This window comes from Leptosomus discolor, chromosome 3 (genome assembly GCF_034619465.1).
Source record: "Leptosomus discolor isolate bLepDis1 chromosome 3, bLepDis1.hap2, whole genome shotgun sequence".
Taxonomy (NCBI): domain Eukaryota; kingdom Metazoa; phylum Chordata; class Aves; order Leptosomiformes; family Leptosomidae; genus Leptosomus; species Leptosomus discolor.
Window position 1 is genome coordinate 3,551,574 of NC_141393.1, and position 124,731 is coordinate 3,676,304.

Here is a 124,731-nt window from a genome sequence, read left to right on the forward strand (position 1 = left end):
CTGCTGGAGGCACATCCCCTTGGAAAAGGGCTTTTTGTGCCCGCTTGCTAAATCTGCCGCTGCTCCAGCTCGCAGGGAGCTGGCAGAGCCCCCGGAGCTAAGGTGGAGGGGGGGGGTCTCGCAAAGCCACTGGCCACCCTCATGGTGCCCTATGGGGTTGTCTGATGGGGTGTTACCATTCAGCAGCAGGAACCGGAGCGATTTCTCTACAAATATCGAAATATCTGGTGCGGGTTTTTTTTTCCTCCAGTGTTTTGCTTGCTCTGGGAGGGTCCTGCCGAGCTGCTGCTGGGGGAGATGTTTTCTTGGGCTCCGGTGGTGCCACCCCCACCGAACCGCGCGATGCCCGCGCTCCGCTGACGCCAGCTCGTGTGTTTTAATCCCCGATGCTCAGGGACCGGTTCAGGCTGCAGGAGGAGGAGTAAATACATTGACTGGCGTGGGGACAAACAGCCCTGGGGTGCCAAGTGCAGCACGGGGCAGCTCTCCTGGGGGACACACGCAAGCTGCACGGTAGGGCCTGATGCCCAGCCCCTGCCTGGGTTTTAAAGGCAGTTTGGAGCAGTGAGGTGATGAGCTGTGACACTGGGGTGTTTGCCAGCGCCTTGAAGACTTGGTTTCCTTTCCAAGTGCTTTTAAGAAGGTGTTTTCCTGGGGGATCCCGCCACGAGCAGGGCTTGGTGAAGAGGCCATGGTGGAGAAGGGACCCGTTCTCCACCGGCTGCTCTGGGCTTGTTCCAGGGATGCTGCGGGACCCTGGGTGTGCGATGGTGACACTGCGGTGCTGGTGGCAGAGAATAACCTCCTGGTGGTGGCTTTACCAATAAATCAGGGGTGGTTTGTGCCCGTGGTTGTAGTTCTGAGCCGGCTGTGGTGAGAAGATGCTCCGGTGCACCCATGGGGGCTGCAGGAGAGTTTTGGGTGGGAGCAGGGCGCGGAGGGTGCTGGAGGGTGCCTCGGGGCACGGCTGCTTTGCCGGGGAAGCAGCACCTTCCCTGCCACGGCCTGCTCAGGTCGCTTCACACCCGGCCCCGTGAGAGCTGCCGGCCGGGGCGAGGACGTTTGCCAACTACCTTCAGCCCCGTTTTGGTCCCCGCTGTGATCTTTAATGAACCTTGAAACCAACCCATCCGCCGGGCTGTTTGCTCCCAGTTGGGGTCAATCGTGTCTGGGCACGGCCACGGTGCAGGGGTGCAGCGCAGAAATGCGATGCACGGGTGCGATACGTGGCCACGATGCACGGATGCAATGCACGGCTGCGATGCAGAGGTGCGAGGCACGGCTGTGATACACGGGTGCGATGCACGGCCACGATGCGCTGCCACAACACCTGGCTGTGGTGCAGCGCCGCAATGCCCAAATGCAAGGCATAGGTGCAATATGTGGCCACGATGCACGGATGCGATGCACAGCCGCAATTCTTGGCCACAATGCAGGGATGCAATGCACGGATGCAATGCACAGCCACGATGCACGTCCATGGTGCATGGAGGCAATGCACGGATGCAATGCACAGCCACGATGCACGTCCATGGTGCACGGAGGCGATGCACAGCTGTGATGCGTGGCCACAATGCACCACCACAGTGCATGGATGCAATGCACAGATGCAATGCACGGCCATGATGCACATCCATGGTGCATGGATGCAATGCACCACCACAATGCAGGGATGCAATGCACGGATGCAATGCACAGCCACGATGCACGTCCATGGTGCATGGAGGCAATGCATGGATGCAATGCACAGCCACGATGCACATCCATGGTGCACGGAGACAATGCACAGCTGTGATGCGTGGCCACAATGCACCACCACAGTGCATGGATGCAATGCACAGATGCAATGCATGGCCATGATGCACATCCATGGTGCATGGATGCAATGCACCACCACAATGCAGGGATGCAATGCACGGATGCAATGCACAGCCACGATGCACGTCCATGGTGCATGGAGGCAATGCACAGATGCAATGCACAGCCACGATGCACGTCCATGGTGCACGGAGGCAATGCACAGCTGTGATGCGTGGCCACAATGCACCACCACACTGCATGGATGCAATGCACAGATGCAATGCATGGCCATGATGCACATCCACGGTGCATGGATGCAATGCACCACCACAATGCAGGGATGCAATGCACGGCCATGATGCACATCCATGGTGCACGGAGGCGATGCACAGCTGTGATGCGTGGCCACGATGCGCCACCACACTGCAGGGATGCAATGCATGGCCACGCTGCAGCTCCACGCTGCACAGGTGCAATGCACAGCCACGCTGCACACCTGCACAGGCACTCGGTGGTGCCAACCCGGAGCGGCGTGGTGAGAGGAGAGAGCATCACCTCTGGATTTCCCAACTTCTGCAAAACCCCAGCAACTACCTCACGCAGAGTCTCCTCGGGGCACTTTTTTTCCCTGCTGTACAAATATGCAAGTTAAACTGTTTTGGAAGCCAAAGGCATTTTCTCGTAGACCAAAGCAAATATTTGGTGAAGAGGGAGACACTGTACTGTCCTCGGTGCCAGCATAAATCTGCGAGTTAGAAAAAGGGTGAACTAGTTCCGAGTTTAAAGATCCTCGCTCGCGCTGTCACGTGTGCGTTTGTGTCCTTGGGGATGGTCGTGGGGTAAAAAGTGCTTAAAGGAATATTTGCCCTTGAAAATAAGAATTGCCTGGGGTTAGTGCTGGGGGTTAGTGCTGGGACGGATCCACCCGCTCGGCCCCAGGACGGATTTAGGCGAGTGCTGGGAAATGGCAAGCGACGGCGATTCCCATGTGCAAATCCCTGCTAGTGCTTGGGTTGTTTTATTTAATCCCCGTAAAGAGCTGGAGCTGGGCAGGGGAACGATGCTGGAAGGGACCCGGGGATCCCACCGCAGGACCCCGCACCGGCCCCTCGCCTTTCTGCTGCCGGCAGCAGAACCTCCCGCGCCGCTTCTCTCCGGCAGAGCCGGGTTTGTTCCCAGCAGATACTTGCATTTTTTTTTTTTTTTAATTGTGCCAGGAAAGCCTTTCCTGAGGTTTTTCTGAACCCACGCCGGGAGAATAAAACTGCTGGGTCAGGTTTTTTGTGGCCTCGGCAGCGATCCTGCTCTGCCCTCACCGCAGTGCCGGGGGCTGGCGTGCGGGGCGGCCGTGGTGGGGCGCGCTCAGGGCTTTTTGGGAGGGGGGACGCGGTGATGGGTGAGGAAGGATGCCCGCATCGAGGGGGGGGGGTGGGGGGGTGGGAAGCTGGGGGGGGTGCTGTGCACAGGGCTCAGCCCCGCTCTCCCCCGCAGGGATGGCACCCACGGGGACCGAGGCCGCCCCGGCCCGCCGGTGAGGTGCCCACCGCCCGCCCCGAGCCCCGAGCCTGGACCACGATGAACAAACTGACCTTCCACAACAACAGAGTCATGCAGGACCGCCGCAGCGTTTGCATCTTCCTCCCCAACGACGACTCCCTCAACATCATCATCAACGTAAGGCAGCACGGGGGGGCGAGGGGGCCAGGGAAACCCCCCCCACCCCTCCGAGCACCCACGTTTCCATCACACCCCGCGGGCTTGCAACGGTGGTTTTGCTTCTGGTTTTCCTTTCGAGCCCGCCCGCTCTCGCCCCGAGTTATTGCCCCCGAAGGCCGCGGCAGCGTTTCACACTCTCCTCCCTCTTCTTGACTCGAGGTGCCCCTGGCAGCGCCGTGATTTTCGGCGGGTGGGTGCCACCCCACGGGGGTGGCGTGAGGAGGAGCGGGCAGGCCTTCCTCCTTCGGTCCTCGCTCCGCGCCTCCGTTGTGGGTGGCAGTTCAGCCTCGCGTAGCCCAGCGAATAAACAGGATGGGGTTTGGCTCCGATTCAGATGTAAAATGTGAAAAATCCCCCCACTTTTTATTTTTTCAATTCAGCACCGCCTGATATTCTGTTTTCTGGCCCCCCAAGCCATCTCCCCAGCACCGGGCTGGTTGCAGCATCGTCTCCACCGCTGCCCGCTGCTCTCGAGCTGCCCCGTGGCCCCCCGTGCATCCCATCCCTGGGAGAGCTGTGGTCCTGCACCCCAGGGTGGGACCCTGCTTTTGGGGACTTCCACGTTGGCCCCAAGGAGAAATGAGCCCTGCAGCCCAGGCTGTCACCCCCCTTTGGTCCTGCTTGGGGTCCCGGCGGGGGGGTTTGGTGCTGCCACCCGGCTCAGCTGGGCACAGGCGCAGTGGGGACCACGGGTGGGGTGGTTTGGTTTTTTCTTTTGGCAGGTGAAGATTTTGTGCCACGAGTTACTGGTGCAGGTGTGTGACCTCCTGAGGCTGAAGGACTGTCACCTCTTCGGGCTCAGCGTCATCCAGAGTAAGTCGGGGGCTGACGTCATGGGTTGGGTGCCCGTGGCCGGTCCAGCCTGATGCCACCACGGCTCGGCAAGGGGTGATGCCACCGGGTAGGAGGTGTGTGTTTGCCCAAAGGTGGGTGCAAATTTACCCAGCCCTTTGGTGGCTTCTCATTAGGTGATGAGGAGGTTCTGGACACCCCCCACTCCCCCCACCGATGGGACGGGGGCGGGGCCAGGGCAGGGCTTGGCGGGATGCAGGGGACACGCCAGGGGATGCTGATGCCACCTCTGTCCCACCCAGACAATGAGCACGTGTACATGGACCTGGCCCAGAAACTCTACAAGTACTGCCCCAAGGAGTGGAAGAAGGAGGCCAGCAAGGTCAGCGGTGAGGTCTTGCATGGAGAGCTGACGGCAGTAAGGCCACCTCTGTCCCCGTCGCAGGTCACTTCCAGGACAAGGGAACGCAGCCGAGGGGCGAGGCGGGGCGGGGGGCACTTGGGGAGGGGCGGGGGTGCAAAACGAATCAAATCCAGACGATGCTTGATGGCTGTCACCCCGAGTGCCACCGTGTGCCCCAGCTGGGGACGCGTCCTCTGCGCTCCCCACCCTGGAGCTGTGATTTTTTCCCTCCCTTTTTTCCCTTTAGCAGAATTTTTAAGGTGTCCCTTCTTCCAGTTTCTAAAATCGAGCGTCTGGGGTTTTTTTTTTTCCCCTTTTAATTATTTCGATGCCACGTGCCAAGGGGGTTGGTGTGAAGGCTCCCGCGCTGGCGCTGACTTGGCACCCAAGACAGCGACTGGTGGGTGACGGGCTGGGGAGGGACAGCAGCAGCTGGGGGGCTGCAGACCCCCTGGGGGTCTCGAGTGCAGCCACCTGCTTCTTTAAATCCAAATCCCCTTCGTGTTTCAGCATATTGGGGGGAAAAAAATGGGTGTTAAATTCTAATGCAGGAAAAAAACCACAATTGAAGTTAGAGAGCGAACTCTTCCCTGCAGCTTTCACCCCACGGGGGGCGCAAGGGGGTGGCCGACACAGAGCTGCCCCCGGGTGAGCCAAGCCAAGGGGCCGGGGCGCGATGCTGGGGTCTCCACAGGAGCCCTGAAAATCTCCCTCTGTTTCAGGGGATCGACCAGTTTGGCCCCCCGATGATCATCCACTTCCGAGTGCAGTACTACGTGGAGAACGGCAGGCTGATCAGGTAGGGTGCACCCACCCCTCCCCACCGCGGTGGGCACCCACCCAGGGTGAGCGGCTGGCAGGGGAGCACCCTGGGGTGCCCCTAGTTCGGGCACCGCTCGCTGGGGCTGCGCAGCCTCGGGATGCTGCGGGGTGCTGCTCGTGCACCCAAAAGCTTGTCCCTTCTGTTGGGGCTGTTGGTGGCTGGGTGTCGGGGTGGGGGGGGGGGGGAGGTGGGGACACTGCTGCCAGCCAGCGATGACAAAGCCTTTGGGGGGGATGCTGGGGACGTGGTGTTTAGAGTTTTGGCACAGCTTAACGCAGGGCACAGCCTGATTTTAATTCACGCCCGTGGCCAGGCGGGCGCTTCAGGTCCCGTTTCAGGGGGAAAAAAATGATTTTCAGGGGTTTGGGATGTGGTGGCACCTGCAGCCATGCGGGGATGCTCTCGGAGGGGTTCTTCTGGCTGCGGGAGGCAGTTTCGCCCCGCCTAATGGGAGCCCCGGCTGGAAGGAATGGGGGAAAAGGGAGCAAACAAGTCACTTCCCACCCAAAGGAAGGTGCTGGAGTTGTCTCCCACCTCCTGGTCTCTGCCACGGGTGGGTGTCCCGCTGCCTCCCCTCTCCTCCCTTCTCTCCTCTGCTCCCCGCAGCGACAGGACGGCACGCTACTACTACTACTGGCACCTGCGGAAGCAAGTGCTGCACTCGCAGTGCGTGCTGCGCGAGGAGGCTTACTTCCTCCTCACCGCCTTCGCCCTCCAAGCCGACCTGGGCGACTTCAAGCGGAACAAGCACTACGGGAAGTACTTTGAGCCCGAAGCCTATTTCCCCGCCTGGGTAAGCGTGCCGTGATGGGGTGTCCCTCCCCCCCGACTTTAAGCTGCGGATGCTGGGTGGCTCGGAGGCTTCCCAGCGTTCCTGCTGCCTCCCCGTCTCTGGATTAGTCCCGGTTATTAATAACCTCTGACAACTGCGGGGCTGCAAATAGCTGGGAGCAGGGAGGGTTGGGGCTGGGGCAGCTCGTGCCGCCGCTGGGGATTTCCCTGGGCGCTGCAGGGGTGCTCACGGGAGCTTCCCCCAGCGCCACGTGCCATCGCGGCATCGCCCCGGCCATCATCGTGGGCTCTGCAGCCCTTTAGGAGCCGGTGTCCTCTGTGCTGGTAGCGGCCGTGGGTGTAAGCAGGTCCTGGGATAGTCCTGGAGGGAAACTGAGGCAGGGCACGGGGTGACAGCCAACCCCAGGCCACCTCCGACCTGCAGGCAGAGCTGGGCGCTGGGGCGATGCCGTCCCGATGACTTTGCGCAGGAGGGGAGTCGGGACCGGTCCCCATATGGGCATGGCAGTGGCACAGACAGCTCCTGCCTGGGACCCCCCTCCTTCAGCAGGGACCCCCTTTTGGGCCCGGCACCGGCCTCTGTGGGGTACCCCAACCCAAATCTGTTTATTACCAGGCAGGTAAATAAATATTAATTCGAGAGGAGCCGCGGGGGGGCTGCACGGCCGCGCGCGATGTGCCCTTGGACCCCAAATGGCTGAACCTCCCCCGTGGCTCCCTGCAGCCGGGGCTGCCAGCGGGTGCTGGGAGGATGAATAAAATTTGGGGGCACCGTTACCCACTTTATGAGCTTTCTGGGTTTTGCCCTAAATCTGCCAGCTTCTCTTTTTGCTGTACGTGTCACTGAGGAGCGATGGCTCCGGGGACGTGTCCCCAGCCCCGCAGGGACCCTGGCACGTGGTGTGAGCTCCACGGGATGGGCACGTGGAGCAAACGTGCGCTTCCCAGCGGGAAATCCTGCTGGCAGTGAGAAGTTGCTGGCTGCTGTATTTTATTTTGGCTTGCAGGTCTTGCTCTGATTTCCCTTTTCCCTGGAAATCGCCGCTGCCGGGGAGCGCCGGGGCCAGCGGCTGGCCCCGAGCGAGCCCGGAGCAGCTCCCCTGGATGAGCTTCTCTTCTCCTCCAAACAGGTGGTTGCAAAGAGGGGCAAGGACTACATCCTGAAGCACGTCCCAAACATGCACAAGGACCAGTTCGCCCTGACGGCCTCCGAAGCCCACCTCAAGTACATCAAGGAAGCCGTCCGGCTGGACGACGTGGCCGTGCACTACTACAGGTTGTACAAGGTGAGCCCCGGCCGCGAGCCCAGGCTGGGTTTTGCATTCGAGGTGGCTTTTTGTAGAAAAGAGCAACTACCGAGCGATTTCGATGGGGTTTTGGGAAAAGCTGCGTTTGGGAGACTCGCTGGCTGGAGCAGCGCGGTTTGGAGGGCAGTGCTTCGCTCCCAGAGGCAGTTTTTCGTAGTCCTGCCATGTTCTACGGGTTATGGAGAAGCAAGAGGTTTGCCAGGGTGCGAGGAGGCAGCCACGAGGTTTCTGGGATCTTATTTTTTTAGTATTGTCCCCCCTAAGAAGCACATGCTGTTTTTTTTTTCTCCTGGGAACAAAGCGGTTGGTTTGTTGGGAGCTGGTGCTTCGCAAACCATTTTGTAGCATCTGTAAGTGAAAGAGGAGAAGCCGCCTGGAGAGCACAGGGTGCTGGTGTAGGAGCAGGTTGGGGTCGAGGGTAAAAACGCCCCGGCTCTGTTTCTGAAGGTCCTTCCGAGGTTTCTGAGGTTAAACTGCTTTTCCAGACCCTTAAGCTGGGGCGTTTCTGGGCGGTGAGGGAGGCAACGGGCACCTGGGGAGGTGAAACTGGGGAGGACGGTAGCGGATGCAGCTGGGCAGTGTGTGCGCATCGTTAATTAAACAGTTGGACTCGATGATCTTAAGGGTCTTTTCCAACCTAAACGACTCTTACGACTAACGTGGCACCTACCACATGCGGCTGGTGCTGCTCCGCGGGAGGTGGGGTGACGACAGGACACCGGGGATCGGCAGATTTACTCACTTCGTGGTGCAAATCGTGTATTTAAAAGCATCTTTTTTTTTTTTTTTGTCCTCCCTTAGGACAAAAGGGAGGTGGAAGCTTCCCTGACGCTGGGACTGACGACACGGGGCATTCAGATCTTCCAGGTAGGCGGCGGGGCGAGGGCGACAGCTCACCTCCCTGCCCGCTGCCGGCGTCCTCCGCTGGGCCTTCCCTTCTCTTTTTTGCAGAACCTGGATGAAGAAAAGCAACTGCTCTACGACTTCCCCTGGACCAACGTGGGGAAACTGGTGTTTGTGGTGAGTGCCGCCATCCCCCGCCACCATCCTGGGCTCCGATGTGGGCGCGGGGGTAGGAGGGGGGGGTGTTGTGCAGCCCTCGAGCGGGGTGGTTGCAAGCTGCAGCAGGACTGGGTGAGAATGAGAGGCTGGGTTTTTTTCTCTCCGGGGTTGACGTCCACCATCTCCCACGTAGGGCAAGAAGTTTGAGATCCTGCCGGACGGGCTGCCCTCGGCCAGGAAGCTCATCTACTACACGGGCTGCCCGCTGCGCTCTCGCCACCTCCTGCAGCTGCTCAGCAGCAGCCACCGGCTCTACATGAACCTGCAGCCCGTCCTGCGCCAGGTCCGCAAGCTGGAGGAGAACGAGGGTAGGTGACCACCCCCACCCCCCCACCCCGGGGCAGGGGGGGGGGTAAATCCCACCGGTGCCAGGCTCCCACCCGGCTTTGCCGCTGGTCCTTGCGCCAGCCCCGTGGCTGGGAGCGTGTCGCGGGGTGGCTGTCAGCCCTGCTGCGCTCCCCCATGGCCCAGTTCCTCCCAGTGCCTCAGTGCAGCGCTTCCCGGTGCCCCACGTTCCATCTCCGAGCTCAGGAGGCCCTTGTGCAAATGTAAGGTCTTCCTCCTCATCTTCCTCTTTCCCCTCCTCGTCTTCCTCTTTCTTCTCCTCATCTTACTTTTTCCTCTCCTTCTCCACCACTTCTTCTTCCTATTCTTCTTCCTCCTCCTCGTCCTCCTCATCATCATCCTCCTTCTCATCCTTCTCCTCTTCTTCCTCATCTTCTTCCTCTTCGTCTTCCTCTTCTTCTTCCTCCTCTTCCTCTTCTTCCTCTTTATCTTCTTCCTCATATTATTCCTTCTCCTTGTCCTCCTCATCTTCTTCCTCTTCTTTCTCATCTTATTCCTCCTCATCTTCTTCCTCCTCCTTGTCCTCATCTTCTTCCTCTTCCTCCTCATCTTCTTCCTCTTCCTCCTCATCTTCTTCCTGCTCCTTGTCCTCATCTTCCTCCTCATCTTATTCCTTCTCCTTGTCTCCTCATCTTCTTCCTCTTCTTTCTCATCTTATTCCTCCTCGTCCTCGTCGTCCTCCTCCTCCTCCTCTCCTTCCTCCTTTTCCTTCTCTTCTTCCTCTTCCTCCTCCTCCTCCTTCGGAGGGATGGCCCAGCACAGAGCACAGCAACTTTGAGGCTCCCCACCCCACCATCCCCAAATGCCACTGGGCTCCTGGTGTGCCACCCCGCCGGGCTTGGGCGAAGGTACCCCTGGGTGGCGGGGCAGGGGGGACCCATGGGACCCCGAGGGACTGGGGCGCAGGCTGCCACGTGCCGACGGCGTGCCGCTGGCCTGGCAGAGAAGAAGCAGTACCGTGAGTCCTACATCAGCGACACCCTCGACCTGGACATGGAGCAGCTGGAGAAGCGATCCCGGGCCAGCGGCAGCAGCGCCGGCAGCATCCGGCACAAACGCCTCTCCCGGCACTCCACTGCCAGCCACAGCAGCTCCCACACCTCCGGCATCGAGGCCGACCCCAAACCCAGGGAGATGGGGCCTGAGGACGCCTTCTCGGGCACCGGCGCCCACCGCAAGCTGAAGACCTGCAGCTCCATGACCAGCCACGGCAGCTCCCACACCTCCGGGGTGGAGAGCGGTGGGAAGGACCGGCTGGAAGAGGACTCCCAGGACGATGGTGAGACACCAGCTGAGCGGGAGCTTTCCAGCTTGGGTCTTGCCAGCTGACTGGGGTTGGAAGGTTCTCTGGAGGGGCACGTGAATGACTTCTCCTGCCTCTTCCTCGCCTGCAGAAATTGAGATGCTGGTGGATGACCCCCGGGAGCTGGAGCAGGCTGGCGAGATGGAGGTGAGCCCCGACATGTGCGTCTACATCACGGAGGACATGCTGCTGTCGCGCAAGTTCAACGGACACTCGGGTAAGGCGGGGGCCGCTTCCGTTTCCAACTCCCCAATGCAAGTCACACCTTTGGGGTTCAGCAGAGCGAAATTAGCCCGTTTGGGATACTGGGAAAAACCCAGTGGATTGAAGGAGAGACGGGGTAAATTTGGTGAAGCTATAGAAAGAAGGGGTTGCCCCGGAAAGGGGCAGGTTTGACTTGGCGCAGGGCTGATGCTCCGTGGCACGGCGGTGCGTGCGCAGGCACTCCAGATCATTTGGAGGTGGCAGGAGCTGCCCATGGGCCATCGACGCATAATCTTGGTGAAGTTCTCAATCGCTGGCTCCCGCTGTCGTTTTTGTGACAACCCCTTGCTTGTTCCCGTGAGCGTGGGTGCCATTGTCACACAAGTGAGCCTGGCTTCTCCGGAGCTCTGCCTGCGCCCAGAGAGGCACCCGCATTTCCAGCTCCATACTGGGAGGTCTCCAGGGTGCCAGGCTCCCTGGGGACGGCTTTGGATGCCGTTTCGGTGCAAATTTGGGGTGCTCTGTAGGTAACGCTGGTTGCAAGTGGAGGCACCCCATCGAGCTGAGGGTGCCTTTGCCCCAAAGCAAGGGCAAGCGCCACGGGGCAGCGGGCATGGATCCCAAGAGAGCTGAGAAGCCTAGAAATACCCTTCACAGCCTCCTCTTCCTCTCCCCCCTGCAGGGCTTATTGTGAAAGAGATCAGCTCCTCCACCTCCAGCTCCTCGGAGACGGTGGTGAAGCTGCGGGGGCAGAGCACCGACTCCTTACCCCAGGTACGCGGTGCCGGTGGAGCTTCGGGGAAACCCAAGGCCCTGCTGGCACCGGGGGTTTGGGTTTCCCCGACCCCCCTCGGGCTCCCCAGCGGGTCCTGAGGTCCCTTTCTGCTTTGCCCAGACAACGTGCCGGAAACCGAAGACGTCGACGGACCGACACAGCCTGAGCCTGGATGACATTCGGCTCTACCAGAAGGACTTCTTACAGCTGGCCAACCTCTGCCAGGACACGGCCCAGAGCTACACCTTCGGCTGCGCCCACGGGCTGGAGGAGGAAGGGCTCTACTGCAACGGCTGCTTGGCCCAGCAGTGCATCAACATCCAGGAGACCTTCCCCGTCAAAAGAACCAGCAAATACTTCTCGTTGGATCTCACCCACGACGAAGTCCCCGAATTCGTCGTCTGAGCGCCGCCGGTGGGGGGGAGAGCAGGACCGGCTGCCCGCCCTCGGTGTTGGGGGGCAAAGCTGGGGCTCCCTGCCCTGCATCGGGGGCCGCCAACGCCGCTTTCCCCCCGCCCCACGCCACTCCCTGCAAAGCGAGGCTGTGGAAACCGCTGCGCTCGGAGGATCGCCCCGACGGTGGGTGGGATGGAGACCCCCTGGGCGCGGTGGAATCCCACCGGCGGTCCTTTCTCCTCCGGATGAGTTTGTGCCAACCACAAGTTGTCTTATTTCGACTGGGAGAAGCACGGCTCGTTCGAGCTAGCAGAAGCCAACCCGTGCTTTCTCACTGCCTCGCGGCGAGGTGGCCTCTTCTCCTCCTCGCCCCCATCCTCAGCGCTGCCGGTGGCTCCGGCGGTGGCTTGGTGGCAACCGACGCCGGAGAACGAGAGCCAGACTGTTGTGTTCAAGTCAAGCCAAAGAAATGTAAATATCCTAAAGGCCAGTATGGGGAGGGAGAATTAAGCAATAACCAGCCGGGGGTCGCCGAGCACGGGTGATGTACCGTGGAGGAAGGCACGGCCAGCGGCTGCTGGGGCAGAGCATCAACCCAGTTCTTCCAAAAAAAACACGTGCTGGAGGTCACGTCAGAGCAGTCCCGGCGAGGCGGCTGGGAGCTCTCAGAGCTGTTTGCAGCTTGGTTTTTTTTTTTCTTCTTTTCTTTTTTTGAGAAAAAAAAAAAAAACACACCAAAAAAAAAAAAAACAAACCCACCCAAGAAAAACAAAAGCAAAGGAGAATGGAAAAGGATAGGTCATCTGTAAGGATACTGCAATAATGCATCCCAAACTTTGAATATTTAGAGGTAACATATATAAATATATCGAGGTATGTATGTTTATATATGTCTGGATCTTATAGACCCATTTGCATTTTATTTCTGTTCTAAAATACCTTTTATACAAAGGATCTGCCTCTCTTCTTTAATGAACCATATAAACAATCTTTTTTTTTTTTTTTTTCCTGAACACTAAGGTGAGAAAAACAGACTTTCCTCTCGAGAAGAATATGTATGCAACTGCGTTGTAAGCGTGGCTCTTCCCGGTGCAGGCTCCGTTGTGTTTTACCAAGGCTTTTCACGTGTCTTTAAGTCTCTCACACATTGAATAGTTCTGCTAAAGGATGATGGCGATCAGGATGATGGTGATGGGCTTCTTGAGCGTGTCCTAGGGAAGCTAACCTGCCCAGACGTAATATTTACCATCGGTACCGGAGGGTAAAGCATTACAGCAGCTAATATTCACAGCACAATGCCTTTTTAGTCGATATTTTTAATTAGAGTTTAGTGATTGACAGCCAAAGTTTTGCCATATTTTGATATACCACCTTTTTTTTTTTTAACTGGAAACTTTTCTTAAAAAAAAGAAAAAAAATATTATTTTATAAATAAGCACAACCTTATTTTTATAAGAAACGTTGGGGGAGGGAGCCAAGAAGGGGGAACTGGTACCAAAAGAAAAGGCATGGTGCAAAAAACCTCAGTGTTATTGCGATAGGGGAGCTGGTAGGGGAGAGCATCGGGTGCTGCCATGGCTCTGAGCCCTGGCACCGTGGCACCCAGAGCTCGATCTTGCCCGGCGACGTTGACTATTAAGGGCAAATAATGTAGGTAGCCAAATGCAGGCAGGGTGAGCAGGAGGCTGGTGGCCCCTATAACCTCCTTTATCTCCCCAAAAGCCGCCGAGGGCAGCCGGAGGGATGCTGCCTGGGGCTCAGGGCTGTGTGCCCTGCTCTGGTTTTGGGGAAAGCCCAGCAAACACCCCCAAAACCTCTCTTGTGGCTGAGATGCTGGGGGTTGCTAGCACTCCAGACCCCCACATCCCCGGCCAGCTTTGCTCCACCAACGTGGGTCTGCCGTGCTGGAACCGCACGGGCTGGTACGAGCAGGAAAATCCCCTAAATTCATCCCCAGCCTCTTTTTTTTTCCTCCCCCTGTGCCAGCCCCTGTGAGGCACCAGGGCTGCAGCACCCAGCTCAGGGGGGTTCCTGCTGGCACCTGCTTGGCTGGTGAGCCCCCAGTGCCCTCCGCAGCACCCATAGACGGCAAAAACGTGTAGCTGGAGGGAGCAAAAGGGTAAATTGTGTCAGGAAATGCTCGCTGCTGTTTGGAAAGCATTGGAGGGGGGTGTGTGGGGAGCAGCTAGACCAGATCCTCTCCATTTTTTGCCCCCCCCCCCCGCCTCATTATCCTGCGGCTGAACCCGAACCGAAGCATCCCCAGCTGGGGCTGGAGCGATGCAGGGGCCGGGGGGGGGGGGGCTGCGATGGAGCTCACCCCTGGGCAAGCGGGAGCGGTGCTGGGTGAGCCGGTGGGGCCGTGCTGGGGAGCTGGGGGGACACAGAGGTGCCATTTATTCCGCGGGTGGCTGCGCCAGGTCCCGTTGGGGACAGGGTGGCCGTGCCCGCCTGCTCTTCGTGCTGCTCCCCCCCCTGCAATAATGAGCTATCTGTCTGCACGAACGAAATAGTCCTTTCTGTGAAAGGATCTTCCCGTCAGGGCGATGGGAGAGCCAGTGACTGTGTTGCAAAAGAGAAAAAAAAAAAAACAAACAAACCAAAACACAAGGAAAACTCTACAGAAAACCCCGCAGCGAAATGATTTTGTACCAATGATGAAGTTTGTTGTGTGCCTTTTGCGGTACGGCTGGAAATGACAATAAAGTGACAGTTGTTTGCATCACTTTGGCTCTTTGAAACGCTCCTGGGCTTCATACAAGTGATAAAACTTGTATGAATTTAACGAACGTGTTCTATCGATCGTGCTCTCCGCTCCGGCATCGCCCAGCTCCGGAGAACAGGTTAAGGCAACTGCTGCCTTGGGCAGGGGAATCGATGAGCTGATGCTTTCAATCCTGGTTTTTGGTGATTTCTGTGAAAGTGGCATCCAGTTCCAGTCCTCCTGTGTTGGGAGGAGGTGTGGGGGGACCTACAGGAGCTCCTGAAATCCGTGGGGACATAGCGGTGGCCCCAGTAAGGGTTGCAGATGGGAGGGCCACGCACCCTGGTGAGCCCTGGGCAGCGTCCCCAACCTGTAGGAGCCAGTGGGAGGGGACACTGTGGGCTCTGCTCAGTGTCCTCGGTGGCTGTCATGGAGCTGGGTGCACCCAGCAGTCCCAGTGGGAAGGGTGGAGGGGTCAGCGCTGCACGGGGCCACCATCAGCTGGGCTCCACCATCCCCATGGGCCATTAGCCCACAGCTCTCCGTGTCCCCACGCTGGCCCTGGCCGGGCTGCTGAACAAGAGGTGATTTGCCTTTTTTCCTAATAATTCCCACCACCCACCACCCCCCCAGGACAGCATCCAGCCTCGGGCTGAGTGTGGGGACACCGGCAGAGCTGCTGCCTCCGAGAGCTCCTCTCCAGGCCCTCCCGTGAGGATTTCCCCAGGCTCTCTGCCAGCGCATGGGCAAGGGAGATTCTTCATTTCTTCATTTGCTTTTTCCTGAGTTGGTGTTTTTGGGTGAAGCGTGGGGATTCTCCCGTGTCTGCTAGAGGGTTTGTGCTGCAGCCGTCCCCTTCTCCAACACCCAGGGCCACCCTCCCACCTCCCATGCCGCTAGCGCTAATTAAACTCCTCGGAACTTAATTAGCCAGCTCTTTTGTTCTCGATTTTTGCCAGATTTGCTGATCCTGGCACCAAGGAAAGCTGCTGTGTGAGGTACTAACAACCACAGCCTTTCCAGGTCCCCTTCCCCAGTTACCTGAGCATCTCCTGATCCTCAGCACATTGATCCTCTCCAACCCGCTCCCGAGCGCTGAGACACGAGTGGCAGAGGAGGAAGATAAGGGCCGTCAGCTCGGTCTGATGTGATGAGCTCACTGTGATTTGCAGGGAAATCCTGATTTCCTGGAGAAGATGATGAAGATGATGGCAGAGCCCCTGTTCTCCCATGGGGAAGCAGCATCACTGAAGCTTCCTGAGGGGTTTCTCCCAGCACATGCCACCATCCTGCGGGCCTGGATGTGACCACGTGCCACCCTAACGCTGGGACCACGGAGGCTACTGCCACCTGCCAGGAGCCTGCGGCATCCCTGGGACCTGCCCTGGAGCCTGCCTGCCTTTTGCCATCCCTCCCTCCTCCAGACACCCTGGGAGAGGGATGGGGATGGAGATGTGGGGCTGTGCACCTCTGGCATGGGGTGTCCCCGCTGCTCCGCTCCCCCCTCGGTGTCCATGGGGGAGCATCCTGTGCCTTTTCTCTGGGCTCTGAAAATAACGGAATGTTACCAGCGATTTCCCTTTGTCCTCTAAAAATAGCCCTTGTCCTCAGCGAGGCAGGCACTGACCATCGAGCGGCCGCGGGTCTCGGGGCATAATTGCTGCCAACGCCGGACATTTTCGGGGCACCTAATTGCTTCACGCAGGAGGGAGGAGCATGAGGGAGTGAGTAACTTCTGGGAGGGGGACTGCATTGTCTGCTACTAAGTATAGCCTCCAGATTTCATCCTTGGCCTATAAAACCCCTAAATTTTCCTAAAACCAGATGTTGAATGTCTTTTTTTTTTTCGCATGAGCCTGCAGAACCAGCCAGCCCTGCCGCCCAGGGGGGAGAGGGAGGGGGCTCTCCCCTGGCTGTACGCTGTGTTTAGCAAAGGCTCGTACCCCCAGCTACTCTTTCAAATGACTCCCCCTCCGTTTGAAGGCATTCGAGGGCTTGACCCCCGTTGCTCCTTCATCTCGCCGCGGGAGAGGTCCCCAAAGTGGGGGGGGGGAAAGGTCCTCCAGTTCCCATCCCAGCGTGTCCCCAGGCAGCCTCACACCCACGCTGGCCTTTTCCCTGGGATGCTCCCTGGTGCTGGCAGCCCTTCTGCTGCTCTGCGGTACCGTTTCAGGAATTTAAGCTTTCACAAAAAGGCTGCGCTTTGGGCTGTTTCATCTCCAGTTGCTCCGCTTCCAGATTTTGCATCTCCTCTCACCATTTCGGGGCGGCCCGAGAGGTCGAAGACTTGGGGTTTGTAGGGCGACAACCTGCAAACGCCACTTTTACAGTGCAAAATGCACCTAAATAAGTGAAATGTTGCAGAAGTATCCTTACTTTTTTTTTTTTTTCCCCAAAAAATTTTGCCACCAGATCAATACAGGCAACGCTTTCTCCTGCCATTAAGCAGCGATGGCCGTCCCTGTGCGCCGCAGAGCATCCTTGTTTTATCAGCCCTCCCCAAACAAGCGTTGCTGGGCATAACTTTTGACATCACCCCCATCAGGCAGCAATGACTAATTGGTGGTAATTACAAAAACACCCCGTGTGCCGGTGCCTCTTTAGGCTGGGGACCTTCTGCACCCCGAAACGATCCTTGGGTGCGGCGCTTTTATTTAATGCAGCGTCGCGTGTTCCCTGCGTTGTCTTTGGGGTCAGCGGCTCAACGTGTCCAGGGTGGGGGGACCCTGCCAGCCCCAGCCCTTCGCTGGGTGCTGCCTGGGTTGGGGGACGCCAGGGCCCCTGCGGGTGGGCTCTGGGGGTGCTGGGGTGGTGCCAAGGCTGAGCTCCTGCCAGTCATCGAGCATTGCTGTGGAAATGGGAGGGAAAACCCAGTTTACGGCAGCCAGCGCCTCTTCTGCCGGATTTTGGCCAGCAGTGAGGTGACACGCAGCCCCCCCCCATGCCCACCGCTGCCAGCCCCGGAGGGGGGTCCCACTGCCACCTTTTGTGGGATGCCTGTGCCCATCACCCGCAGGGAGCTGCATCCCACCGTGCTGCCGCTGCTGCTGCGGGCACGGCATGCGGCGCCTTGTTTTGGGGGGGGGGGCCGTGCTGCACCCCAGTTCTGCCATGCCTGGGGAATAGGTTAATGTGGTTTTAATGTATATGTGTAGCACGGGGCTGTCGAGCCCTCCAGCGAGCAGATGTGGAGGTATAGCCACGAGCATGCAGCGGGGGCTGGCTGCGGATATTTCGGGGTGCAGATGGAGGAAAGGAAAAAAAAAAAAAGCTTCTAAAAACCCCAACCGGTGCTCGTCAGCTCTCTTGTGCCTCCGAAATCTTCCACCTGAAATCCTAAAAGCTGGGCACGTGGGTTTACGTTGGTTAAAGAGAAAATGCAAAAATACTGGGTGCTCCCCCCCCGCCCCCGAGCGGTGCCCTGGAGAGGCAGGTAGGGGCTCAGGTGGGAATTTTTGAGATGTGAAGGGCTCGGGGGGAGGCAGGGAGGGGGCTGGGGGTGCCAGGGGGCTGGGGGGCTGTGCTGGTCAGGGCAGAGGTGTGAGTGCTAGAGGGTTTGGGGGGCTTGGAGGAGAGAAGAGGGGATCCAGGCATGGGGTGTTTGGAGCTGGGGGGCGTGTGTGTGAGAGAGGGTAGGGGTGGGTGCAGGGGGGGGTTGTGGGTGCAGGGGTGGGTTGTGGGTGCAAGGATGGGCGTAGGGTGTGTGGTGGGGTGCGGGGGTATGTGTGGGGTGCAGGGTCCCTGATGGGTGCGGGGGGCGGGGTGTGCAGGGTGTGTGATGGGTGCAGGGGGTACGTGTGGGGTGCAGGGGTGGGGTGGGGTGTGGGGGGACATGTAGGGTGCAGGGGGGAGTGGGGTGCAGGGTCCCTGATGGGTGCGGGGGGCGGGGTGTGCAGGGTGTGTGATGGGTGCAGGGGGTACGTGTGGGGTGCAGGGGTGGGGTGGGGTGTGGGGGGACATGTAGGGTGCAGGGTCCCTGATGGGTGCAGGGTGTGTGTGGGGTGCAGGGTGTGTGATGGGGTGTGGGGGTACATGTAGGGTGCAGGGTCCCTGATGGGTGCAGGAGGGGTGTGGGGGTGCAGGGTGTATGATGGGTGTAGGGGGGTGTGAGGCGCAGGACGGGGGCGCAGTGGGTGGGTGTGAGGATCGTGGGGTTGGCGCGTAGCATGGGTGGGGTGCACGGTCGGGGGGGACAGGGCTAAGGAGCAGCGAAAGGGGCCAGAGCCCAGAAGGGGGACAGGGGCAGACAGGGAGAGGGCCTGAAGCAGGGTGAGGGGCAGGAGACAGAGGGGTCTGGGGAAAAACGATCTGCAAAACCCGGAGAGGAGAAGAGAGGAGGGCAGCAGGAGGAGGAGGAGGAGGAGGAGAAGGAGAAGGAGAAGGAGGAGGAGGAGGAGGAGGAGGAGGAAGTCGGGGCCGAGCCGCTTCCTGTAGGCAGAGGGATGAGCGCAGACAAAGCTGGGTGGGGACTCGCCGCTCGGGGCTGCTGCTGACCGCCCTCCTCCTGCCTCCGACCCGCATCCCTCCCACCCTCCATCCCTCCCTCCCTCCGTCCCTCCATCCATCCCTCCATCCCTCCATCCATCCCTCCATCCATCCATCCCTCCGTCCCGCCGCCGCCGCCCGCCCCGCGGGGAACTCGGGGCAGCACCGCCCGCCTCCAGGTACCGCCGGGCACACACGGGGGGGGGTGTGGGGTGTGGGGGTGGGCACTGGGAGCACTGGGAGGACTGAGACTGGCAGCACTGGGGGGGCACACTGGAGCGGGGCGGGGCGGTCGCCAGCCCTCGCCGCCCTTTGCCAGTACACCCCCTCCCCCCCCCCCCCCCCAAACGGCTCCAAAATCAGCAAATCCCCCTCCCAAAAATCCTCCCCCGGGTACCAATCCTTGCGTCCCACCCCACGGGGACCCCACAGGCTCGGGGAGGGGGGGGGGGGGCGTTGGCACCTGCGGGGTGGGGTGGAGAGGGGGGGGGATGGGGGGGGGGGGGGCGTGGGGGTCCCCATCCCGTGGGAGCCGGGAGAAGGTACCTCGCATCCAGAGTTCAGTCTCCCCAACAAAGGTTTGATTTAGAGGGTTTGATCCTCAGTTAATCAACGGATTTGCCGTCACAGGAAAGGCTTTTTCCGCGGATGAATGAGACGTAGTGTTCTTTCTTTCTTTCTTTCTATTTTTTTTTATTTGTCTCCCTGGAAAGGAGACTTTCCCAGCCTCAAATCCCTGCAAGAACCTCAGCTGGGATGGATCTGCACCCAGCCTGGCTTATGTGTGTGTGTGTGTTTGTGTGATTTTTGGAGGGTGATGGCCATACAGGTGGAAGGGCACCCACCCCGTCAGCCCCGCGGCGGCGGCCCTCTCCCCATCATTTCCATCGAAATCCTGATTTTTTTCCCAGCGGTGATTTGTAGGGCGAGGGCTTCGGGTAAAGCAACCCTGGGAAAATCATCGGTCGGATGGGAAGATGCGCTCGGGGATATGCGGTCCAGGGCTCGCTTGCCCCAGCCAGGGGGGGAATCCAGCAAAAAACTTTTGGCTTCTTGCCTCGTCGGTGGAAAATGGATTTAGATTTAAGGAAAACGGATTTATATTTAAGGAAAACCTTGAAGAACAGCGATCCCCCCCGCCCCCTCCCTTACTAATGAGTTACTAATGAACTTCAGGCATGCTACCCCAAAGGGTAGTGACTCAGAGCTTGTATTATCTGTCACCTGTACCTGCTGCCTGTGGGGCAGGGGATCGCTGCAGGTCCGGGGTGTTATTTATTTCCCTGTTTCTCCCTGGGACCCCAAATTACTGGATAACCACCGCCCCGCCAGCGAGCCCGTGCTCCCTGGCCGCGAGAAGGCAAAGGGGCTGGGGCCGTGCGGGGGGCAGCGGCACGTACCCTGGCAGCAGGCTGGGGCCAGGCACAGAGGATTTTTCCTTATAACTGGATTTCCCTGAATGCAGCTGGAGCATGCGATTTTAATCCTCTTTTCTACCATATGGCTGCTGGCTGGATTGAAATATGACTCAATTAATTATTGCCAGGAAAACCCCGGGGCAAAGCCTTTCTCCAGGAGGAGGTTTCGAGGCGTTCCCAGGGTGATAACGGGGTTTTTCTCACCCCGTGCCGCGGGGTTCGGGGTAACGCAGCTCAGCCCCATCCTGCCCCAGCTCCCGTGTTGGCCCTGCAAGGCCAAGCATCGGCGACGCTGCTCCCTTGGCACCAGTTTTGGTGCTTTTTTGGGGGGTTTTTTTTTGGCTTTTTTCAGCTTTGCGTTTGCTTGCAAGAAGAAGCAGGGGCTGCTGCTTGCTGCCACTGGCACCGCCTGCTGCTGCCTGCTCACCTGTGACACGAGTTTGGCAGTCTCAGCATCGCCTGGGTAATGACTGGGGTCTGCCTCACCTCCAAAAGGGGGTATCCCCAGCTTGGAGGGACCCACAGGTCCCTTTGCCGCTAGCACGGCGCCTGCCCGTGCCCATCCTCTCTCCCAAATTCCCTGGGAGATGGCAGGTTTGCACGTACGGGCGTTAAGGCTGCTCGTTGCATTTTCTCCGGGTTCCTTGCAGTCGTCAGCCAGTGGTGGCCTCGTGGGGCACGTTTGGCATGTGGGGATGCTGGGATGGGTGGCCGTACCGTGGCATGGCCGGCCCCGGGGGAGGATGATAACTGGTGTGCATCACGGCCTGGCACGGGGTGGCCTCAGAGCACGGGGGTTGTCAAGACCAGGGACAGGGAATGGCAGCGAGGTACCCGATGGGATTCCCATGGGCAGATGGCTGTGAGCCGGTGACGAAGCTCAACTATTATTATTATTATTATTATTATTATTAATTTTAATCCCTAAGCCAGCCTCCTGCTTTGCTGCCCAGCGCTGGGAGCAGAAAATGCCATCAAAAAGGCAAACTTTGCAAGGTGTGTGTGGGGAGGGCAATGCCTTCCCACCCCGCAGATGCGGATGCGCCCGCTGGGCTTCCAGCGCTTCGGCATCCGAGCGGCGGCGGCTGAGGCACCACTTCTCCTTTTGAAACCCAGTGAGTCACCGAAGGAGGATGCCCAGGCGCCGGCGCAGGCTGTTACCATAGTAATGAGGGCCGGCGAGCCGGTGCTGGAGCCCCACGGACCCCCGTGCCCCCCAAAAGTGCTGCCCTCGGGGGGCGGCTGTGCCTCTCCATCCCTGCGCGTCGGTGCTGGGATGCTCGTGACGCGTGTGCTGCCGCCGGGGACCACTGGGCTGCACCGCTTGCCCCATTTTGGGTTGGCAACGAGGAGTTCGCCCTGGGGAAAAGCACCGTTTTCGGCACGAGTTGCGTCCGTTCTCAGCACGACTCCTCCAAGCGTTTGATTCCCGCGCCGGGAGCGGGATGCGGGAGCGGGATACGGCCGCGCGCGTTCACGGCCGGCGCAGAAGCGGGAGGAACGAGCGAAGGGCTTAGGGTGGGTTTTCCATTTTTCTTGCTTTTCAGACTCTTTCCTCGCTGTTTCTCCCTCTCGGGTTCCTTGCTCAGCCGCTTCGTGGGGTCGCAGCGGTGGCTGGGAGGAGGGACGGGGTGGAAGGCAGAGGGAGACGCTACCCCACGCGGCGGGGCAGGGCGTGGGGTGCAGCGTGGGTCGTTGGCAAGGGGATTTTTTACGCTTGCCCTTGCACGGTTTCATTGCCTGCTCCCTTCCAGTGGGGCTTCAGCGCTTCCTCGTGCGTATTTTTTTCTTCTGTGTGCAACACGTGTAGCGCAACCCCCCCCCAAAACTGGACCCTTTAAAGCACGGGAGCTGCCTTGCCCCACCCCAAATCCATGGGGAGAAGTGAAAAGGGGGGGCTCCTGCTTCTGCCGCTCGTGGGGGAGCGCGTGATGGCTGCGGGGGAGCGCAGGCTGGCTCTCCTGGCTCTCCGCACATGCTTGGCACGAGCCATTTGGCACTCGCCCCGTTCAGAGGCAGGTCTGAGCCGGGGAGAAGGGCGGGCTCCAGCTGCCAGGAGGACACGGATTTGGCTCCGTGGGGAAGTAGGGCTTGCGAAGTCGCTGGGATAGTGTCCGTCAAGCCTGGGCTTTGGGTCAGGCCGGTGAGGAATTAGTGATGTCTTCGATCAGAGCCCTGTAAGCGAATCGCCGGCGCTTCACGGGCTGGGAGGCAGCGGGAGCTGGATGCAGCCAGCCCCTTGGGCTGGGCGAGGCTGGGCGAGGATGCAGCCGTGCATCTCCTGCATTTCATGGAGGTATGATGGACTTCAAACACCAAATCCAATTTTTCACAGGCTCAGTGGAAAAAAAAACCCCAACCAATCCCTGAAATGACATCGTACCAAGCCTTAAAAAATCACCACCTCGCTATTCGCACGCAGTTGAGAAACCCTCGACAATTCCTGGGCAGCAGCTGCACCAGGACCTGCTTATCCCACCAAACACAATCAGTTTTCACCTTATCTCGTCCTTCCCTTGTTTTTCACGCAGCAATTTTCTCCCCCTGTTGTCTGTCGTCATCGTTGTAACTCAGGCTCGTTAGTTTGTCCAGGGGAAGGTCCAGGCGTTGCTGGGTGGCGGTCGGCCGGTACCGGCATCACGGGGAGGTCTCCGGTGGTGGGTGGTGCTTTTGTCTGGCATCCAAAAACCAGCTGAGCTGCAGGTTGGTTATTCTTTGGGGTGCTGCTGGGAACCCCGAAGTGCTGTACCCGGCACGGCAGGGCACCCCAGGAGATGGCGTGGGGTGGAGGTGCTGCCGTGGTGGATAAGCTCCTTCGGCTGAGCTGGTGTCTTGGTTTAACAGGTTTATCGTCCCGCCCTCGCTTGCTCTCCCGAGGGCTTTGGGAAGGAAATTTGGCTCTGTCCCTCCCGTGATGCTCCCTACGAGTGGCTCTCCTGGCCAGGAAGGTCCTAGCTGGGAAGTTGCGTTTGTAAGAAGGAGCAGCTCGGGTGGGAAGGAGCAGCCTTGCCCGAGCCTTGGAGCTCATCAGGGATCCTGAGCATCAGCGCTCCTTCCTGGACCACGCGAGATCCCACCAAAGGGGAAAAAAAAATCTCCAGCACGTGGGATAGTCCCACTGCAAACTCTGCCACGTCGCTTGGCATCCCTCCTCCAGCATCCTCCAGACCGGGGGCGGCTGGACCCCAGCCCTGAAACCTTGCTGCCGGTGGCCCGAGTTGCCTGTGCCCATCCCCGCGGGCAGAGCCACCAGCTGCAGGCAGTGGGGGACCGCGGGGACGTCGGTGCCCTGTGCCACCGCCGGGGCCTCTGTGTAGAAACACAGACCTAATTATGGACGATGCCCGGAGTAAGTCGGCGCTGAGGAAACCCCCGTTTCCTCCGCCTGCCCGCACGGGAGCAGCTCAGCAGCCCCAGCGCTCCCCTGGCTGGCACCTCGGGGGCAAATAGTGACAGGGTTTGGGTGGGTTTGCCCGCTAATTATGGGTTGTTTCAGGGCTGTCGTGCTGCTCTGTATCAGCCCTGCTGTGTTAGGGAACCTGTGCTCCTCCAGGGACATCCTGCGGTCGGATCGGTCCCCTCAGCATCCCCAGCACGGTGGCCAAGAGGGCTGTCCTGGCCCTGCACCTCCTCGGGAGCTCCAAAACTGCCGTGGAATGGGAACTGGGGAGGGGCTCACAGTGGTTGGCGTTTTATGCCAAGTCACAGCGAACGTCAGCGTCGCTCCAGCCCCGGGCTCGTGCAAGGGCAGGATTTGTGCTAAGGCTGACACTCGGGTTTGCTGATTCTCTTTTAACAAAATTTCTTCTTGGCTTATTGGCCAATCAGCCAACGTGGCATCGAGCCTTTGCAGGCAGGGAAAAGCAGTGGTCGTGGTGGGACGAGAGTGCTTATGACCCCCCCAGCCTGGGGACCCTGGGGACAGGCAGGGTGTCCCCGTGTACCCACCAGCATCTGCAGGGACGTGTTTTCTCTCTTGCCCCCTCCTGTCTGAGCCGTGTCCCAGACGAGAGACCTGAAGCTGGGTGAAGTGCAGGAGCATTTATTGTGTTGCAGCATCCCCCCAGGATGGTGTGGGGAGCACTGCCAGGCGTCCGAGGGTCATGAACCTGAGGTGTGACCCCCTTAACGGGGACGCTGAAGGGACGCTTCAGGCTTTGGTCACCTTAAAACCCTCCCAAGGCCATGAATTCCTGCAGACTGAGCGCCTCGCACTAACTGTGGGTTTGGAGGAGTTGTGCTTTTTTGGGGCCGTTTTGGGTAAGAAAGCACCAGTTGCCAGCAGATGCGAGACGCTCGGTATGGATTTAATTCCTTTCTGGTCCCGGTGCCTTTGGTTTTGCTTTGGAGTAGGTGCAGTGAAAGGAGGGGAGCAAGGAAAAGGCGGCGTTGGGAGTCAGAGGATAGATCTCGAAGGCAACAGGGGTGCCAGAAATGCGTCTTCACGATCCCGCTGTCACTGGGGGATGCCAGGATGGTGCCAGCATGTCTGCACGCGGCAGGCAGCATTGTTGGGGCTTCGTTATGTTTACAGCCATGATGCCCAGTTTGGGGTAGGGCTGGGGTGAGGAGCACCTAGGAGATGAGCTCTGGGCTTGTCCCTCACCTTCCTCGACAGCATCGAGTGGGTTTGGGTTTTCCAAAGGGCTGAACCCAAACCGGAGGGCGGCGGCACGGCTGCTGCGGCCTCGGCCTCACCGTGGGGCTGGGGTGGATTGCCTCAGTGAGTTACCCACCACCCATCGGGGTTGAGAAGAGTGGGATGGTGGTTGCCAGCTGAGTCGGGGAGGGGGGCCAGGGCTCCCGTCAGCAGGAGGAAGAGGACACATGAGCTGTTTCACAGCAGAAATCACTTTGCAAGAGTTTATTCTCCATTTTGACGTGTTCTTCCTCAAGCAGGCCTTGGGAGGAACAGGCAGGTGTCAGGGGTGCAGGGGAGCATCCATCATCTGCTTGTGGGGTTGGGGCTGTGCCCTGTGGAGAACCCTGGGCCATGCACGCAGGGGACGCTGCGGGGCAGGAGATGTATGGGGGATAAGTTGAGGAGACCACCTCATGGTGGTCTTATCCCATGTGGACCACCTTATCCCGTGCTGCTTCTTTTGGTTTCACAGCTGCAGACACCATTCCGATGGGGGTTAGTGTGTCCCCAGTGCCTGCAGACATCTTCTCAGGTCAATACGGTGTTAGTGGCTCCTTATGTATGGGCTGCATCCAGCCTGTTGAGGTTTGTGGCTTTGGGGGAAGGTTGAAAGTTCCTGGAGATCCCTTTGCACTCATGGAGCCCAGAGGCACCATCTCCTCGCTGCATCGCTCCTTCCAAACCCTCCTGCCAGATCCTCGCTGCCTTTCACCTCTTGAAAGGGTCATCTCGGATGGAGGGATGCCAAGACCTTGGTCTGAGTCTCCTGAGGACCAAAGCACCAGGAGAAATTCTCAGTGCCCATTTTTCTAAGGCCTTATGGGGACATGGGCAGCCCTAGTGCTGGTACCTGCTAGGAGGGGGTTTATCACGGGTGTTTTCTCTCTGCAGCCTTAGGAAGCCCTGAAGTGTGGCCTGAACGTACCGGGAGCTGCACAAAGCTCATTAGTCACCCTGGAGGTGAACAGACTCAATCTTTAGCTGCTTGGTTGTAAACCTCTTGACATTTCCTGCTCTTTCTTCTTATCTGACAAAACCAGACCTCTTGTGATCTCCATAAAGTTTCTCTTGAGTGGAGCTGTGCTGTTTGCTGCTCCGACCGCAGCCGCTCGTGGGTTGTGTCTTGGGCTGGTGCTTCCCCTCCACCCCCCAGCGAGGCTCTTGTCAGCCCTGAGCTGCTGCAGAACAGCAGATCCTTTGTGGGAGACGTCCTCCTCCACGGGGTCCCAACGGGCGTGCAGAAAACATCTGACCATCGCAGCTGCGCAGTGGAGGCTTCCTCACCCACGGCCCCCAACATACAAGAGGTTGGGTTTTGTCCTCACGGTTGGGTTTTGGCTTCCTTACCTGCTCTGGAGGATGCTGCATTGTCTCATCAGGCAGTTTTATCTCCCTTCCATTGCGATTGTGTTGGCTCCAAGGGTTCCCTCTGCTTGTATCGGCTCTTGAATTCAACCTGTTTTGTCTGGAACTGGATGAGGAGCACGGGGAGATGGTTACCTCTCCGTGACAGCCCGAATGGGGATGTAGGAGTGGGCTGGCTGGTTTTGCAGATTGAGTTCAGGCCAAAGGGTAAATAACTGCCTTTGCTGTAAAGGTGGGTTATGGAAGAAGTCTCCAGCTGCGGTTTTGGCTTTTGCCAGGCTGGGATGTGTTAGTCCCGAGAGCTGGTGGCCAGGAGGAGAGCTACCTGAGGATTTGTGTCACCTCTGCTTTGTTTTCATGTTTTCTGGATCCCTCAGGCACCTTCCAGTGAGCAGACAGGGATCTCAGTAACAAAGCAGCATGGTCATTGACTCATTGATGTTGGAGGGGGCCTCTGGAGGTCTCTGGTCCTACCTCCTGCTCAGAGCAGGGCCAATGCCATGCGCAGATCAGTGCTGTCCCCATGGACATCCTATGAGTCCACGTGGGTCCAGGTGCCCCCAAGGTGTCATGCAGAAACGTGGCCAGAGCTTCTCCATGTGGCCCGGTCTCCTCCACATCTCTACGCGTGTCTTCTTGGGGACTTCCTACCCCTCGCTGGGTCTGCAGCAGTTTGGGGGCCTCAAGGAGGGTCATCAGCCATCCACAACCCGTAAACCTATTCAGGCTTCTTCTAATTAGTCTTCAGGACTGTGTCTGCTGCTGGAGCAGCTCTGCTCACGCTGGAAAGCGCCCAAGCAGAGGTCTCTCACCTCGGATGGGAAAGCGTTGAACGTTGACCAGGTCTGGTGGAGTCCATCCGTTTCCATAGGACCTTGCAAAGAGGCAAAGCTCTGGTGGCTCCGCCCGGGGACCTGGGACCAGAACGCCGGCGTGCCCCGAGGACGGCGTTTCAGAAGGGCTTTAGGTTCAATTATTCAAGTCACGCTGACCTGATTGCGTTCCAGCCCTTGTATTTTTAATATCGTGGAGATGCGCTGGCGTTTGTGCGGTGCTTGCAGGGCTGGTACCATCAAAATCCGTTGCATTATTTATCAGCTGATTTAATATAATTGCTGCTCAGCCTCACATCCTCGCTTCGGGGGTTTGGATTCATGTCCGGTGCTTCCCTTGCTCCCCACCTAACGCCGGCAGGGGGGACCTGCCTCCTCCCTCCGCACCGCGCGAGCGGGGAATAAAAAGATTATTTTAATGCAGCAACCCAGGCTGATGGAGACATCTAAGCAGCAAAGAAGGGAGGCACTGATTTATTTTCTTTTTTTTAAGCCTAAATCTGAGCCCTGTGTAAATTAATTGATGTAAAAGTTAGGCTGGCTGTGAATCGATGCTGCTCCTCCATCCTACCTGGAACCGAAACCCACCCACCCCGCTGCCTCCCTTGATTTTATCCTAGAATCACAGAACGGTTTTGGGTTGGAAGGGACCTTTAAAGGTCACCTAGTCCAACCTCCCTGCGGTGAGCAGGGACCCCTTTAGGGAAAGGTTGTTACCAGATGTATAAGCTCACGCTGGGCAAAAGCAACCACGCAGTCCCACGCTGAGGCTTCCCAGCAGCCAGGCAGGCAGGGAAAAGCGCTCGCCCTTGGGGGAGCAGCTCGCAGAGCAACGAGGCCCAAACGCCGCGGCTCCGGCTTGTTTGCCAGGAGGATTAAAGCTCCGGGAGCGGGCACTGGGTGGGGATAAATGCAGCACGTGGGGCTCTTGGCACGGCCAGGATGGATTGATCGCCGGCACAGGAGGTATCGAGGCGCGGGAGGGCATGGGCGATGTCTTGTCCTGCTTAATCCAGGGTTGGCACGGTTTCTTTGGCTTTAAATTTTTTTCCTTGTGTTGTTCCTTTGTGGGTTTTTTTTTTCCCTGCAATGCTTGATATTGCAAGTGTAAAAACACCGCCCAGGCTAGCAGCTCTGGGGTGGCTTTCTCCTCCTGGCTGCGTAATACCAGGGTTTGCTGAGCATGTGTCATTTCACGATATAGCCAGCATAACGCGTGGTGGTAAAAGCAGGGCCGTTGACTCAGCAAGAAGCGTGGAAGGGATGCTTTGCCTACGTTTTAAGGGGAAAAAAACGGGCTGGTTCAGGGCTTTTGAGCTCCATGGGAAAACCAAGATGTTGTACGCGGAGGTTAGTAAGCGATGAGCACGCCGGAGAGGGGGTGAGGATGGAGACGGGCTCGGCGTGCCGGGGGAATAGCGTGGGGAAGGCTCCGAGGGCGCAGCTCGGGCGAGAGAAGCAGATTTTGCTGTTTTTGCAGGAGCGTGGTGGGCAGGAGAAACGCAGGCGGGTCAGGACTTGAGCAAAGGGAAGCTGCCGAGCCCGTGGCCGCAGAGCTGCCGCCTCTCGACCCCCCTCCGCGTCCCAATTCTGCCACCGGGGCCGTGCCCTCCTCTGCTCATCGCGTCGGGAAGGACCCAGGTGTACTCGCTGCCCCCGTCACCGGGTCCTACTTTAGTCCAAAATGCATTAGGTCACAAGAAAAAAAAAAAAAAAAAAAAGAAAAAAGAGGCAGCAGCGGGCCGCAGAAGTTAAATTTAATTGAGATAATATGGGTCAGCTCACCGACCGAGGACGGAGGAGCAACCTACTTCTCCCCAGCCAGCCCCAGCTAACCCGGTTTGCAGCACCACCAGGGCTCTGCAGCCCTGCCTGTATCCCTGCCCGCAGCCCTGCCGGGGACCATCACCTCGAGAAACCCCCCCTGGTAGCCCCCAAGTTTGCCAGCTGGGAAATCACAGGCCACAAAATGTCAGGGCCAACGCAAGCCACGATAAATTCCTTTTCAAAGGAATCGATTGTGACAATACAGAACAGCATGGGGAAGTTTTTTCTCGCTTTTTCTTCCCCCCCCCCCAGAAATCTGCTACAATCTCCCACGTTCTGTTGTGATCCTCCACCTGCAGCTTGGGATCTGGCCATCAGCAAATGGATGGACTAGGTGACCTCTAAAGGTCCCTTCCAACCCAAACTATTCTATGATAAACGCTTTACTCATCTAACAGGTATCTTAGTGACGCCGTGGCGCAACGGCTTTGTAGTGAGACCTTTGCAGGGTACCTGTAGCGGCAAGATACAGGGTTTTACCCCGCAACTCATGCCCAAAGCACGCCAAATCTCCAAAAGTAATTACAAAGCTCTCCCCTTTCCATGCAGTACACCCACTATTTGAGTAGTAGCTCTCAAGGTGCCAGCTCTGGATGCTGTGAAAAACCTGAAAAAGTGAGAAAGAAGGGGGAAAAAAAAAAGCTCCCAGCCTTGCTGCTTTGATGGAAGGGCTGGGACAAGAAACACCAGGCAGCAGCACCAGGGCTTTGCTCTACTATAGCAGATAGGCTGTGACCTGTTTGCTGTATTTGAAGCTTGAAATAGAGCCTTATGAGTAATGTGGTTCAGGTGCTTATCACTAATTAATTAATTCTTTTGTACAGTGGATACCTAATTAAAGCAGTCTAAGGTAATTCCTGGGGGGGGGCTTAAACTAATGGGATGGTTAACGGGGTTGTTTCTTTGCTGATGTAACTTGTTGGGCGATTCCCAGCGGCTGGAAAGGGTTGTTGGGCTTCGCGTGAGTGTTACTTAAAATAAAATTCTCCTCAAGGTTTGGTTTCGGGTGAAACCATAGGAGAATGATTTGTCATTGCAGCGATTGCAGCAGCCGAGGGCTTCACGTGCTGCAGGAGTGATCTGGGCGAAAAGGCGAGGCTTTCGCGCCGTGAGCCGGAGGAGAGCTTTCGGTTTTATTTCAGCGGGGCTGAAAAATGCTTTGCAGAAGGACGAGCCCAGCAGCCCGGCACCGTGGCAGGAGCTCCTGCAAAATCCACACGCTCCTTGTGATTGGTGGGTGTCAGGGGAGGTTGTCTCCTAAAAACATGACGTTGTAGCCAAATCGAGGCAACTCGGTGGCTTGTTCCAGGTCCTTCGGCGTGGCCCTGTACCCCCACGCTGACGGTTGGTAAGTCACCGTGGCCTTGAATTCAGGGGTGACTTTGTGTGAGGCTCAGGAGGGGGGTTTGTCTCTTCGGGAGCGGCGTGGACACAGCCAAATACCCGAATCCTTTCGCAAACGGGATGCTGGGTGAGACGTCTCCGCCTTGCCGCGCTCCCTTCTTCTTCCCTTCGCTTTCAAACCTCATTTCGCACCTTCCCCTGAAGGTCTTTATCTTGACCCTGGCAAGCAAGATGTTAAAAACTTAAAAACCCTAGAACGGATCAGTTAATTAACATGAAACAGTAGCTCTTGGCTGCTTCCCTTAATTAAGGGTCAGGAGTTCAGAGCTGTGTGAACAGATGTTGAACTCCTTTTCCTGATACAGGAGCTCATTGCTTCCTCAGCAGCTTTAACCATCTTTCTTTTTCCTGGGACAAGGGGCAGGGAACTGGGATTTCTAAGCAAGGTATGTACAAAGAATTTACTTCAGAGTCAATTTGAGATGGTTTTGGGAAGGAATCAACAAGTGAAGGAATTGAGAAATTGTAGGCGTGACGATGCTTCTAATTAAAGGGTGATTTTGGTTTTCTAGAGGTCTCTCCATGGGGAAAAAAGAGCTTTTTTTTGAGGATTTCTCCTCTTTTCTGGCCAGCTAGGAGGTGTGGTGTGTGTTTCTTAGACCTGGAGTCTCCTTTACAGCAGAAACTTCTGCCCCGTGAAGTAATAGGCTACCCAGCCTGCTGCCACTTCATCGGTAGGAAACAGAGAAACGGGGTGGATTTTGATGGTCAAGAGACGATCAGGGATTCAGAGGGAATTTTTTATTTGATCGATTCATTTGTTCTTTTACCGTGTAGCTGCTGCTCCATCGGTGTATGGGTGTTGGCAGTGCTGGGTTACCACCAGCTGCCCCTGATACGGTTAAACCAGGGTCACTCCAGCCTGGGAAGAGCGATGCCCTCAGTAATTATTTTGTCAGATGGAGAATAATCCTAAATAAAGGGTTTGCTGTGTTATATAGCGTGGGGATAGCGCATTATAGAAGAGGAACTAGCCTTTCCTTGGCCGTTGCTGCTGTAGAAATGCCAAATAATACACTCAAGTATTTCCAAGGATACCTGCACCGTGTTTTACCTGATGTTAAAAGGAGCATCGGCCAGATGTGCCATTGACCTCCAGCCTAGGCTGACCCCCGTGCAGGGCAGAGACCCTCCAGCGTGGGAGAAACCTGCGGGCTCGTGATGCCCCGAGGCTTAGTGGCTGCTTTTCCAAGGGTTTTGTGGACCCAACGGGGAGAAATGCGACTCGTGGGAGGGTGTGGGACCACGGGGGAGCCCCGCACATCAGCGGTGGGGAAGGAAGGTGAGGCCTTCGCTGTGGGGACTGCAGGCGTGTCGGGAGGGGAGGTCTGCGCCGGTGGGCAATGGTCTGATGACCTTCCCTGAGCTCCTCCTCCAAAACCACCTGCAGCAGCCCGGGACAAAGTGTGATCCACCTGTATGTCCCTCCTCGGCACTTCTCCTCGCTGCATGATTCCCTCCTTCTTTTTTTCCATATTTACTGGGCCATCTGTGTGCTGGAGACACTTTGGTCTATCCAGGGGACTTCAAAGACTGTGGAGATGTCTGTCTCCATCTTCCAGCGTGACAGGGAGCTTGGGGACGCCCTAGGCAGGACGGGTACCACTTTGCAGGAGGCAACTAAAGGGGCATTTCTGAGAAACTCTGTTTTTCCAGGGAGTGCCGGTGGTTTCAGGGAATTTCCGAAGCTGTGTGTTCTCCTCTCAGGCAAGCTTCATCGAAATAAAACACAAGAAACTGGGAGCATGAGTGTTTTATTTAAGTCTGGGTAGGATGAAGGCTAACTGCAGCTTGAAGAGGGGAGCAGCCGTGTCATTTACTGCGAGGGTTTCGCTGCAAGCCCGCCCGGGGATTTGCAGGGCAGCGGCTCATTGAGTTCCTGCTCCTCTGCTCACAGGCGCTGCAGCGAGCCTTCCCTCTCCCGTTGGCCTCTGGGTGTGTTTTAACGTTTTGTTAAATTAAAAGAAAAAAAAACCCAACAAAAAACCACGGAAAACACCCAACCAAAACCAACCCCAACCCTTCAATCATTTTCCTTTTCGCTGAAGTGCAGCGGTGGCGTTGCTCGGCCCCGGTGGGGACAGCAAAAGCAGAGCCTGTGCTTAAACCCTCTGCTGCAAGGGAGCCCGAAGGGCGGTGCTGGGGATGGCGTGACAGGATGCGTGCCCTTATCTGTCCCCTCTGGTGTGTCACGCCGGAATGTGACGGCCGAGGCCTTTTTCTTTCTGTGCCACAGCATAAGCAGCCAGAGAGGAGCCCACCCGTGTCCCACCCCCCTGCAGGCATTGCCCCTGCTTGAAGCAGAGCACGACGAGGGGCTGACCAGGGGTCAGAAGCGAGTCGGCAAAAGGATGGGTATCTTTTAATTTGGATGAGAACTCAGGCCGTGGGAAGAAGGTGATGCTCAGCTGCTGCTTCGCTTGCTCAGACCACTAGGCCATGTATTTGGGCACCCTTATTCCCCAGGGTTTGGGCATCCTTATTCCCCAGTATTCGGCCAAGCTCCCAGGGCGGCCAAGCTCCCAGTGCCTGATCTGCGCAGGCTGCTGGGTTTGTGCATCAAACCCACTTTTTTCCCAGGGTTTTCCCCCAAATGGCAGCTTTTCCTTTTCAGGGGTACATCCCCTAAGGCCCTGGGGCGGGGGGGGGGGTTGCACAGCTTTTTAGCTTGCTAGAAATCTCCAGCTCCATCAGCTGGGGAGACGATGCTGCTGTTAAACCCCCGACCTTCAGCACAGGGATCGGCAACGCTGGCGGCATTCCCGCGGTGCCGGAGCCTTGTGCTGACTCCAGAGCAGGTCGATTCTCTCTCCCCATGGTACCCAGCTGGAGAGAGCCACCATTTCCAACAAACAGTGGCAGGAGGGACCGGAGCAGATGTCCCAGGCTGTGCTGTCTGGCAGCTAGTTCTTCACCTGAACAATCTCCTAAAAAAAAAAGAAAACCCCACCAAAAAAAAAAAAACAAACTTAAAAAAAAAGGAAGGCGAGGTTGGTTTCTGTTTGCCTTCGTTTCGAACCGTTAGGATGCCTGTGAGAAAATAAAAAGCTGAGATTCTCACTTTCGTCTGACGCCCACGGTGTGGTGACTCCTCCAGGCAAAAGGGACAGCCCTGCGAGACCCAAAATGTCCCCGGGGGGGGAGGACCAGAGCCTCCCGGCTCCATCGCAGCTGCTCCCTCTGCTTCTCTCCGGCTCTGTACGTGCCTCTTGGGAAGGTTTCTCAGCCTGGGCGGGCTGATGGATGTCGCTAAAACCTTCACTGCTTGCAAACCTCGTGGAAAAGCGCGTTGTCGACTGTGGGTATTAACGAGGCCTGGGCTGCAGCCACGGTCTGGCAGCAGAAGGTGGATGGAGGGGACACCCCCAGCCGGGCTCCCTGCAAAGCCAGCTCCAGCGCTTGGCTTTTTATTTAATACCCCAGCGAAATTAGGGAAGAGAAAAAAACCCTTTGGTGCAGCTCCCTCTCGCTCCCTGTGCCGCGCATCGCCTTGATAACGCGACGTGCTGCTGGAGCCAGGGCTGGCTGAGCCAGCGGCGGGCTGGGTCGGACCCCAGCGCTGCTTTTGGGGCGAAAGAGGGCTGAATAGGGCTGGGCAAGGTGAAGACGGGTGGCAGATTTGGCACCCTCCCCGAATGCCGCAGAAGCAGCGGGAAGCCGGGCCCCAAAACCTGGCCGACACGGGCAAAACGCCGTCATCGGTGCCAAAACGGGCACCCATCCCACTCGCCTCTGTTTGGCGGGAGGGAGCGGATGCTGGTGTGATAACGAAGCTGTTTCCATGGCAACAGGCTCGTTTTCCACTCGGGCGCCTTTTAGCTTATTTATTTATTTATCTGCCGGCCAGCCTCTGACCCATGAGCTGCTTCTCAGGGATTTAAACACCGTATTGGTCATCGGGTGTAAAAAACGGACGTTGGAAAAGGATATAAAATCCCTGTGGGTGGGGACTGGGAGCTGTGGCTGTAATCACCGCTGAGGATTAAGGTCCTGTACCCCAGCGAAGCGGTGTGATGGGAGCCCACGGGCACAATAATGTTTTCTTTGCTTAAAGCAGTAATGAAAAACGTGTAATTTGGGCGTATTAAGGCTCCTTTCCCAGCCAGGTCTGCAACTGCTGTCGAGATCAATGTGACTACACCAGCTCCCACCCCCTTGGAAACGTGGCTCTTTGCTATTTTCTTTTTGCCTGTAATATTTTTATATTTTTCTGTATATATTTAGTAATCGTTTTGCAGCCGGGATGCCTATTTTTAGCGATGGCTTTTAGCAAAAGCAACAGGATGGCTTGAAAAGCCAGCCAGCCCCGCACGAGGGATTCCCACGCTCCAGCCGGCCGGTGACCGGCAGCGCCGGCTGCGGGGGGGACGACAGTACTGCCGTATGCTCAGTTCCCCGTTCTGGATGCTGCATCACACCTGGTTTTTGAGGAGGAAAAGGCAGTTTTCAGGAGAGTCCGCTTGCCTCAGCGGGGACCGCGTTGGCCCCGCGCGCCTGAGACGCAGCGAGCTGGGCTGGCCTCAGCTGCTGGGATACGCAGGGGCCGGGAGCAATCCCAGCACAAATGGGAGCTGGAACAAATCCCTCCATCACACTATCCAGCTTGGCACCTTTTCTGGACCAAAAAAAACCCCCAAAACCCTGGGTGAGGCTTGCCTGGTAGGAACAAACCCTGCGCTCCCCAAAATCCTGGCTAGCCCACTGGGATTCGCCCACTTTGCTACTAACTGGGTGGAAAATACTGGTGCGCCAGTGGTGGCAAGCATGACCTTTTGATTGAAACCAAGCAGTGGGGAGGCTCCTGCTTTCACCCCGAAAAGGAGCAGGTCTCGGCGGTGGGTGGTGCCGTGCGGTGCTCTGGGGAGCTGCTTTCGGTCGTTACGGTGGAGGAAGGGTGAGGTTTGGCCCTGGCAGAGGTCAGCGCTTTCAGTTTCTCTCCTGCAAAGCCACCGCTTTTCCTTTCGGTTCAGCTGGGAGATGAGGGGAGACTGCTTTTCTGCAAAGCAGAGGTGAAAAAAAAAGTCTGGAAAACTGGGCCACAGGAGAGGATGTGATCCACAGGTTTAAAACCGCAGAGGGTGGGCAAAGGCTGCAGGCCCCTAGAGACACAGGACCCTGTGACACCTGTAAAACCTCACTTGATGCCCATTTGCAGCTTCAAGAATGTAAGAAAATGCTTTGCAAGGATGCTGGTGGCCCGTTGGCTCTGTCTTTGAACAGTGATGGGTCCAGCTCAGTGCAAAATGGGCTTTGAGATACCCCTTCTGTAATGATAGCTGCCTATCAAAGGTAATCGGGCTAAATAATCACCCTTAAAATGCCATTTTTTTAAACATTTAGGAAAATTCCAGTCTCCACCCACATGCAACTTGGATAAAACCCAAGCGAAAGCAAGAAAAAAAAGCTCGAAGGGAGGTTGGGCTCAGATTTTGTGGGTTTGGGGCTGGGGCTGGAGCTGGAGGGGGACCCCTCTGCCCAAGTGCCTGCTCTACCACCTTTCAGCACAGCTCTGGGCAAAGCAGGCGGCAGCTCATGCTGATGAGGAGCTGGCAAATGAAGGCTAATTACTCTTGCAAGCAAGGCTGGCAGCTGCGGGATGGCCGAGCCCTACAGGAGCCCAGTTTGGGAGGGAGGAGTAGGATGGCAGCTTAGCAGGAGGGCTCGACTGCTCCGGCGTCCAGAAATGCTCCTTTCGCAGTGGCTTTTTTGGGTTGTACACGGCACTTTGCATCACCGCTCGGTCGAGGTGGTGCGGTGACAAAATACCTCGTGCCAGGCCGCGCCAGGGTGCAGCGCCGGCGGCTCATCACCGGGATGGAGCTGGGTGGGGAGCAGGAGGTCTTAAGAATTTTGCAGATGACACCAAGCTGAGTGGTGGAGGTGACGCTCCTGAGGGATGGGGTGGCATCCAGAAGGGACCTGGACAAGCTCAAGAAGTGGGTCTGTGCGAACGTCATGAGGTTCCCCAAGGCCAAGTGCAAGGTCCTGCACCGGGCTCGGGGCAACCCCAAGCACAGACCCAGGCTGGGCGATGGGCGGGTGGAGAGCAGCCCTGGGGAGAAGGACTTGGGGTGCTGGTGGGTGAAAGGCTGAACGTGACCCAGCAACGTGCGCTCGTAGCCCAGAAAGCCAACGGCCTCCTGGGCTGCATCAGGAGCAGCGTGGCCAGCAGGGCGAGGGAGGGGGTTCTGCCCCTCTGCTCCGCTCTGGTGAGACCCCCCCTGCAGGGCTGCCTCCAGCTCTGGGGGCACCAGCACAGCAAAGACACGGACCTGCTCGAGCGGGTGCAGAGGAGGGTCACGAAGATGCTCAGGGGGCTGGAGCAGCTCCCTGTGAGGACAGGCTGAGAGAGTTGGGGGTGTTCAGCCTGGAGAAGTGAAGGGTCTGGGGAGACCTTAGAGCGGCTTCCAGTGCTGAAAGGGGCTGCAGGAAAGGTGGGGAGGGACTCTTGATCAGGGAGGGTGGTGATGGGATGAGGGGTAACGGTTTCAAACTGAAAGAGGGAGATTTAGATGAGATATCGGGAAGAAATTCTTCCCTATGAGGGCGGTGAGGCCCTGGCACAGGTTGCCCAGGGAAGCTGTGGCTGCCCCCTCCCTGGCAGTGCTCAAGGCCAGGCTGGATGGGGCTGGGAGCAACCTGGTCTGGTGGGAGGTGTCCCTGCCCAGGGCAGGGGGCTGGAACTAGATGACCTCTAAGGTCCCTTCCAACCCAGACCATGCTGTGATGCTATCAAATCAATTTACCGCTGACTTAAACAGGTCTCTAGCAGCTCGGGGCTGGAGCGAAATCCGGTGCTGGGCTGTGTGCTGGCAGGAGGGATGGGGGTCAGCACCTCCGTGCTGGCTCGCTTGGGGATGGGGGGGATGAGAGCAGTGCCAACACTGCCACCTGCATCAGGAAAATATTTAAAGGGGGGTGCAGGATCCACAAACATGCTGGGAGGACGAAATGCATCCAGAAAGCCATAGATGTGATTAGCTGACTGGGATGGAGGAGGAGCTGGTCGGCCCTTGGCCCAAAGCAATGGTGGCTTTTAACACAGAGCCAGTTAAAGCCAAACCTCATCCCCTTGGGCAGCAGCTCGCTGTGCACACGCTGGAACAGCACCGGTGGGCAGCTCACGGGCTGGGTTTTGTGGCTCCACATCGTGGGTAAAGGCTGAAGATTTCAGCAACGCTGGAGCAAGCAGACACAACCATAAAAGCTGGGCCAGCGCCCTGACATCAGGGGCGTCCCTCACCATTCGCTGAACTAAATCCCAATTTTTGGTGCCTGTTTTGGCTGGGTGCTGCTGGTGAAAGAGAAAAATATCGTTCGAGTATCAATTGTTCTTCATTAAACGGAGAGACAACAACAAATCAGGTGTTTTCTTGGAGCATAGGTACCGGCTAGAAAAAATAAGCAGCAAAATTTCCAAGTCCAGACATTTCTTGCAAGCGCTTTTGCATCGTTTGAAATGAATTCAACCTCTTGCCACACCCAGTAAATAACCCGTGACCCCTTTGCACAACAGACACGTACCAAAACAACCTGGCGAGATCCTGAGCTGTCATTACAGCACAGAGACCAAAAGAGGCAATATCCAGGTACAGTACATGCTAAACATCATTAGCATGAAAATAAAATAGCATCCTTACTCATTGACCTGTGGGCTCCGAGGCAGGAATCCCATTATCCCGGCACACGAGCCATTAAGCAGCTGAAATAAGACGCCGTCCGTCGTCCCTCGTCAGTGCCATTAAACCCTTCTCTTTAGCACAGCAGCACCGGCTGTGAGAACAGCCTCGTGACAACAGGGAGGGGGGGATCGGGAAATATTGGGAAGCGCAGTGATTTTTAGCTGTATGGGTGGGATTTCCACGGCTAGGGTCGGCAGCCAAGCAGGGGACCTAGGGGTGAATTCAGAGCGATGCAGCGGGCGCTGGCACGCGTCCCTCCTGTGCGATGGTGTCTTGGTTTGAAAGACAGGTGTCTGTGGAGGAAGGCAGGAGCCTCCCTTGAAATGGAAAGTGCAACTCCCTTCCCTCCAAATTATTATAATTTTGAAATTAACGGGCCTTCAGGCAAAGATATGGGGAATAGGAATAACAGTTCTTTACTAATATATATATATATATAACACAAGGCAGGGAAAACCAAACAACCCCCTGGTTTACACTGACAGAGTCAGGAATACAACCTGACCCCCTGTTAGGGGGGCAGTAGCAGTCCGATAAGATGCTGGCTGCAGTCCTCCTGAAGCGATGGGTGTAGTGCTGTGGAAGCAGCGATCAGGTAAAAGGGTCTGGTCTTCCTCCGAAGGTCCAGTGGTAGGTAGGTAGCTCTTGTCCTCTGGAACTCCAGTGGGGGGAAAAGCTCCTCTGGGAATCCAGTGGAAGAAGGCTGCTAGGGTGTTGGAGATCTCAGTTTTTATTTGGCATGGACTGCTTGGCTCCTTCCCCCCGGGCGGAGCATCTCACCATGGGATGGGGAGTCGTGAGGCAGTTCCTTGATGGGCCATGAACAGGAGATAGTCCAGGAGCGAGTTATCGATGGGTCAGGCGATAAGGCATTGTTGTGCCCAGTAACAGGAGATAGTCCAGAGGGGGGAGGCAGGGAGCACCGCCCCGCCTGGTCTCAACAGCTCCTGAAGATGGTAATAGAATACTTTTTTTTTTTTTTTTTTCTTTTGGCACATTTTACACTGTAACCCAGGACAGATGGGACCCTCGTTGGGTCCTGGGGAGGAGAAATAAATACAGTTATTGCTTTGGTGGGGGGCAGCCTTGCTTCTGGGTGAGCGCAGCAGCTGCCTGCAAGCATCTTAGTCGCCTTGGTGCTGCAGAGGCACCTGCCAGGGTGTAGTTTGGCTGATGAGTAGTAAATTAGTAGTAAAGAGGCACTGGGGGTTGAAGGAGAGGAGGATGCCCTAGAAGCTTGGCTTGGTTTAAATGAAATCCAAACGAAAAGGCCTGAAGGCTTCGGGTTTACTCCTGGTGGCTCCACGACCTCCTGGGGGGTACGGTGGGGCGTCCTCACGTTGGGATAAAAAAAGCTGCTTTTGTAGCCGCCCTGTTGGAAGAGCTTCGCTGCCGCCCGAGCGGTGCCTGGGCCGTTGCAGGGGTTGTTTTTCGGTGGGGGAGATTCACGAGCTCAATTTGAGGCGTCACCTGCTCTTTTTTGTTTCGTGGAAGGAAGCATGCCTGGCTGCTCGCAGCGTGGAAACGCTGCAAAACCATTGCTGGCCCCAAACTGGTCCCCCAACATCAGGTTTCTGCAGAGGGGCCGAGCGTGGCTGGGGTGCGTGGTCAGCTCCTGTCACACCATGGTCCTGTGAGCTGGCTGAGCTGCTCCCGGGTCCCCGGCATCGCCCCAGCAGCCTGGCGCACGGCGGGGTGCTCACATAGATGTCCCCTCCTCTGTTCCAGTGGGGTCTCAGTCTTCCCTGGCCTTGTTTTTGGAGGGTTTTTCCACCTTGGTGCCTGCAGGGCTCGATGTAGTAAGAGCATGGGAGGGTTTCCTTGCATGAGGGTGGTAGCAGGGTTGGATACATATATATTTTTTTTAAGATCAGGGCTGTAGCAGCCCTACAGAAGCACTCGGCAGTGCTCCCCGCTCCTGCGCCTCCTTCCACGGCATCAAACTTCAGTCCCTGGGTGACTCCCTGCCACCAGAGCAGCCACAGACCACGGTCCTCTGTGTGAAACGGCACATCACCACCCAGAATAACATTTGCTGCATTCAAAAAGTCTCTGCGGCATCCCAACCGCGCAATGGCATCGTGGCTGACGTACACCTCGGCGAACCTATATGGCCACCAGCTTTCCCACCAGCCCAGCGCCGGCTGCCGCGCCAGAAACGGGGTGGTGCCGCCGCCACCATCCACTTTGGGGCTTTGCAGGGAGAACTGAAAGCAAAAGCGGGAGAGAGGCACCCTGCTAGCCCGCACCTCAAACGCCTCTCCAGCCAAGAAACCGGGGGAGGGCTGAGAAAAACCAGCGTGGAAACAGCGCACGTACTCAAGCTAAACCTCAAGCCACGGCGCAGGGCTTTGCCCGACGAGGGCAGACCCAGGCAGGAGCTCAGGCCGCCAGGGATGCTCGGTGGGAGTTGGGCTGTGGCAAAAGGGGGAGGATTTTGGCAATCTTCCCCGGGAGAGGCTCTTTCCACGTGCTCTGTGCACCAGATGGTTAAATTCATCCCCTCTCGCCGCGCACCCTCCAGCGTGCTCGGATGGGCTGCGGGGCTCGCCGCAAGCCGGGCAACAGCTAAAAGCCCGGCTGCCAACAGCCCTCGGATGGTTGCCCGCTGCCTTGAAACCTCTTCCTGCGTCGAAAACCTCGCTGAATGCGAACAAATAATGTCGCTGGGGGCTGTGCTCGGAGGGAGGGGGGGATACGGAAGGAAACCCACAGCCTTTCTGCCTCCCCGGCGGGGTACGGGACTCGGCGTCTGCGAGGGCTCTGGGTTTCCTGGGGCCATAAATAACGTTCTCGTGGCGTTGACTGGCATCGCAGGAACCTAACCCGGCTCCTTTTTATTTTATATTCTCTTTATTTAAAGGTAGCGAACGGCCAAGAGGAGCAGATCTTCCCCTAGAGGCACAAATCACCGGAGAGACCTGCTTCTGGTAAAAAATAACTCCTCCTCGCGCTCCCCAGCAGGCAGGGGGTGGCTGGGGAGGGGTCTCATCCTGAAACCCCAGCTGGCCCCGGCACGACTCGCTCTCCTGTCACCTCCGAGCATGGCCACTTTGCTCAGTGCCAGGTTGCTTTTCTCAGATCCCAGGACGAGCCCCTGTCCAAACACCCTTAGGTCCCCCAAGATGGGCTTGAGCTGAACATGCCCACAGCTTTTTGGTGTCCTCCCTAAAATGCCACAGACCCCTCATTTGAGGGCTGTGCCACCCTTGTCCCGTGCCCACAATCACCCAAGGGGCTGGCAGGGAGCTTGCTGCACCCTGGAGTTGTAGGATGTCCCCAAAAACCCCCTGTTTTCGAGCTCACAAGCAGCCCCGGCCAGGCAGGGGCTGGCACAGCGTGGCTGTGCCTCCGCTGTCAAATATTCGTTGCTTGTGAAAGCATCGGCTGCCGGAGGAGCTGAACGCTGCGTTTCTGGCCGCTGCTGCCAGAGCTCGTGGCTGTTAGAAGGTAACGGAAAAACATCCGTGATCGAGACGGCGTGGACTTAATGAGCATCCCCCGCCTGCCTGGGGGAGAAATCTCAAGAAACAGGAAACTCCAGCATCCTGTTTAGCATCAAAATGTTCAAGTTGGCAGCAGGGACAAAGCAAGGGAGGCCAAGGGACACCGGACACAGCGAGGCTGGTTGATGTGCCTGGCTGAGGGCAGGGGAACGAGCCTGGCACGGCAGCTCCAGGCAGCGTGGGGCTGCTGGGGGGAGCCTGTTTTCTGGTTTTCCTTTTGCCTTGTTGCCACCACAGCCTTTCCTATGACAGCAACAGCTCCTGCTGCTGCAGGCTGTGCTCTAGAAGGTCCCGGTGTCTCCTAAGCATGGCTCATAGGGCATCCCCCACCCTGGGGACGATGGGGAGGGCACAGGAGGGTACCACTGTCGGCGTGTGACTACTCCCAGACCCACAAAGGCTTGTCTAAACACAGGATTAAACGCTGGCTGAAATGCCTGGGTCTGTATCTCCCATCCTCACCCCCTCATTCACCCAGCTCAGCTCTAACACGTGCAACCCCAGGCCATCGTTTGGGGGATTTCAGGGCTGGGAGCACCTCTCTGCCCAGCCCAAGGGTTCACCCGCGTGTGTTTGTACCCGCAGCCCATCCGGAGAGCGTGCCTGGCCCGCCCATGGCTAGCAACAACACTGCTAGCATAGCCCAAGCCCGCAAGCTGGTGGAGCAGCTGAAGATGGAGGCCAACATCGACAGGATAAAGGTAGCGCGGCTCGGGAGCAGGCCGGCGGCTCCGAGGGATGCTGCGAGGTGGTGTCTGCTGCTGAGCGGCTGCCAAAAGCGCGTTGTGGGAGCCGGGACGTGGCGGCGGGCAGCATTTCTGCACATCTGAGTGAGCCTGAGTGGCTGGGGCTGAAGCCAGAGGGAGATGCTCATCTGTGGAAGGCAGCGGGAAGCATTGCCTGGAGCCTTGCTGGGGGGGGGTGGGAAGGAGTGACTCTTCCCGAGGCATCTCCCGGTCTTGGGAAGAGGTTAAACCCACGCTGTTTGGCGCTGTTAAAGCTGCCCTTTGGGCAGTGCTCGGTGCTCAGCCTTGAGGTTAGCAGGGAGACTTTGATGAAAGCAAAGTTGTCCTGAAGCCTCTTCCCTACGGAAAGCCCAATCCTTTCCGGGAGGTGTCTCCTCTGCTCTGACCACTTCTGCTCCACCCTGGTGGAATTGCTGCTTCGGGGCACACGAAAGCTCACCGGCTTCAAGCTTGAGATCCCAGAGGATTTGTCTTCTCCAGCGAGGTGGTTTTGGACGACAGCCAGTCCTAGGGAGAGAGGTGCTCCAGGGAAGGCTGCAGGCACGTCTGGGTGCTGGGAAGCAAAACCTCGCCTCTCAGGGCTGGGGTGAGCTCCGGCGGCTCAGGAGCTGCTGCTTGTGTCCTGAATAAAGAGCCAAATCGGTGGCTGCGGGCAGCAAACAGTGCTAGAGCAGCTGTGGCCGTCCCTGCCAAGGGATGGGGCGGAGAGCCCGCAGGGATGAGGAACCTGATAAAGTCGGTCCTCGCTGCCATCGAGCTGGGCGAAGGATGTGGATGGGTGAAGGTTGTGAAGGATGCTCACGGGAGCAGGCGCTGACGGGCGAGCTTAGAGCCCAGAGGGGAAAAACCAGCCCCACCGGGGACGACGCTGTGGGTTCGTCGCTCTGGTTGTTGGCCAGGGTATGACGGTTGCCTACCCTGGGCCGGGGCTGCTGCGAGCCCGGCCCCACCGGCGGGATCTCTTGGGGTGGGATGTCCCCAGCGCAGCCCGTCCCTAACGCGGGGCTCCTTCTATTCCAGGTGTCAAAAGCAGCAGCAGACCTGATGGCGTACTGCGAGGCCCACGCCAAGGAGGACCCCCTATTGACCCCTGTCCCGGCCTCAGAAAACCCCTTTAGAGAGAAGAAGTTCTTCTGTGTGATCCTGTAAACCCTCGAGGAGCCTGACCGGCACTCAGGCCACCCTGAACACTGATGTAGAGTTTTTAGGAACGGGGACGACCTGCTAGTCCGCAGAATTTAAACAAAAATAAGTAAAATACACGGCCTGGAAGCTACAGAGATGTGCATGTTTAAAGAACCTGGCCACCTTTGGGGGAATAAGATGATCTGCATTGCAAGGCAAAAGATCTGAAGTCTGTAGAGTTGCCTAGAAAGAAAAAAAAAAAAAAAATATGTAAAGAATAAATTTGTGTCACTTTTCTGCTCACAAAATTGTTTGTTCCATATTTAAGGCACCAGAGCTGTGCTGAGCAACGTAACTGCTAAGGATGTGTATAACCTTCTTGGAATGATACTGTTGGTTTCTTTCCAAAATATTATTTTTTATTTAAGCTGTCAGATATATAGCGACAGGTTAGGTGACTATGATGTTACTCAATGTTTGGTCTTGTGCTCTTTCATTTCTGGCGGTAGCATAGCACAGGGGTGGAGCGGCCCCGCGGCGGGTTAGCGAGGACGCCGGCAGCTCCTGCCTGCACCCCCCCCCCGTGTCGGCAGCTCCGTGTTTCTAGCGAACCCCACTTTCTAACCTTTTGTATATGGTTAGCTTTGGCTCTGCGAGTAAAAGTGAATCCTGTGTCGTGGTTGGTGCTTCATACTCCCGTGACGACGTTCGGTGGTAGTGCATGAGAGTTTAATCTCTGTTCATCCGCTCCAGACTTTTCTTTTCTATCGTTTTGACACCACGTGCTGGTGGGAGAAGCTGTAGGGAGGAAACCGAGGCGATTCTGAAAGAAAAGACAACTCCTGCGATGCCTTAGACGTGCCTGAAATACCTCCTGCGGCAGGGGAGGTGCCAGCCCCCAGGCACGGGGGCTCGGGGTGGCCCCTGCCCTAGGCGTCGCGAGGTAGCTAGAGATCTCTGAATCAAAGCCGACCGCTTCTTTCCGGGTCTTTCCTCTTCTCCTACACCTCTGTGCCTCTGCCCTCCTCGCTTGCTCCGTGTCCTGCTCGTTCGGCTTCCCAGCAGCATCTCCTGCCCTTGGGACTGGGCTGGGATGCTGCTCTGTGGTGGGATGCTGCCCCATGGAGGGATGCTTCCCCATGGAGGGATGCTTCCCCATGGAGGGATGCTTCCCCAGGGTGGGATGCTTCCCCATGGAGGGACGCTTCCCCGTGGAGGGATGCTGCTTTGCAGTGAGATGCCGTCCCGTGGCGGGATGCTGCCCTGCAGCGGGATGCTTCTGCCCCTTCCCACACCCGCCGGCTCTCCCATTCCCACTGCTGCCCCGCCGTGATGGGTAGAGGCAGGGGAGCAGCTTGGGGACCCCCAGGACCACCCCTTCACGGAGGTGCCTGATACCTTGTTTACACGCAGCCTGAGCTCCGCATCAGGCTGGGGAATTATTCCCAGGTCCGGTTCATCCACCGCCAGCGTTTCGGGGGGGACCCACGCCACCATTTTTTGCCTCCGCCTCGGGGTCCTACTTTGGCGGACGTGGCTTGCCTCTCCTTTCCGCTGCTAAACACCTCCCGGCTTTCCCCGCTCATATACACTCCTGGGAAACTTTGGGAATCGTAACTTGGGGATCTGCGTCCAAAATTAGGTGGGTGTCACATAGGGGTTCGGGGGTCTGCAGAGACCCTGCTAAACTGCAGTTCTGAATCAGGTATCAGCTTAAAAATCCCTGTGGATTCAAGAGGGCAATAGTCTTCGGGTACCTTTCGGCAAACCTTTCTAGCCCGGAACAAGTGCATTTTGGTTTTTTCTACCTTTTCATACTCTTTTTCTAGTCTTCTACAGAGAAGACCAGTTGTTCTTACACTGGACTCAAAATTTTTGGCATCTGGGGACGTTTATATGACACAAGTAGCCGAGACGGTCCCAGCCCTCCTGCAGTGGCTTTCGGCCCCCCTCTAACCTCCCTATTTTGATCTTTTTACTACAGCTCATGCAGCTTTAGGGTGAAGGATGGATGAAGTCGTTCGCTCTGCAGCTGGTTTCACTCTTGGTGTTACAAGGCAGACGTGTAAATACCCAGTCCCGGGGTTTGTCTTTTCTTTTTAACGTTGATTTACCGTCACAGAAAGCGAAGCACAGCCGGTCTGACCCGGGGCTCACCCCCCCCAACCCTTCTCAACTGCTGTCATGAAGTGGTTTGTAATAATTTTTTTAACAACTTGCGTATTTTACAACTCGAATTCTTAATAAATAAACGAAGAAATAAAGCTGCATGAAGACTAAGGGGTGGGGGGGGGGGGGATTTTGAATTAGCCTAAACTACTCCTTGAAGGTGTTTTACGTTGCTGGTCTTTATTTTACGTTGGTAGTGGTGTTGACATTGGTGTGCTGCCAGGTATTTCACCCCAGTATTTATATTGACACAGATACGCCTTTGTTAGCCAAGTAGAGATCGCCTGCCAAGATCGTTTTCCCCCCCTCCTCGCAACAAAAATACCCACCATCTCCCCATCCCGATGCTGTATTTCCAGCGTGGTATCAAATGACGTTCAACTCTATCCCCAGGCTTTTAAAGGAAAATATCTGGAGTACTGGAAAAGGACTTCTTTTCCGTCTGCCAAGGTTGCTGGTGGTGGGGCAGAGCCCGTCCCTCCGGTGCCAACCTGCCGCTGCCAGGCTTTTGGGGAGGGGGCGGTCGTGACCGAAAGCCAGGGCGGGGGAGGTCGGCGTTGTGATGTAGCGCATCCCCATCCCACGTGGTCTGTGTACTCGTTGGAAATAAAATTTTGGATTTGTTTCAAGCCTTTGGAGATGATGCTCTGTGCGCGCCGGTCCCTGGGGAGGGGGGGGGTTCCCATCCTGGTTGTGGCTGGAGCCCCGTTCCCAGCGGGTTTAGGGGGTCTCCTCGCCGAGCTGTGGGGTTTGGCTGGAGCTTTGGTGCCCGTTGGTGAGGGAAAGCGAAGCCTCTTGGGGTTTCAGCCCCTACCAAGCCATGGCTTTCTATTCCCACAGAACGAGCCAGCTCGGGGGCGATCGGGCTTGTTCAAGGTGGGACGTTGCTCCTTGCCCAAAATCACCATCGCTCAGAAACTGAGAGAAACCCTAAAAGCTCAAACTTCAGTGCCCATCCCTTCTCCCCCCCCCCCCCCCCCTCCACTTTCTTTCTTCTCCCATCCCTGGCAGCGAGCACAGGATCTCCCCAGCGCCACCTCGAGCACACCCAGCACAGGATCTGGCCCTCCTTTGGAGCTGTTTTGGGGAGACTCGGAGGGGCTGAGCCCCACTCTTGCTGCGGTGGGAGGCCGGGGAAGGGGTGATGGAGAGCAGGACAGCAGCCCAGCCCCATGCCCAGCTTGCACCCGGGCTGCAGCAAAGCAAAGCATCCCCCCCCGCCCCGTGCTCCCCCTTGCACCCACCTCCCTTCCCCAGCGCTTTCCAGAAAGACGCTCTGCTCCTACCAAATTTACCACACCAAGAGTTTTCACTCTGGTTTCGTAGGGCCCTCACGGGCAAATGATTTCCCCGGCTAAGCAGACGACCACGGTTTGAGGCTGCTCAGCCTCAAGCCATCTCCGGAGCCAGCAGCAAGGCAGCAGCGTGGGTTTTGCAACGAAACCCATGGCTGCTGAGCCCGGCGCGGGCGCCGCGTAGCTATTTCAGTCTCCCGCACCCGTTAAGAGCATCTCAGCGAGCGGTAAATGTTGCCCACCCCCCCCAGGGGGACTTTTCAGCACCGGTGGGCTCAACCCTCAGCTCCCCACCGGGCCAGCTTGAAAGAGAAAACTCTAGGTATTGCTGTGAAGGAACGATGCCTCGCCTGCTCGCTGTGCTAAGCCAGGCGACGCTCAGCTCTCGCCGTACCTCGCTGGCTCTCCTCCATTGCCAAGCCTGGCGCTGTTTCATCCTCACATCCCCAAGCTTCAGCTCCGGAGGTAGCGCCGAGCCAGCAGCACCTGCCAACCTGGAGGAGGTGTGGAGCACCCGGGGAAAGAGGAGGCGAGATGTTGGGGCCTGCACGCCATGCTGCTGCCCGGCACGGGCCTTGGAGGACCCGTTCATGAGAATAAATCGTTGCCCCTTAGAGGCAAGGCCATGAGAGGTGCAGTGGGAAGAGGAGAGGAGAAGCACAACCCCTCGGCGCAGATTTTGGGGGTGGCTTCGCCCTGGGGAGACTTGCAGCACGTTGCTGCAGGAGGGGACGGACCCACCAGGGAAGGGGAAGATCCAGGGCGAAATGGGACAGTTTAGGAAGGGCAAGGGCTGTCCTGAGGGTGATGAAGGCAGGAGAAGCGGAGGAAGGGTGGAGAGCTCCATCCTGCCACTGGCACGGGACCCTGCTGGCCACCAGCTGTGTATTTGTGTGTCCCCCCCCCACCTCCGCAGAGGTTTCACTACCTCCATCGCTGGTCACCCTTGCTGGGGGGGGGACAACTTGTGGCCCTTGCAGGGCTGAGGGCACGTGCCCTCAGATGGCCACGCACCCCGGGGACGGTCCCAAAACCCCTTTTCAGGACACTGGGAGTCTTTGTGCCTTTACTGCTCGCTCGCACGTCACCGCTGGCGCACGTGTTGCCGGCACGCCGAAGCGCCGACGGAGGCAGAGCTGGCTCTCTGCCTGCTGCAGGCAGGGTGGGGAGCCCCTGCCTTCGCTTAAACGGCTCCAGGAACAAGCCAAAGGACACACAGCGAACGGGAGAGGGATGGTCCTGAAGGACAAGGGAGGCAGAAGCCCCTCTGGTTCCCCCCAAGGCTCGGGGTGGCCATGGAAGGGGGGGGGGGGGGGGGTTGGCTCAGCTTCGTGCCACCTTGCCATGGCGGCACCCCAGTTAGCGGCTGTGTCGGCTGCCAGCTGGAGCGCTGGGAAGGGCTGGCAGGGAGGGAAATGTCAGGATGAATATCGCCTCGGCTCGTCGCGCTGTCAGCACCACGTCTGCCAAGTGCCACCCAAGCCGGGGAGGGGTGGGCGGCGATGACACGGGGGGTGGGTTGGGAGCTCCTTGCCTTCTCTGGGCAAAACCACCCAAAAAAACCCTTAAATGGGCATCTTTCACCTGCCGGCTGGCACTTAGGGCAGAGCCCCTTTTGCAAGATGCCACCAGAGCAGGAAGTTTTCCTGGCCATAAACCACATAACCCCCCCGGGAGACGAGCGGAAAATATCTGGGAGCCAAACCCCATGAACAGCAGCAGCAGCATTGGCGTGGAAAATGGTTTCATTACGAGCTGGACGTGGCACAGAAAGGGGAAGGGGCTCAGGCTCGGCCCGACCCTGCCCAGACACCCCCTTTGCTGCTTCCCAGGAGGACGATGGAGCAGTGCTGGAGTGGATCTGTGCGAAATTGGGATGATTCACGGGTGAAGACTCTAAAAAAGGCCGGGTTTCTAAACTCTGGAGAGCGAACCGAGAAGGGAAAGCAACTGCCCCTTCTCTGGTGCGTTGGTTTTTTTCCCCTCCAGAAAGGTCAGCTCTGCTCTTGCCTAATTTCGTGAGGGACCTCTTGGCTTCTGCCCCGCCACGCTGCAGCGGCGTTAAAAATAAGAGCGAATAGGGGTGGAATCACGACCCCCACCCCCGAAGCTGAGAGCAAAGCCCCTTGTTGCTGGCCAGCCTGTGACCCCTCATTGCCCACAGCTCTTGCTGCTGGCCCTGGGCACGGCTCAGCGCGGTGGCTGGGGGGCAACCACCCCGAGAAACGCCCTCAGGGGCACCACGGTGCCGTTCATGGGGGTCACGGTGGGGCCAGGGGTTGGCCCCAAGAGCCACCAGAGCATGCCCAGAGCTGGGGGTGCCCGTCCGGTCCCAGTGTGTGGGGCACTGGGTTGAGACCCTCCAAGGCCTTTCTGCCCCTCAAGTGGTGCTGGGGTGGATGTGGGGCAGATATGGGGTGGCAGAGGGCCATGGGGGGGGTCCATGTCCCCCAGCCCCCCCATGCAGCTCTGGGCAGTGCAGTGGTACCACCCTAGTGCTCCCCAGTTCAGCTCAATGTTGCCCAGTGCTCCCCAGCGTTGCCCAGTGCTCCCCAGTACAGCTCAATGCTCCCCACCATTGCCCAGTGCTCCCCAGTACGGCTCAACGCTCCCCAGTGCTCCCCAGCGTTGCCCAGTGCTGCCCAGTGCTCCCCAGTACAGCTCAATGCTCCCCAGCGTTGCCCAGTGCTCCCCTGTACGGCTCAATGCTCCCCTGTGCTCCCCAGCGTTGCCCAGTGCTGCCCAGTGCTCCCCAGTACAGCTCAATGCTCCCCAGCATTGCCCAGTGCTGCCCAGTACAGCTCAATGCTCCCCAGCGTTGCCCAGTGCTGCCCAGTGCTCCCCAGTACAGCTCAATGCTCCCCAGCGTTGCCCAGTGCTGCCCAGTACAACTCAATCCTGCCCAGTACATCCCAGTGCTCCCCAGTACAGCTCAATCCTGCCCAGTACATCCCAGTGCTCCCCAGTACACCCCCACAGCTCCCAACCGCGGCCTACACACCGACCCCAGCCCGCCCCGGGCCCCGCCCCCTGCTCTAGGCCCCGCCCCCTGCTCTAGGCCCCGCCCCCTGCTCTAGGCCCCGCCCCTGTCGCTGTCCGCCCGCCGTCGTGTCAATAAAGCTGGATGAAAGGCCGCTTCCCCTCCCGGCAGTCCCCTCCGCCCTTTTCATTGGTAGCCGAAGCTGCCGCTCGGCGAGCGCTGGCCAATAGGCGCGCAGAGAAGGGGGTAAGGGGGTGTTCCTTCCCGTCCGGCCCGTCGGCACGGCCTGCGCGGGGCGAGCGGCTGGGCCCGGCCGTCAGCGAAGGCGCCGCCGGCGGCACCGGCGCCATGTTCCGCCGCAAGCTCTCGGCGCTCGACTACCACAACCCGGCCGGCTTCAACTGCAGGGGTGAGGGGCTGCGGCGGGGCTCCGTGGGGCCGCTGCGCCGTGTCGTGTCGTCCGTTTCCCACCTCCCCCCCCCCCCGCCGACCGCCTTCCCGCCGCTCTCCTCACGCACCGACGGCCGTAGGCCTCTCTCCCGGGGCCGCGGGCTGCCGGGCCGCCTCGCCCTTCCCATTGCCATCCCTCCCTTCGCCTCAGCGCTTTGGAAACTTCCCGCCTTTACCGCCCCCGCGGTGTCTCCCGAGCTGGAAGGGGGGGGGGGGTGGGGAAGGAAGGTGAAGGCCGAAAGGCTCTGCTGGGCTCTGAGCGCTGGTGCAGCTCCCTGGGCGCAAAGTATTGAGGGGAAAAAAAAAACCGAAAATCCCGAGTTTAGGCCAGGAAAAGCGGGCCCCCCCAGGCATTGCGGCGGGTGTGCGCGGCTCGCTCGGTTTCGTTGTGTGGGACCAGAGGGAAAGCAGGGACGCGGCCCGGGGGCAGACAGTGTGGCTCTTGTTCCTGGCCTCCTCCCGTGAAGAGTCTTGGCCTGCGTCATGCGAGGGACGGGAGGGCCACAGAAAACGCCCTCGGCTGCTGTGTGAACCTTTAACCCTGGAGCTTGGTGTGTCCTGTGGCGAGGCAGGGATGGCGTGGTGAATAAGGGTGGTCTAGGGACGTGGTTGGAGCTATTTTCTGGTGCACTGATCCGTATCAATACCGCGGTGTTTGACTTTTTGCTTAACTCTTTCGTTGCTTGGAAAGGCCCCGTAACAAACGTCTTTATCCAATGCGATCCAGCTTCAGGTCATCTGTTTAACAGGTTGCTTTTCCTTCTGTGCTTCTGGTAGACTCGCTTCTCTTTCAACAGACGCTGTCTGCTGGCGTTGCCTGTGGTTGTGCATCTCAAGTTCCTGATCATTAACATTTCCCTTTTGCTTAAAGGTTCATTTTGTCAGTGTAGAAGCTTTAAAAGGTCTTACTGAAAGCTTGCCTTCGCATGTGTTGTGCCCGTGTCTCTGTTCTGTACAACACACTCGATGGAAGTAGGGCACTTGCACCGCTTGGAAGACACTTTTGAGGAGCCAATATAGCATTCTCATCTCTGATGGGGAAAAATGGTGTGCTTACCCCACTCTGAGATGCTGGAGCTCGTTCACTCAGGATATTAAAACTCATTGAAAGCCAAAATATCGCAGCTTGAGGGGGCAGTGGTACCCCAGAGCTGTGATCTGTTGGGGTCTGGGGGTGAATTCAGTCACTGAAGCGCAGGTGCAGGCAAGTTGCTTCATCCAGTAAAAATATCTTTCTTTGGACCACAGTCTTTGTATTGTAAATTCCGGTTCCCAAGTAATGGGAGGTTGGATCAACAACCAAGAAAAGTTGAGTCAACAGTGAGGGAAGAAAATGCCTTTGCACAGTCACGAGTTGTGTGTGTTGTGCTTTGGAAAGATGGGGGGGTTGCTGCTGCTGCATGTAACATGTTTGTCCAGATAACAGGGTTAGGAACTGGATTTCTCGATTGTTTCATCTTTCCTTCTTGGCTTAGGAAGTTATAACTGTATTCCCAATAAAAACAGTCTGTTGGTTGGTGCCTTTTAGTGTAGTCAGTCACCCATAACCGATCCAAAGTGACTTGGAAAATGAAAAACACTCAGTGTTGAGGTTTGGTCAGAGGTTGTCCTGGAATATGTGATTTTAGTCTTAGATGTATCTTCATGGTAAGATATGAAAGCGCTTGGGGGCGCCAGTATGAACTGAATCAAAAGTTAAGGGCTTGTTTTGGCCTGTGAGATACTGGTTCATCCTTGATTTGTTTACTTCTCTGGACAGACGAAACAGAATTCAGAAATTTTATTGTCTGGCTCGAAGACCAGAAAATCAGACATTACAAGATTGAAGACCGAGGGAATTTAAGAAACATACACAGCGATGACTGGCCCAAATCGTTTGAAAAGGTATTTCCTTGTTCCAAACACAGTTTTAAATGACAATTAACAGCTGCTGTAGTTGTTGAATGCAAGTGACTCTGAATATTTGCCCTGTCTGAACTTCTACGTTTCTTGGCATTTAAATGTGTTATTGAAGCCAAACTGTAGGCGTTGAGATGGTAGATGGGTAGTTTTCACTCAGCTTTGTTTCTGCAGTAGGTTGGGTACCCATCCTAACCTGTTTCTTGCCTCCTTGGTGATTCAGCTCTTGAAGCAGAAAGAAGATTGACTACAAATAAACAGCTTTTTCTGCGTTAACGATCCTGGTGTACCAAAAGGCAAAGAGATTAGGCTAATGCACTCGCAGGCTTTGCAAGCAGGTGGAAGAAAGCTACTGCAGCTCGTCTCCACGCCTCTTGTTAGTCCAGAGAGATGATTTTTGCGCTGGCGAGCAGCCGTCGTTTTGGGAGCGACCCCCTGTGCGCTCGTGAGCGTCCTGAGTCACCACAGGGCCGCTGAGCTGCCCCTCTAGGTTCCCATTTCCTTTCTCTCCCAACAGCCCTGTGAGGAGCTGGAAATGCAGGTCCATCATGCTCAGCACCTGTTCTCCTCGCTTGTTTTTTGCCCTGGAACCACTTGCCTTGCTCAGGAGGATTGGAAAATACTGGAAAATACATCAATGGACAGGCTGTTGGAATGACAGGCTGCTGGTGCTGCTGTGGGATCACTGGTGTCTTTCTCACCTTGGCCAGACTGTCCTTCCCTGCCTGCTGGTGCTCTCCAGCCCCTGGTGTCCTTTCCCTCCACGCTGCTGCCACCGGAGTCAAGGCTGTGTGGCGCTTCCCTTCCTCCAGCAAAGGGACGCAGCAGGATGTCACTGTGTCCTGGGGTTTGGGGAGCTGGGCTGGGTCCTGGCTTCTGGCTTCAGAAGAGCAGAGGTGGTGCCCCAGCCCCATTTTGTCCCCTCTCGTTGTACGCAATCCCTAAGAAAGGGAAGATCACTTCTGCTGGCCTTCAGAATCCTCTGGTACACTGTGAAAGCCTTAGGTAGCCTCATTCCCCCTTCCTGCTTTGGGTGGGAAGTTTTTGCTGTAGTTTGTTCCCTGTCCTTCCCCTTTCCCTTGCTTCTACTTCGTGTAAAACAAACAGAGAGCAAAGAAAGGTGTATTCCTCTGCTTGCAGCCTGACAGTGAGTGACATTCATTAACCAGCAGGTGCCATTACTAAGGGCAGACTCGAGTGAGGGGTGGGTTGGGGCGCTCTGAAATGCCTCGGGTGGATCAGATGCCGCAGCAGGACATTTTGTGATGATGTTTCTTGTTCTGACCGCTGTAAGGTCTGTGGGAAAGTGATTGTTTACAAAACAGTTCTGTGCTCCGAGCTGGTTCCTACAGGTCAGTAACATCTACTTGTTTCCTCCTCTTTTGACTCCGTAGTATATGAAAGACGTAAACTGTCCTTTCAAGATACAAGAGCGACAAGAAACAGTGGACTGGCTTCTCGGCTTAGCAGTTAGGCTCGAGTATGGAGATAATGGTATGAGCGAATTTACTTAATATTTCAAAATGGTAGTGGTTTTCTGGTTAATTTTATAAAGCGTCCATCAAGTTAAGACAACGTCGAAAGTATATGTTGTTTTCTAAAAAAAAAAATAAAAATTAGTATTTAATTTGCTTGGTTTTGTACCATATTCACATGTGAACTGTTTCTCTTTGGCTCCTGTGGGACAGTGCAGTAGCATACTTGCATGTTTTACTTTATTTCTGGATCTAGCAAAACCCATTGTATATATTTATGCCCTTCTCCCTGTGGGATTGCCTTTATGAGAACGTACTCTAAAGTGTATTAAATGCATTTTCTTTAGTACTGTATTTATTAGAATAAGTTATTCTTAGGCCCTTGTTTCTAAAGTGTATTAAATGCATTTTCTTTAGTACTATATTTATTAGAATAAGTTATTCTTAGGCCCTTGTTTCACAGGGAGTAGATCCTGAACCCTTGGGAACTAGGGCAAGGTTATGAAAAAGTGAAGTTAGATCTCAACAGGCAGCAGCAGTTTCATTTCCTGATAGTGAGGGTGCAGATTCAGATGTAATTACTGGCAGCAAACGTAATAATAGCCAAAATACTGGTTTCCATTACCTGGAATTCCTGCAGGGCTGAGCTCTGCCCAAGACAGGGGTGGGATATAAATACCTGCAGCCTGTAGAGCTGAGTCTTAGTCCCTCATGATGGAAAAAGTGAGCTGCTTGGGGATATGTGAGGATGGAGAAGCCAGGAGGTTCCATCCTCAAAAGGCTTGAGAAACCCCGGTGTGGGTTGGAGATGAACACTACAGTCTGTAAAGCAGAGCCTCTCCTGGAAATGTTTTACTTGCTGATCAGAACCAATTTCAGCTCTTGAGCTCTGCATATGCTGCTGGCTGAGGCAGAGGGCCAATGCTGGTTGAACTGATGGATTTTAAAAGCAACAGAACTGTGAGGTGCAGCTTGTTGAGCCTTCTGGGGTGAAGACTGTAGGAAGAGCCTTTACCAAGAGAGTGATGCCCTACATAAGTGTGAACCATGCTCTGATGCTGCTCTGGATAAGCTTTCTGCAGATAGGATCTGTTAGAGTAGCTCAGCAGAACGGCAGCCTTTGGGGACCTTAGTAAGGAGCTCCAAAATGTCAGCGTATGAACCCAGAAGGCTCTTGGGCAATTACCACCCCCCAAAAATTACAGCTATAACAAACCACAGCTTGGCTCTAAACCTGTTGTCATTAGCTCTAATGGTGTTCATGTTTGCTTCTTAATTTACCAGCTGATAAGTACAAGGATTCTACCCCTGATGGTGCTAAAAATACTGACAACACAGCCAAAAATGCAGAACCACTGATTAACTTGGACGGTAAGTGTGCAGCAGCCGACCCATCGGTTGCGCCCGTGTTCTGTGGCCTGTGTGGTGTTCTTTAGATTTTCAGCTGTCATATTGCCATGATACATTTAACTTTTAAAATCCCTGTTGAAAAAAAATCCCTATTGAAAGCTTTAGGAATGCAGAGTTCAACTGTTCTTTGACTGGTGGCTGAAACTGCCTGTCTGAAAGTTCCTTTGGGTTGTTTGTCTCTGTATTCCTACTAAAGGGAAGAGGAACTGCTCCATGTGAATCCCAGGTGTCTGTGTGCTGATGCAGAGCTTTTCCTGTTGGGGGGGGAAAAAGGGGAAGGGCAGAGGGTAGAATCTTTCCCAACAGAATGAGGTGCCCAGAGACTTGATCAGATGAGTCAGTTGGGAGGGCTCTTACCAGGCAGCGAGGAAGCAGCTGAAGTGTGTTTCCCTTCACAGCTTTGCAGAGAGCTCTATTAAAACAGGAGTTTTAAGCTACTTACTGTGGGTTAGGGTGAAATAGCAGGGTGAATTTTGTCTGTAGACTCTATCATATCTTAAAAAAAAAAAAAGGCAGCAGCTAAGGAAACGAGGTGGCAGACGGCGGACTCCAGTGCTGCCACGTATGGCCTGTTGGCTCAGTCTTCCCCCAGCAGTGCCCTGAGACACTTTAATTTGTTTTTTTGACTGCTAGGCCCATTCACAATAAATGGAAGGGGTGGCAAATAGCTATGAAAACTAGCCCTAAATCCCCCAAGTGTTCTCCCATTGCTCCTTGTAGAAAAAGACAGCTAGGAACCGGTCCTGTCCTCACCCAGCAGCCGCAGTTCTGCTGTGTGGTGACAAAGGGGGTGCGAAAGGGAATATCTTCACGTAGCTGGCTTTGTTTTCAAAGACTTACCACAGGTTTCCTGCGTGGTGGGCCGTATGGAATGCTTTTGGCACTGGAAACCACGCTGTTTGTGCTTGGATGGTGTTCTGGGGAGCTTGGTGCCCGCTTGGGTTGCTTTGTAGCCAGGCTGAGTGACTGCTCGCCGCTGTGTCCGTGGCCTTGCCCATCCTTGAGTGCAATCCAGTACCGAGGAGTCAGGAAAGCGGTTCTGTCTTTTGGAGCCAGGTAAACTAGCGTGTATTTTTAATGATGCTGATGATTTTTACAGTGAATAACCCCGATTTCAAGGCTGGAGTGATGGCTTTAGCTAACCTGCTTCAGATTCAGCGACATGATGATTACTTGGTAATGCTGAAGGTGAGCATCACAGTTTTCAGACCTCCTTTTCCCCGGTGGCTGGTATGTGTGTGACAGCTTGTGGTGCAGAGTTACTGATACCTGTGGCTTTTTAGGCACAAGTAGGCGTAAAACTCATCCTGTATGTTCTTTTCAAGCAGATAAGAACACAGAATTATAAATAATGGAAATTAATGCAGGGATAATTATCGTGGTAAACGGTTCAATTTCTGCAGAGTTCCTGGAATGCCTGGTGGAACTCTGTAGTTATCTGTAAATTTTGGGTCAAACCTGTGTGGTATTTTTGAAGTACTGTTATTCACTGAGACTGTAGCAATCCTGAGTTCCTACTTGATCGTGTCATAATGTGGCAATAAGCTTAGTTTTGTTTGGCACCAAAATAAACGCATTTCACTGAAAAACCAGTAAGGTCCATTCGTGACAGTAGCTGTGATATTTGCTACGCTTATTTTGGAGAAACGAAATGCTGTAGGTCTTGAAGTTTATGTAGTAAGTCTGTGCCAGGTGGACTTAAACAGTATTGTCGTGCTGGCCCCGTTTCCTAAGGAAACGATGGCCTGCAGTTACCCATCGACTGCTTTCTCATTCTCTCTCCAGTGTGGTGTCCTGCCTTGCCTTCCCAAAATAGCCTGTGAACCCTTCATCAATCTTTAAAGAGCGGTGGATGTCTTGTATATCAAACCCCTACCAAAAAAATCCCCAGACAACCAAAAATCAGTGAAAAGGGGTGTCAGGTAGAGGGAGGAGAGACATGAGTGGCGATGTTGAGGATCTGCAGCATGAGCTCAGCCCTTATTAGACCAAGTTCCTTCAGGTCTTACAGGATTGTCTGGAGGCTACAAACTTGATCTGGGTCCATCTCTTTTGGTACTAACAAAGAGAGAGGAGAATGTGTTTTCTGCATAAATGTATTTATGTTTCTGTCACTATCTGTACATTTCTAGTCTTGCTTTTTTCAGACAGAAGTGGTTGGACAAAGCCACCAGCCTGATTTTTTTTTTTTTTTTTTCTTTTAATTACAGTGATTTCTGCAATGGCCATTCGTGTTACATGAACCACAGCAATCCTAGTTTTCAGGGTTTGGTGGTGTCAGAACGTGTCAGTGAAACTCCTCGTTCTGCACCACCGTAAGCCGTGTGCTTTGTGGGCTTGTGGAGAGTTTATGGTCCTTATTCAGGCTTGGCCACTCCGGAGTGGGTGCTTAGGCAGGGCCAAAGGGTGCAAGCATGCAGCAGACATCTGGCCAGAGTGAGCAGAGAGTTTTGGAGTCCCATTTTATTACTTTAAATCTGGCAAGTTGGCTCAGAAAGCATCTGTGTAACACAGTTGGATTTCCTTTTTCTAATGCAAAAGGCACTCGGAATTCTTTTATAGAAGGTCTGGTTTCCCTGCTGGAATTTGAAGTTAAACTCCTCACGAAATCCCTCTTTTGCCCAGGCCACTCCCTTCAGCTAGGAAGATTTCTAGCAGTATTCAGCAGCAACTTTCTGGTATCGCTTCAACTTTAATCATGACCAAAACCAGGAGAAATCTTGGGGGAGAAACATGAAGCAGTCTTACTGCTTCTGTCACATTTGGCTGCTCGTCAGGGCAAGTCTGAGGAAATGTGTTTGACAGACCCAGTTCTTTCTGGTGAAAGTCTGCCTGCATGGTATTCCTTCTAGTTATTTTTAGAAGCATCTACAGCTGTAGGTATCAGTAACTGAGAGCTCCGATATGATTTCGTGGTGTGTGCTGGAGCCAGTAAAAACAGATGAGCAGCAGGATTGTTAAAATCGATGCTGTTCTTGTTCCTGTGTCTAAAAATAATCCCTTTCTGCTCTCAGTCTTTTTAAAACCTGGGTGGGTAGCCTTGCTCCAGGTTTCTCTGCATGTGGAAGATGGTTCAGCACCTACTAAAAGATGCCCATAGCAGGATTTCCTTCCTGAAGAAGCTGTATTGGTGCTGCCGCTTTCGGATCGTGATCAGCTCGTTTGGGAGTCATAGAATCATGGAGGCATTTAGGTTGGAAAAGACCTTTAAATCACCGTGTCCAACTGTTAACCCAGCACTGCCAAGCCCACCACCAAACTGTGTCCCAAGTGCCGCACCTACATGTTTTTTGAACACCTCCAGGGATGGGGACTCCACCGCTTCCCTGGGCAGCCTCTTCCAGTGCTTGACAACCCTTTTCAGTGAAGAATTATTTCCTAATGTCCCATCTAAACCTCCCCTGGTGCAACTTGAGGCCGTTTCCCCTTGCCCTGTCGCTTCTTACTTGGGAGAAGAGACCACCACCCACCTCACCACAACCTCCTTCCAGGCAGTTGCAGGGAGTGATAAGGTCTCCCCTCCGCCTCCTCTTCTCCAGGCTAAAAATCACAAGTTTTTGTGACTGTTCCTGGTACTTTGCAGTTTCTGGCTCAGTAGTGGCTGAAATTAATCATGTAACATCCTTGTCCCTTCTGGCTAAGCTGCCTTCTGCTTGCAAAGAGCAGTGCTGTTTGAAAAGGTTTAAGGTCTGAAAGAGTTTTCCAAAAAGTTTTTCCCAAAACTGGGTGTTTGAGGTTATGCTAGGTTATAAAAGGAGCCGTATATATGGCTCCTTTTCCCTTCTGATGGCCAAGAAATGCACCAAGACAACTTAATTTCTCTCGCCTTTCCATGTTTTCCCTAGGCAATCCGCATTTTGGTTCAAGAGCGCTTGACGCAGGATGCCATAGCGAAGGCCAGCCAGTCCAAGGAGGTTTGTATCTACGCTGCATGAGCCTGGTGTCGATTATTCCCCGTGGAGTAAAGAAGTGTGGGTGTAAATGTCCGCTGTGTCAGTCAAAACGGGATCAGTTTAAACACTTCATTGAGGAGGGTGGTGGAAATGTGCTTTATCTTCACCATGCTGATTCTAAAAGACCCAGAGGACTCTGGAGAGTTCGACAGAAAGCTCTTTTTTGTTTCAGCTGAATCCAAATGTGTGTGCTTGTGTGATCTGTCATGTAAATAGCTGCTCTCCTCTCTGTCTGCTGGAGGATTACCCTTACGGCTCAGCGCAGCAGGCCCGCAGTGTGAGAGGAAACGTGTGACCCGGCTTTTCCTTGGAATCCGCAGCCTTGGCTGCGTAAACAGGTTGAAACATTCCTTGTATGGAGCGGTCTGCTTTGTGCGTACACCTCCTACATGTTTGAGGAATGGGGTGTTGGGCATCCAACTCCTCCCTCCCCGCCCCTTCCCCAAAAAGAGGTCGTGAAGGCAACTTTGGCACTTAAACCTCAGATTCTGCGGCAGGACTTTCCAACCACAAGCTGGCGGTTGGTAAGATGTTCCAGGGGATGACTGATTTTTTTTTTTTCGAGATTGTCATTTCTTAAACATCCCAATTCTCCAGCTCTTCCCTCCAGCGTTGGGGGCAGCAGCTGCTGGCGGTGGGTGTTGGGCACAGCCGGGGAAGGCAGCCTCCCCGTGCCCTGCAGGTGTATGTTCAGTGGGGTCCCTGCTAAAGCCACTGGATCTGGGCAAAGAGCTGCTCAGACCAGCCCACGCTTTCTTTAGGACCACAACACCACTCGTGGTGTTTCCTGAGTGGCGATTGCAGGTGCTGGGAGTTGCAGTGCAGTCATTCCCAGAAGCTTTGGTCTGGTCTATCCGTAAAAGCATTAAAAGAGCAGGAAAATACAAAAGCAGCTGAGGCCACTGCAGTCGCTTCAGCTTCTATAACTAATGTTAATAAAAAGCTGTGTTTAATTGCTGTTTACGTAGCTGTGCAGCTGACACCCGGGGATCAAAATGGGATTTTCTGTGCATTTGGCAGAACTAGCTGCTTTGAGGAACAGTGTTTTTCTTTTTCCTGACAGAGTTCTTCATATTTGATCGGTTCTCAAAGTGTGGTTGGGTCTGAGGTTGAAGTGTCCCTGAATGCGCTAGATGTCAGTGGGAGTGTATTCTCACGAGGAATGCCAAATTCCAAGTGAGGTGGAGAAAAGGCAGGGGCTTGGAGGCAGGAAAACAGCTTCATCCACGCCAGCAGTGCTCATTAACATCATAATGTACCAGATGAAGGAAGGAAATGTTGAAAGCAGAGGAGATAGCTGAGTTGCAGGAGAGGAGACGAAAAAAATAAACCTCTGCTGCTGATTTTTGGCTGGCTTGTGAATGGCCAAAATCCCAGCCAGTGACACTGTGTAGTGAGCCTTGTCCCTGGACACAGGTTATAAATGTCTTGTCTGCTGCATGGCAGGCGACTTAATACACAAAATATCATGTATTGTGTTCTTGGCAATGCCAAGATAGAGCGAGGGAAAAGGTGAAATAGATGCTGAAATGTTCTCCGAGTGGAGGCTGTGTGTGAGGATTGTCCTGAGGAAACTCACGCTGCTGTTCCTGTGGTTTACGTGTACATAAATAGAGATTTATCTGGTTGGGTTGTCAGGGTGAGGTTTTCGAGATAAGACGCGGCACTTAGTTAAATTTTTGTTTCGTTTAGATTGTATCTTGAGTGGCTGGCAGTTAAGGTACTCGGTGTCTAGACAGGATTCAGATTGATACTGACAGACTCGTAGGCTGTCCTGGGTTTTCCCTGCCTGGTGAGTGTATCCGAGGCAGGATTGAGTACGACAAATGCCCTTCAGGATCGCTCTAGGGATGCTCCCAAAGGCTGTACCTGGGGCATGGTTGAAAGCACAACAAACTGGGTACGTTTTCCCCCTACTCTGAAATCTGGAAACTTTTTTTCCCTCTCTCCCAGGGGATCCGGTTTTACTGTCGATACTACCAGTTACAGGGGGGGTGGCTGCGCTGGTCAGGCCCATTGCGAGTGCGTTTTGTGCAGCGTTTCTTTAAATTTTTGGAGAGTGAGGCCGTGAAATGAAGTGATCTGTGTAGTTACAGCTTGAAAGGTGCTCTTTGTTTCTCCCCCTGTTTGAAGCTGCTGTGCAAAGGAGTGTCTGCTTGTAGTTGTAGCAGCAGTGGGTGCCTGTACGGCCCAGCACCTGCTCAGACCCCTCCTGTGGGCCGTGGGAAGGGCCAGGCTGCTGCTTGGTCGGAGACAGCTTCCACCAGCTGAAAAGGAGCTAAGACATGGGGTGGTGGGAGGAAGGTGGGGAAGGTCATACCAGGGTGTCTCCAAAGGCCACCTCAGAAGGTGCTGCTGTGGTCAGTCGGCGTTGGAGGAGCCTGCAGTGCCCTGAGAACCCGCTGGAGTGGCAGTGAGGCCTCCGCAGCCCGAGGTGTAAACCTGATTTCTTTGGAAGTGTGTGTGTGAAGCCTGATACTGCCAGAATCTGTTCGAAGTGGCCTTCTTCACCACAAGCTGTTTCAATTTTAACACTGCAGATGTATTTTTCAGATTGCAGTTGAACATCCATTTTACTTACAAAGGCCATGGAAAAGAACCGCTTTTTGAAAATGAGGTGCGAGAGTTGGTTTCAGTCAGTGGTTTGTATTTAGTTTGTGTTGTTTCGGTCCAGTCAGGATCTTTTTACATGTATATAGAAGCCTCTAGAAGAAATCCTCACTGTTGAGGTTTACAACCCCATCTTTGTAGAAACTAATGGTACTGAACTCTTAATTTTGTCGCGCAAGGCAAACGTTGAGGAATGTTAGAGGTAGTAACAGCAAATTCTAAGGTTTCCATTGTTTAAATCTAATTTTATGGGCATGTTGGAACCTGGTGAGTGATTGTTTAGCGTGACTGCTCCTCCCCAGCTGGAGATGGTAAAGGAAGGAGAGCAGTGCTTATAAATGACCACTAATAAAACTTCTCCTTGCTCTGTCTTCGTAGAGCAAGTGTTTAGCAGCTCCAAGTGTTCAGCTTTATTCCTAAGCTGAACACTTGAAAATGTTTCGGGGCGGGGGGGGATGTCGACGGCAAGCTCGGCGCTTGAGAAACAGAATTACAGGGAATTTTTACAACTGCTTCTCAAGTCAGCCAGTGCTTTGAAAACTGGCAGCTGTTCCAAGGCGATCGTTTCGAGGAAAGCCTCGTTTGCGCTCGGCGTTTGCCCGGGCAGCGCTGTGGCTGGCCTGGGTGTTCTCTCGCAGGGCTGCTGTTGGCCTTTTAAGGACTGAAAGTGGGCAGTGTGTATCCAATGGGGTTCGCCTGACAAGCAGGGAGATTATTAAGCATGAAGATTTTTTTTTTTTTACTGTATTCATACAGAAAGACTTTGATATTTCGGGATACAAAGGCGCTCGTGCATCACCAAGCGCGATGACTTGTCAAGAGTTGTCACACACATCTTAGATAAGCAGCACTCGAGTGTCTTCTCCTCCAGAGTCACCTGCTGTAATACTTGATTTTGTTTTCCAAACATGCGAGAAATGACAGACCTAATTATATCTCAACGTGCTTTTTTTTTTTCTTTTTGAAAGGGTTTGCCTGTTGCTTTAGAAAAGCACATTCTTGGTTTTGACACAGGAGGTAAGCCGTTCTCTTGACGTTACTTTTAAACGGTGATGTTTGCCTTTGACAAAGCATTATTACTGTCAAATCTGTAGCTGATGGGTGCAGTAAAAAGGCCTGTAGTGGAAAGAATTGCTCCCTCCCAGCTTGTTATTTACGAGCGCTCCCGAGCATTTTGTTTTGGAACAGACCGGCATAAATCTTAGCCGGGGAATATTGTTGTTTCGGAGTCATGTTTTAAACAACAGCTTTTAATGGCAGCCACGTTTGCCAGCACAGGAATGCATCCCGCTGCTCTTGTCTTGCAAATCTTGCTCCTGCCAGCAGAGGACCTCTGTGCTGCTTCCCTGCCTCTTGGCGTTCACCTACGAGCTGATGGGAGCCAGCCCGGTGGGTTATTTTGTAAGCAATAGCCAGATGAGTGCAGGCTCTGCTGGTCTGGCTTTGCTTTTGCCCCAAATGGCTACTGGGAACGCTTCGGACCGACCCAGCTTGGCTGTGGGGAGCTGAGCGAGGTTTTGTAGAGCGCCCTGTCCCCCCTCTTAGCAGCCGGGGAAGGTGTTTTTTCCTCCTTCAAGTTTGAAAACCACGAGCATGAACGAAGCGCGGAGCGTTAACTTAGGGGAAACTTTTCGGGAGACCTCCGTGGCGGGTGACCCTGACCGATAGGCCTTCTCTTTCTGCCGCTCCCCCAGATGCTGTGCTCAACGAAGCTGCCCAGATTCTCCGACTGCTGCACATAGAGGAGCTCCGGGAGCTGCAAACGAAAATTAACGAAGCGATTGTAGCGGTGCAGGCGATCATTGCTGACCCCAAGACGGACCACAGACTGGGGAAGGTCGGGAGATGAGCAGATAAAAAGCTTTTAGTCCCTTGTGTACTTAGTACGATTAGAGCTATGTACAACTCCGGCATGCAGTTTGAAATGGTATTATTTTACTGTTTTTTGCAAGAAAACAGGAAATTGGATTCTGACTTCTAATGAATTATCATTTTTCTTTAAATAAATGCAGTTGGGGAAAATACACAAATTGTTCTGATTAGCGGGGAGTTGGCAAATACGGCTTTTTCATTGTGTTTGGCTTTGTGTCGGGAGGGGAGTGTTACATCAAGGCTCTGCAGATTCCTCTCTCGCTGAGGTCCTGCCCTGCGACCAGCCCGCTCCTGGCTTGCTCGCTCGCCGCTGCCACAGCAGGAATATTTAAAAACTAGATCCAAAGGGAAACTTTGAAAACAACCGTTTTTATTCAATTACTGAAGTAACCTAGAAAAAGTGAAGCATTACAAGGTAAATGGTATTTCTGAACATGTATTGGTCTACGTGGGGTAGGTCTATGAAGGCACTTAGAAGAACCAACAAGCATGAACAGATCAATTCTAGCATATTCTTCTAATATAAATACTAAAAGACATGCATCGAGGCAGTGGTGAAAAGACAGAATTGTCTTCTGGGAAAAAACTTCAATGCCTTTGCCATATCTCCTAACGGTTCTGCTCGCTTTTGGAGCACGCACGGAGTCTCTGTCTTCAGGGCTGCAGATCACTCAGACCCAGCAAGATACTGCATCCAAAGCTCCCCATAGGCGCTTCTTTTGGGGGGGGGAATAAAAGGACCTGGTGGTCAGATTGTCAGAACTATTAAAAATTAATCCATTCTTCTTCCAATAAAAGAAAACATTTGAATAAGAAAGCTACTTTTTTTTTTAAAAAATTTGCTTGCATAAGCAAGAGTTAGAGCAACGGCCTAAGATTCACAGGACCAGTCTCTTTTGTAATATATCAGTCTTTTCCACTTGAAAAAACCCAAAATACAGTAGTAAAGACTTGAGGTATAACTTCCAAAAAATACTTGTTAATCTTTTGCAGAGAAGTGGGTCGCTTCATGGGCCTTGGTTAAGGGCTTTCTCCCCTCGGTTGTATGCAGTGACAGTTTTCTGGGTCTGAAGTTCTTTTGGGTGCAAAGATCGTTGTTTCTCGAAACAGCGGTTACTATTTCCTTGCTGCAGAGAGAAGAGGATTATTTCTAGCAGGTCAAGCACGTAGCAGCCATCAGACAGGCAAGAGAGGGGTGGGTTTCGTTGGGTTTTACCTCCGGGGCAGTAGGGATAAACCGCAGTTATTCCGTAGAGGTGTGACCGCTGCTCTGGAAGATACTCGTCGGTAAAGGAGCCCGTTTCTTTATCGATCGCTATCACGCCATCCCTGGTGATGAAAGGGGGAAAAGTGCTTTACTCCTCTGTGAAACTTGGTTTCTTTCCCCCTGTCTACAAGCATTGAAGAACAGAGGCAGCTAAAACCGGGTCTGAACACCTGCGGAACAAGCGGGAAGAAATCTGCCCTGTAAAATCCACGTGCGGCTCATTCAGTGCGTTTCTCTTTGATGATGCAGAGGCACGGAGACAGCCTTCCAAGGAGAGATTATCTCCCCGAGGGTCTCCTCCAAGCGGGACGAGCACTTAAGCGTTGGTTGTAATCTGCTGAGATTTGATGGAAGTTTTGAGAGCTTCCAGCTGGAGCGGGAATAGAGGCGAGTTCCCGAGGCCGAGGGCCTTGGGTGGCAGGGGAGAGGGAACAACTGAGGACAGAAGCTTTTCTTTGACTTCATCTGGACTCAGAAACTTGTGCCAAGTTTTATTATTTTTTAAAAAAAAAAACCAACCCAACCCCCAAACCAACCCCTGTGTCCCTCCCGGGAAGCTGGGCTTGTTGCTAAACTGTTCTGCGCTGAGATTTACACGCGGGTGTTGCCGAACGTGGCGCTGCAGGAGCCCCGAGAGAGCGCTCTGGTGCGGGGCCAGGACTCGGGAGCGGGCTGGGGACAACGCCTGTTGTGTGTGTGTCCCCCCTCTCTGGCTCAGAGCCCCTCCAAGCTGCTTGCCAGCACGGCCCCGGGCAGGGAGTGGCGGCGGTTGGCTCCTGGCCACTTGGGGAAGCGGAGCCCGAGGAACTGGAGCGCGTTTCCCTCCCTTACCGTCTCCAGTCGGTGTGGTAGAAGTGATTGGCGTAACTGATGATGCTGAAGGGGTAGTTGAGGTTGTTCTGTACCACGCGCCGGCCCGTGCCGTCGGGGAATGTGCACTCCAGGTGCTTCGTTCCTTTTCAAACACAGGGTGGTTACCAGGCCCCCCACACCCACACAAAACCCCAACAAACCACCCCAAACCCAACCCTCTAAACGTGTTGTTTGCATTCACGAAATTTTGAAAGAGCTTCTCAGCGTTAAGGATGTAGAAGCGACTCGTGCTGCGAGCCCCCTCGACCCCGCCACAGGGGCAGGGCAGTGGAAGGGGGCAGAGAAGCCCAAGGGTGGCTAAACACCTCGACAGCTGGATTCGCCCCTCGAGGCTCAGCGTGCCGCGGGCTGACCCCTCCTGGGTGAAGTTACCTGCGTCTGCCCAACAGAGCAGCTTGGAGAAGGGGTCGAAGGTGAGGCCGTTGGGCAAGCCGATGTCTTTATTCACCAGGACCCTCCTGTTCGCTCCGTTGACGGTGGAAGTTTCGATTTTGGGTGCTTCACGATTCCAGTCCGTCCAGTAAAGGTTGCTTGGGAGATAATTACATCATGAACAAACAGGATGCACAACAGTAAGGAGATTATCAGCTTTTCTCGTCGTTACTGGCTCTCGTCAGGAGATAGGCCTGGTTTTCCCCTTAACAGTGCTTGAAATAAACCTTTATTTGATTTGCAAAAAAAAAAAACCAACAAAAAAAATCCACTCTAAAAGAAAACCAGAATGATGTCCAACATGTTTACGACCCAAACTGTAGCTCCTAGGCGAGGGCGAGCCTTAGGAGTAGCACATTTTGTATCGCAACAGCGCCCTAGAGGCACAGCTTGTGTTTTCAAATGCGTTTCAAAGCTTTTAAAAATAATAGAGACACTGAAACAGCAGGTTTAGCCAAATCCTGAATTATTAAAGAGGAGGTAGGGAACAGAGCCAATCCCTCCTACGGTGCGTGCGACGTAGGAGAGCCGCTCCCAGGGTCGGGATGGGCCTTGGCACCACCACGAGGTTCAGCTCTTGCACCTTGCAAAGCCCTGTGTGCAAATCCCATCCCACCCCGGAACCGGTGCTGCTCACCCTCGGACGGGATCCACCGCGATGGCCCGGGGGTTGACGAGCTCTGTGTCGAAGAGCACCCGCCGCTCGGAGCCGTCCAGCCGGGCTCTCTCGATCTTATCCAGGCCGCTATCGGTCCAGAACATGGCTCGCCGCAGGTGGTCCACCGCTAGCCCCTCGGGGCTGATGAGCCCTGCCGGAGGGACGGATGTGGTCAGCGACTGGGGGAACGTGCTGCTCCCGGACCTGTCCCAGCGCCCCGACCCGCGGGATGCGAGCGTGGATGGAGGACCCCGAAGCAGGACAGCCCCCAGAGAGTCGCGATGGGGACAAACCGGCGTGGACCCGCCGATGTGGCTTTGGGCAGATGTCCCTGGTGGTGGGAGCAAACCTGCGTTGATAACGGTCTCCGGCTCAGCCCCTGGCTCCAGACTCGCCCGGCTTATGGTCCGGCCGGCCACGTCGGTCCAATAGATCGTCTTCTCCCGGCAGTCGTAGTCAATCCCCACCACGATGGAACCCTGCCAAGGTTGGGAGAGGGACACGGGGTGAAATCCTGCCTGGGCTGCGGCCAAGAGGCTCGAGGAGCACCCTTCTCCCACCGGCCAGCATCAGAAGGTGGCCAGGGGCACTCTGCAAAGTACAGCGATGGGGAATGACGCGCAAATCCCTTTTCCCTGGCAAAACCCAACACCGATGGGCTCCCACTGCACGCCCCCGGCTGAATCCCGCAGCAGAGGTGCTTAGGCCAGCTGTTGCAGGCACACGGCCACGTCCAGATGGGTTTGAAAACCTTCAGCTTAAGGATAAACTGCTCCAACAGCGAAGGCAGCCCGAGGAATGACCTTCAAGATGGGGAAAGGGAATACTTGGCGAGGTGTTTCAGCTCCCCGGGGTGCAGGGAGGGTCGTGGCCCAGCTTTCAGCGTTCCTCTCTCTCTCTCTCTCTCTCTCTCTCTGTCTCTTGGTTTGGCCTGGCTGGAGAGGCACATGGCCACGCTCCAAGAGGAGTCCAAGGAAGGGAAAAGGCAAGTTTGCGGTAGAGACGTGCAACTTGGCAGCCCAGGACCCCTGACCGATGGCCGGGGGAGCTTGGCGAGCACCCACGCCCCTCTTTGCCGGCAGCCCCAGGTCTGGGACCTGCCCCTCTGCTGGGGGGGACGGCCGGAGGAAGAGGCGAGGGTGCTCCTCCTCCATCTCGGCACCAAGGCAGCCGGCACAGCCCGTGTCCCCACAAGCCCAACATCAACCTTCAAGAGGTGAACCATCACGGCTCAGACAAGAGTGGCCCGCGGAGACGTCCCTAACTCCCTCCGGTGGTCCCGCGCCCCGGCCCCAGCGCCGGAGGTACCGTACATGCAGGGAGAGCAGGGTCTTCGCCTCCTCCTTCTGCAGCCGCGTGCCGTTGAGCGGGAGGTAGCCGATTTGCTGTCCCTGAGCGTAGAGCAGGAAGGTCCCGGTGGCCGGTGGGGACACGTCGGGCCGAGGCGAGGGCCGGACGCTGGGCGGTGCGATGCTGGGGAGACCTGGGCGCATAAACGGAGCGAGAGATGATGGCGCGGGGAGCACCGTCCCCTTGGCTCCGCACCCGAGCAGGAGCGGGGTGCAGCGCCGGGAGCCCTTGCCGTGCTAGATATGGTGTGTGGGGGGGGGGGGGGGTGTCACACTTGGGGTGCTGAGCTCTTACATGGCGGGGGGCTGCCGGGCTCCGAGCGCGTGCCCTGGATCTCCCTGCCGCTCTCGTCCACGCACCAGCAGTACCCGCTGTCCCCGTGGCACTGCAGCGGGGTGAAGCGTCCCCCGGCGTCGCACTGCGGCACGTACTGGTCGCGGCGGGGGCTGCCGCCGTAGTGCTCCAGCAAGCTCTGCCGCCAGCGCTCGCACATGGTGCGGGGCCGCTCCGTGGGCGCTGGCACAGGGAGGGTGACGGTCACCCCCCTCTCCGTGCAAGCTTGGGGGACCTCAGGGCTTTACCAGAGTCCCCGGGTCCTCCCTCGCCTTTTCTGGGTGCCCCTCCATGCTAAGCATGCCAGAGGGGCACCACGGGACTGGGGTGCTACTGGGAGGGGACGGCGAGCCCCGGCTCCCCTCCGGGGTGGCACTGACCTGGGCTCCCGCAGCGAGGCGGCGTGCTGCCCGGCGCCGTCCGTGTGCCGGCGATCTCCTGCCCGGCGGCGTCCACGCACCAGCAGTACCCGGTGCTGCCGTGGCACTGCAGGGGCCGGTACCGGCCCTCCTCGTCACACTGGGGCGTGTGCCCGTCACTCACGGGCGAGGGTCCCGGTGGCACCGCCCGCGGGTACAGCCGCTCGTGTTCGCAGGGGGTCAGGTGCTGGACGGACTCTGTGGCAAACGCCCCCGCCTCGGGCTCAGGGGGTGCCACGCAGCTCCCCTGGCCCTGCTTGGCACCCAGCTTGGGCCCCGCTTCACCCAGGGCTGCGGGTGTTGGGTGATGCTCTGCTGGCACCGCTTGGCCTCCCCCTTTGGGCACCCCATGGCTGTCCCCTCCATCACAAGGTGACACAGGAGGTGCCCCAATGGCCACTAAAGACCCAGGAGCACCCTGAAGTGCCCAACCATCCATTCGGTCGCACCCTGCACCCAGGCCGGGGCGGTGGAGCCTCCAGCTGAGTGGTTGGGCAGAGGCTCCCCTCCACTCGCTGCAGCTCCCCCTGTCCCCCCCCCCCTGCTGCCGGCTGGGGACAAAGTGCTGTGGCTGTGCGGGATGGGCAGGGACAGGCAGGGCTCTGCCTGCTCCGGCACCTTCTCAACACCCTCTGCCACCCAGCACGACCAACGCAGCCAGCCAGGGCAGCTCCTGGCTACCTGCTGACCCCATCAGATGCCAACGAGATGCCCAAGGACCCAACCCACCTCCCCTCTACCCCCCCGAGCGCCGCGGGGTGGCACTGACCTGGGCTCCCGCAGCGAGGCGGCGTGCTGCCCGGCGCCGTCCGTGTGCCGGCGATCTCCTGCCCGGCGGCGTCCACGCACCAGCAGTACCCGGTGCTGCCGTGGCACTGCAGGGGCCGGTACCGGCCCTCCTCGTCGCACTGGGGCGTGTGCCCGTCGCCCACGGGCGAGGGTCCCGGTGGCACCTCCCGCGGGTACAGCTGCTCGTGCTGGCAGGGGGTCAGCCGCTGCGTGCTCCCTTCCGCCGTCGGGAGAGCCAAAGCGACAGCGGAGTGAGGATGGGAGAAGCCAACCTGGGCAGAGCCGGCGCGGCGGCGAGCTGGGCGGCCTTACCGTGCGCGCACTGGAAGCCATCGCCCTCGTAGCCGGGCTGGCACCGGCAGGAGAAGGAGCCCGGCGTGTTGTCGCAGGTGGCGGCGGGGTGACACGGGTTTTCGGCGCACTCATCCACGTCTGCGCACAGGGAAGAAGGGGATGAGCCGGCGCACGGCACCCCAGCAGCCGTGCGGTGCGGGCACCCCGTGGTCCCCCCCGCGCCCCCGTACCGGAGCAGTCGATGCCATCGCCGGTGTACCCGGGGAGGCACTCGCAGGCGGGGTGGCCCCCGGCGCGGGGCAGGCAGCGTGCCCGGTCCCCCGGCGCGCAGGGGTGGCTCCCGTCCTCGCAGGGGTTACTCGCTGGTACCAGCGCTGTGGGGACAAGGGGGTTAGTGGGTGGCTGGGGTGAGCCCCGTGGGGCACGGGAGTGGGGGCACCCCGGGCTGCGGGGCCGGCACTTACGCACACACGCCTGCCCGTCCTCCGCCGGCCGGTACCCGCTGCGGCACTCGCACCGGTAACTGCCCGGCACGTTCAGGCAGATGGCGAAGGGGCCACAGTGGCTCAGGCCCTCGGCGCACTCGTCCACGTCTAGAGGAAGGGGGGAGACGCTGGACCACCCCCGTTTTTGGGGTCTGGCTGCTCCTAACCTGTGGGGGAACATCCTGCCCCAAGCCGCCCATCCCACGTCTGCCGCTTCCTCCATCCCTCCAATGCTCCTGGAGCACCTCCCCAAGTTCCCCCAGCAGCCCCCCCAGTACCCTGCCTCAGTTTCCCCCCTCAAGATTCAGCCTAATCCTTGGTGCAGCTCTGGAGACCGCGGGTGCTGCGGTGCTGTGGCACGTCCCAGCACCCCAAACGGTGCTCCAGCCCCCCTGCCTGCCCCTGCCTGCAGCCCCAGCTCACCTCGGCAGCCCCGTCCGTCCCCGCGGTACCCTGCTGCGCACTCGCACGTGTACTCCATCCCCACGCTGGGCTGGCAGCGCGCCGTCGCCTCGCACGTGTGCGTGTTGTCGTGGCACGGGTTTACCGGGGGATTCTCGGCATCATCTGCAGGCAAGGCGGGGGGTGTTGGGGGGGGGGGGGGAAAAAGGCCTGGGAGATGCTGGGAATGACCGTTCCCACTTAGATCTGACATAGGCATGACCGCTGTGCCGCAGCAGCCTTGCCCCATGCAGGTGGGACACTGGCTGTGCCACCCAGCGCCACCCCTCCTATGACCCTCCCAATGACAGGAGCGCTTTGGCTCAAGCTGCTTGGAAAAAAAAAAAAACCCAACCCAACCCAAACCCAAAACCTCTCTTTTGGCTGTTTTTGCGAGCTGCAGCTTTGGGAGCGGGCAGGCGACAGCAGCATCCCCCCGGGCAGGAGGGCTGGCACCTTGGGGTGGGCACCCTGAGGTGGGTGCTGGAGCTCACCTGGTGCCGAGCCGACGCGGGCGGCGAGGGCGTAGCGCAGGACGTGCTCCTGGCCGTCATAGAGGGCGAAGGCACGTGCCACGCTCAGCCGCTGCCGGGCGGGCGGGCGGGCGTGCGGACAGCCGGCGAAGGTGACGTTCTGGCGCAGGCGGTAGGACAAGGTCTGGTTGGCGGTCCCCGCCGCCAGGACGTACTCCCGGTGAGCGGAGGATGTCACGGCTGCCAGACGGTGAGAAACCCACCACCCCGGGATGGGGGAGAAGCGGCTTCAGCATCGATGTCTCCCGGATGGTGGGAAACGCGGTGGCGGGGGGATGTTTTGGGGCTGCGCCGAGCGGGGCACGCAGGGATGGCGTGCGAGGAACCGAACCCCGGGGCTGAGCACGGGCTCCTACCTGAGCTGGAGTAGTGGTAGAGCTCCTTGTAGGGAGTGATGTGGACAGTGACGTTCTCCGGGAGAAACGGCACCTGGCCCTGGATGTGTGTCTTAAGGCTTAAGTAATTGTCCGGCCCCAGGCCCTCAGCTGTCTGAGTGACCCGGACTGTCTCCTCCCCGGGGTAGAAGGTCACCTCCAGGCTCTGGGTGAATTCAGCGCCTGGGCAGGAAAAGGGAACAGGCAGCATTCGGTTGTAGGATTTTTAGGGAATACACCCCCACAGCACCCTTCCCCGCTCCTCCGGCACACCCGCTCGCAGCTGAACCCGGGGAGGCGACCGGAGGAGCCGCGGGGATGCCCCAAACCCCCACCCCTCATCACCTGCCCCAAGCCACATGTCACCCCGCCAGGAGCCACGTCCCTTGGAGCAACGGGGCTCGGTGGCACCTCCCGGGCGCCAGCTCACCGGTGATGCTGAAGCCGTTCTCGGAGCCGGGCTCCTCCAGGGCGAAGAGCCAGGCGAAGAGCCCGCCGATGGGCAGGAGGGGCAGGAGGGCGCGGGCGGCGGGCTGGGGCACCCCGCTGATGGCCGTGTAGGCTCGGCCGTCGCTGCCCACGATGTAGGCGTGCAGGTCGACGTCCTGGAAGCGGACGGACGCCCGTCCCACCGTCAGGCTCCCGCTCACCTTCCCGTTGAGGCGATGCACGGCCCCTGGGCAGGGAGATGGGCACCCCTGGCAGCGGCCATCCAGGTATGGGGTCCCCATCCCCGCCACCCACCCCACGTACCTTCGGGCAGGCACTGCCGCCCGTTGCCGTAGTAGGTGGCCCGGCAGTGGCAGCAGATGCCGGTGGCGTAGTCAGTGCAGAAGGCGTGCGGGGAGCAGCGCCCGTGGTGCCGGGCACACGTCTCCTTGCTGGCCGCGCTGTAGGTGAACACTGGGGCCAAGGGGAAAGGGTTGGGGACACGGTGACAAAGCCACCCCTCACGGCGGGGTGGGCAGCTTGCCTCCTTGGCCCCAAAAACACCGTCGGGAGACGGGACGGCCGGCAGCGGCGCTTCCCAAGGAAGCCGCCCCGGATGCACAGGGGAGGCTGAGGGTTTTGAACCTGTTGCCTGATTTCAGGCAGATTTGGCAGAGGGTGAGGGATCGAATTCCTGCATATTTTTGGGAGACAGCCGGCCGGGGACAGGGCTTTGCTCCCCCAGACACGGTGGCTGCCCAGCCAGCTCGGCGGTGGAGGGGCAGCAGGGCCACCCCTGGCCCCACGCCGGGACCTGTCCCCTGAGCTTCCCGTCCCCTGAGCTTGCGACGTGGGGCAGAGCAGCAGCAGCGTAGGGCTCCAGCAGCCCCTTGGCAGCGGGATTTGGCTGGGAGGAGAGGAGCTGGAAGGGCAGCAGCTTTGCAGGAGCGATGCCAGCCCACACGAGCTCCAGCCCCGGCTGCTCGGGAAGAGACGAGCTCGCAGCGAAGAGGCCTTTTTGAGGGAGCCACCCGCCACCAGACATGGCCACTCGGTCCTCAGAGGGGCTGCGGCCACTCACCGTCGGGGTTAAAATGCACGTCCTCCTCCACGCCAACACCGTGATGCCCGGAGCTGTAGGAAGAAGGGTTGGCAGAGTAGCTCTGCCAGGTGCCACCGTCCCCATCGGGCTGCAGCCGGCGGCTCCGCTCCTGCCCCGGGGACGCGGGCAGCCCCTCGGGGACGATGCCCAGCAGTGCCGGGGCGTGAGGTCCGTGGTCGGGACGCGGTGACACAGCCCCCGAGCCGTGTGGCGCCGGCGGCTCCGAGGACGCGCGGTCGGCACGGCTGTAGAGCGCGTGGGTGTCGGTGGCGGTGCCGGGGCCACGATGTGTGGGGCTCTGCGGCACACCGGGGCTGGCACCCCCGCCGCCCCCCGGCTCCACGTGCTCCAGGGGGGCCACGCTGCCCACGTGGAAGACCCACACGCCGGGGACGCCCACGTTGCTCTCCCTGCAGGAGAGCAGCACACACACACGTCCATCACAGCCCTGGTGGGAAACCCACCCCAAAGGCGCCGGCCCCAATCCAAACCACCCCTCCCAGGACCCCAAATGCAGCTCCCAAAAAGCTCCTGTGCACGCAGGGCTGAGCCCCCCAACGCAACCCATCACCCCCACCTCGCTCCCCTCCTTCTTCCAGCCTTTTAAAAGGCTCCAAGGGCTGGGAGAAGGTGACCCTGCTCCCCCTGCCCACCCTGCACAGTCCCCCCCCCCAGGCACCACGCACCGCTCCAGGTGCCTCAGAGCCTGCTCGCTGCTGGCCAGGCTGTGGAAGAGCCCGTCCCTCTTCGGGTCATCGCCGTCCCCTCGGCTGAAGCCCACCCTGGCCGGCAGCTCCAGCTGGACGTTGTAGGACTCCTTGGGCCGCGTCCCCAGGAACTGGAGGCCACCGTCGGGGTAGAGGAAGATGGTGTAGGTGTCCTCATCATCGTAGGCTATGGCCGCCTGGAAGGTGTTGAGCTGTCGAGGGGAGAGGAGGACAGACGGACATCATGGAAGGGCAGGACTGAGGACAGGGAGAGGGACCAAGGATGTGACAGCCACCTCCCTGGGCACAGCAGTGCCGACAAGCACCCCAAAAGAGCCCCCTGTCAGCCTGCAGACACCTCCCAGGGAAAAGCAGGAGCAGGGGCTGCTCGTACACGGCCAAACCCCAGCGCACCGTGCCGGGAAGATGCTCAGCATCCTCCACGGGAGCTCACGACGCAGCCAGGCCACCCCCTCTCAGCTTCACCGGGGCAGGGGTGTCCCTCAGAGCTGTCACGCAGGGAGGTGACAACCCTGCACCACGCCCAACGGCATCCCTGGATGCGTAACCCACGCACTGGTTTGGCGTGGGACCTCCCGTCCCTCTCCATCCCATCAGCACCGGAGGAAAAACTGCATACACCCCCCCCATCACCCCCCTGCTTCCCCCCTGCCGCCCCAGAGGACAATTTTAGCTTGGTTTCCTCAGGAAAAAACATCCACGTGCTCCCGCCTTCCCCACACCCATACGTCCCGCTATAGGCACGCCGGCTGCCTGCCGTGCCAGCCCTGCGAGCCTTGGGGCCACGCCAGCCCCCCCCCACCCCCCAAGCGAATAATAGCAATAACCCACGGGCGGGGCAGGCTGCAGAGTGAGCACAACCCTCCCGAGCCACCGGAGAATCCACGCACGCACACTGCAGTCACCCCAAATTCGGCGAAACCGACGCTTGCAGCGTTCGGGCCAGCCCCCCACCCCACACAGAGCCCGCTCTCCGAATAAATATAGCGGCAGCCAGCAAGGAATGGCGCCTGAGTGAAGGAAAAAAATGATTAAATTCCCAGTTTCATCCCCGGGAGCAGCGGGCAGAAGAGGTGGGGGCTCCCCCCACGCTGCCCCCAACCCCCCCCCCCCCCTCCCAGGCCAGCCCCACTTTCGGGGCGCAGGGCCCCCCGGGGCATCGCAGGGTTTGCCAGCGGCCCCGCGAGATATAAAGAGCCTTGTTGTGCGCGTCGCACACTCGGCCATTCAGAGACCCCGTGCAAAGGCGGCCAAAAATCTGGGAGGGGGGGATAACCCCCCCCACCACCACCCTCCAGGGCTGAATTCCTCCCCCACGCAGCCAAATCACGGTGGCAGCTGCAGGACTCATTTTGCCTTGTGGTGGGCGGCGAGAGGGGGGGACACACACACCCAGTGGGTGACACCGATGTGTTGGCATCGTGGGACACAGGGCAGAGAGTGAGGGGCGGGGGTAGGGGGCAGCTGGCGGCCGGCTGCTCCCGGCAAAGAGCTGCAAAGGGCAAATTCCAGCCCAAAGGGCAGGTTTTTTCTCCCGCAGAAGCGGGGTCAGCTCTTGCCCCGCTCCGCAGCCCTGGAAAGCGTCACTGCAGGGACAAGGAGCGTGTCCCCAAGGAGCTGGAGGGGACAGGGTGCTGCTGGCAGTGCGGCCAGACCTCCTGGCCAGGCAGGACCCCCCCAAAGCAGGGGACTGGGGAGCCTCTAACCCTCCGCCCCCTCCAGCCTTAACCCAGATTTCTGCTTTCGGGGGTCAAACAGGATGAGTCACGATTTTCCAAAGTCAGGGGGGTAAAGGCTTCGAGGTCAATCCTCTTTCTGAGCAGCGTGGAGGGTGGCGTTTCAGTAAATGGCATATTTGGTAAGGAAAAAAAAAAAAAAAAAAAAGAAAAGTGGTGTTTGGGGAGATTTTTAGCAGTTTTGGCTAAGGGGGAGTTCAGCAAAGCGCAGGCACAAGCTGCATTTCGGTGTGTCTTGAATGAAGCTTTCCCTGGAGCCGCTCGTTTCCAAGCAAGACCGGTTTCGTTTTAAAACCGGATCCAGCTTCTCGGAGAGGCAAATAAATAATAATTAAAAAAAAAAAAAACCATCGGGAAGAGAAGAGGAGGCTGCATTTTTGATGGCTGCGAGGTCGTTGCGAGGCCCCTGATGGCATCTCTTCAGCTGCTTTCCCAAGTTTTAAATTAGAGGGAAAAAATGCGCGTTGTTTCCTTCCAAACCTCAGTTTCTTCCCCTGCTTGGCTTCCCTCTCAGCAAGCCGCTACCGAAGGGCCCCGGAGCAGGGGGGACGGCCGGCGAGGATGGCTCCCGGTGGCCTGTGGGGGACCCGGTGGCTTCTGGTTCAGCCCACCCGACCGCGGCGAGCGCCCGTCACCCATCGCACAGCTCTGGGTGTTCACCACGAGACTTCTTCCTCTTGCCGCTCTTCAAATTCAGCTCAAGAAGTCCGTCCTGCTGGCAGAGCGTCACCGTCACCTCCTCGGCGCGTCACCGGCCCAATGGGACGGCTCGTGCCCCAGCAGCAGATCCAGCGATTTCGGGGAAAGGCAGCGCTGTAGGTCCACCCACGCAGGAGCCTTATCAGCTCACGGGTGGAGAGCACAGGTCACCTCCCTGACCCGGGTGACCACCTACGAGCTTGTTTTCCAGGCACAAAATCAACCCATGGTGGAAACTCTGAAGCCGGTTCCTCACCGGCGGCGTTAATCAGCGTGTGGGCAGAAGGAATGAGCAGCCCCAAGCCACCAGCAGAAGGTCTGGAGACCAATGGGGCTTCCCCCCAGTTCCCTCCCAGCCCAACTCTGCCCTGCGAATCCAGAGCCACTGGCACTGTAAAGCTTTGCCTGAAAAGCAGGGAAAAACCCGAGTACCTCCAACCACGGAGTTGGAGGCAACTTCTAAACCTCTTCTGCCCATCAGCAAAGCCAACAGACTCACCAACGCCGCAGCTCTGAGCAGAGAGGAGAAGCTCCGTGTCTCCCCCAAAACTCATCCAAGGCTGGACCCACCATCCAGCTGCTCAGAAAGAACAGACTGAGCGTTTTGGGTGCTACACAAGAGAGATTCCTCCTCCCGCGACACGTAGGATGGGTGTCCAACCTCGGCCCGTCGGCCTCACCTTCTCGGAGGGCTCGGTGTGCTGCGAGAGCTCCTGGTAGGCACCCACGTCCTCCCAGGTAGCGATGAACACATTGGTGGGCACGAAGGAGCCAGCAGTGTGGGGGAACCCAGCCTGGATGTAGCCCGCAGCCTGGTCCAGCACATCTGGAGAGTCATCTTGCCGGTAGTAGATGTTCCCTCTGTCACCGGAGGTGTCGAGGTCGGCCAGGAAGGGAGCGATGACGGGGAAGTCTGTGGGGAAATCGTCATCCACGTACTGGGTCTCCCTGGGGAAATCCTGGGTGGAGATGACCCCGTTGGTCCCCACCTGCAGGGAGAGCGGCGCAGGGTGCTCAGGAGCTGCAGAGGTGCCTCCACCACCGCTCCCCGCTCTCCCCGGTGGAGCTGAGAGCCCTGAGACCGCGTGGCCCCATCCGGCCAAGGAGAAAACAAAGACCTCGGCCTTCTCCATCCCCCAGAGAGCTGCAGCTCGGGGGCCGTCCCAGCTGCAGCCGCTTGCTGGCGGGGAAACAGCTGCAAAGGAGAAAGCCCTCTTGTTCCTCCGGAGACACCGGGCAGGAGACAGCGGGAGAGGGGGAAAATGGATGGAGGAAAGGGATGGATGGAGGAAAAGGGATGGATGGAGGAAAAGGGATGGATGGAGGAAAGACACGTGTGGTGGTGCAGGGGTGGAGGCAGCAAAGACCCATCTGGAGGGGCAAGGGTGGGGAGAAGGAGTCAGGGGAGATGGGTGTCGAGGGGAATGGCTGGGGAGGAAGGGGGTGAGCGGGAAGATGGAGAGGGGGAAAGCCAGAAGGGAGGGATGGTGGGACGGAGGGATGGTGAGGAGCGTGGGAACAAGGAGGGATGGCCGGAGGGAAGGCTAGAAGGGTGGACGGGTGGGAAGGAGGGAAGATGGAGGGACAGAAGGAGAGGAGGGAGCGGAGGCCGGGGGGAGCCGGGGCCAGCCGGGACTCACGTAGAGGCGGCGGGCGGCGCGGCCGTAGAGGAGCAGGGAACGGCGGAGCGACACCGCGGGCGAACTCTCGTCGTCTCCGGCCCTGAGCCGGGCATCCCCGCGGCCCGGTCCGTAGGGCAGCAACCCCGGGCGGGGCAGGGCTGCCCCCACCGCCAGCACCGCCAGCACCGCCACCGCCCGCATCCCGCCGCCGCCGCCGCTCCACGGGGATAACACCCCCCCCCTCCTCCTCCTCCTCCTCCTCCTCCTCCTCCCCCGTCCCCTTCCCCGACCGACCGACCGGACCCCGACGGGGGCGGGGGGGGGGGGAAGCGGAGCGGAGGAGCCGACCCGACGGGACGGCCCCGACCCGTGGCCGAGGGAACCGGAGCCGGTGGGGCGGGACGGGGCGCGCCGCTGGAGGGGGCGGGTCCAACCCCCGCCGCCGCGCCGCCATTGGGTCCCCGGGCCCCCCGCTTCCACCAATCGCGTCGTATCCCAAAATCCACCCTGGGTTGCAAACCACCCCCCCACCACCCTACCCCCCTTCGGGTACCGAGGTGGCATCCCGGGGGGGGGGGGGGGGGTGTCCCCCCCGCGTCGTGCCCCGCCGCTCCCCGCGGTCCTGCATCATCTCCCCCCCCCCCCCCCCCGGGGCTGCGACGCCCCCGGAGCCGGGCCCGCAGCCAGGCGGGGTCGGGGCCGGGGTCGGGGCGTGGGCGGGAGGCCTCGGATCCCGCTGCCTTGAAACGGGGGGTGTGGGGGGGGGGTGGGTGTGGGGGGAGGGGAGGGGGAGGGCAGAAACGTGGCTCCTTTTCCCCAGGGGAGCGGGGTGGAAAAGTGGAATAGCCTGGGGGAAGGCGGGGGGCTCGCTGGCTTTGGGTGGGGGTGTTGGGGTGAAAGGATCCCCCCCAAATGCAGGCAGCTGGGTTCCCCGAGCGCTCCTGGAAATCCAGAGGCAGCCAAAAGCTCTGCTTCCATCTCCCCTGGAGCGCTTCCCTGGCTCCGGGCCAGCGTTAGGATCGCATCTGTCCCCAAACGGAATGCCAGATAACAAGGAGAGAAGTGTCAACCCCCCCGCTAGGCTGGCGAGAGAAATAAATCAGGGCCACATTCGTGGCATTCCCGCAGGAATCCTCACAAGGGAAGAGGCTGGACGGACACACACATCCCCCCGGCCATCCTTGTGGCGGTGACCGGGGATTTGTCACCGTGACCCCTGTCCCCTCCATCCTGGGCATCCTGGAAAGCAGCTCCCACCCACGGGGGGGGGATCAGGGACGAGCTGGTTTGGGAGCGTGGTGAGCGTGACAGCGGGGGGCCGCATCCGGACAAGGCTGTGGCCCCCCTCGGCTGCACTCAGCCGGCCTTGGAAATTTAGTTTTGCCTGGCCACAGAAAACCATTAGGGCTTCGAGCGGGGTTCAGGCCAGCTGGATGCGGGCCGCAGCCTTCAAGGAGTTCCCTGTGCCAAAGGAAAAAAAAAAAAAAAAAAAAAAAAAAGCGGCTTTTCTTTGAAGCTCCAACACCTCCAGGGCTCTCCGGGGAAATCAAGGCACAGCCAGGGGCTGGCAGTCCCTCTGTCTGGGGAGAACCTCAGCCGGGACAGCCCTCCCAAGGGGAACGGTGGCATTTGGTGGCACCTAGGAGGTGGCAATGGGCGGAAGGGGTAGGAAAGGGGGGGGAGGACAGCCTTGCTGCCCCGGGGGATGTTTCGGGGGCTGTTGAAAATGCAAACCCAGCGGTCCCTGGTGGGGTGGAAGCATGACAGCTATAAAATGTCTTGCTGCTGCAAGGGGAAGATTTCGGGGGGGGGGGGGGATGGTTTGCAAGCTGCTGTGGCTGCTGTCCTGAGACGTTTCATTAGGACACTAATATATTTTTTAACGGGTAAATTGGATGCTTAAGGGAGGAGTGGCTAACCCCACAAATTCCCCACGTCTAGTCCAGCCAGTGCTGCCCCATGCCCAGGCAAAATGGGCCCAGTGAGCCCTGAGGACACTCTGCCATGTGGAAGGGGCATCTGCCAGGGGTTTTTTTGTCTTTAAAATGCTAAAAAAAAATGCTTTTTATCAGCCCCTCAGCAAAACTGGCACCAGTCAGTTAAAAAAGTAGAAGCTGGGAAGAGCTGGAGCCATGCCCTGGCTTTGGGAGCAGGGTCCTGCTGGCACGGGCATCCCTGCAGCTTCAGGAGTGGCTGCGAGGGATGGAGATGGAGTCAGGGATGGGGATGAGGATGAGGATGGGGACAGGAGTGGGAATGAGGATAGGGATGGGGACCAGGATGGAGGTGGGTTTGGGGATGAGGATGGAGATGGGTGGGGATGAGGATGGGGATGGAAATGGGTATAGGGATGGGGATGGTGACAGGGATGGGGATGAGGATGGGGACGGGGCAAGGATGATGATGAGGATAGGAATGGGGATAAGGATGAGGATGAAGATGGGGATGGGGACAAGGATGGGGACGGGGACAGGCTATGCTTGCCCACACCATGTGCTGGGAAAGGAGGTGCTTACGGGGACTGATCCCTGTAATCACTTCCATGTGCCTCAGCAGAGCCTTTGGCTGGCGGCAGGGCCGGGAGAGGTTCACCCTTCTCATCGCTTGGGCATGAAAAAAAAAAATCAACAGGCGTTTACTTGGCGGCATTTTGTGCAGAAACAGATGTGCTGGAGTTGGAGGAGGTGGAGGATGCTCTGCAGGACGGGGCTGAGGAGGGTTCCTGCTGGACCCAGAAGTCCCCACCACCAGGGACACACACTAAACTGGGCAAAGAGGGACAAACCTGCTCACTGCCCAGCAAACCCCCCGCCCTGCTCCTGCCAGATGTGGCTGCCGGCCTCCCCACACCTTGCTGAAGGCTCGCCTTCTCCCTGGGCATCCCAGCAAGGAGGAGGAGGAGGAAGGGCAGGCAAATCCCTGGTGCGGAGGCTGTTTCAGGCAGGAAATCCCGGCAGCCTCTTCCCCAAGGCCTGGGGATGGCTGAGCCGCTGCGGCCGGCGGAGATAAGGGAAGCAGCAGGAAACATCCATCTCTCCCGGGGTGGCCGTGAAAGGAAACTTGATTCCCAGTGACCGGAGCGGGGCTGGGGGCTGCAGCGGAAAGCAAATGCTCGTAGGATGCAGCGAGCGCTTTGGGATGCCAGGCAGGAACAGGGGTGGGGTGGGGACAGGGTAAGAGTGGGGCTTCGGCTGACTTTGGTGTGGGCTCGGTCGGCAGTGTCCCGTTGCCAGGTGGGTTAGTGGGTCACTATAATAATGGAGCGTTTCTCCTCGTGGTTATTGGAAACTGGTCCTGCTCGAGATTGAGTTACTTGGCAGGAAGGGCAGCAAACTGGTGCCTTGAACATTCTTCTGGTGCTGGTGCACATCTGAGCTCCCTGAATCAGCACACACAGGTTGTTTGGCCTCATGTCCTAAGAAAAAGAGACAGGTTTTCCCCTCCCATCCTTAATAACTGGAATCTGCTGGATAATTTGGTCCAAACCTGACAGTAGCATCTCTGAGGGTCTGTGAAACCCGGCAGAAGAAAGAGATCTTTTTAGCTGCCTCCTTGCCTGAGAAGGTGGGCACAGCCTTGGGCTCGAGCTCAACCCTTACGAGCCGTCTGAGAATCCACAACGGGTGCGCTGCTGGGGTGAGCCCAGCTTGGCGGCGGCAGGAGCAACCTCTGCGTTGTGTCAGGGGCAAAGAGGGGGGATCGCTGGGAGGCCATGGGGTGGCTCTGCTTCCCCTCGGGCCATGTCGAGGTATCTCTCCGGGTGGCTCCATCCACGGCACCGTAGCTCCTGGCTGGGCTCGCTGCCTTCCCCGGGGCTGTTTCCTTTCCCGGGAGCATCCTGCCGGGTGCTGACAGCGGGGAAGCCGTGGCAGCAGGGCAGATTCCCGCCAGCGCAGCACCCAGCTCTCGACATTGCCATTTTTGGGAACGGTTCTCCTCGACTTTGGTCTGGCTTCTTCAAATCAACTTCACCTCGTGACTCACCACCTTATCGCCCTGGCCCCGTGCGCGGGGACACCCTTCCCCAGCGGGTCTGGACCAGGAGGTACATCACGATGTGCTCGGGTGAGTCCTCAAGGATGCAAATCTTGCCCAGGTGAGGCTGGAGGCCACCAGCCCTGAGCAGCAAGAGCACCCACCAGAGACCCAGTGATCCCAAGCCACCCACACAGCCAGGGTTTCTGGCCCGGCCGCAGCAGCCTGGAGGGTGTCCACCCACGTTGCAGATGATTTCCACACACAAGGTCCGTCCCACACGTTCCAGCTGAAACCCAGCACAGATCTTCCTGCTCAGGGCATCAGACGTGCTCTGTGAGAGAGGTTGTCCTTACGGAGAGCTGGGAAGACAGGGTGCTAGATCATAGGTGGGTCCATAATATGGAAAACCAAGGTTTTTACTGGAAGAGGAGGGTTTCTTGGCCCTGGGAAACTCAGCTGTGGGAAAAGTGGCTCAGTGCATACAGAGGAGAAATAATTAAGGCACTGCTCTAAAAACTGAGATAGTAAGTGCTGAGTCCTCCCAGCTGGAAAAGTAGCAGAGCTCGGATCTCCCAGCACCCCAGGGACCTGGAGACTCGCAGCATGGAAACATCGCTCCCTCATGGAAAAGCTTCCTAAGGCATCTGAGCCCCAGCCCAAAGGACGGCACCAGGTTTTAGAATGTATTTTAAGACACAAAGGTAAAGAAATGTTGGGGGTTTTTTAATCTCTGGGTCTCTCCTTCCTTCCTTCCTCTCTCTAAATACTGCTGCAAAGCTGGTTTTGGTACCGCAGCTGCCGGATGAGCGTGCCGAGCCCTGCGAGCCTCCCGCGCCGCCGGCGTGCCGGAATCTCGGCGCAGAGCTCGCAGGGAGCTCGCGAGCACGCCTGACACTGACTGATGCCTGCGCACCGTTCCCCCAAGATTAGCCACACGTTCCTTATTTGGTCTGAGCTCCAGCAAACTCCCTGGCAGAGGGGATTTCATCTGCCAGCGGGAGCAGCCCAGATGGGTTCGTGCTGGGAGCATCCGCCGGGGCGGCAGGGAGGGAGCATCACCACAGCAAAAGATAAAAGCAGGTCATGCCCTGTCTTTCCAGGGGGGGAATCTCGTGGCTTTTCCTGCAGCACAAAACCCAGCAGATGCAGATTGCCCTCTCCCCGTCACCCCGCTGCAGCAGGTCCGGTCCTGCCCCATCCCCATCCCATGGCTCTGGCCCCGGCCGCACACTGGGCTGAGCTGATGAAGCTTTGAGACACTTCCATGGGTGTTCATACCCTGAAGCAAGAGTCCTCTGCAGAATGAGGCTTTATTTGCTGTATGGATTAGGCACCCAACTGGGGGCGAGCAGAGAGCCTGGTGGGGACAGCTGGGACCCCGTGGCTTGCCCTGGGAGCACTGTCAGAGTTGGGTCGAGATCCTGGTCGCCCTTTTGCCCAAACAGCCCATCCCACAGCTTCAACAAACCCAAAGGCTCTCCCCAAAACCTCTTGTTTCTCCTCGCCTGACCTCCTCGGGCCTCCAGCCCTGACCCCTGCAGCACCCGAATGCTCCTGGCTGACTAATCCCAGCAATTAGCCTCGTTCCCTGCGTTTATCTGCTTCCTGCCTTTGTCTCCCCCTGACAGCCTCTCCGAGCAAATAATGCTTTTAGCCACATTTTCCTGGCTCCGGCTCTCCCGCCAGCCTTTGTCCTATGGAGCTTCTCCGAGCTGGGTGAAGAGGTTATTGTCCCCCGACACGTGTCCCTTCCGACTGCTGTGATCAAACCGGTGACCGAAATAAAAGCACCCAGCTGAGGTCACCCCAGCCCCCAGCAGCGGATGGGCCAGCTCGAACTGGAGGCAATAGGATTTGTTCTTTAAATTGAAGACTGCTGCAGACCCAGGGGCGTTTCACGCTAAAAGGGATTTTTAGGGCTGAGCGATCCAGCTAAATGGGGACAGAGCGCTTGGGCTGGGCTGAAGTGCAATGGGGAAGGGCGAAGGGAACACATGGGCAGCACATTTGGGAGCCGCCGCCTCCCGTTCCTCGGGACAGGCTGCGCACCCGCAGGGATGCTCTGCGGACCCACCGAATTTCCAAGGGACGTAAGCCCTCACACGTAGGCACCTCCCATGCCTAAAGGAGCAAGCCAGGCTGCTTTAATTATTTTTTTTTTTTAATTATTTGTTTCTTTCACTTCAGGCTCCATCTCCCCTTCAAGTAAGCTCCAAAACCTCCCAGGGTCTTTCCTCACGGAGGTGTGGGCTGCTCCGCAGCGGAGTCTAAGGGCTGGCTCGCTTTCCTGGGGCTTCTGGAGGGGCTTTCGCCCCGACGTGGGTCCCTTTTCTCCCAGGCTGCGGCAGCCGGGGGGTGCCCCGACGGGCGAGCCCGGGCGGGGGGTGTCGCTGCCGGGGAGGGGAAGGAGGGGTCGGGGGGGGAGCGGGGCCGGGGGGCAGCGGGGCCGGGGGGGGAGCGGGGCCGGGGGGGGGAGCGGGGCCGGGGGGAACGGGGCCGGGGGGGGCAGCGGGGCCGGGGGGGGAGCGGGGCCGGGGGGCAGCGGGGCCGGTGGGGAGCGGGGCCGGTGGGGAGCGGGGCTGGTGGGGCAGCGGTGCCGGGGGGGAGCGGGGCCGGGGGGGGAGTGGGGCCGGGGGGGGGAGCGGGGCCGGGGGGGAGCGGGGCCGGGGGGGAGCGGGGCCGGGGAGGGGAGCGGGGCCGGGGGGGAGCGGAGCCGGGGGGGGGCAGCGGGGCCGGGGAGGGGAGCGGGGCCGGGGGGGAGCGGAGCCGGGGGGGGGCAGCGGGGCCGGGGGCCAACGGGGCCGGGGGGGAGCGGGGCGGGGGGGGGGAGCGGAGCCGGGGGGGAGCGGGGCTGGTGTCGCTCCCGTCCCACCGCGCCCCCGGCGAGCGCTGCCGCCGCCTGGTGCCCGCGCCCGGGGCTGCACGGCCGGGCACACGCAGGGACAGTCGCCGGGACGGTGTCGTGTGTCGTGGGTGGGTGTGGGTGTGTGTCCCCGCCCAGGACCCCCAGCTCGCACACAGGCGCCTGGACCTGCCCCCCCCCCCGCCCCACACACACACACGAGGTGGGGGTGGCAGAGAGGGGCACACACGTGTGGTCACCAGACCTGCACCCACCCCGACCCTGACACGCACCCGCCAGGGCCCGAAGCCTCACCTGTGCACATGCACACACCATAGGACCCTTCCTTCCCTCCTTCCCTCCTTCCCTCCTTCCCTCCTTCCCTCCTTCCTCCTTCCTTCCTTCCTTCCTTCCTTCCTTCCTTCCTTCCTTCCTTCCTTCCTTCCTTCCTTCCTTCCTTCCTTCCTTCCTTCCTTCCTTCCTTCCTTCCTTCCTTCCTTCCTTCCTTCCTTCCTTCCTTCCTTCCTTCCTTCCTTCCTTCCTTCCTTCCTTCCTTCCTTCCTTCCTTCCTTCCTTCCTTCCTTCCTTCCTTCCTTCCTTCCTTCCTTCCTTCCTTCCTTCCTTCCTTCCTTCCTTCCTTCCTTCCTTCCTTCCTTCCTTCTTCCTTCCTTCCTTCCTTCCTTCCTTCCTTCCTTCCTTCCTTCCTTCCTTCCTTCCTTCCTTCCTTCCTTCCTTCCTTCCTTCCTTCCTTCCTTCCTTCCTTCCTTCCTTCCTTCCTTCCTTCCTTCCTTCCTTCCTTCCTTCCTTCCTTCCTTCCTTCCTCCTTCCTTCCTTCCCTCCTTCCTTCCTTCCTTCCTTCCTTCCTTCCTTCCTTCCTTCCTTCCTTCCTTCCTTCCTTCCTTCCTTCCTTCCTTCCTTCCTTCCTTCCTTCCTTCCTTCCTTCCTTCCTTCCTTCCCTCCCTCCCTCCCTCCCTCCCTCCCTCCCTCCCTCCCTCCCTCCCTCCCTCCCTCCCTCCCTCCCTTCCTCCCCTTCTATTCCCCCTTCCTCATCCCCCCATCCCTCCTTTCCTCCCTCCCTCCCTTCCATCCCCCATCCCTCCTTTCCTCCCTCCTTCCCCCCCACATCCCCCCCTCCTCCGCACGCCCCCCAGCCCCTCTCCCCCACTCAACCCACCCTTCCACCTTGGCAGGGGCCATTCCCGCTCACTCTCCATCCCAGGGCCCAGGGGACACCCTCCCCCCCCCCCCCCAACTCCAGGACCCCCCTCCACAACCCCCCACCCCCCACCCCCCCCCCCCCCCCCGCAGCGCTCACCCCCAACTCCCACCCCTGCCCGGGGAAGGAGCAGCCGCCCTCTGACTCGCCCTCGGTCGTGCTGGAAACACCACGGAGCAAAAACCACTTTCCTCGCTCCTTCCCATCATCCCACGGCCGGGCCAACCCCTGCCCCAGGCTTTCGGGGCTTGTGCAATTGGGGAAACATTGCTCCACCGCCCCCTCCTTGCCCAACACTTTCCCACCTCGGGGCTCCTTGGGTTTTTTCCCCCCTCTTTTTCCCTCCCTTTGGCACACCCGGCAGGATCCAGCCTCCGCGGCGAAGCCAGCAGCTCCCCAAAACGCGACAGGAGGAGGTGGCCGCGGCACCTGGACTTGGCTTTCAGCAGATTTCCCGTCTGGACGGGGTTATTTTCTCCTCCGGCCGAGCGTTCCGGGGCGAGCAAGCGCTGCGGTAACGCAGCTGGAAACAATCGGCAGGGTTTCTCCCGCCTGGGTCACCCGATGACTCAGGGGGGTCTGTGTTCCCAACCAGAAGGATCCGAGCAGCCCCCCAAAACCCTCCTTTCCAGGGGACACCATCGCAGTCAGGACAAATGGACCCTGGCAGGTGCTGGGCTGCGCCAGCTGCCACTTCTGCCTCTACCAGCCAGTTTATACCGGGGTGTTTGGGTATGTTTAAGATGCTCGGTGCATCCTCCCAGCCAAGAACCCTCACCATCCTAGGGGGAAAAGCAGCAGGGTATCCCCAACTTGGGGGGTCCCCATCCCTGTCCCCCAACCTCCCGGGTTCAGCACCCCGGGTGCCTTCCCAACCTGTCATCGCATCGTTTGGGCCATGGGAGCACCCCCCTGCCCACGCTAGGGAGCTGTGAATCCCAAAATCCTGCCGGCTGGAAAAAGCGAAAGGCTGAAAGCCTGGTGGGTGTTTAGTCTGGGGAAACCAGAGCTGGGGAAGACGTGGGAATAGTCAGGAAAGGACACCGGGAAGGGGAAGGTGATGCTCTGCTCCCGGGGGACCGGGGTCCTCGGGAAGGGGAGCGAGGATGGGATGGGTGAGGAAGTACCAGCCAGCAGCGATCGAGAGCTCCTGGGCAGGACCCTCCCAGCCTTGTTTGCTCGACATGTGAATATCCAGCAAGAGCTGCCAAAGCCTCCCTTCCCGGCCAGCCGCATCCCTCCATCCAGCTCCCCGGCACGGCGCTGCCTGCCAAAACCCTCCCTGTCTAACGGGCTCTAAATTAGGTTATTTAGATACGGCTACAAACACTTCCAAAGCGGGCACTGAGCTGGAGGAAGGCGAGAAAAATCACAGTCCGGCCGCCCCGAGCCGTACCGCTGACAAAGAGCAGAAGGACACAGCTTTGGGGAAAGCCGGGCTTGGCAACAACACGGCAGAGCGGTGGAGCAGGCACCGGCTCACCGCCCCTTGCCGCCACCCGGCTGCCAAGGAGAAGCTGTATGGGGTCAGCAAAAGTTTTGGAAAAAAATCCCCCTGAAATTCCTTGCAGATGCTTCAAGTTTTTCCAGCTCCTCATTTGTCTTCTGGGGTTTTGCGGCATGCTGCTTTTTCTTCCGCTTCGGGTTGTTTTTATGCTGGGTTTGGGTTTCTTCTTTTTTTTTACTCCCCCCCTCCTTCTCCGCCAGGAATGTGACCGGCGTGAAGAGGGTCACATCGGAAGCGTGACGAACAGGAGAGATTCGTCATATGCGGTGACGAGACTTTCTCAAAATCTTCGTGTGTCGTCCCCCCAATTTATGCAAATGACCCGAAAGGAGAGCTAAACAGGGACTTAGCGCATCTGGCTGCCCACGCTGGTTTCTCTCCCAAGGGAGATGAAGGAGGGAGATGAGTCTGCGGTTACGCTCCCAGCGGCACACCTACCCCGGCCCCGAGCCTGGCTCGATGGCGCTGGGGGCTGGACCCCCCCCTCCGCAAGGGACGGTCACCAGGGCTGGCCGTGCTCAGCGTCAGACCTTCCAGCAGTGGGGGAAGGAGCTGGGACAGGGTGGAAAGCGTCCCCTTGCCCGGCTGCTCTGCCGCCCCCAGCCACGGCTGCTGCCTCCCGCACCTGCACCCGGCACCTCGGAGGCATGGCTGGAGCAGGAGATAGTCCTGAAAAGCCTTCTCCATCCCAGGCTTTCCCCATCACCCTGGTACCAAGCAGCAGGAGGACAGGAACAGCAGCATCCCCTGGTTTCCAGCCAGCTGGTGCATCCAGGGGCTGCACCCGCCTCCAAAAAGGGCTGGATTTTGTCACGGTTCCTCCTCCTCTCCCCACGCAACCTGTTTTTGTTGAAGTTGACCTTCTGGCTTGGTCCCGCTGGTGGCTGTCAAGGGGGTGGGGAGGTCCAGCACTTTGGTCCCTCCACCATCAGAGCCGACCGGTGGCAACATGCCCTTCGCGGGAGCGTGCGGTGTCATCGCTCGGCCGATGGCACGTCCCGGGTGACGGACAGTAGCATCCCCTGACACCCTCGGTGCAGGAAGGAGAGCAAAGCCCAGGCGTTTCTCTTGGAGAGGTGGCTCCTGTGGATGGAAACAGCTTGCCTGGCATGGCTTTTTCATTCAAGACGGCAGGTTGCCACTCTGAGCAAGAAGAAGAAGAAGCAATGGAGATGCTCTGCTGCTTGCGTGCCCTCCCCGGCTCATCATCCGCAGGGGGCTTGCTGAAGAAGGCAGCGTGGGGGTTTTCGGGGTGGTAGCTGGGACGCTATCGCTCAGATGATCTTCAGATTGCTTCCCCACGCAGACTGAATTTCTCCTCCCCCTGGGCCCCAGGCAGCAAGCAGCCACTGGGTTCGTGTTCAGCCCTAGCGAGGGCAGCACTTCAACGCCACACGTGTGCAAGCGCCGAGCTGCAACGAGTTTTATCTCCGTTTCTTCCTGAACTGGGGCTCTCGCTGGTACAGAGCATCAGCCACAAACGGTCCCCGCTCTCTCTCTGCCGGAGAAGCCACCAGCTCCCTTCCCGCAGCGTGAGAAACACAGCCCATCATTAAAACATGCCAGGCCTGATGTCTGGCCCCTTAGACCTCCTTTCTCACCGCTCCTGTCATCTTGATACTTTCCTGTGCTTCGTGTAGACTCATCCAGAGTAGCAAAAAGGGGCCTGAAAGCAGACAACCGCGGTTTCGTGCTTATTCATCATCACATGTATCCTGCAAGCTGCTGTGTGCATTGTGCAGTGGCTTTTCTGTGGCTAGCAAGGCCACTTCTTTTCCTGGAAGAAGCTTCGGGGGCTTCTCCCGGAGTTTGCTTCTGGGATAGTGGAGTGCTGACGTGGGCGTGGGGGGGCACAGGGAACCCCGCAATGGGGGGCTCAGCAGTGGTACCACCGCACGGCAGGCGTGTGGGATGGGGTGCGGGTCAAAGCGGTACCTGGCTGGGTTGAAGGCTCAAGTGCTGCAAGATGTACAGAGGCACGGGCACCCCGAGGAGCGAGGGCACGTCACACACTGCTCCCCAAAGGAGCACGGGGTGCTGGGCAGCGGGTAGGGCCCAGCAGCGAAATGCCCCTGGGGTAATTCGGTGTGTTCCCTGCCTTACCTACCCCAGTGCAGCAGCTGGGCTTCACCCCAGCCTTCTACCCCGTAACCCCCCCCAGGGGCGCAGCCCCAGCCCCTGTAACCCTGCTATGGGCTCAGCCTGGACCCCCTTACCTGTAACCCCCCCAGGGGCTTGTCCCCCACTCCCTTACCTGTAACCATCCGCGGGCTCAGCCCTGACCCCTTATCTTCAACCCCCACAAGGGGCTCAGCTCCAGCTCCCTACCCTGCAACACCCCCTCCAGGGACTCAACCATGCCCCCCCTCACCTGTAAGCCCCCCAGGGGCTCAGCCCCCATCCTCTCCCCTGTCCCACCCCTCCTCCAAGACGCTCAGCCCTGGCCCCTTACCCCCCAAAGGGGCTTGGCTCCAGCTCCCTACCCTGCAACACCCCCCTCCAGGGACTCAACCGTGCCCCCCCTCACCTATAAGCCCCCCAGGGGCTCAGCCCCCATCCTCTCCCCTGCCCCCCCCCCCTCCTCCAAAACGCTCAGCCCTGGCGAGCTCAGCCCCCCCCATCAAGGGGCTCAACTCCAGCTCCCTGTACCCCCCCCCCTCCCCACCCCAAGGACTCGCCCCCTACCCACACCCCCCAGGGACTCTGCCCCTGTCCTCTACCCCCTACCCAGGGGCCCAAATGCCACCCCAACCCCCCCCCCCCCTCCCCCCCCCCGGGGATTCAGCCCCTCTCCCCGCTCCCCATCCCTCCTCCCGGGGCTCACCCCCCGCCCGCACCCAGCGGGTCTCCCCGGGGACCGGCGCGTCCCCGTCCCCGTCCCCGTCCCCTCCCCGCCCTCCGACGGCCCCGGGAGGGCCGGGCGGTGGGAAGGAGCCGCCCCCGGGGGCCGTGCCCGGCCGTGCCGCACCTCCTCTCCCCTCCCCTCCCTCCCTCCGCCGGCGGGGGCCACCCGCTCCACCGGGCCAGTCGCCGCCGGCAGCCGCGGCGCAGCCCGATGCGGGACATCCCATCCCGGTGCGGTCCATCCCGGGACAGCCCATCCCGGTACGGTGTATCCCGATGGAGACGGAGGGTTACCGGTGCCGTAACAGCCGGTACATCGAAAGCGGGCAGTCGGCGGTGCCCGGCTCGGTGTTGTTCGCCGCCGGGCTGTTGGGCAACGTGTTGGCGTTACTGCTGCTGGGGCAGCACCGGCGGCGTTCCCGGTCCCCCGGTGGCCGCCCACCGAGGGTCTCCGCTTTCTACGTGCTGGTGAGCGGGCTGGCGATCACCGATCTGCTGGGCAAGTGCCTGCTCAGCCCCATCGTGTTGGCCGCCTACGCCTACAACCGCAGCCTCAGCGAGCTGGGACCGGGAGGACGCACCGAGGACGAGCCGGGTGTCCTCTGCCAGCTCTTCGCCTTCCTCATGGCCTTCTTCGGGCTAGCCCCCACCTTGCTGCTGCTAGCCATGGCGCTGGAGTGTTGGCTCTCCCTTGGGCATCCTTATTTCTACCGGCGGCATCTCACCCGACGGCTGGGTGCGACGTTAGGGCCGGCGGCGGCGGGGCTCTGCGCCCTTTTCTGCGCCCTGCCGCTGCTGGGTTTCGGGGTGCCCATGCAGTACTGCCCGGGGACGTGGTGCTTCATCCGTATGGCTGGTGGCGGGCCCCGCCAGCTCGGCTTCCCCGTCCTCTACGCCAGCCTGATGGGCCTGTTGGTGTTGGCCATCGGCGCCTGCAACGTGAGCAGCATGCGGCACCTCTACGGCATGGCCCGGCGGCAGCCCCGCCGAGGGACCCCCGCCGCTACCGCCCCGCGCATGGAGGAGCTCGACCACCTCATCCTACTGGGGCTCATGACCGTCCTCTTCACCATCTGCTCCCTGCCGCTCATCGTGAGTAACTCCCCCCCACACCCCCCCCGGAACAGCCCCCCCCTGCACCACCCACTGCGTCCCTGGGGGGCTCAGGTGGTTGCTTTGCCCCCCCCCCCCTTAATACCCAACACCCCATCCCAGAGGGTCGGTCATTGCATTAACCCCCCTGGAAAATAGTCCACCCTCCCTGCCACCTCCTCCCAAGGAGGCTGGATTGTTGCTTTGGCTCTCTTAGAACAGTCCCTCACCCTGTCCATGGCTAAAGCCCCTTGGAATACCTCCCCCCCCCCCAGCACCACTGTGTCCCAGGGAGGGAGGTCAGGTTGTTGTTTTTGCCCTTTGGAATAAGCCCTGGCACCACCACCTGCTCCTGGGGGCTCAGAGCAATGCTTTGCCCCCCTCTGAATGCTCCCCCAGCCTGTCCGCAGCGCTCAGGTCCTTGGCATAACCCCCCCTGTCACCACCACTCAGTACCCGGGGGGGGGGGGGGGGCTGTCAGGTCATTACTTTGGCCCCTTGGAATAAACTCTGGCACCACCACCCACTCTCAGAGGTGCTGGGGGACAGGGAGGGTGACACATTGCTTTAGCTCCCTCTGAATAACCCACCACTACCACCCCGTCCCCAAGGGTCAGGTTATTGTTTTAACCCCCTTGGAATAAGCACACACACCCAGCCCCCCCCCCCCCAGCAACACCATCCCGTCCTGGGGGGGTTGCCCCCCTCTGAATCCCCCCCAACAGCACCACATCCCGGCAGTTAATTTATTGATTTATTGCTTGAACTCCCACGGAATAAACACACACACCCCCCAGTCTGTGCCAGGGCTGTCAGGACCCTCTCTGAGTGTCCCCCACCCTGTCCCAGGGGTCTGACTGTTGCTTTCACTGCCATGGAATAACCCCCAGCACCACCACCCCGTCCCAGAATGGGGAGGGGGGTTTAATTAATTGCTTTAATCTTGCTGGAATAACCACACCACCACCACCCTGTCCCAGGGGTTGGTTCGCTGCTTAAAGTTCCTTGGAATACCTGCCCCCCGCCCCCCCCCCGCCCCCCTCCCCATCACCACCACCCTGTCCCAGGAAGGGTTGGGTCATCCCGTTGTCTTGTCCCCCCTGGAATACCCACCACCAGCACCACGTCCCCAGGGGTTAGTTCATTGCTTTAACCCCCAAGGAAAACCCCCCCCATCCCCCCCCCATCACCACCACTCTGTCCCAGAGGTGTCAGGCTGGGGGGTCAGGTAATTATTTTGCCCACCCTCTGAATATGCCCCATCCCATGGGTCTGGTTGTTGCTTTAATCCCTTTGGAATACCTGCCCCTGCCCCATCACCACCCCCCAGCTCCTCTAGGGTTGCTCCAGAAGTGTTGGAGGTGTTGGGGGGGGGGAGTGTTGGTTTGTTGCTTTAGCCCCTTGAAATAACCCCCTCCCCCCCCCGCACCTATTCCTAGGGAGGCTGGTTCATTGTGTTAGACCCTCCAATAACACACCCCCCCTCCATTCCCACCACCACCCCATCCCGGAGGTGCTGAGTCTATCCAGATCCCTTTGAACCGCATTGGATTTCCTGACCTGGGGGAAATCCTCCCTGCAATCCTCCCCCTTCTTCCCCCTGCTGGTGGGGAGGGGGGGGTGTGGGGGAGACCCCCAGAATGACAGAGTCCACTTCCTTGCCCAGCCCCCCCCCAGCCCCAACCTCTACAGCGCCTCATCTCCCGGGGCTGGATCCTGCAGGACCTGGAGGTGGAGGAAGGACCTTGACCCAGCAAGGGTCACCATCCGGCTGTGGTCCTACCGAGTTATCCAAAGGATGCCTGGTCCGATACCCACCGCAGGGAGGGGAGCAACGCGAGTGGGGTGCCCCAGCCTCGGGGGCAGAGCAGCACCCACTGCTGCAACCTGCGGAGGTCAGATGCTCCCTTTACTCCAGCCCTTGGGAACCAAATCTTCAGCTCTAACCTCCAGGTCCCGATGGGGACACGGTGCTTCCGTGCCGCGACCGTCCGTGACCCAGCCCCAAGTCCCAGTTTGAGGGCCTGCAACCCACAACACGCCCTGACCCCATCGACAAGGTTATTGAGGGGTTAAAACTTCTTTTGCTGCCCCCACGGGAATGTTTTTGCTCTCAGCTTTACCCCTGTAGCGAGATCTTCCTTCATGTTTCCCTATTTCTTTGGGTTTTCAACAGATCCGAGTGTACATGGGGGCCTTTGCGGCCGATTTCAACGAGAACGCTGACCTCAGCGCCCTGCGCTTTCTCTCCGTGAACTCCATCGTGGACCCCTGGGTCTTCATCATCTTCCGCACCTCCGTCTTCCGCATGTTCGTCCGCAGGGTTTGCCGGAGGCTCAATTCCCGAAAAGCCAGCCTGAAAGGGTCCAGCCCAGGCGGGGACGGCCAGTTCTGTCCCCTGGACTGGCGCAGGACAGACACCCCACAGCTCGGCTTCCCCTGAGCGCCTGGGTTTTGCAGAAGCTGGTGGCTGCTGGTGAGGATGAGGAGCGAGCCTTCGACCCCGAGCCCCCCACCCTGGAGCATCCCGGGGCAGCACGGGGCTGTCGCAGGCGGGGGACGGCATCCAGCTCGCAGTGAGGGGTAGGCGTGAAGTGTTTCTACACCCCTCCCTGGGCCGCGTTTCACCCTCGAGAGGAACCGAGCGGGGGGTTCCCGGGTACCTGTGAATATTTCCGAGCAGCAGCGTTTTGTGGAGGGTTTGGGGAGCGCCCGGCTCCAGGAAAGCAGGAAGGTTTTGGTGTGTGGCTTCAGGACAGCGGGGACACCCAGGGAGGAGAGGGAGGGGGGGGGGGGGTGTGTGTTCCCATCAAATAAAAGTGGTTCGAAGCCCTGCTCCAGCGCCTTGTCCTCTGCGTCAGCCATCCGCCACGCCAAGAGGTGTTATCCAGGGATGGTTTGGGGTGTCCCCGGCCTGGCTGAGGGGGGTGCAAAGGAGCCTTTGGGGGGGTGGAGACTCAGAAACTTGAGCAGCAGCTCATGGCCTCGCCGAGGAGACGGAGGGCAGGCAGGGTCCCTCTCTGGGATGCCCATCATCCCTCTTCAGGACGCCCATCATCCATTCCCTAACCCAGCATCCCCTGAGCGGGGCTGTGGTTTCTCCTCTGTGGCTTATTCTTCTCTCGAAAATTGATTCCTCCAGGCGCTGATGCTGCATTTGTGCTACTCAGATGGCTACCTGTCCTGCTGTTAATTATTTTAATTCGGTATTTATGATGATTCCAAGCCCTAATAAGAGCAGTAATTGAGAGAAAGCAGAGCCTGGGATGTATAACTTCATGGCACAAACATGCAAGTAAACGATGATTTTAATGAAAGGTCCATTTCCTCTCAACCACACCTATTAACTGGATTTAATATCTGCCTCAAGTGACCATTTAGGCCAAAAAAATTATGATAGCCAAAGTCCCTGTCTGCTTAGTGTCCTTGGAGGAGACAGGGCAAATACTTCTCTCCCTCTATTTAGAGAAGCTTTGCAAGGTGTAGTCGTGTTCCTGCTAGTTCTCATGCGATATTTACTCTCTGTGTCAAATGGATTCTGCTTTTGAAGGAAGAAACTCATGAAAATCTATCCTGGGGCTTTTTGGAGGTGACCTGGTTGGGTTGGCTCCGGCTGTTTGTGCGCCCAGGCTCTCCTGGCTGGAGAAAAAGGCAAACCTCTGTTTGGGGGTGTACGTGGGGGGACCTGCAAGCTCCCTGCTCAGAGCCTCTCCCTGGGGTTTTCTAAGGAGAAAAAAAATCAAATGAGGGTTGGTCCGTGTGTTGGTTTCATGTTACTGGTGCGTTACTGGCTTGGCAATGGCTTACGTGGGACCGCAGAGTCAACAGCACCGAGCCTGCGCTCTGGCTTTCGCCGGACCTGTTCCACCGCAGCAGGATGAAGGCCAGGGGAGATACCGGCTCTGCAAAATCTTCCTGTTGTCCTCCCCGCCCCGGGCTGGGATCTCCTCCGCTGTATGGATCCACGCACAGGTCAGATGGACCAGGCATGGCCAGGCTAGGAACGTGAGCTGTGCGTCCTCGCTGTGTGCCCAGGCTGGGACAGACCATCATCTGCCCATGACCCCAAGGAGGATTCACTCCCAGGAGAGGTCCCTGCCCCAGGAGATGTGTATTTAGAGCCCAGGGCAACCATGCTCGGTGGAAAGCTGCAATTCAATTAAATAAACCAACCAACCAAACAGATTCTCTATTTAGGTGCACAAATCCAGAGTCCCTCTGAGCCCTGAGGTGATGCACACACCTCAGTGTCTGACCCATCCAGGAGTTTATCATCAGAGGAAAAAAAATCACGGAGCCACCAGGCACGGCAGGGGCTTGCAGGCTGCTGGGGTGACACCCCTGTCCCCGCACTGTCCCCCGCTCCCTGGCTGGGCTTGTGCATGTCCTGGTGACCTTGACACGCTCATCTGGTTTCAGTAGCGCTTTTAACCAGTGTTCTGCCCTTACTGGTGTCTTACCTGCTCTGGGAGCAGACTTGGAGTCTCCAACTGGTCACGGCTGCCTCCGGGCGAGCCAAGCTCCTGCTGCAGCCAACAAGGTTTGCGTTGGTGGCCGAATGCCAGGCCGCCCTCCGAGCAGATAAATCACTCCTCGACATGTTTCTTGGGGCTTGGGACTGCCATATCGTGGTCCTCTCCAGAGATGGCAGCACGTTCCCAGCCAGGGCTGGGCTCTGAGCCGGCATGAGCGCGCTGGGCATGGCTGCTGCAAGGAGGGGGCTGCCACTCTCCACCCCAACTTGCTCCCTTGGGTAATTCCCTTTTGAATGCCCGAACACATACGCTTTGGGGCTTCAGGAGTTACACCAAAGCTCAGCGTCCCTTCCTATTACTGAGCTTGGGAAAAAAAAAAAAAAAAAAAGAAAAGAAAAGAAAAGAAAAGAAAAGAAAAGAAAAGAAAAGAAAAGAAAAATGAAATTAAAACCAAAATCAAAAAATCCCTGCAGCACGCGGTTGGGTTGTAAATGTTGCTGAACAGGAACTGAAAAAGCCCTGAGGCTCGGGGCTCTCCGGCCAAACGCTGAAGAGCTGAGAGCTGCTGGGCGAGCCCTCCTGGATCGCATCCTCCTCGCGCTGCTCAGTCATTCCCCGCGGGCCCCCTCGGTGCCAGATTTCTCCTGGTGCCAGCGATCCTCCAAGGGATGGACCTGATGCTTAATGGAGGCAATAAAGAGACGCTGCTCGGCTCCAGGCTGTGCCTCACACCAACGATGCTCTTTTTTGGAGCTGGTGCGCCATGCCCGCTGCCCCCCGGCACCGCCAGGTGCCCTGTTCCACACTCACTGTGCCACCAGTGTCACCAGCACCACCTAACCCTGCATCCCACTTCTTTCCTGGACATAAATTGAGCATGGTCGGGTTTGGGGCTATTTTTGGTTTGGGTGTTTTTTTTTTCACCTCATGAAATCCAGGCACAACTTTGCACAAGCTCATTTCCCAGCAAATTGTTTAGTTCTTGCAAAAACCCCTTTTTAAATTTTTTTTTTTATTGTCTGCCTGCATTTTTCAGCCGTTCTGGAAGCAGGAAGGCGCGTGCCTGGGCAGGCAGCAGCAGCGGGTCTGACAGGCACCCGAGCCAGGCTGCTCGGCCTTCGGGGCTGTAAACCAAAACCGGTGAGAGGTTTGATTTTTTTGAACCCATACACCCAGGTGCTTGCACAGGACAGCAAGCCGAGGCACCAAAACCTGGACCTGCCACGCCGGTGCTCAGCCCAGCTTTTCCAGGGTGGGGAAGCACTGGAGCACGAGGTAAGGGACGGGGCTGGGTAGGCTTTGGAAGAAAATCAACGTCTGGCTTCGCTGAACACAAGTCAAATGGGGTTTTGGGGTTTAAAAGGGTTGAAAACCACCCATGTGGTCCATCCCTCCACGCACAGGAGGGCTGGTCTCCTCTCGGCCCACGGTGCCGAAGCTGTCCTTGAAAACCCACCAGGGATGGAGCAGGATCCTGGCACCCTCCCCAACCATAGGCAGCAAACTCTAGAGGTTGAGTCCTCTTGGCTGCAGCGTTTGTGTGAAATTCGTGCAGCTTTCCTACAAGCCCGGAGGTTTTTTTTTTCTCCCAGTGGGCCAACCCTGGAAATCTTCCCTTAGGGAAAACAATGCCAACGCTCATTGGGAGGACATATGATCCTTGTTAGAGGCAAAACACCCGTGATAAACATGGAAGCAAAAGGAAGAAAACAAACACTTGCCAAGAAATGGACAGATTGTACCAAGTGGCATGTTCCTGGTTTTGAGCTCAGAAAGGGGGGGGGGGGGGGGGGGGAACAACACAACAAAGCCCAGCAATTTTCCCATTATTGCAAAAATATCCCATCAGAGGCGACTGTCGGCTGAGAAGCCTGAAGCCCCAAATGGGTATTTAAGGCTCCATTAGCTGCGAGAAAAATGAGCTCCAGAAGATGCCAAAACCCTTTCCTGAGCTGTGACACGAAACACCAGAAGTGAGGGGGAGGCTGGGAAAAGCCTCGGAGCAACCACCCTACGGGGTGCCTTCTGCTCGGAAGAGGTCTCCAGACGAGCAGACTGCAGCCTCCGTAAGAAGTTCAGATGGACCAGGCTGGGATTTGGGCTCAGCTCCATTTTTTAACCTGTTTTTTGGGGATATCACAGAGGGCTGAATGTACCAGGGTCCCGTCCAGCCCTCGGGAAGCCAACAGCATTGCTCACACAATTGGATGTGGATGCTTTGGTGCTCTGCTGGATCAGGTCTGCAGGGCTGGGAGGGGGGTTAAAAGAGGTCCTGGGGTGTGCATGGAGGGTTAGTCTGGGAGTCGGCTAAAATACCTTCCCCTCTGTCACACACCATCCCTGGAGGTGTTCAAAAAACATGTAGATGTGGCACTTTGGGGCATGGTTTAGTGGGCATGGTGGCGTTGGGTTGACGGTTGGACTTGAAGATCTTAGAGGTCTTTTCCAACCTTCGTGATTCGGTGATTCTTTTGGCCATGAGAGCGGGGAGGGCTGGGGCTGTACATCCTCCCCAGAGCGCTGAAGAAGCCTTCAAGTTATGTGATAGAAGAAACCAAAGCGAGGAGTAGGAGCAGCGTGTCGGAAATGGAGGTGCTGTCACAAACCACAGCTCAACCGGCCCTGGACTTTGCCATATACCGTATTTCCTTTACGAAGTTCCTGTTACAGAAGCAAGGCTTTAAAAATAACAGCCAAAACATTCTTCTGGTAGCAAACTGCCGTGTCTGTGCTGGAGCTGCCTCATTTCACCAGGGTTCGGGGGGACCAGAGCCCTTTGTGAGGACAGTTTCCCGTTAGGTCATGTGCCTGAGCCCTGCCTGGCCACCGGCTGAGCCGGATCCCCGCTCGGAGGCCAAGGTGGGGAGAAGATCTGGGTCATGACTGGGGAAATACTACACAACAGCAAGAGGTTCCTGTGCCATCTGCCGAGCCCTAAGCCTCAGCAGAAAGAGCTTTCTTGGAGCTGGTATTTGGGCAGATGAGCCGCTCTCAGCCAGGCTTGCAGCGGGAAGAGGGGTTCCCTCTGATGTCCACCCCTAGCCCACTCATGACCAGACACCGGCTGCAGGCTGCACCCCCAGAGGGACCTCAGATGGCCTATGGGACAGGGGGGCAATGGGGACACGGTGCGGGGTTGGCCATGGGGCAGGGTGTTCTCCATGGGCTCCGGGTGCCTCTGGGGCCGTGGAGAACCCACCCGCACAGCCTGGGCTTGGCTGTGTGTCCCCAGTAGCCCACCCCACATCAGGCTGGTGGAGATGGCATTGGGGGTCATCATGCCTTGGGGTCCTCAGACCAGCACCAGGGCTTGCTGCCTGCACAGGACTCCCAGAGCATCACCGGCACCACAGCTCCTTGTGGCCCCAGATCGGCACCGGGGCTGGACACACCGCTGGGCTCCCAGATCAGCGTTGGGACTAGCTCAGCGTTGGGACTAGCTCAGCGTTGGGGCTCCTGCAGCAGTAGTGGGGCTTCTGGACTGGCACCAGGGCTAGCCCAGCGTTCCCAAAGGAGCAGCAGGACTCCTGAACCACCACGGGGGCTGGCCATGCGAAGGGTTCCTGGCTTGGCACTGGGACTCCCAGACCGGCACTGGGGCTGGCTGCGCCTTGAGGTTCCTGGACTGGCACTGGGGCTGGCCGTGCGAGGGGCTCCTGGACCAGCACTGGGGCTGGCTGTGCCAGGGGCTCCTGGAGCTGCACTAGGAGTCCTGGACCCGCACCGGGGCTGGCCATACCTCGGGGCTCCTGGACCAGCACTGGGGCTCCTGGGCCACCACTGGGGCTGGCTGTGCAAGGGGGTTCGGACCAGTACTGGGCCTGGCTGTGTGAGGGGTTTCGGGTCAGCACTGGGACTAGCCATACCTCAGGGCTCCTGGAGCAGCACCGGGACTCCCGGACCAGCATCGGGGCTGGCTGTACCGGCACTGGGGCTGACTGTGCCTCGCGGCTCCTGGAGCAGCACTGGGTTTCCCAGACCAGCACCAGGGCTGGACGTGCAAAGGGGCTCCTGGACCAGCACCGAGACTCTCAAACCGGCACTGGGGCTGGCTGGACCATCATCGGGGCTGGCCGTACCGCAGGGCTCCCAGAGCCGCACTGGGACTGGCCGTGCGAGGGGCTCCTGGACCAGCACTGAGACTCCCAGACTGTCACTGGGGCTGACTGGACTGTCACGAGGACTGGCCATGCCTTGGGGCTCCCGGACCGGCACCGGGACCCCCGGACCAGCACTGGGCCTGGCCGTGTGAGGGGCTCCCGGACCGGCACTGGGACTCCTGGACCGGCACCGGGGCTAGCCGTACCATAGGGCTCCCGGAGCAGCACCGGGACTCCTGGAGCTGCACCAGGACTCGGGACTGGCTGTGTGAGGGTCTCCCGGACCAGCACCGGGACTGGCCGTACCGCTGGGCTCCCGGAGCAGCACCGGGATTGGCCGTGCGAGGGGCTCCTGGAGCAGCACCGGGGCTCCCGGACCGGCACCGGGACTGGCCGTACCGCAGGGACTCCGGGACCGGCACCGGGGCTAGCCGTGCGAGGGTCTCCCGGACCGGCACCGGGACTGGCCGTGCGAGGGTCTCCCGGACCGGCACCGGGACTGGCCGTACCGCTGGGCTCCCGGAGCAGCACCGGGACTGGCCGTGCGAGGGGCTCCTGGAGCAGCACCGGGGCTCCCGGACCGGCACCGGGACTGGCCGTGCGAGGCTCTCCCGGACCGGCACCGGGACTGGCCGTACCGCGGGGCTCCCGGAGCCGCACCGGGACTCCCGACCCATCACCGGGCGGGGGGGCGGCCCGGGGCGGTCTCGGTGGCGGCGGCGGCGGGCGGGGCGGCGGTGATGGTGGTGGGGGGTGTCCCAGCGCGGAGGGCGGTGCCGGCGGGGCGGGCTCGGTGGCGGCGGGCGGGCGGGCGGGCGGGCGGGCGGCGCAGTCGTGAAGCGGCGGCGGGATGAACGGGACGGGCCGGGGTCTGTGCGAGCGGAGCGGAGCCCTCCCGGCCGGGGCTCGCCCGCTGGTCAGCGCCCTCATGTTCTCCGCCGGGCTCCTGGGCAACCTCCTGGCCCTGGGGCTACTGCTGCGCTGCCGCCGCTGGCCCCGCTCCCACCCGCCTTCCCTCTTCCACGTCCTGGTGCTGGCCCTGGTGGTCACCGACCTGCTGGGCACCTGCTCCGTCAGCCCTTTCGTCCTGGCCTCCTACCACCGCAACCGGACGCTGACCGCCCTGACCCAAGGAGGACACATCTGCCTCTACTTCGGCTTCGCCATGAGCTTCTTCGGCCTCGCCACCATGCTCATCCTCTTCGCCATGGCGCTGGAGCGATGCCTGGCCCTGGGGCGGCCGTACTTCTACGAGCGTTTTCTCAGCCCCCGCACGGGTTTCGTTGCCCTGCCGGCCATCTACACCTTCTCCGCGGCCTTCTGCTCCTTGCCGCTGGTGGGCTTCGGGCGGTACGTGCAGTATTGCCCCGGCACCTGGTGCTTCATCCAGATGCGCCTGGACTACCTTCAGCACAACGGCAGCAGGGACGTGTCCGGCTTGGACGTCACCTTCTCGCTTCTCTACGCTACCCTGCTCCTCTTCCTCATCCTCTCCGTGCTGCTCTGCAACCTCAGCGTCATTGCCAACCTGGCTCGCATGCACCGCCGCGGGCAGAAGACCCGTCGGCTGGCCGTGCTCGAGCAGCCCCAGGCGGCTGGCGGCTGCAGCCGGCGCATGTTCTCCATGGCCGAAGAGATCGACCATCTCCTTCTCCTCTCCATCATGACCATCACCTTCGTCATCTGCTCCCTGCCGTTCACGGTGAGTGCGACCGCCTCTCCCCTGGGGTGGGGTCCCTCTCCCAGCATCCCCGTTTCTCTCCCTTCCTTTACAAGCCTCCCCCCCTCCACTCCGCTGCCCAAACCTCAAGGGCTGAGGTCAAAACTCAGCTCCTCCTGAAGCTTGGGTGACCCCAAACTTAAGGGCTGAGGTCAAAGCTCAGCTCCTCCTGAAGCTTGGGTGACCCCAGACCTCAAGGGCTGAGGTCAAAGCTCAGGTCCTCCTGAAGCTTGGGTGACCCCAAACCTCAAGGGCTGAGGTCAAAGCTCAGCTCTTCCTGAAGCCCCTCAGCTCTGCCCCAAACTCTAGACAATTTGCACATCCCTTGGGGAGCCGGGGGAATGACTCCCCGTATCCCCAGTGCTAGGAGGATGGGGTGATGGGACGAGAGGGTGGCAGGAGGATGGAGTGGCAAGACGACAGGGTGGCAGGAGAATGGGATGGCAGGAACAGAGGTGCCTTCCCATCCCACAGAGGCTCTGAGGGCAGGCAGTGTGGCTCAGGAAGGGTCCAGGGTAGGGTTCCTCTGCGGTTCCCAGGAGCTGGGCATTCATGGTGGAGGTGGCAGAGCAATAAATTAGACATCCAAAAATGGGGATGAAGGGGATGCCCCTGCACTGGAGACAGTGCGTATCAGTGCTGGATGGGCAGAGTTATCCCAGATTTCTGTGGCAGGAGGGAAGGATGGAGCTGGAGATGTGGGCAGGCAGCACCGACCCCACTGTTAGACGGAGATCTCCGCTCCTCTGCAACAGCACCAGGGTGTGGGCCCAGAGATGGGTGACTGCTGGGAATGGAGATCCATCACATGGGCCACAGCACACCTCGTCCCAAGGGTTGTGCCCCCATCCCATGGCCCGTCTGTGCCTGAGGGTTCCAGTGGGAATACGGGATCAAAACACCGCAGCCAAGGGAGGAAGGGGAGAGATCGACTCCCTGATTCTGCCCCAGGCTCTCCCCACCAAAGAGCCGCTTTTCATCCATCCAAACTGTATTTACACCAGCAGCATCATGGACTCCGGAGCACCTCGAGCCCCTCGTGTGCCCTGCCCGTATGTGCGAGCCCGCTGCCACGGGAGGTCATTTTGTTCCCATTAGAAGCCGGCCCCACCAAGGCTGGGAGCTCAGCCAGCGCTAATTTTGTGCTCACAGAGTTAAATAGACGCTACCTTCCCTTCGTGCTCCCTTTCTTTTCCCAAGAGTAAAGAAAAAAGCCACAGGCTGCAGCCGAGCCAGGCTGCCTGGGGTTTAAGACGGAGAAAAGACAAAGCAGTTACATCCAGATGCTCGTGAGTATCCCAGGAGCCAGACTCAACATCCTGAGGGATGCTTCAGCTCCCGTCAATGGGCCCACACACGATGAGTGGCTCTCCCCGCGTCCTGAAAAAACCCCAGGTTTGGGTGCCGGGGCTGTTACGAAGTGGGACCCCTTGGCAGGGCCCTGCGAGCCTGCTGGGGGCAGACGGGATGGGAAAGAGCCGCTGGTGGGGATCCCACAGGCCCTGCGGTGGCAGATATAGTCTTATCCAGAAGCACAGCCGGATTTGCTTTTCCCACCGCCCGGCTCCCGTGCGGGGTTGCGTTTGGGCTGGGTTTTGGCAAAGCCTCAAACAGAGCTGCCAGACGCTGCCGGGGTCTCCTTGGTGTGACACTTTTGGCTGGGGCTGCCCGCAGCAGCCACCCTCTGAGGAGCGGTGTGGGCGCATGAACCCAGCGAGCATCAGGCCGCAGCATCACCAAATCCTTCCCCCCAAAAAAAAAGTCCTGAGCCCAGGGCAGCCCTCGGAATTGCTACGCTCTGAGCAACCCCGGGTACCAGCTGCACCGTGGCCACCTCCTGCCCTGGGACGCAGCATCCCTGGGTGGTACCCGACGGAGCCCGGCCGGAGGAGGGATGCTCATGCCTCCCATCCCCCCCAGGTCCCACCCCTGTCCGAGCATCCCCTCTCCCCTGAAGCGAGGGGGTGGCGATTCGACCCGCATGAGTAAGGAGTGCTGAGTCATGCTTCCAGGAAGCTCCGTAAGCCGCTATGAGTCGGCATGTTGCAGGAAGGACCGGAGCGGTCCGGTACCCCTCATCCTCTCCATCTTGCACATTTATTTGTCCCATATGGTTTCCAAGGCGAGACCCACCTCTCCCTTAAGCAGCCGCTGGCTTAATTGCGTTAGGGCTAAATGAAGCCTCGCTGCGTGCTGAGGGCAGACCGCAGGCTTGGCTTTCGTTAGCGAGAAGTTAATTTAAACCGGTGGTGGCAGCAAGTGTGCTGTGACAGCCCAGATCTCCCCGAGAAACCGCCCGGGGGCCAGCTTCTGGAAGCCCAGACCGGACATTATTTCTCCCCGTCGTGTTTTGCAGATCCGTGCCTACGTGAACAAGTTCAGCGAGGAAGAGGACAACCAAGAATGGGACCTCCTAGCCCTGAGGTTTCTCTCTATTAATTCCATCGTCGACCCGTGGGTCTTCGCCATCCTGAGGCCGCCGGTCCTGCGGTTCATGCGCTCGGTGCTGTGCTGCCAGGTGACCCCCGCGAGCCGGGACAGACGGACTCCGTCCCCCGCAAAGACAAAACTGGCAGCACGGCTGGACCCCTGCGGGCAGTAGGTCCCTCAGCCATTCCAGGAGACATCTGCCAGGTGAAGCACAGCCCTGACAGATGTTTAACGAAGCTCTGTGGCCCATAAGGAGATGTATCTGCTGAAGAGTGGGCCAGGTATGGGTGGCCTGGTGTCACCGCGTGTTTGGGAAGTCTCTGGAAAGCCATTGTGGTCTCTCCCAGGGAAAAAATACGCTGGGACAAGATGGAAAGGACTGATGAGTACCTAGATATCGCCATCACCCTTAGACAGGGCTGCTCCCACCCGGCGAAGGGTGCAGGCTGTGTTCGGCCATGCTGCGGGAGGGTCGGGGGGTGAAGCATGGCAGGGGGAGGGGGGTTTGCTATAACACTAACTGCGTGTCAGGGAGCAAAGCTTCCTGCTGGTGTGCTTCCCAGCAAGGTCCCCGCAGTCGTTTTGGGCTGAAGGCAGCATGCAGGCAGGGCTACGGGTCCTGGAGAGGGGGCTGGGTGGCCACGGTTGCTGCCTTCACCTGTCTGTGCCCCTGGGTCCCTCGGGGTCGGGTAGGAGAGGAAGGGAGCGGTGTATCCCCAAATATTCCCCTTTAATCGGTAGGCTGGTTGCCTAAAGAAATGCACTTTATTAGGTGTCGGTTTGTGTGCATGTGTCTGTCTGTCTGTCTGAGATTTTAGGAGATTCTAGGCTCCAGCGAGTGCCAGCCCAGCATGTCCGAGGGTCACTGGAGCAGAAAAAAAGCCAAATTGTGTCGCTTCCCTTGTGCTGTTGTAGCAGCAGAGCTGTGTGGCCCCTCCTGAGCACCCATTTTGCAATTTTCTTTGCTCCATAATTTGTGCAGGAGCTGACAAGGGGAATAAAGAACCTGACCAGGGAATGAGGGGTTTTGGTTGCAGCCGTGCACTTTACCCATGTCCAGGGTGATGCTGCTGATGGGTTTTGGGTCGGCATGGAAGAGGGCTTGTCCTCCCCGGCTGCCTGACCAAAAACTTTTGCTCATCCTCCTGCCAGCCTGGGACCAACCTGCTCAGGGGCATCATTTCCCTGGGGGGGGGGTTATTTGAAAAAATAACCCACTCCAAAAAAACCCGAGTGGAGAAATATCCAGGTCATCAATCCCACCCCATTAGGCTGCATCCATCAGTGCTGCTATTTTGTGGGATGTGATGTTGCTCTTTGGGGCTCTGGGTGAGCTGGGTTTGTCCCGAGGCCATCGTTGCCGTTAGGGGTTGCTGGGGGTTTCGTGGCTCCGGTTTGTGCAGCATCCAACACACACGGTGTCGTTGTGCTGTTGCAAACGGGGTGTCTCGTAGTCCGTTTGAGAGCTGCAGCTCTGCTCAGGAAGCCCAAAGGTGCCAAGATTTGGAGCTTTGCTGCGGTTCATTCGTTGAGGTGATGTGAAAAATAAAATAAAACATTATTTAAATAAAAAAAGGTCTCTCAAAGGAGCCTGCTGAGTCATGTGTGGGTTTTTGCTTAAGATGCGCCTCAGGGTGGATCGGGCTCCTGGAGGAAACGTGTCACCTGCCTGGAGTATCGCTGGGATGAAGCCTCGGGGATGGGGAAGAGAGGGCAGGAGGGGAGGCTGGGAGGGGCAACATGTACCTCTGGTTTCCTAAAAGGTGAAAATAAACTGTGTTTTATAGATGTGTGATGACATTTTTGCCTTAATTCCCTGACCTGGCCCCTGAGCTACAGAAAAACCCCCACCTCTGAGCTCTTCCTTCAAACTTGTATATCCCGAAGCCAGGGAGAGGCAGGCAAAGCTCCTACCTGTTATCAAAATACAAAAGAAAGAAAAAAAATAAATAAACCCAAACCCCACCCTAAAACAAAAGGCAGAATTTATGTCACTTTTGTCAGGCAGCCAATATCCACAGGAAGTTTACTGGCCTCCGAAATGTGTGTGGGCAGATGTCAGGCATGGGCTGCTATTGCTCAAGCCCTGCCGGCGCGTTTCTGGCAGCACCCCGTGGCTGGGGGGTTCTGGGTTGGGGGGGGGGTGGTGTGGTGTGGGAAATTTGGGGGGGGAAAGGGTTCTAAGATGTGCCCTGTACATGGGGGCTGCAGCTGGGGTGCTCCCCACACCGCCACGTAACTCGTGCCATGAAGTCGCTGAGCCCTGGGTGTCCAGATTTGGCAGAAACCCCCACCCGCCCCTCGGAGGTCACCCCCTCCCCAATTATTTCCCCATCCGTGCACGCAGCAGCAGCGAAGGTGCTTTTTTGGGTTCAGGGCTTGGCGCACCCCGTCGTGTCTCAGTGGGTGCTTGGCTTCGAAACGAGCCAAAACCTTTGGAAAGAGCCGTGGCTCCGTGAGCTCTGTTTGTCTGGATGGTCGTGACCTGGTTGCTCACGCTGGAATTTTGGGACCGGATGCCTAATTCTCTTCTAAGCCAGAGGGAAAGGCTGCCTGGCATGAAAAAGATGGAAAGAAAATGTAAAAAAAAAAAAGCCATCACGCTGGAAATGCCTGGCGGGGGGTGTCGCATCCTGCAGAGACCAGCCTGCCGAGGCGTGTGACAGCGGTGGGAAGGGGACTCAGGGCCACCCATGGCAGCACAGGGGACAACCCGAAGGCGGGATGCTCCCTGCAGGGCTCTCGCTCCCAGGATCCGCTCCCGCCGGCCCCTCCGGCTCGGCTGCTGACCACTAATTGCCAGCTGCTTGTTTTTTTGGGAGGTTTATGGCTCCTCGGCAGGAAATGCAGGGCTGGGAGACAACCTCCCAGCATCCATCACGCTGGGAGCTGCTTTTCGCAGCGTGATGCTACAGCGGAGTCACTCTCATGTGAGCTGTCCCTGCTATGGGACAGCAATCCTGGCAAGTGGGATCAGGGAAATGGTTTGCCTGAAATTTAACACAAATTAGGGTTGTGAGTCCCTAATCCCTTCCCGTCCCCGAGACCCGAGTCCCTTTGTCGTGATGCAACCTGCTGAGATTGCATCCCTCGCCTGGAGATGCTGTGGGACACTGCTGTGCTTGGGGACCACTCTACACATCTCAGCCCCCCTGAGCGGGGTGTGCTGGCTGGGCCCAACCTCTGAGCTGCTGGCCATGGGCTGCTGTGGCCCCCCTGAGCCCAGAAAGTAAAAAAAAGAAAGCAATCAGCCTTCCTGCTCCTTCTTTCACATGGAAAAGGGGCCTTCCTTAGAGCTCTGCGAGGACAAGGAGGGCCCTGGAATCTTGCTGCATCCTGAGCCATGAACTGGCATAAAACACGGCTTTTATTAGCATCACGCAGGAGCCATTACGAAAGCCAAATTAATTTGATTCTCTTCAGCTCGCTTGACGTCCGCTCGGCTTAAACGCAAGATGTCAAAGTGTCGTTCTGTTCTCCGCGCCAACCTTTAAGGATTTTTTTATTTCCATACCGGAAACCCGGTGGTGCAAGAAAGCGCCAGGCAGGTCTTTACGCCTGCATTCCCATCTGGAAACGGAGCTGCCGAAGGGAAGCGAGGGAGAAGCCACCCCTCGGGGACAAGGGACAGCATTGGCTGCCCACCAGACTTCTTAAAAACGGAGAGGGACTTTCTGCAGCTGCCACTGTGGAACCTGGGGGATCGGGTCCCTCAGGGTGTCGCCGAGTTGCACCCCACGGCAGTGGGGAGGCCAGTGTCTGCCTCTCCTTCGGGGCTGTCTCCCTTAAAAAGAAAAATATGAAGGGTGCAGGCAGCGGGGAATGGTTTGAGTGGGAGATGATGGCGCTGCAACGCAGCCTTTTTAGGAAAATGAGCATTTTTGGTGCCCGCAGCTCTGCCAAGGGCCACGAAAGCCCCAAAACCCCATTCACGGGGGTCAGCAAACGTGGGCAACATTTGGGGACAGCCTGCAAAGGTGGGTGACGCGATATGTGGCGCGTCCGAGCCCAGCATCCCTGCAGAGAACCTCTGGGATTGCTGGTCGGGTCCTGCGGGAGTCTGGAAGGAAAGCAGAGCCCCGGGAAGAAGGGGAGAGCCAGGCGGGAGGCGGATGCGTTTCCGGGCAGAGGATGGGCAACGAGCCCATCTCCCCGGGCTCCAGGAGGGCGTGTGGAGCGATTGCCAATAAACCGGATTAAATGAATTAGGCAAGGAAGTGACTGAAGGGAAGATGGCACGGCTGGGCTCCCAACCCAGCTTTGCAGCGGTGCCAGGGCTTACCTCGGCGTCGGATGGCAATTCCCCACGGCTCCAACGCAGGGGAAAGAGAAACAGTTGGCTTTACCGTAGCTGCCTTCTGCTTTTGCAACTGGTTTCAGACCTCTGCCTCCCCACGTAGTAACGTGAAACTGTTCCAGCTCCTCTGGGTCCCTCGGGTCACCCCACATCTCCCATTTTCCTGGATTCACCAGGTCCCTTGTGGGTCACTGGGGACTAACGCCGAGCACTGTCCTCCTACAGCATCCCCAGATGGGAGGGCTGGCAGTGTGAATCAGGCTGTATTTTACCTTACAGCCTGGTAAGCCGGGGTATCAGCCCTTTCCAGGAAGGCTGTTGGGGTACCCCAAACATCATAGGCTTAAAATCTCGGCCACCCAACGCCGAGGGACCCAGAATGAGTAATTCGTGGCCTGTCCCCTGTCATTATGAGGGGTTGTGAGACCTTGGAAGCAGCAGGGCTGTGGCAGACCACAGCTCTGCAACCACATTTTCAGGCTTTTTTTTTTTTTTTTTGCAATGTATGAATAATAACTTTTTTTTTTTTTTTTAAATTTGAGCATTTCGGTTCAGCGTTGCAGGGGGGTGAGTTTTCCCCAAAAATGGCTGAATTGCTGGTGTTCTGGCTGCTCAGGGGACTTGCTGGTTCCCAACACGTTCCTGGGTCTCTGTCCCTCGCTGGTACCTGGCCATGGCTTCAGGAGCTGGTGCATAAGGGTGGAATATGGGATGGAGGCACGGCCCTCCTGCTGCCGACAGTTCCTGCGGCTTGTTTCTCCCCAAAGCCTGAGCCAGGGGTGCCGGGAGGGTGAGCTGGAGGATGCCAGGGCCGGCACAGGACCTTGGCATGGCGAGAATAGCCATGCATCCCCGCTGGCTCCCGAACCATCCACGAGCCAGAAGGCACATGCAAGGCAAGGGCCAGAGGGAGCAGAGCCCTCCAGGCTGGGGAAACGTGCTGCTGCGGGAAAACCAACCGAGGGGACAACCAAAGGGCTGGGAAAAACACAGCCAGAGCTTGGAGAGGATCTACGACTGATTGAAAACACCAGGAGGGAAAGTTTTACAAACCCAACTGGGATGAGGAGCTAAAAATACAGACGCCGTGGCTCGGCGAGGGAGCGAGGCCACCGCTTGTTTGTTTGCTGTGGCGATACGCACGCACGGCATGCCCGGTACTCACCCCCGGAGAAAGTCCTCTCCCTTAAGAGCATCCAGATGAGCCTGCAGTGATATATGTTCTCACTTGCCGCTCTTTAGACAGCTGATGCCTTACTCCAAGTGGAAAAAGCCAGCAGCAAGGGCTGGACCACGCTTCCCGGATGCTCATGGGCTTTGCCGTTACCATGAGAGGTTTGGAAGGGGCACATTGGGTCCCTACTCATTAGCCCGAGGTGGGCAATGTGTTTGGGGAGCCTCCTGGAAATTGCCAGTGTTTCCCATGCTAAGCTGCTTTTTTTAACCGGATTTCCCTGAAATGTGGAAACATCCGCACCCATCAAACCCGTAGGGAAATGCCGCCGATCTGCCAGGGCTGGTGCAGCTCCCAAAGTGACCTAAATCTTCAAAAAACAAGCGACCTAAACAGTGTCAAACTCGTGTCAAGCATCTGGCTTTTAAAAAGGCCGTAAAAGTTACGAGGCATGTCTGAGCATGATGGATCGCCCGTCACCCTGCCGCGTTGTGGCCTCGCCTGCACACCCTGTTGATGAGGTAAAAAAGGGACCCCCTTAGCAGCCTCGTGAGCTGAGCTCGTGTGAGGAGGACAGCAAAGGCCCCGGGGTTTCCGAGCCAGTCAGATTATAGATCTGTGTAGGGTTTTGGGTGCCAGCACCATCGCCGAGAGCAGCCACCCCCTGCTCTGGTTTCGCTGAGCTGCCCCAGCTGCAGAAGGTGTTGGTTTGTGGCTGAAATAAAAACCCACTTTTTAAAAAAAAAAAAAAAAACAACAAAAAACACCTGAAAAAGCTTGTTTTTCTGAGCAGCCAGTTTGTGAGCAAGGTCCTGCCATGGTTAAAACACCAGCCTTCCAGTCTGAAAAGTCTGGCACCCTGCATTTCTCTGCCTCAGTTTCCCCTCCGTGCTCTGGGAGCACCGCTTCCCATCATGGGAGCTGCATCCCTCCCATGGGCGTTCCCTCCAGCAAATTAATAAAAAGAAGAAAAAAAAGGGAAAAAAAATAACAGGGAAACTGCCTGGGTGCCAGGGCTGGGGATGGCGTCTGCCCCAGGAGACAGGGTTCTGCCAGCCTGAAGCTGCTGGCTGCCTCCAGCTCCCAGTGGTGCCCAGCTTTGCTCCTGTTAGCGCTGGCAGCGATGAACGGTCCCTGCTCTGGCTCAGCTCCCTCCCTACAGCCAGCCCCACGCTGCCGGCACCGTGCGGTGCCAAGAGGAGCCCGGTCGAGCCGCTGTGCCGGCTCCGGCTGAGCGAGGTTCCCACAGGGCTGGCAGAGCTGTTCCTCATCCTGAGCATCCGCAGAGTCACCCCTTCTCCAAAGAGCACCCACCAGACGCAAACCTCTCCAGCCAGGCTTTTCCCAGCAGGTCTTTCTTTTTTTTTTTTTTTGCGTGGCTCTTTGCTCAGCTGCTGTGCCAGGGAGGGGGCAGGAGCAATGCACAGCGCTGCAAGGATGTGCAAGAGGAGGGCTCTGCTCCCTGCTGCCTCCTCCTCTGCTGCCTAGAGGCATTGAAATGGTGCTGGGAGAACCCCCCAGAGCTCATTGAGACCATCACCCTCCCCAAACCTGCTCCAGCACCGGTGTCCTTGCTGACCTCCGTCCTTTGCTGTCACCTGCACTGTAATTTCAACTCTAGAAAACACTTAAGAATGCTGAATAAGCAGCATAGCAATGGTTGGTGCAACCAGGATGGACAAAACCCAGTAAGAATGCCACTTACTGGGAGCCAAATATCCCCAATACATCTGCCACGGCACACTGGGGAGAAGGTTTTATCTCTCTACATGTGGGGGGGGGGGGGCAGAAGGAGACAGTGCTGGCCAGGACAGATGTGAAATGTCAAAGCAGACAGCGTTTTGAACAGACTTAAAAGGAGCAGTAACTGTGTTTACAAGAAGCCATTCCAGGGCTGTTTGGTTTGCTTGTGTTTATCCCCAGACATTCGTGCTACTAGAGTTTTGGCCACGCAGCTAATTGAGAGTGATGGAGTTTGTCATGCCGAGTGGATGTATACAGGAGAGGACATTTATTTGTCATGAGCAGCTGCTATTTCCTCCGCTAAAGACGTTCTCCATCCAATCGGGGCTGGGAAATGCTCATTCACAGCTGTGAGGACTCTCCGAGGGCCTCGCCGAGGCCGGACCGACCCGTAGCTCTGTGAGGACGAGTCCTCAGCGCTGAGTCTGAGCAAACCGGTGCGCGGCCAGAGGCTGGGGAAGGCAGGGCCAGCCCGTGCCCTGGCTGAGGGGCTCTGCCCAGGGGTCCGCAGGGCTGCTGGAGGAAGCTGCTGGGGATCTTGGGGCGATCGCATCGGGCATCGGTTTTGGCAACGTCTTGCATCCTGCGAGACCACTCCTGCTTCCTCCAGGACTCCAGGTCATCGCTGTCTCTGACAGCCACCGGTCCCTGGGGCTGTCCCCAGCCAGGCCATCACTGTCCCTTGTTTCTGCTGCAGGACCACGTCCATGACATGGATAAGAAGGAGCATGAAGCTTCCACAAACCTTCTGCAGCTCTGCCAACAGGGGTGGGGACAAGGGGATGGGGGAAAGGGGGCAAGAGAAAAAGGAAAGGGTACAGGGGAAAGGTTTCCAGGCTCTGTCCTGGCGTGTTTGGCCATTGGAAATTATCCTGCTCAAAAGTTTCCTCTGCGGGCAGTACTTTGCCCTCAGCCCCCCGTTCGTTGCCTTTTGCCTTCCCAAGCTTTGGCAGCTAAATCAGCCTAGAGACCCCAGCGCTCCCTGCAAGATGCTCTGGGAGCTGGAGGCTTCCCACTGCTGGGGGAATTTGGGGGCATCCCAGGACAGCAAAACGCAGAGCTCCTGATGAGTCTGAGAGGGGTTCAGGGGTCAAAAACAAATATCAGGAAATCCAGGGCAGGACATCCGCTGGTTCAAGTAGCCGGTTACCCCCTCGGAGAGGTCCTTCTCGTCGAGCATCCTTCCCAGGGCGGCTTGCTCAGCACTTTCCTCCTTGGCTTGCAGAAGCCAGTGTGCCGGGGCCAGCTCTTCCTCCCAGGGCACAGCATTTTCCTGCCAGTGCATCCCACCAGCACCAGCTACAGCCACCTTGCGGAGCAGCTGGGCTCAGCTTCAAACAGCCACGATGTCAAACACTTCTCAAACAGCTACACAAGGCTCTTGATTCTCTTAATAATTTATTACTGTATCTAATGTGCTGCAGTTATCACAATAAGTCATGAAGATTTGCAAAGTTTATAATCAATGACGTGTCTTTGAGAGGGAGCTGAAGGGCCCTGGTGTGGTGCATCCCTTCTGCAGGGTGTTTGGGAGCATTCGAGATAATATTCAGCATCTGACAACTTTTTAAGGGAGAGCAGCTTTGCCTGGGCACTGCAGCAATACTCTCAGGGGTATCTGCTGCCAGTGCAGCACCTCCACCCAGCCCACCCAAAGGCCCCGGGAGGGCAGTCCCCAGCCCCTGCTAGGGCAAAGACACAGGTCTGGTCAGCAAACACCACCACGTTGCTGCTTTGTTCTATTTTTTCCCTCTCGGGGGAAAGCAGCTCGTGTTTTTCTCACATTTTTCTGAAGTCATTCTGCATTTTTAGAAGGACGCACTAAGCCAGGAAGGATTTCTTCTTGCGGGTGTGTTTGCTTTGAGACTTTGCACAGCAGCGCCTGGTGCATTCTTAAAATCATATTTAATTGCCCTTTCCCCCTGCTTGGACTTGCTGGTGCCTCTCTGGGAGTGGAAGAGTGCTGGTAGCCTGCGGGGCCATAGAGCTGGTGGAGCAGCAGACCTCATGGGGGACACCTTTGGGGTCCCCATCCTTGCAGAGCCGACCCTGTCCTCCTAGGAGGTCCCTGTCCTCGTAGGGGGTCATTGTGGGATCCTCATCCCTGCAGAGGGTCTAAGCCCCTTGTCCTTACAGGGGGTCCATGCCCTTGCAGAGGGGCATCCCTGTCCTCTTAGGGGGTCCCTAAGGGACTGCAGCAGCTGAGGGGAGCAGGGTGGCCTCCCACAGCCAGCCACGTCCCAGGGCCTGCCATGCCAGGGGGCAGCGAGGATGGAGGGGGACGAGGAGCTGGCTGAAAACTCCCTGCCAGCCTGCAGCTCTGTGGCGTGTCCCACACCGGTTCGTGGGACCCCGAACTGGCCCCCACACAGACCAACGGCCGCTGTGGTTTTGGAAAAATCCATGTAGCCTGATGCAAAAAGCATTGGAGCGGCACAGGGCACGCGGAGGTCACGGCAACAAGGCAACGGCCAGGAGAGCAAAGAGCAATTAGCAAGAGCCGAGATTTGCAGAGAATAAAACGATGACAGCAGTGTCGCCAGCCTGCTGCCAGCTGGATTTTTGCAGGCTGGGAGGAACAAAAAAATGCCTTTCTCTATTTGGGCAAGAAAATGGAGGGGACTTAACCAAGTCCAAGAAAAATACCTCCTACCCTTGATATCGAGCAGCAGATGGAAGGGCTTGGGCAAAGATCTGGGGCAACTGGGTCTCAACAACACTAGAAGGACACGGACCTGCTCAAGCGGGTGCAGAGGAGGGCGACGAAGATGCTCAGGGGGCTGGAGCAGCTCCCCTGTGAGGACAGGCTGAGAGAGTTGGGGGTGTTCAGCCTGGAGAAGAGAAGGCTCTGGGGAGACCTTACAGCGACTTCCAGTGCTGAAAGGGGCTGCAGGAAAGGTGGGGAGGGACTCTTGATCAGGGAGGGTGGTGATGGGATGAGGGGTAACGGTTTCAAACTGAAAGAGGGAGATTTAGATGAGATATTGGGAAGAAATTCTTCCCTGTCTGGGTGCTGGCAGAGGTTGTCCAGAGGAGCTGTGGCTGCCCCCTCCCTGGCAGTGCTCAAGGCCAGGCTGGATGGGGCTGGGAGCAACCTGGTCTGGTGGGAGGTGTCCCTGCCCATGGCAGGGGGTTGGAACTGGATGAGCTTTAAGGTCCCTTCCAACCCAAACCAGTCTGTGATTCTATGTTGGTGCAGGGACTGAGGACACTAATGTGCCCGTGGCATTGGGACACCACTAGTGAGACCAGACTGGGGGACTGGGTTCGGTAAAACAAGACATTTCTCTGTATGAAGACTGGCCCCGCTCCCTGCTGAGGCTAGGTGGCATGGACCCCATCCTCAGTGGAGCCAGGACTGTCACCAGTGTTGGTTGGCTATAGGCAAAGGGTAAGTAAAACCCTCCAGGTTAAAGCCCAGCCCTGTTTTCCTGGGAGACTGCAGGATGGAGCACTCGTTTTCCCTGGAAATCCCTGACATGCCACGGGAGGCGGGTGCACAGAAGAGTTTCCCTTCGTCGCACCGTGGTGGATCAGGGAAGACCTGTGGTGTGGGAGAGAGGAGAGCAGGGCTGAGTGGTCCTCGCTGCCGGTGACTCAATTTTCAACCATCCTCAGGATCTCGGAAGGATGTTGCTCAAGAACAAAATCATGGAAAGCCAAGGAGGTTCAAAGGAAATGGACAGCAGGAGGGTTGTGATTAAATGGCTTTAACTCATATCCTTAAAAACGTAGATCTACTTTGGGAGCTGTTTGGGGAGAGGAATGTAAGGCTGGCCCTGCTGGCCCACACTGAAGGTCTCTTTGTAGCTTGTCTCCACCAGCAAGCGCTAGCTGGGATTTAGGGAAGGAGTCCAAGGACAGGTCAAGTCAGAGCAACCTTGGCTGGCGATGGTCAGCAGTCCCCAAGAGCCAACCCAGCCCCTCTGAACTCACCTACTCCCTTTCCGAAGGGATCACCACCCCACAGCAAGGAGCTTAGGGTCTAGCTAGGGACATACCCGTGGGTGGGAAACCCACCTCATGGGGACAGAGGATGTGGTGGGGTGTCCTCCCAGAGCCCCACCAGCATTGCTGGGTCGCTGGGGCCATCAGCAATGGGGGGAAAGGTTGGGAAGAGCAGCCAGCTGGCCCCGCTGTTGCGGTACCGCAGGACGCGGCTTGCCAGGGGAATAGTTGAAGCTTTGCCACGAGGAGCTGGGGGCGGCTGGGCTGTGTTGTGAAGCCCTTCCCATTCCCTGGGAACCGGACTGCAGAGATAAAAGTACAATATCTGAGACCCCGTCCCAGCTGGAGCTGAGTCCTTAAAACAGACTGTGGTGTGCTGCTGGCTGCGATAGAGAGAAATCCCTCCTGGGGGAAAAAAATCCCAGCTTTCTCTCTTACTCAGCCACTGAGTCCTTTTGGTCACCCGCATGTCACCCTCGGCATCTCGCCGCTTTGCTGTATCCTCTGCGGCCGGGCTGCAGGCGAGCTGGGAAGAGATGCTGGCGCCTGGTTGTGCCCTGTCACCGAGAGCCCTCTCTGCTGTGGGCTGGCATCGCTGGGTCACCGCGGTCCCGATAAGCCACAGGACTTCCCAAGCCGTGAATCAAGAGGGATTTCCTCCGGCCGGTGCAGCGCTGCCCTTGGGGTGACACAGCCTGAATCACGCTCCCGCCTTCCCATTTCACTCTCCATGGCTTGGGCCGGCTTTGTCCTGACTTGCTTTGCTCCCAGGGAGATCCCCGTTTGCCCAGTTCGAGCACTGGGGACAGTCCCTGCCGGGCGTCCTGGCCTTGCTACAACCAGGCACAGGGAGTGAGGGACCTGCCTGCCTCCAATGCAGAAAGCTCCATGCCCACCAGTTGTAAACTGGGAGAAAGGACTGGGTGTCCTTTCTGGGGAGAGGCAAGGCTGGATGCCAACCCCGTCCTGCCCTACACCGCTACTGTCGGTCTCTGCTGCAGATACAGCCTTGGTCCCACCCAGGATGGCCATCCTGATGTCCTCAGGATGTGGTGAGGGTGCCACACAGGAGGTAACTTGTCCCCAGCACGGGTTCTGGGACCTCCAAGCCCCTTGGAACCAGTCTCTGTGCCCTGCTCCAACGTCCAGCTGCCTGAGGCCGCAGCATCGTGGCTGAGCTGGGAGCCACAAACGTCCCCAGCTCCTGACTCAAAGCCCGGTGCAAATCATGAGGCTAAAAAAAACAGGTTGGGTTTCTGGTGGCTTTTTCTTCATGAATCCTGGGGTTTGCTGATCCCCCGGGGACAGGAATCAGTGGGAACACGGAGCAGCACTGCCCAAGAGCCAGGTGGGACACAGGGACACAGAGATGTCACAGTGAGCCCCGATGTGGAGTACGTAATTCAGGCTTCGAAAGCACCTTGAGTGCAACCCTGGTGGGGAAGGCTCTGGTGAGGAGCTCAGTCTGTCCTCTGTAAAGAAGAAGAAGAAACGAAACAGGTTCCTGCCTGCACCCGGAGCCTGCGGTGCCTCACTGCTGCCTCCTCCCCAACCTGAGGGGAAGAGCAAGAGGCTGCAGGAGAGGCAGAGGGACCTGGAGCTTTTGGGATTTGTCCTTCTGAGGTCCCCAGCTGGCTTCTGCGTCCCCCTGGGAGTCAGAGCCCCTGAGGGCTATGCATTACAGGGTTGCAACTTCCTAATACTCATGTTCTTCGTTAAGGGCAGGAGGGGGAGGTGGCACGGTGCAGAAGGGGGACGAGAAGCTGGACCCCAGGGTCTGCAAACGGGGATGGCTCAGAGCATGGGTGATTAACGCTGGAGATTCACAGAATCACAGCATGTCAGGGGTTGGAAGTGACCTCGAAAGATCATCTAGTCCAACCCTCCTGCCAGAGCAGGACCACCTAGAGTAACCCATCTCTGCAGGAAGGGCTGGCAGCAGGCAGGATGAGCACCACCAGGGTGGCAACCACGGCAGGGGATGGTGGCCAGCGGGTCAAACCTCAGTTGCTCACACCCCAACTGTCATCTTCGCTCATTCCCACAGCTGGGAGATAGGTTTGGAGACCACGTGTCCTTTCGGGAGCTGTGCTCTTCCCAGGGAGCAGGTGGGTGTTTGGGGAGAGACAGGGAGGTTCAGCAGGAGGGAAATGCAGAAGCCTGGGGATGGTTCAGGAAGAGGCAGGATTAGGGCTCTGGGCACATCACCCTGATGAGGAATCACACCCAGACGTCCCAGGTGCCTCTCACCACTGCCTGCTCGGGTTTACACCCGGCTCCGGCTCAGTGGGCACGGGCAGGGGATTTGGCTGAGGTTTCCAAGATGGTTGGAGTTCCAAGCTGGGTGTCTGGAGTGGGGATCTGCTCCATCCCTCTACTGCCTCATGCTCCCCAAAAACACACCCCCCAGGGGAGCTCAGACCTGCCTGCGGGCACGGAAGGATGCTTCTTGGTGGGACATCCCCAAGCAGCTTGTGCCCAGGCCTCCATCTTGAGGGGCCTGGGTCCTTCCCAGGGGATCCCACCCCAAAGGGGTCTCTGCCAATGGAGTTGGTGGCAGCGGACCCGTGACAGTCGCAGTCAGCGCTTCCCACGTGTCCCACCCCAGGGTTGCCTGGCCAGGCTGCTGCTGGGGATGGCGGGTGGACTGGGGACTTGGGAACAAGATTTGGCACTGGGTGCTTGGCAAGGAAGGGGCTGAAGCTCGGTTGAAGCCTGTGGCTGTCACACTGGCTCTCCAGGGGAAATAATCCATCAGAGCGACTGCCAGGATCCCCGTGTCCCCTTGAGCCACCCCAGCACCTTCCTGTCCCCGGGGAATCAGGCTGCTCAAGCAGTGATGGGGGGACAGTCCCCTCCTTGCCACCTCCGAGCTCAGACCGTTCCCAACTGACCCACACACCAGGCTGATGTCTCATGGTGGGGTTGAAATCTCTGCTCCTGGCCAGGCAACATAGGCACCCCACTTTTCCCCGGGGGCCTGCCAATCCGAGGGGAGCGAGGAGGCTGCCCTGCATTGCAAAGATGTGATATGGTGCTGGGTGAAAGGCTGGCGAGTCACAGCCTGTGCCTGCGGTCCCAGGTTTTCCTGCGGGCAGCTGCCAGCAGCACATCTGGCTCCCCTGCAATGAGGCTGAGCTATTGCCTTGGCTCCAGCCCTGCCACGCTCGGGTTTGGGCAGGTCCCTGGGGACAGGGAACCCTACCTAAGGTCCCCCGGCCGGTGCTAATCCTTTTAGGCTCTCAAATATCCTCTCCTGACTGTAGCTAGACAGAGAGGTTGAATTTGAACCTAAAGGCGCTCATTCCTGGAAGCGAACGAGGAGACTGGATGCTGGTACCCACATTTCAGCATCCAGGTACCGACAAGGGAGGAGACGCTACTTTTTACCTCCTCAGTTGACAGTTCCATGGGGATGGGGTGTTTCCAAAAAGCTCTGCCAAAAGAAGGCCCATAGACCCCGCACACCGCCACAGGAAGGGTAATAATTGGCCAGACGCTTGCCATGTCCCTGTCCTACCTCTGTCCCCCGTGCTGGGAGCTGCCCCACGCCAGGGAAGTCTGGTCGCTGCCCACGGACACTGTTCCAGCTTTGTTCCTGAAAGCATTTGCTGTTATTTTTGGGCAGTAACTGCCTTTCCAAATATTTGCCTTGGTGTTAGCGCACGGCCCCGCTCGCAGCTGGGGCTCCCTCCTCTGCTCACTGCCGTGCAAAGCTGAACTCTCCCAGCTATGGTATCCTTCATGCATCCCCATGGTACTTCCACGTCCAGGATCCCACCTTTCCCCATGGGCCCCACCCACGTCTCCACAGCAGGTCTGGGGTCCACAGAGAGTCACCCAGAGCATCTCTCCAGTGTCACCCAGCCCTTCAGAACCCCCAATACAGGTCACTCACAAGCCCAGCTGTGGGAGAGAAGACTCCAAGACTTAAAACTCCAAAGGGGCCTGAGGAGATGCTCCATGCATTGCACCAAGAGGCTCTGCTATCCACTTTCCTCCAGGTAGGACTGCGCGTGGAGCAAGGCTGGGCCAGGCACACCATGGCTTTCATCCCCAAGAGCCCGCTTCGGTTCTGGGTACAAGGAGCCACAGCAACAGGTCCGTGGCTTTGCCCTCACCGGGGGTCCTGGTTTTTACTCGTTATGGGTCCATGTGCAGAATGAGACCAGCCCGTGAGCTTGGGCAGCTGCCAACAGAGAGGAACAACACCAAGTTTAGCGATAGGACTGTTTGTGTTGCAAGCAAGCCAAGAAATCCCTGGCCAACGGAGCAAAGGCCCTTCTCCACCCCCCTACCCCAGCAGAGAGCTGAGCATGGCCCTCCAGGGCTGGAGCAGAGCTGGGAGCCTGTGTTAACACCGAGGGCTGAATCATGGTATTGCAGCCACTCTTTCAACATACAGAAGGGATTTGGCAACCCCACGGGCTATTAATAGAGCCGTGCTGTTTTCCCCGGGCCCCGTGTGGTGCTGGATGAGTGCGGGAGAGCAAGACAAACTCTAAGGGAGGTGAAGCACCGAGTTTACCTAAGGAGAGGTCAGGTGAGCGCGGAAATACCCTGGCAGAGAGCAGGAACCAGAGCAGTGCCCTCTCCTCCCTTATCGCTCCCAGTCCCCATGCCAGCTCCACCGAGCCAAGAGGGAACAATGAACAATGGAGCCAGCGACGTGGCGCTGGGGGGACGTGCCACCTCTGCTCCCTTCCCGGCCCTGTGGAACCACAGGGGCTCCCGCTCTCTGGGGACTGGGGAAAGACACGGTGAAGCGATTGCCACGGGATGGTCCAGTGTGGTTGCTGTTCTTCCAGCCTGGTCTTTGACTTCACCCGTCGGGTGTGAGAGTCACCCTAACCACTCAGCAGCATGAGCAGCGAGTGGAGAGCCGTGTCACCCAGTTTGGGGACAGAGCAGGGCACTGTAGCCATGCGTGTAGTCCCAGAAGGAGATGCTGGAGGTGGAGCTCCTCTGTTGGGAAGGGAAAATACAGAAAGAAGGAATTCTATAAGGAGCTGGTTTGGGCTGCTCATCTTGGCTCCATCCTGATCCCCGGCTCCAGGAGGACATAGTCAGTGGGTTTCCTTGAGAACTAACCCCCTGCCCATGCTGAGCATGGGGCAGAAGGGATGGAGACCCCATCACAGCCACCCTGCAAGCTACCGCAGGGCAGCGTGGGGTTCGGGTCCTGCGGGCACTTGCCCTGGGCCTGCACCAGGAGCACGGCTCTATTTTTAGCAATGGAAGCACCAGGAGGAATGAGGAAACCCATCCCACCCAGCCACCACCCTTTATCTCACATCCCAGCTCCATCCTGCCCCTGCACCCTCCCTTCCCCAGCGCAGCTCCTCTGCCACCTCCAGACGTGCCAATACGGCACTGACCGCTTCCCGTCCCGCCCCTGGACCAACGTCTGTCTGTCTGTCTGCAGATTCCCTCCCAGGTTGCTCCCCACCATCGTGCTCTGGCCACCACCAGCCCTGCCCCAAACTGGCAGGCAGCAAGGGCGTTGCGTGGGCTCAGGGAGCTGCTTAGGGTGTGGGCAGGGGGACCTGCTGTCTGTGACGGACCACCGCAGGCACTGCTGAGCCATGGGACCCTTCTCCCATCCCCTCGGGCACTGCTGAGGCCACGGGGATCCCAGCCCCAGGGTGCCAGGATGGTTTGCATCACCTTTGTAAAACTGGATGCCCCCAAGGGTGAGGCTGAGGTCTGGCCCTCTACCTGCCCAAGGCGATTCGAGAAAGCCTCTGCAGGAGACCAGCCTCACCCAGCAACTCCGGGCAAACAGCTCCAGTCCCGTCTCCGTCACCGTTGGCAGGGGAGGGTGCCCCGTGGCAGGGATGGCGGCCAAGCTGTGCTGGATTGGAACCTGCCCCGCCGGGCGGCGGCAAACAAAGCATCTCTGCCCGGCTGAACCACCAGATGGGATGGAGCGACTGGTCCCCACCGTCCCCCAGCCCTGCCAGACCCCCTGTCCCCCCCGTGCAGCACCAGGCACCGATGAGCTCAAGAGACACAAGCCAGCCCACCAGGTCTATGTCCTGCTTCACATCCTGGCAGCGCTGCCAGGAATCGCTGGCACGGCAGCTGCCTGCGCACAGGCAGACGTGTCCTTCCCGTGCCCCCGCTCCTGCCTTGCAGCATCTCCCTCCTGGGGGCAATGTCCTCTCCCACCTCCTCCCTGCTACAGCCTTCTCTTCCGCCATCCTACAGCTGTATCCCTATGGCAGAGCCAGATGGGAGCCTGGCCGTGGAGCGAGGCTTACTGGGAGGGACTATGGCCATCAGTGGTCCAGGCCCGGGTCATCAGTGGTCCAGGAGAAGAGCCGATTTGGAAAACTCACCTTCCACCACAAGGACTTGGTCTTTCTCCATCCTTGTTTTGCTCAAGGGGTGGAAAAGCTGGGAGAAACGCCGTGTTGGCTTCTCGACGCCCCATGGTTTTGGAGACCACCCAGCAGAGATGTCAGTGGGAGCAGGCGGGAGCGTGTTGGCTCCCGAGCCAGCCGGCACCGAACGCCCAAGGGCAGGAGACAGCAGCTGGGTCCGCGGGGCCTTCATGCTGTTCGATCCACCACCCACAGTGGGCACCTCCGTAATCCTTCCTCTAAAAGCTCTTTAAACACGGAAAACGCAACGTGCACCTTTAATGTTCCCTCGCACTGCTGCTGCAAGCCTTCCTCCCTCCTAACTGATGATGACGATGGCTCTGCAGGACTCATTGAGGACGACGAAAAGACCAGACCACAGCGCATGGAGAATTTCCTGTTGTTTCAGACAATAATTTCAATTGCTTTGCTCTCCACAATAAGCACATAATCTTTTTTTTTTGTGTGTGTGTGTGTGTATCATCATTTTATCTTCTGGGCAACCACTGACATTCAAACACCCTCGAAAGGCTCCGAAAGTGCACCAAGTACGTGCAAATGTCCACCTTTGACGTAGCGCTGAAATAAAATACCATGAAAAGAGTTTGGTCTGAAGCCTTAAACAGTCAACACCGTATCTGTCAGGAAATTATCAGTTCATCAGCTCAGCGCGTACCTCACTAGTGTCATCTAAGGAGACAAATCTGTGGTTTACCGAAACAGGTATGTCTTTTAAAGTTAAAAGGTTGAAAAAGGAGCTGATAGCTTCAGCGTTCATTGTGGTCTTGTTCCACTGCAACATCAGTATGCGCTGAGACACAGAGAAGCAGTAGACACTCACGCAGGCCCCCAGCAACCACTGGCTGCCCTTCACTGAGCGGTGCTTGGAGGACAGCATCCCGCTCCTCGAGCCCGGGGGGATGCTGCCTCCCAGGTCCTGAGCTCTCCTTTCTTCTCACTCCAGGCCATAAACACCCACGGAATATTTCTTTCCGCACCGGTCTATCCCCAGAGCCGCAGCTATTAAAGACAACCTAGAGCAGGAGGGTTTCCTCCAGCAAAGGAGCGCGCTGTGGGGTGCAGACCACAACCAAACTCAATATCCCCAATATGTTGTTCCCCCTGTCCATACATATCCTGGTACATATATGCTTCGGTGGATTTCCCTAAGTGCCTGCTTGCAAAAGACATTTTGCACTTAAAAAAAAACCCACCCAACAACCTCAAAGCCAAGCCCGTGCACCCTGATGTGGTTCAGCACCCTGATGTGGTCCAGCACCCTGATGTGGTCCAGCACCCTGACCCACACCCATGCTCGCAGTCAGCAGCTCCAGCAAACACATCTGCTGACCCACTCTGATGCCAGCAGCGGTGGGACACGGACAGGGACGTCCCTTCCCCGTGTCTCCGCAGGTGCCTGCACTGGCAGCTCCAGGGACCTGCTGGCTGGGGGGCTCCTGGCACCCCCAACCCCAGCTGGGAGGCTTGGGCTGACGGATCCTGCTGTTGACGTCGGGGCTGAAGGCCGTAAAGCCGGGACTTCTCCAGCCTTCCCGGCTTGCTACAGCCACTGCCCCTGCGACCAAACAGCCCCTCAGCCACCAGCATCCCCACAGGATCCCACCAGATAACCACTCCCGACCCCGCCACCGCTTTGGTGGCAATTCCCCGGCACCAATCAATCAGCACTCGGAGAAGCGGCGATTTTTGCTGCCATAACCGAGATGTGGCACTGACCCCTAGTGACAAGCTCCTGCCCCGATGCTGCACAAGAGAAGGGTTGGGATCGCAAAAAAAAAAGGGATGTGTGGCCAAGAAGAGCGGGGATGAGGGAACGCTCCTCGTCTTGCTCAAACCCTGCTGAAGGAAGGGATCCTCCTGCTGCGGGGCTCGGCGGGCTGGGGGAGCGTTCTCCTAAGGGTGCAGCCACCCCAGCCCAGGACACCAGCCCCTCCACTCACCACGCTGCGCCCAAGACCGATGCAGACGGGCTGCACTTGAGATATAGAATTTATTGAAGACATCAGCGACAAGCCCAAATATCGCGCTTCACCTGCGCCGAGTGGGAGAGCGATGCTGGAAGGGCAGCGGTGGAGTCATCAGGGACAGGATGGGAAACGATCGACGTTCAGCTCGTAGAGCCCGGCAGCGTAACGACCTTATACAGCAGAGGAATGACGGGAACTCGTGGAGCATCTGCTCGCGCCCTGACCTACTCCTTCCCTTGGGAATACTCAGCTGCATGGCAGGCTCTGCTCGGTGTGCTACAGTTTATTACTTTAAATACATACATTTTGGCTCTAAGCCTGTCATTAAGTCCAAAAATGGTGTTTCAATTAAGGGCTTCAAGGAGAGCCCAGGACTAATGGTCTATTTCTGGGCATCTCAAAATAATCCTAACCATGTGGGCTGCTGGCCGGATGAGAAATATAGACTTTACAATGCTCTCAGCAGCTCCTTACCATCAATTTTTCACCTCCCCAGTAACTTCAGAGCCATAAAGAGGAGGATCCGACCCTCCTGGAATATCTCAGCGGTGGTGTGGAAGGGAGCAGACGTTTATCGAAGCGGGGTGGGAAGATTGTCGCAGTATGGGTGGGATTAGACACAGCTTCCCTCCAAACACACGGCTCTCCCCAGCCCACATCCCACGCTAGCCTGCAGGCTCGGGTGGTCCAGCAAGGAACAACAGACTTTTTGCTGTCCCCAGGAGGTGGGCAGAGGCTGGAAAGCCACTTCCCCAAGCCCTGTATCTCTCTATGGATGTGAGGCAGCTCCATCCCACCTCGGAAGGGTCTGGCCCCAGCACTGCCAGCCTTACCCTTCGTCTCCCTCCCCTCGTTTCCAAAGCGCTGGGCTTTCTGCAGA

At 57.9% G+C, this 124,731-nt stretch overlaps 6 protein-coding genes across 8 annotated transcripts; 5 read left to right on the forward strand and 1 right to left on the reverse strand.

Annotated features, from left to right (window-relative positions):
* Window positions 1–3,375: 3,375 nt before the first annotated feature.
* On the forward strand, window positions 3,376–11,727 carry FRMD6 (FERM domain containing 6). Of its 3 annotated transcripts, none has more exons than XM_086462575.1 (13): window positions 3,376–3,474; window positions 4,239–4,329; window positions 4,611–4,753; window positions 5,434–5,510; window positions 6,141–6,327; window positions 7,457–7,612; window positions 8,435–8,500; window positions 8,585–8,653; window positions 8,829–9,003; window positions 9,984–10,319; window positions 10,435–10,560; window positions 11,230–11,321; window positions 11,443–11,727. In XM_086462575.1, the coding sequence occupies exons 1-13, from the start codon at window positions 3,376–3,378 to the stop codon at window positions 11,725–11,727; spliced, it is 1,902 nt and encodes a 633-aa protein (XP_086318701.1). The 3 variants fall into 3 exon arrangements, with proteins under 3 accessions (XP_086318701.1, XP_086318702.1, XP_086318703.1); XM_086462576.1 differs by having other exon boundaries at window positions 4,611–4,726; XM_086462577.1 differs by having other exon boundaries at window positions 4,611–4,690.
* A 30,471-nt stretch (window positions 11,728–42,198) lies between these two features.
* On the forward strand, window positions 42,199–43,479 carry GNG2 (G protein subunit gamma 2). Its single transcript, XM_009957362.2, has 2 exons — window positions 42,199–42,285; window positions 43,351–43,479. The coding sequence occupies exons 1-2, from the start codon at window positions 42,199–42,201 to the stop codon at window positions 43,477–43,479; spliced, it is 216 nt and encodes a 71-aa protein (XP_009955664.1).
* Window positions 43,480–50,220: 6,741 nt separating this feature from the next.
* Window positions 50,221–63,670, forward strand: RTRAF (RNA transcription, translation and transport factor). Its single transcript, XM_086462894.1, has 8 exons — window positions 50,221–50,308; window positions 52,109–52,233; window positions 53,643–53,742; window positions 55,008–55,094; window positions 56,233–56,321; window positions 58,979–59,047; window positions 62,665–62,713; window positions 63,391–63,670. The coding sequence occupies exons 1-8, from the start codon at window positions 50,248–50,250 to the stop codon at window positions 63,543–63,545; spliced, it is 735 nt and encodes a 244-aa protein (XP_086319020.1). The 5' UTR covers window positions 50,221–50,247; the 3' UTR covers window positions 63,546–63,670.
* A 905-nt stretch (window positions 63,671–64,575) lies between these two features.
* Window positions 64,576–78,333, reverse strand: NID2 (nidogen 2). The gene is made up of 22 exons (XM_086462095.1): window positions 78,151–78,333; window positions 77,191–77,499; window positions 74,034–74,266; window positions 73,327–73,757; window positions 72,570–72,719; window positions 72,247–72,492; window positions 71,799–71,999; window positions 71,404–71,622; window positions 70,892–71,035; window positions 70,448–70,576; window positions 70,214–70,357; window positions 70,002–70,121; window positions 69,670–69,906; window positions 68,862–69,098; window positions 68,443–68,664; window positions 68,112–68,281; window positions 67,148–67,277; window positions 66,778–66,949; window positions 66,081–66,238; window positions 65,667–65,790; window positions 64,785–64,897; window positions 64,576–64,718 (listed from the first exon to the last, which is right to left on the reverse strand). The coding sequence occupies exons 1-22, from the start codon at window positions 78,331–78,333 to the stop codon at window positions 64,576–64,578; spliced, it is 4,215 nt and encodes a 1,404-aa protein (XP_086318221.1).
* A 12,462-nt stretch (window positions 78,334–90,795) lies between these two features.
* Window positions 90,796–94,054, forward strand: PTGDR (prostaglandin D2 receptor). The gene is made up of 2 exons (XM_086463150.1): window positions 90,796–91,611; window positions 93,788–94,054. Exons 1-2 carry the CDS (start codon window positions 90,796–90,798, stop codon window positions 94,052–94,054), a joined length of 1,083 nt encoding a protein of 360 aa, XP_086319276.1.
* Window positions 94,055–101,036: 6,982 nt separating this feature from the next.
* On the forward strand, window positions 101,037–104,508 carry PTGER2 (prostaglandin E receptor 2). The gene is made up of 2 exons (XM_086463178.1): window positions 101,037–101,888; window positions 104,263–104,508. The coding sequence occupies exons 1-2, from the start codon at window positions 101,037–101,039 to the stop codon at window positions 104,506–104,508; spliced, it is 1,098 nt and encodes a 365-aa protein (XP_086319304.1).
* Window positions 104,509–124,731: the final 20,223 nt, after the last annotated feature.

Coding starts and splice junctions, on each gene's coding strand:
- NID2 (XM_086462095.1), bottom strand. CDS start 78,333: ATGCGGGCGGTGGCGGTGCTGGCGGTGCTGGCGGTGGGGGCAGCCCTG. Junction 72,720..73,326: donor CGTGCATTTTAACCCCGACG/GTGAGTGGCCGC, acceptor CCTTGGCCCCAG/TGTTCACCTACAGCGCGGCC. Junction 68,665..68,861: donor GCCTCGCTGCGGGAGCCCAG/GTCAGTGCCACC, acceptor TCCCTGTGCCAG/CGCCCACGGAGCGGCCCCGC.
- PTGDR (XM_086463150.1), top strand. CDS start 90,796: ATGGAGACGGAGGGTTACCGGTGCCGTAACAGCCGGTACATCGAAAGC. Junction 91,612..93,787: donor TCTGCTCCCTGCCGCTCATC/GTGAGTAACTCC, acceptor GGTTTTCAACAG/ATCCGAGTGTACATGGGGGC.
- PTGER2 (XM_086463178.1), top strand. CDS start 101,037: ATGAACGGGACGGGCCGGGGTCTGTGCGAGCGGAGCGGAGCCCTCCCG. Junction 101,889..104,262: donor TCTGCTCCCTGCCGTTCACG/GTGAGTGCGACC, acceptor CGTGTTTTGCAG/ATCCGTGCCTACGTGAACAA.
- RTRAF (XM_086462894.1), top strand. CDS start 50,248: ATGTTCCGCCGCAAGCTCTCGGCGCTCGACTACCACAACCCGGCCGGC. Junction 50,309..52,108: donor GGCCGGCTTCAACTGCAGGG/GTGAGGGGCTGC, acceptor TTCTCTGGACAG/ACGAAACAGAATTCAGAAAT. Junction 59,048..62,664: donor AGGCCAGCCAGTCCAAGGAG/GTTTGTATCTAC, acceptor TCTTTTTGAAAG/GGTTTGCCTGTTGCTTTAGA.
- GNG2 (XM_009957362.2), top strand. CDS start 42,199: ATGGCTAGCAACAACACTGCTAGCATAGCCCAAGCCCGCAAGCTGGTG. Junction 42,286..43,350: donor CCAACATCGACAGGATAAAG/GTAGCGCGGCTC, acceptor CTTCTATTCCAG/GTGTCAAAAGCAGCAGCAGA.
- FRMD6 (XM_086462575.1), top strand. CDS start 3,376: ATGAACAAACTGACCTTCCACAACAACAGAGTCATGCAGGACCGCCGC. Junction 3,475..4,238: donor CCCTCAACATCATCATCAAC/GTAAGGCAGCAC, acceptor TTCTTTTGGCAG/GTGAAGATTTTGTGCCACGA. Junction 5,511..6,140: donor GAGAACGGCAGGCTGATCAG/GTAGGGTGCACC, acceptor TGCTCCCCGCAG/CGACAGGACGGCACGCTACT.